Raw genomic sequence first — 141,680 nt, forward strand, 5'->3', positions numbered from 1 at the left:
AATTGGGAAGCTTGAACTTGCCTTTCAAAAGCTTGCTGAAGAGACTAAAAAGCGGTTCGATGATCTAGAGAAGTCTTTGGAGAATATTACAAGTTCTCTCAAGAAGGGTTTTTCAGGGAGCCTCCAACGATCTATCAAAGAGATCGTGGATAAAAAATCCAGCATTGAAGAGTCTTCACTGCAAAACACAGTGCAAATTTCATCACCTAAGTCAACCCTGCTCATCCAACCCGTGACCCAGTCCACTAACAACCCACAACCAGTCCAACCGTTGAAAACCCACAACCAGCCCGCAGTCAACACACCTACTCATGCCTGCGACATCGACGCGAAAACCACCCCTAAAAACCCATACAAAATCGTCCTCCTGCGAACTAAACATATTCCTATCAGAGTTTTTTCTTTCAAGAAGCTGGAGATGGACGGGAAACCACCAAGTGAAAGACCACCAAGGAAGCGGATGAGGAGCCTACAGATCCAGCTGCACAACCACCGAATAGTCAAACACCGCTCATGAAAAGCACCTGGAAGAAAAGCAAAGCTGAAACTAGTACTAGCGGTCTAGATGCGTCAAAGAAAAAGAAGGGAGAAGCAACAAAAAAAAAAAAAAAAAAAAGGTTGACGTGTTAGTAGAAGATGGTGGGATTCTCATAGATGTGTAGTTTTTATTTTTAATTGTGTAATTGTGTAATTTTTATTTTTTCAGTCATGTGTACTAGGTTAATTTCATTTTGTTGGACCTTGAGGACAAGGTCCTTTTAAGGGTGTAGGATTGATAGGGATAAATGGTTAGATAGGTTTAATAGTTGAGTTGGAATGGAATTTCAACTTATTAAGATTAGATTAGGATTAAATTATTTAATATTAGGATTAGAGCTTATTTGAATTTGAATATTTGAACTTTAAGCATTATCACCTTAGGTATTATCTACTTGTATTTCTATTTAAAAACCATTTGGTCGTTAATGAGAAAGGAGAAAAGAATTGATATAGACTTTTGTCTTGTGGTTTGATTCCAGCCTTAATTAGATTCACTTGGGGTCTGTCTCCGGCCATTAATTGGAGTTCACTATCATCTTTCCATTCCATTTCTACATTCAACCCTATTTTTCATACATCCAATCAGAAAGCGCGCATCACATGTCAAAGACGAAATCATCTTTTGTCTTATAAACAAGCAGTTAGTATAGTAGTTAGCAATACAATATAGATAAAAAAAAAAAAAAAAAAAAATCTATGAACACCCAATAGAAGCATTTAGGTATGTATGATCAAAGTACAGTTCTGGATAGTATTGGAAAGAAATCCTCAACACTCTCGGTCAGCCTTGGTTGGGATATGGTTGCCACCAGTTGCAATTTTGTATGCATAAAACCCAGTCATGAGGATGAGGGCACTGCAAGAAAGCCAAATGAAATTAGCTCCGGAAGATTCGAATATATGTTGTATTCATGAGGAAAAATCCAGATAAGCTATCAGGAACTCCAGTAAAATCCAAGTTTTAGCCATTTATAACGTTGCATAATTAGGTTTTACAGTACTTAAAACACACAACAATGTAAGAATCAGAAAATGGCTTTATGGTTGAATAAAGATACAAATTATCATCATATCAGAATAAAAGATTTGGGAAGTAGATGAAGGCAAAAGTTCCTAAAAAGAAGCACAAGTTGGGCTGCATTCACACACAATTATTGGTGCTGAAAGTTAACTCTAAGAATGAATTAGTTGTTTCAAGAGTTCTGCTATCATGCCCCTTTTCCTTGCACTCTTGGAAGGACCTCCAATGGAGGGCACCAACATATGGGGAACACATATCAGGGAGAGCCTCGATCTGTTCTAACGAAGCTGAACTACTCCATGGAGACTTCAGCAGTTATTCAAATTCAAACACAAGACAGCTCACAGTAGCTTGCTAAGGAAGTTCTTGATTCTACATAACTGTGATGTAATCATATGCCTTGAGGAGCACGTAGGGACTAATAAGGAGTATAATCTCCATATAATTGCCAGTTGTTTCTTTCCTAGTCTAATAAGGAAAATACATTCCAAATAAGGTTATAGGTTATTCGTGATTATTCTTTCTCACTAGGGTCTAAGTCAATGATGGCTAAACCTAGCCTTGTAATATGTAGTTATTATTCCTCTAGGGTTCCTGCATGTAAACAACGACTAGGGTTCCTGCATGATGTAAATGACGGCTAGACCTAATGGTTATGTCTTATGACCTAGCCGTCTCCTATTTAAGCATAATCCTAATGAATAAAATATCATGTTTGAGTATTATAACAAAACCTAAAACATCTTTTGGTGTCTTGGAGGTCACGGTTCTCTTGAAGTAGCCCATATCATTTTCCTTCGGTTTACATCAAGTGGTATCAAAGATAGGGTTCCTCTTGTTAACAAGCAATTGTTAATCATAGAGGCTCGGTCCCTCAAACGAAACCAGAAAATTGAGAAAAGCAACATAGGTTGATCCAAGAATAAAAACTTCATCTACTGAGATTTCTCTCTAGAATCTCGGCCAGCAAACTCGTTCTGTCACGAGGAACCTTCATCACGGCACTATGGAAAGACGGTTGAACACGTTGGAGTAATCAGTGCAATCCTTAACCAAAAGACAAGAGCAACTCTTGGCCAGAATGACGGAGATCTTCGAGATACTATCCCAGCAAGGAAAAAATCGATGTAAAGTGGGGGAGTCATCACATGGGAAGAATCTTGAAGTTGAGGGAGGAGAATGCCACGCCCACACAGGAGGAAGAGCTTCTCAGTCAGCCCCTTGAAATGTAAAATTGGACTTTCCCAGGTTCAAGGGTGAAGAAGACCCAACCGTTTGGGTTTGCCGCGCTGAACAAATTTTTAGGTTTCATGGGACTCAAGAGAAAGATAAGACACCAAGCTCAATTGTGGTACCAAATTTTACTACGAGAAAAGCATGATATAACTTGGGCAGAATTTATAGAGGGCTTATTTGTTCGCTTTGGGCCAGATGAATTGACAAAATAACAATCTCCAAACATGGCCAGCTTTGTCCATCAAGAAATTAACAGCTGAGGAATTATGAGAGGCAAGAAAAAGGTCTTTGTTTCAAATGCAATGATAAATACAACCCAGGCCATCATTGCAAACGCCTCTTTATGATAGAGGCGTGTTTGGGAGAAGATGATGATAGAGGTGTGGGAAAGGAGATGACCAAGAATACTTCTTACAGCATTTCCCGCCTTTGGGAGAAAGGAAGTGTTAGGGGGGAGGGATGATGTAATCATGCTTTGAGGAGCACGTAGGGACTAATAAGGAGTATGATCTCCATATAATTGCTAGTCGTTTCTTTCCTAGTCTAATAAGGAAAATATATTTTAAATAAGGTTATAGGTTATTCGCGAGTATTCTTTCTCATTAGGGTATAAGGCAATGACGGCTAAACTTAGCCTTGTAACATGTAGCTATTATTCCTCTAGGGTTCCTGCATGTAAGCGGTGGCTAGGGTTCTTGCATGTAAGCGGCGGCTAGGGTTCTTGCATGATATAAATGACGGCTAGACCTAATGGTTATGTATAATGACCTATCCGTCTCCTATTTAAGAATAATTCTAATGAATAAAATATCATACTTGAGTATTAATAAAACCTAGAACATCTTTTGGTGTCTTGGTGGTCACGGTTCCCTCAAAGTAGCCCATATCCTTTTCCCTTAGTTCTTGTGCTATTTGGTTCACATCAAACTGTTGTTACTTTATGAAAATATGTGATTGCTCTACATTATGAGATTGATAAATGTTATTTAGTAAACTAGTGTACGATTACCGTACAGCTGAGATAACGTGGCAGTAAAAATCAACCTTAACCCATAGGTTTACTTTGTATGGTATTGTTTGATATGATGCCATGAAAGATCCATATGGAAAATATTTATTTCAGTTGTAACTATGCTGATCAAAGTCATTAGATAGTACAAAAGGAAGGCAATAAACTATTAAATTATTGCAAAACATTCATGCAAGCAATAAAATCTGGGATTTTCCATGTTAATGCTTTATTAATTTCAGTACCCTTGATGTTTTAATATGCTTTGGGAAATTTCATACATTTTAAGCACACTTTTCACAATATTGAAAGAGAAATTTGGTCAGTCAGGAAATGCAAGCGACCATGGAGACAACATCTTCCACTTCTATCCCACAATCTAATCATGTTGAAACTTCTGATTTGATTCAATGATTCTTACACATGCTACCCGGCCTTGATTTTTTGAGTCCATAGTCGAGCTTGATTGCATATTTGGGCTATTTTTATGTAGTCTATCTGTTGTACTTATTCTCATTATGTAATTATGTTCCTTGACCGAATTGCAATGTAAGATAAGCATGATACAATTGCAGTTACAAAGATTCTGTAGAGCTAACATAGTTTCTAATGTAAACCCACTAGTAACAAAACATAGAAAATGATAAATCGGCTACTTTGAGAGAGTCAGGTGCCACTTTTCGGTGAGAGTCAGATGCCAGATCTGGGGGGGGAGACTCCCCATGAGGGAGACGTTGCGATGTTGGGTCTCGATCAATTGGTCCCCGATAGCCCCCAGGATATGCTATCAGATGATGATCTACAACCTCCCCCAGCGGAAGGGGGTGGCGAGGAGGTCGCAGACAACCCAGCGCATACAGATTAACCAGATTCGGTTGATGGGTAAGTACATATTTAGACATCATTAAAACTCATATTATGTTACCAAAAATTAATAGTAAGTTTGAAAGAAAAATAAATTGAATTTAAAATTTAATAATATAATTATGTTTTTTAGTGTTAAACAATTAAATGTTGTGTATTTTTGTATTATGGTACAACCTAGACGGAAGCATATATTATGAGGTGATTAGGGACCCAGAGAGAAATTGGGTGCTCCCGAGGGGGAAGAAGATTGTGTTGCAGTACAATGTTGCAACACAACCTGTAGGACGAGCTTGCAATAGTTTTAGGCGGGATGAGGGCATGCTTATCAGGAGCGGGTCCTTCATACATATGCGGGACGAATGGGCGAAGGTAGATAAGCAGATTAAACAGGCTATGTGGCACGCGCTGATGGTATCGTTATGAATCTAATTTATTTATTTATTTAAATTAAACCTAAGATTAAGTTTCTCTTGAACTTTTAAAATTAATGCTTACATTAAATGTGCAGGAGGAGTTCTATCTACCTGTATCAGTAGACGAGCGCAAGGCACAACAGGAAGCGTGGAATGATATTGGCTGCAAGCACCGCTCGTGGAAGTCGAAGTTCAAAACCAAGCTACATATTCAAGACGGTGACACACCCGAGATTATACATGCGAGAGTGCCAGACAAAGTTTTTGAGAAGTATGACGCAGAAAATGTGGAGTTCCTGCTGACCGACTGGTGCTCTGAGCAAAAAAGGGTATGTAAGTCTTTGATTGTATGACAAAAAAATGTTGTGTTTTTTTAATAACAGTTAATTTAATTTTGATTACTACTTTAATTGTGTCAATGCTTACATTTTTACCATCATGTTCAATGCGTAGGCGACCTCTGAACGGATGAAGCGTTTGCGCGAGCAGAATGACCTCCCCCATTGTACAGGATCCAAAAGTTATGCCAGATTTAATCACGATAAGGTATAAACAAATATATGTAAATACAATATTTGTTGCTAATTGTTACTATTTTCTTGCTCTCTGTTTGTTATATATTTCAACTAGATGGCGACAGGCATGTACATCTGGCACGCCCCCCACTCGCGCCGAGTCGTTCGTGAAGACTCACACAAGGAAGGACGGCACTTACCTGAACAAACGTACACGGGTCCTATGCGTATGCTACTGATCTATTTTACTAATATTTCTAAGTTATGTGTGTGATATGACACTATTCAATATATGTGTATTTTATGTTGATGATGTACAGGAGAGGATGACGCATAATTTATCTAGTGATCTGGCCACCATGCAGAGCGTCTCACAAGACACGGTGCGTTGGGCACCGAACGACGCGTACGAACAGGCGATTGGGAGGCCTGAGTACGCGGGGAGGGTTCGGCAGGTTGGGTCGAACGTTACTCCTGTTCCTAGGACGTGTTCTCGTACAGGCCTCGCTCACAAGGGGCACCATCTGCAGGCACATCTCGGGCAACCTCCGAAAATGATCGGCAGATGGCGGAAATGCGGGAGATGTGGCGTATTGAGCGAGAGAGGAATGACGCCTTGGAGGAGCGCATGCGACAGTTTGAGGCCTTCATGTCCTCTATGGGAGTATCACCTGCATGTGGAGGTGCTCAGCAGTCTTCACCTGCAAATGTAAGTAGCACGTCGTCTGTTAGTAGTGCATCTGCAGGTATGATTCATATTGTGTATACGATATAATTATTTTAAATTTGTTTTCATTACTTGTTTAAATTTGCATATAATATTATATATTATAATTGTTTTTATTATTTGCAAGTAATGCGACAACAATTGGTCTGTTGTCGCCCATTGGACGACGGCTGAGCCAGCACTCCCCTGTCGGGACACCATCGCCTGTTACACCTTCCCTTGCGCAACAATCCCATGGTGGCCAGTACACGCCTGGGACGGTACCTCGTGATCTGCAGAGACGCCCTTCAGATTCGTAGATATTTTATGTAATTATTTTTTGTTCGTAAAGATTTGTGTAGTTAACAAACACGTTATTAATTATTGATTTGTGTAATTTAATTTTGTGATATTTTGAGGTAAAATAGATTTCGCGATATTTTAGGCTGGAAATAACAAAATAACAGCAAAAAAAAAAAAAAAAAATCCAAAACAAATTTCAAAAATAATTAAACTAAATAAAAAAACAATTAGGTATTTAAAAAAGAATTAAATTAAAAATTCTAAAAGAAGAATAAAATTAAAAATTAAATTAAATAAAAATACAATTAAAAATTGAAAAAAATAATAAAAGTAAAAATTATATTAAAAATAATATAAATTAAATAAAAAATATAATTTAAAATATTTTTAAAAAGAAAACATTTTGCCACGTGTACAAAATACACGTGGCAGACAGTCTGCCGCGTGTATTCCAGTACACGTAGCACAGTGGACACGTGTATCACTGCACACGCGGCCAAATGTGCATTTAGTTACACCCGGATCTAACACGCGTCGAACACGTGGCCACCTGTTAGCCACGTGTACAGTGTCCGTACACGTGTCTAAATGAAAGTGGCAAAATGCTATTTTTTTGTAGTGACAAGACAGCTCACGGTGGCTTGCTAAGGAAAGTTCTTGATTCTACAGAACTACTATTACTTTTTGAAAATATGTTATTGCTCTACATTACGAGATTGAGAAATGTTATTTAGTAGACTGTTTTTTTCTATAGCTGAGATAACTTGACAGTAAAAATCAACATTAACCGGTAGATCTACTCTGTATGGTATTGTTTGATATGATGGCATGAAAGATCCATATGGAAAGTATTTATTTCAGTTGTAAATATGCTGATCAGACAGTACAAAAGGAAGGCAATCAACTATTAAATTATTGCAAAACATACATGCAAGCAATAAAATCTGGGATTTTCCATGTTAATGCTTCATTAATTTCAGTGCTCTTGAAGTTTTAATATGCTCCGGGAAATCTCATACATTTTAAACACACTTTCACAATATTGAAAGAGAAATTTGGTCAGTCAGGAGATGCAAGTGGCCATGGGGACAGCATCTTCCACTTCTATCCATCAATCTAATTGTGTGGAAACTTCTAATTTGATTCAATGATTCTTAGACATGCTACCCTTTATTTTTTGAGTCCATAGTCGAGCTTGATTGTATATTTGGGCTATTTTTATGTAGTCTTTTGCAATTATTCTCATTATGTAATTATGATCCTTGACCGAATTGCATTGTAAGATAAGCGTGATACAGTTGCAGTTACAAAGATCCTATAGAGTTAACATAGTTTCCTTGGCACAAGTTGGATTGGTAGACCTTGAGTTGGTTCTGGCATGGGATCCCTGCTAAAAGAATTGTCTGCGCATAGCTTCCATGTGAACTTAGTTACCAAATAATGAATTGTGACAAGGGTTTCGATTCTTGCAAACTCATATCCCGGACATATTCGAGGACCTCCTCCAAATGCAACAAACGTGTAGGGTGGAATTGATGCTTGGTTCTCAAATCTGCTTGGATCAAACTTTGATGGTTCTGGGAATATGCTACTATCTGTATGGGTCATTGGTGTAGCCCAAAATATCTGAACGTCAAAATAGAGGGGTTTCAATTTTATAATTGTTTCAAAGAGTACTGAAATATAGTGGGATAACAAAGAGGAGACAAAGCTTTTACTTACTTGCCACCCTTTAGGAATTAGGTATCCTCCATATTCAATATCTTTGAGGGCTTTCCTGAAGCCACCAAAGACAGGAGGAACCATTCTCAGTGTTTCCATTGCTACTCTCCAGGTGTACTTCATTTTAGCTAGGTCTTCCCACGTTAAAAACTCTCCCGAGGGCTTGGTCTTTGCTATGTCTTCATGTTCTGTAAAATCATGAGCGTCCCACTCAACAATCTTATTTGAGCAAAGTTTAACAAAACTGAACCATTTTTGTGACTTCTCTCAATCCATTTTCTCTCATTTGCTTTGCCTAATTCTCTGTGCTCTCAAGACGGGATTTGGCTTTCCTCCAGTAATTTAGTCACTGAAGATTTCCTATTGGTCAAATAAACGGTGAAAATTGCAAGACGAATCTTAGCCTTTACCATTGCCTCTGAGTTTTTCCCTAATTTTGTAATCTTCACCGTTTATTTGAACAACATGAGATTTCCAGTGATTAAATAACTGGATACAAGCCAAATCCCTCCTTAGGTCGAGTTTACAATAGGGTTTAGAACAATGGTTTATTGTGTATTATTTTCTAGGTAACTTGATCTTAAGCTATATATGATCATTGCATTGAGAGAGAGAGGGAGAGAGAGTTTTATGCATACCTTGAAGAACAGCTGCATACACAGTAGGTTCATTTGCTAGAAGCCTCATTATGAAAGTCATCAGAACAGATGAAGTATCGTGTCCTGCAACCATGACAAGCATGACATTGTGAACAATCTCATTCTCTGTTAGTACTTCTTTATTGTCCTCCTTGCGCATGCTAAGCAAACAAGTGATGAGGTCTTGGTGAGGACAAGCACCCTTCTGCTCCAGTTCCACTCTCTTCTCACGTATGAGGTCCTTAACCATGTTTTGAGCTGTTGCACTTGCTCTGAGGCCTCGGTTGTAGCGTGTGAAGGGCAAGTTAACTGGGACCGACCACATCCCTACCACCATCTCTTTGAAGCAAGCCACAAATTTATCTCTTCGAGCTCCTCGCTCAACCCCGAATAGAAGAGAGCAAATTATGTTGAAAGTGAGGGTCTTCATGAGGGGCAACACCTATCAGTCATAGAAAACATTTTGTGAACAAAATGTTGGCTTGCACATCCCAGCCAGAACTCGGCATTTTTTGGGGGGTTTGTACAAATTTCACCCTTGTATCTTAATGTGGATGTAAATTTCATCCTTGAATTTTTAGTTTAAACAACTAAACCCAGAATGTAAGGTTTGTGAAAACTCAGCTTTTTAAGTTAGAATTTTCTATTGAAGTCTAACAAATATAGTTTTCATTTTATTTAGCGGTTTCAAAACGTGCATTTTTGCATGCATTATCCACATTTTATGTTAATTTACCAAGTTAGTACTTTTTTGTGTAACATTAACATACCTCAACCTGTTGCTTGCCTTGCCAATGCATCTCAAGGTGCTCCTTGACTTCTCCATCCATTTTTCCCACATATTGCTTTAATGATTCAGGCTTTAAGAATGATACAAGTGCACCTCTAACGCGCTTGTGATCTTCACCACTCAGCTCGAATATATTCCGATCACCCAAAATCATTCGAAGTGACTGATTTTGCTGGTAACCAATTGTGCTGCTATCACTGGTGAATACAAACTTGTTTGCAGCCTGTCCATAAACGAACACTGTTGGTTTACCAAAAAGGCTTAGCTTTGAAATTGGACCATACTTTCTGATTCTTTCTTCTAGCCATTTTTCTGCAGTGTTGGCACGCATGGCTCGAAGAAGGCCAAGGCTTTGGCCTAAAAGGGGTATTCCAAATGACCCTGGAGGCACCCTTTTTGATGATCTTCTTCCCCTTGCAAGGAGAAGGAAGATGGGTATGAGGAAGAGAAAGATAGCCAGGAAAATATTCATTATTTTTGTGTGGCTTTGGTGTATTGAAGTGAAAGGGGGTGTGGGGGGGGTTTTATAGATTTGTTTCACAGAGAGAGAGACTTGGTGATGCAAGACTTGTGTTTGAGAGAGTGAAAGGCCTTTAAACTAAGTTCAGAGAAAGAACTGGATTTCTTTGTGCTTTGGTTTCTTGTTCTTTATGCCTGTCCTTTGGTTGTATCTTTGCCCTCCTAGGCCAAATGTTCCATTTCTCTGTCATGAAGAATTCTTTTAAAAACGACTAATTAACCTCTTCTGTGGAAAGACATGCAAACAGACAAGCATATTTTAGTGATCACTCATTTAATAAATAGATTTAAGAAGTGTAATGGCTGAAATGTTCCACACTCTCTGTTTTGGGAACATTGTTTGTATTTATTATTTATAATAATGCAGCGTCCTTGAATGATCAGATGAAAACCGTCTTCTTCATTGTAATGTCCAATACACTTGTCGTCGTCGGCTTGTTGGTCTGATGAATGCTAAATGCCAAAAGCATGAAGACCAGGGGGGAGATTGCCCCTTGGCCCCTTATCTTTTATTTTCTCTTCAACTGGTTTTATCTCATTTGAACCAATAATTTTATTGTCAAAATTTTTTCTTTAAATATTTCGCTGGTAGCAATGGACATGTTTGAAAAGGGTAACAATGAAATGAACTTTACAAAATTACAGAGGTTTTGTTCAAAGTAAATGAAATGAGTTTAGTAAAAAATTGCATTGGAAGAAGACAGGTGTGGACTCGAGGAGTCACACGTTTGGCAAAGCTCAATTTCTTAAGAATGCGTGGCAAAGATAACGTAAAATGGGGATTCATTTCAATATAACTATATGGCATTAGAAAAGTCTAGAAGATACGCGTTTTATTTGTTTTGTGTTGCGTTTAGCCAAATGTGTTTTGTGTATAATATATTGTGTTTTGTATAACAGTTAATGGGCTACTGTGTTAGTTAGAGTAGGCCTTAAACTGAAAATGTTAGCTTCAAGAGTCATGTCATCCAGATAAAGCCTTGCGAGAATGTCGGAAAACACACAATTCATCTAACTAAAATTTCTCAGTTTTAGTACAGAAACTGAGACTTTTTTTATATTTTTCATTTTCTGAATCTTTGGACAACGGTTTTCTATACTTTTTTTTTTTTCTTTCAAAAAACATTCTTTTCAATTTTGCTTATTGATTTTTAATTTGAAGGGAATAATAAAAATATAAAAATTGAGTTATGTTTAATTTACTTAACATTTGGCTTTATATATATATACTTTAACCCCTACTTAAAAAAATAAAATAAATAAATAAATAAAATTGGCCTCCTCCCATTAAAATGTTTGGCTTCGACACTTCGTCCTTGACGAAGACACGTTATGTTTTTTATTTCCTTTTTTCAGGATTATCATAAACAAAATTTAAAACAATTTAAAACGATTACTCTATGTGAATGATTCTTTTATTGGCCGATATGTGACTGATTGAGACCTCAAGAACTATGTTCGTTAATGGTTTTACAAAGGGTTTTTTTTTCTTCTTTTTTCTAATGTTTTAATTTGAAAAAAGTTTTTGATGTGATATGAAAAGTTTAGAAATGTTTTTGATTGGCTCCATATTTAAGAAAATGTTTTTAACGGGCCTACTTTAAAAAAAAAAATGTTTAGTAGACTTTTAAAAAGTGTTTTTTATTTTTAAAGAAATAAATACTAAAAATAAATAAAAAAATAAAATAAAGAAAGTTTGATCTAACTTCTTACTTAAAAAAAAAAAAATAAATAAATAAATTAATTAATTAAATTAAATTAAATTAAATATAAATTAATATAAAAAAGAGTGGGTTGACCACACAACTAACCTATCCGGTTGAGGTGGCCGCGTGACCACTCTATCCCGTTGTAAGAGTTGTGTGGTTACCTTTATTCACGACAGGGATTCTATTGGGGTAACCATGCGGCTACTCTTGACCGGTTGGGGTGGTCACATGGTCACTTATGTCCCGATTTTGAAAAGATAATATGTTTGTTAAATATTTTGAGAGAGGAGTTTTATTTCAATTTTGAAAAAATATTAGAGTTTTTGAAACCTAAGAGCACTAGCAGCAGATTCCCAACCATTTTCCCTATATTTAGGGAACAAAACTACTTTTTGCTTCCCTATAAAAAAAATATCCCACAATAGATTCCTTTACTTTTCCCTATATCAATTAAATATTATTTTTTTACTCTTATTTTATTTTTTTTTCTCTCTTTCCTACTTCTCTTTTCCTTATATCAATTAATTATATTTCTTTTATATTAAAATAATACATAGGGAATGAATAGTAGACATGTATACATTTGGAATCACTATTCATTCCCAACCCCCTCATCTAAATATAGGGCATCTGCTGTGGGAGATTTTTTGATGTTTTTCATGAAATTTTCCCTAAATATAGGGAAGGGAACCAATATAGGGTAACTACTAGTAGTGCTCTAACCAAACATAGTTGATTTCCGTTTCTTTCTTTTGTTAGTTTTGTAAAGGCTTGAGATTATATTGTAGTGGATTTATAATCACTCCGCCCGCCGAGTGGAACCATTCAGCAATAGCTTCTTGGTATGATTTAGTAAAATGGAAGAAGAAAGACTTCATTTGATACAGACATTTCCATGGAAAATGAACTATAACTTTCAGAATTATGCATTAACTAGGAAAGAAAGGGGAAGACAAAAAGAAGGCCAAAAGTTCCACGTTTTCAAGAGAATTAATCAGAATTAATTACCGTGTCTATTTTCTTGTTTGTTTGCAAACTAAACATGAGATATCAGCAATGGATATCAGTAATGGATATCAGTAAACTAAACATATATTTTAAATATGTTGTGGGAATCTAAGATTAAGTTTAATTCTGTGGAGAATTATAAGGACAATAGGGTTCTTCCAATAATTCTGTTCTTGTACCAATTTTCCATGGCAGTTTGTCCCTAATCAATAATTGAAGAAAAAAGGGATATAGGAACAATAAGAAGCTCGTTCTGAAACCAGGTTTCCTTCCATATCAAAGACGAAATCATCTTCTGTTTATAAACAAGCAGTTAGTATAGTAGTTAGCAATACAATATAGATAAAAAATCTATGAACACCCAATAGAAGCATTTAGGTATGTATGATCAAAGTACAGTTCTGGATAGTATTGGAAAGAAATCCTCAACCCTCTCACTCTCAGTCAGCCTTGGCTGGGATATGGTTGCCACCAGTTGCAATTTTGTATGCGTAAAACACAGTCATGAGCGCACTGCAAGAAAGCCAAATGAAATTAGCTCCTGAAGATTCAAAAATATATACTCTTTTATATATATATATATATATATATATATATATATATATATATATATATATATGTAAGTAAGAAACGAATCTCATTAAAAAGTATAATGTGCCCCTTAGTACACTAGAAGTATACAAAAGAAACATCTAATTAGAAAGAAAAAAACGAGCAAGAAAGTCATCAAAACTAAACAACAAATGGTGCACATAAGCCGTAGTCCAAAGATACAACGTAAAGTAAAACGAGGATAAAATCTTCTCCAATGTACTTTCCAAATCCTCAAAACTCCTATTGTTCATTTCCTTCCACAAGCAACGAAAGAGGCAAAAATCCAAGTACAATCCAGATAATCATACTATCAGGAACTTCAGTACAATCCAAGTTTTAGCCATCGATATTGTTGCATAATTAGGTTTCACAATACTTAAAACACACAACAATGTAATGATCAGAAAATTGCTTTATGGTTGAACAAAGATATACATTATCATCATATCAGATTAAAAGATTTGGGAAGTAGATGTAGGCAAAAGTTCCTAAAAAGAAGCACAAGTTAGAAGGGCTGCATTCACATACAATTAATTTATTGGTGCTGAAAGTTCTCTCTTGGCAAAAATTCGCTGTTTCAAGAGTTCTGCTACAATGCGCGTTTTCCTTGCACTCTTGCAAGGACCTCCAATGGAGAACACCAACATATATGGAACACATATCAGGGAGAGCGTCACTCTGTTCTAAGGGATCTGAACTACTCCAACAGAACAAGGAGGTGAAGATGGTCAACAGATTTCATGTTTCATCTTCTGTGGCTAAGTTTGTTATGAGAGGGATCTCTGCAATGCAGCAGGCCATGCGTGACCATAATGGGTCTAAGCAACCAACAAAAGATGATGTAATGGTGAAACTCATGGTTTCTGATAATGGTCGTAACTCTTACAAGGCTAAATTGCTGGGCTCAGAAGAAGAGGAGTTTGAGTGAGGATAATGAACCAGATGATGTATTGGTTGAAGATTGGGATTCTACCAACGGTGAAGATTAAGATATTGGTCCACAGCCTCACATTTAAACTAACTCGAGACGAAGAAGCTGGTATTAGGAAACCGTGGAAGGAATCTCTCATTGTGAAACTTTGGGGGAAAATCGTGGGATACACCAATACTCAGGCTTGGGGAAGAAGAGGATTAACAACTGACTATTGCTGCCAACGATGTTCGGATGGGAGGGAGGACACTCCATTTTCTTTGGGATTGTCCATACTAGAGAAATATCTGGTTGCAAATAACTGACAGAGATGTGACCCAAGAATTTCTAACCCCTGATCTTAGAGGTTGGGTTATTCAAAATTGTGGAGACTACCCGCCACAGCTCTCATGGTCTCCCACCCTTGTCATTGATGTTTTCAACAACATAGTGGTATACCTGTTTTTGGCATAACAAATGTGTCTTTAACAACAACTTTAGGATAAGTCAACCACTCAGCACCATCCAATATGGAGGCCCTCTATCTCTCCCACACAAGTTCTTACAGGTTGGAGCTACCCTGAGCATGGTTGGGTCAAATTTAATACTGATGGAAGTTCTAAAGACAATCCTAGAGTGGCTGGGGCTGGTTGTCTCTTGCAAAATGAGAGGGGACATTACTTTACTTCCTGGATTGATATCTGTACAGTTCTTGTGGCTGAATTGTGGGGCATTTATCAAGGGCTATAAAGATTGCTTGGGAAGGTGGATAGAACAAGGTTGTATTAGAGTAAGATCAAAAGACGCAGTTAGTAAAATGGCTAACCCCCGTCCTGATCAGATCCAAACAGAGCAATTACTCAAGCTTGCAGGGAAGTACTTGCTAACAACTAGACATGCAGAATTTCTCATATTCATCAAGAAGGAACACTGTGCTGATTGGTTGGCTAGAAATTTTTATGATGTACTGCTTGAGCTTACTACTTTTGCTTTCCCTCCTAATGGGCTGAGTTCCCATCCATTTCGGATCACCATTCATGACACTGACTTATCCATATCATTTCAAAACTCATTAATCTTCAGAAGATCATCAAAGGATATCACATGCTCCAAAAGAAAACCACAACAGTTGCCTGACACATGGGACCATAAATAAAAATGTGCATTATATCTCTTAAGCCTGAGGCCTCCATAGACTAGTAACATTTTCAACTAAAAATTTGAAACATCGCTGAAAAAAAAAAAAAAAAAAATCAACCCAATCCAATATATATATTTATATATAAGCACAGTAAAAGGTAACCCAATCCAATCATCCAAGATATTTGCAAGTTTAAAAAATGGGGGAAATATAATTCTAGATTTTTGTCAATGAGGACTTTCAGCATTTCCATTCCTATGGGTACATCAGGACCTTCACCTAACTACCAACCAGAAGAACTTGAATGCTACTGGAGTTTTACATATCTCCTCCTTAAACGCATAACTCTCACAACGACTACAAGTACCACAATCTGAACCACGTAATTCTCAAAAGTTCTATCCCAATGCCATGCAAGAAAGAGAACAATAAGAATTTATGGACATGCAAAATGGGACTAATTTATAAAGGAACAAAGTATAACTGCCACTAAATATGTACAATTCGTACTAAAAAAAAAAAAAAAAAAAAAAAAGAAAATAGCAAACCAAAGGCTAGACATAGTAAGGCATGTATTTGGATATGTCCCAGCGAGAGCATGACACTCTTAACATAGATTGCATATGAGGTTTGTAGTATTAGCAATATATTCAACATAAGGAGAACATAAGTACTTAAAAGCAGAATAATCCCCCATGTACCTGATACCAGCAACAACAGCAGCTGGCATAATCTTAGAGGTTTGCATATAGCGCTGTCCCATGACCCATGTGAGTGTAGCTGCACAAACTGTTTTGAGGCGGCACATGTATCAGGTCAAAACTTCAATTGGTTTAAAATGAAATAACAGCAAGCACATGAGAGAAGAAGAAAAAAAAAAAAAAAAAAAGACGAAGAAGAAGAAGAAGAAGACTGAAGTGTGTTTTTCTTGTAATAATATCCTTTCAAATAAAATTCCAAGGGGAAACAAAGAAAAAGAAAAGAAAGAAATATGTGGTGTGCTTTTGTCGTTTGTCTGGCAACAATTTCAGTCCTGTGAAATCTGCTTGTGTCCCTACACGCACTCCATGGCCAGCTACACCATTTTCTTAGTCAGACATCATCCAGCGATTCCATCGTAAATTTTTTCTTTGACCAGATGGAGTTGAGACGTCTACTTTTTGTTCACCAGGAGCAACGTACTCTCCGCTTATATTAGCCCAAAATTCAATAGTGTGAATGAAAACTGGAGAAAGCCTGTATCAACTGCTATATAATCTATCCTACCAGTGGCCAACTAGATAATGTCCAAGTCAGAGAGCCTTCCGTCTCAATGCACTACAAATGAATGAAAAGAGAGGAAGAAGCCCCCGACTTTAAACAAAAGATGAGCTGATAAAATCCAGCCTTTATCCATTATACATATCTTCCTCCTATGCATCAAAGTAAATAGATTATCAGAAAACGATAATCACACAAGTAAAAATGACAACCAGCACCTTCTGAGAGATCCACACACACACATATATATCAAGGTTAACCATGCCCCTACACACACACACAACAATCTAGAAAAAGAAAATATATCAATAGGGTACTAGACAATTGTTGAAATTTTAAAGTATGCTTTGAAACGAGTCATATTGAACTATATGATATATTGCTTTGTTGAAAAATTTGCAATGTATATGTTTATTTTTATTACCAAATATTATTACCTTTTTTTTTTCTTATTAAAAACAAAACACTCGTGCTTCATTTATAGTCTATGGATATCTTTTCATTTCCTTATGTAAATAATATACTAGAAATTACTTAGCATATAGTTTAGGGGCTATGACTTAATTTGCTTAAATATTGTCACATTAATAAGGGCATAATAAGAATTTAAATTATTTTTTTGCCACATTAGCCACAAAATTTCACTATTTTCTCATTTCTAAACCAAAGTCTCCTTTAAACATTTGAGATTCTCAAATTGTTAAATCCTAGTCATGCTTTACATCTAACGGTTCATAATGTGTCGACTGTCCCTATGAAATAAATGTTAAAGCATTTATTGATATCACTTTTTGTTGATAGCATTTATTTTCGTGTGGACAATTGGCACATTGTGAACCGTTAGATGTAAAGCATGGCTAGGATTTAACAATTTGAGAATCTCAAATGTTTAAGAAATTTGAGGGGATCCTAGATTCCTAATCCCTCCTAGCTATACAGAAGCAAAGAACTACAATAAAGACCAGATACTTCATACGCAAGATATTAAGGGAAATAAAATCAGAACCCAACCAAACAAAAGCACCATGACACTTTCCTTGCATATATCAGCAAAGTCAATGTTACCAACTGCAAAAATGACAGTTGTTAAAATTCAAACATTAAAGAAAAAACCCAGATCAAAGTTTTTCTCTTTTTCTATTTATCTTCCTAAACCAACTTGGTTCCAATCCCACGCCAAAAACATAGCACTTACAAGAACTACATCAAAAACCGAAGAAAATGAACAAACCATACCGGTCTCGAGAATCAAAGCCAGATACGAGTTCTTCCTCTTCTTGAAAGCTTCGAGGCTGAGATACCCCGCAAGAAGGAGCAGCAATCCGATACCCACGCCCCCAGCCAACGAAGCCGTGCTCCCCTTCTTTATATACCCAAAAACTCCTCCTCCTACCAGAACCAGCCCGTACGGGATCGTGAAGCAGAAGTCGTGCATTTTATCCAACTGGGTTTCTCGGGAAAATCTCAGATTCCCAGAAAATTTCAGAGTTCAAGAGCGAGAAAATGTATATATGATTACTGGCTATGCTGTGGACTTTTTCTCTGGCGCGTGGAGGGCAGGTGGTCTAAAGTTCATGTCACACATGTCAGCAAGGGCAAGCAATTAGAAACTTCTCCTTTCTTTGTTTCCGAAATTACCCCTTGACTTGCTCTACAATATCTACTGTTTCCTACGGCGTCGTTTTGGTTCACCTCGAACCCAAATTGTAGGGCTGAGGGTTTCGTTTCGTTTCTCTTCCAAGATCAAAACTTTTCTAAAACCAAGGTGTTGAATTTATGGTCTATTTTCATCCCCGGATCCGATTACCCACCGGGTGCAACCCGTTTTATCCCGTCCTTAACAACCCTTTACACGACCTGAAACCTAAGCTCTCTCAAACCCTAAAAATGGCGGCGACTGAGGCCAATTCCAAGAGACCCGTTTGCCCGTCATGCTCCAAGCCCGCCTGGCTCTGCCTCTGCAGTCGGATCAGGACCCCGGGTCTTGAGAATTCGGTAAGGGTGACCATCCTTCAGCATAGTTTAGAGAGAAAGCACCCACTGAATTCTGCTAGGATTGCTAGGCTAGGCCTCAAGAATCTCACTGTAGCAACGGTTTCCGATGTTCATTTTGAATCCCGGCTTGTTATTTGGTTGCGGGAATCAAATACTGATATGGGTTTGGCTCAAAATGGTTTAGATGGTTTGGATTTTGATCAAGCTGTGGAAAATGGGGAAACCCAGAAGCTGGTTTCTGAGCCTAGTGATGGGGTCGGTTTAGGTAGAGAAAATATGGGAACTTTGGAACCCGGGCTATTTGCAAAGTGCCCAAGTGAGAAAAATACTAACTTGGTTACTGCTTGTGGAGAATGTAGCTTGAGGAATGATCTTAGTGGCAAGCCAAGTACTCAGAACCATGAGGAAGGTATTAATTTTGTACCAAATTCAGGGTTATCTGTGAGTGATGTAGAGCCAGAAGATGGATTAACTGTTGAAGATTGCATTTCTGAAAAGGGTATATTTGATTTAGATAGACAACCTAATACACGAATGGTTTCAGCTGCTTCAACATTGAATGAAGCAGTTTTGGATAACGAAACTGATGATGCCAGTGAGAGTGAATTTTCTCAGCTAGATGTTGATTCAGTTGAAGCTGTCCGAGGAAGTCATGAAGCACCGGTTATTACTGCAACCATTGGAAAATATGGTGTCATTAGCTCTCTCTGTCATATTTGGATGCCAGAAAAATCCCATTTGCAGAAGCCAAAATTTGATAAGATTATATCTTCTCCTGCAGCCCGCGATGCTCTGGGAAAAGGGTTTTCTGTAAAAAAGTTGCAGAAGCGGCAGATGAGTGAGAGCATGGAGTTGGAAGAAGAGTATGAAGAGTTCGAACTTGGGGTTCCTCCCGGATCAGTTCTTCTGTTTCCATCTGATTGTGCGATTGGTGTTGATGGCCTTGATGCTCTTGGTTTTGAGGTGACAAATTTAATTGTCTTGGATGGTACGTGGGCAAAGGCAACGAGAATGTATAATGAAAACCCTTGGTTGAAGCTTTTGCCGCATTTGAAGTTGGATTTGAACAAGATGAGCTTGTTTGGTGAAGTGAGGTCCCAGCCAAAGGCTGGATGTTTGTCCACTATAGAGAGCATTATCTATGCCCTGAAGGCTATAGGGAACGAACCTGAGGGGTTAGATAATCTCTTGGATGTTTTCGAGTCTATGGTTGAAGACCAGAGGCGATGTAAAGATGAGAGGTTGAGCAAAGTCTCTTCAGTTTGAGCGCTCATCCTTTCAATAAAGCTCTGTAGCTTTATCTTCTTTTTGTACAACACGATGAATCTGGTTTATTGAGGGAAACCCCCAAAGACAATGGTGAAATTGATAGAAAATATGATCCACTTAGGGCGGGAGACAAAAAACATAAGACAATTGCTTGATGAATTTACTCGATGATCTCTCCTATACTCACTCAACTCTACTTATAGAAGGATCAACATAATTACAAAGATAACAAAGGCCGCCTAGCTAGCTGTTATTTCTATTTTTTTTCTTTTTTCAGGAAGGGGCGAGCGTAAAAGGACGACCAGAGTGACTATTTTACTTGGACGTGATTATAGTCTGCTGAAAACCAATGACAGGAAAGGCTTAGATGGTGAGAAACTGAATGTGCTCCCTCAAGTCGATTGAGTCATAGCTTGACTCAGTCTCACTGAGAACACTAACGACATACCAAGCCATAATCTCAAGCGCTTCCCATTCCATAATTCGACTATGTGATCTTCCACCTACCAAACCATTAGAAGTTAGCCCGAATGCCAATGAAAGCCACTAAACACCCACTCTCGTGGTCACTTAGCTAAGTCATTTCAATTATTTGAATTCAAACAAAACCAGGACACCCCAATGCCAATCAAAGAATTGTATAGCCCTCAATCTTGTGTTACTCTTATCATCCCTAGTACTTAGGATTGGGTCACCTAGTCCTTGGGCTTCTAACATTTGCCCCACCTGGGTATTTGGTTATGCTTGAATGATCTCACCTATCTATGTAACACATCATTTATCATCGTTTGAATACTTGTTCTTTGGACTTCCACGCTTATACGAAACATCCATGGCCTTCTGGATGGCTTCCTCCTGAATGGCTGGAAAACTCTATGTAATGGCAATTTCGCTGGACACAACTTAGCCAAATGAGTTTCTTCTACTAGTCTAACCGGAAGCATTTCCATTGAGATCGTGTTCCGTTCATGGATTCTGTATCCAATGTTTAGGTTGCTACATAACTTCAATAAAACAGTACTGTCATATATTTATTCTTGTAGCAACAATAAAACAATGTCATTTGTCTATTTTTGTGGCATCAACGTATCAATTTCTTTTTTTTTTAGAAAAAAAAATATATATATATGAAAGTAGTCTGACAGGTGGGATCGATCCCGGGACCCACATGAGGGAGAGGAGGGCCGCAAGGTGGGATGTCCCCCGTAGGTGAGTCGTAGGGGAGATCAATGCATCCACCGACTACCTTCATTTTTATTTTTTTATTATTTTTATTTAAGTGATATGCTGATATGGTAAGAATAGACATGTGACAGTGTCTTATTGATCTTACGTGGTAACCTGAATACGTGGCACATAATTTGTTAACTTTTTCTTAACAAAATATAGATGAACGTTGCAAGTACAAAGATTGTTTATATTCCTGTTGAAAGATCGGGGACAATTTTTAAAAAATGCAAAGCACATGAACAAAAGAGATATATAATAAAAAAAAATAAAAACAAAACAAAATTTATATTGTGTTAGCTCAGGAATATTTGTATATTTGTTAGGATTCAAATTTCAACCATATAATCAAGGGTGGCAATTCGGGTATATGGGTCAGGTTCGTGTCGTATTAAGCCATGGATATATAATTATATAGATCAACCTGAATATGACATATTTAATTAAACAAATCAAACACTTTAATTTTGACATAGTCCGTTTTAAATAAAAAAGATGACACAACACGACTTGCATAACCCATTTAATAAATATATCATGTTAAATTGACCTAAACATGACACATTTCAATATGTTTCGACATGTTTAATATAAATGTGTTAAATTAACCCAAATACTTAAAATATGACTTAATTTACACAATTTCATATCTTAGAAGCATAAATTATATTAATTATACACACATTCACAAGTAGATTTATAATAATCAATTTAATAATTGATATCCATTTATCCCTGACCATAATTAGTAACCCAACTTCTCAACCCAATATCCAATCAACATGATATTACAATCTAATAAAGTTCATTTACATAAACAAACAAATACATCAAAGTTAAAACATGGTCTCACCTCTTAGGGTTTTATTTTTTAATGAAAAAAATCCAATTTAAATTTAAACTTAAACGGGTAATACAAGTTAATTATAGTTATGCGAATTGATTTGAAATTAACTTATTTATTAATCATGTCTAATCTAATCAACCTGATTTAACTCAAATTTTATTATTCTGAATTTTAATTCGCTAATTTTTAATTTCGTATCACCTCAATAAACCCTAAACCCACAAATTTGGGTTGTTTATTTTGAGCTACATGGACAGAGAGTTTGGTTGGCTGCCCTTCACCTTCAGTACTTCGACCCATCCCACCATCCTCAGCTCAGTCTCTGAGAGGGGCAGAGTGCCAACAAGCAAAAACCTTCAATGCTAAGAAAGCTCCTCTCATGGCGTCCCTCGACTCACAAACCTCAAACAACTCTAACCCTAACCCTACGCCCAAACACACCATTTCCCTCTCTTTCTCGTTTCCTAAGCCAATCTCTATCGGAAGACCCTTACGACCCTCCATTTTCTCCCTCTTCCAAACCCCCAAAACCCAAGAAGAAGAAGACCCAGAAGAGCCCCAAGAAAAACCCTTCCCCGACCCGGCCTCTCAAGTCGGACATTCCCTTCGACTTCAGATACTCCTACTCTGAGACCGACCCGTCCGTCGAGCCCATTGGGTTCCGAGAACCCCCGAGGTTCTCCCCGTTCGGGCCGGGCCGGATCGACCGGGCATGGACCGGGACGTCCGCACCGGCCCATCAGGAAGTGGACCCGGAAAGGATCGCGCAGGAGAGGAACCGGGTTCTCGGGGACCCGCTTTCCGACGAGGAGATCGCAGAGCTCGTGGAACGGTACCGGCACAGTGATTGCTCTCGGCAAATCAATCTGGGTAATCTTCTCTCCCTAAACAAAAATGGGTTTGGGTTTGGGTTTGTGTTTGTGTTTTTTTTGGTTCGGTTCGCTACAAGGGTCTACTTTGGGAATGTGAGTTAGTTCTTGATCATCTACTTTGATTTTGATTGATATGAATTAAGCAAATGTGGTTTTTAAATTGAATTATTCAAATTTTATCATCTCTGCAAGTATGGACATTTTCTACCTGCAAAAGGATTTGTTAATGTTTCCTTAATTCATTTCATCTTACTAAGTTATATGCTAATATGGTAAATCCGAGTATTTTATTTAAAAATACTTGTTAGGATTTTAAGAACCCTATCCTAATCCCGCAAACGGTATAGTAGCATGGGATAACCATTGTGAAACCTCTGTTGGAGTGGAGGCCATGATTTCAGCTTTAGTTAACTCCAATCAGGTTGGCACTCATCTAGGGCATGGGCTACATTGGGTTTAGGTCTATCTTCTATCATTAAGTGCTAGGGACAACTGGACTAGTGTAATCACATTGCACATTGCTTTTTTCTTTTTCTTGATTTTCTAGCTCGTTTCTCTAATTAGGCGTTTCCTTTTGTCTACTCACAGTGTAGTAAGGGGTGCCTTCTGCTTTTAATGAGATTGGCTTATTATTTACCAGAAAAAGTAATGGATGAATGCACTAATGGTTCTATTTTGTGTTAGGGAAGGGGGGAGTTACTCACAACATGTTGGATGACATCAACAACCATTGGAGAAGGGCTGAAGCTGTGAGGATCAAGTGTTTGGGTGTGCCAACCCTTGATATGGATAACGTTTGCTTCCACCTTGAGGTTTCAACTTTATTGAGTACACATATACCGAACGAATTATTTCCCTTTTATAGTTTTCAGAAATCATTAGCTGATGTAGATAGTAGTTTCTTTGTAGGACAAGTCTGGTGGGAAGGTTATCTACCAGCACATTAACATCCTTCTTTTATATCGGGGTCGAAACTATGATCCAAAGAATCGGCCAGTTATTCCTCTAATGCTGTGGAAGCCTTACGCGCCGATATATCCGAAGCTTGTGAAGAATGTTGCTGAGGGGTTAACATTTGAACAAACAAAGGAAATGAGAAACGGAGGACTGACTTCTCCCCCACTAATGAAACTTAGTAAGTGAACTTAATGATTGAAGGCTAAAGATGAGTTATTGCTATTCTTTCTTTTCGCATTAATGATTGAAAAATGAGTGGTAAAAATGCATGGAGGCATGATTCTATTCGTCTCAATTCTTATTGGATGATATATTTGCTGCAGCCAGGAATGGTGTGTATGTAAATGTCGTGGATAGAGTGAGGGAGGCCTTCAAGATAGAAGAAGTGGTGAGACTAGACTGCACCCATGTTGGCACCAGCGATTGCAAAAGAATAGGTGTGAAATTAAGGGTATTACTTCTTATCCTTGAATCAAGTGTAGAAATTTATTAGGCTCTTTGGAGAAAGTTTTGGGTTTCTACTCCAAGCTTATATGGTTGTGGTTTTCATTCTCTCTTATAAATTCAGGATCTGGTACCTTGTGTCCCTATTTTGTTCAAGGATGAGCAGATAATACTTTGGAGGGGGCAGAGAGATCAAGAACAGGAGTCTAATGTATCAAAGGAAGTTACAAGTGCACTGATGCTTGAGTGAGGCCCAAAAATATTTGCTGGACTAATTTTCTGTCAGCTCTTGTGGACAGTTTTTTGTCTTCTCCAAACAAACAGCAGGCTGCTAGAAGAAAAATTGGTTCACACAGTATCATGCATAAATGACACTGTTGGATCGATCCCATCTCAGGTCCTCTTCAACATGTTTTAGGATTGCTGTCATCCTGACTGGACAGATTAGTAAGACTAAAGTCGTCTCTCTGCCACCATCTGAACTCATGCCGTCTCCTATCTGTAAATATTAATCCAACAGATCTGCAACTCTCTGACTTTGAGATAATCAAACGTGTAAACTGGAGCCACCCAAAAGAAATTGACAGGAATTTCTCTAAGTTTCTCTTACCTTTCAGCTGTTTTTTTGTTTTTTAGAATGCTGTAGTAAATGTACTAAAACTTGTGATGTTCTCAATATGCTTTAATATTTAACTATCAACCAACTCACATTTTTAAAGTATTTTGGGAGGAAGTTTTTAGGGAAAGTTTACATATCCTTTCAAACTACCACCTAGTTGACTATGTTTACCAAAACTTTCAATTGTGACAATGTTTCACCAAACTATAAAAAATTGTCAATTGTCTCCCAATGACGAAAATACCCTTAATAAAATAAAATAAAATAAATTATAAGAAAAGACTAAACTAGTTTTTTTTTTTTTTTTTTAAAAAAAAAAAAGAATAAGAAAAAAGAAAGAAGATGTTATGGAGTCTGAGGGTCAAATGGTCAAAAAGAAAGCTGGTGGTAATTCCTTCAATTGCTTTTGTGGCTTGGATGCTTTGTTTTTTTTTTTTTTTGTTCCAATTCCAACAAAATGCCTGTATTGGTGGTTAATAGAAATATGAATTTGGATAGGCTAGGAGTAGGACTGATAATACAAGGAGAAACGCCTTGAAAGAGAAATGAAAAAGCCTTTTTCCACTTATCCATTGAATCTCTCTTTCTTGGAATTGTATTTGAGAAGAAAATGAAAGAGTTTGTAGACTTGGGATAAGATTTCTATTCTCAGGCCAGAAGAAAGGACGAGGCCAGGGACCAGGATCCCCTATAATTGGAGATCCTTGTTATTACCTCTGTCCCCTCTTCTTTGGACAGAAATATGTAAAATTTCTCTTGCCTCTCCTCGTTGTACAAAGAATTGTAGAGAATCCAAATCGGAGGCCATGAGGGGAAAGAAAAGGCAGAAGCTACACAACATTGTTACAGAATTGCATTTTGCTTGAAGTTCAACTGTGCCAATGGTTCCCACAGTTGACCTGAAACCCAACAACCATGCTGGCATAAACCCAAGGACTGCACTCCTACCAAGCTACAATCAAAGCCTTCAGATATATTATGATCAATCGTATTAATGTATCACCTCCATACTAAGTATCTTGAAAACTTAAAGAAATATGCCCATAATAATAAAATATGCAATCTTTAGAAGGCAGACACCACCAAGCAATCATGTGAGGAAAGAACAAACATAATGGGTACAATATCAATAAACTTGAAATTTACATCTATAAAATAGACAAGACAAGGCTATAAATTGCAGTCAGTTCCCAAACAACATAATGAATTACTGGTAATACAGATAAGGCTATTGGCTACTTGAAATCGGTGAATGTATTCCCAGCCCTTTAAACAAACATGAGAAAAATCAAGCAGACGAGCGTAAGAGAGCTCAATTCCATCAGTGTCTCCACACATCAAGGGACTTCCACTGGACTTGCATAACTAATAATAGACTGTATCATCCAATATTTACAGGGAGTCCATAGCAAGAGAAACTTCACTCCTATGAACTGAAGTATGCACTACAGACATGACAAGTTCTACGGTGCCACAAGTATTCCTCTCTGTATATGTCTCTTCTCAGCAACACATCCTGAGCTCACCAGCGATGTTATCCAGACCTGATCAGACCTTACAGGCTCATCATCATCATTCCTATGCCAGCTCCAGAAGGCATGGGTTGAATTCACAATCTTGAGCTCCCCATGACCAAAACTTGCTTCACGGAAGACTGACCACTCAGGCTGTGGGTTTATATACCTGTCAATTTACAAGAATTTAATGTCGAAAATCAGGCCTCTTACCAAGGAATTATAATCTAAATAAACAAACAAATTAATATACTAACACAACCAGGCCTATGATAACTACTCTACAATATTGTATATACGACATAGATAAATACATACTTGTAAACCCAATAGGCAGAATACTGAAAATCTCAGCTTGTAAATCTGACAATCACTAACTGAAAGGTTGGCAGTGTCCACTCTTTCTTCATACAACACCCCCCCCACCCCCCCCCCCCCCCCCCAACAAAAAAAAAACACGCTAATGTGGTGGCTGATTTTTAAACAACTAGTTAGAAAATGAGACACCCTCTTAGACACAAGTTGGTAAAAACAGCCTTCACCAAACCATGCTTTATGAAACAGAATAAAGAGTGATTTCGATTTTGAGAGAAGAGAATGGAGAGAAAAAGAAGAAGCATATTCCTGACTTCATCCAAAATATGAATATGTAACATGAGTTACAGCATTGTTTCTTTACGCGAATCATAAGTCAATCATTTGTGTGAGTGTTGCGTGCAAATAAATTTTTAGTTTCAGAAAGTTTATTAAGGTGAGGAAATACCAGTGAGCTAAACCTTCTTTGTTTCCTCCATCACCAATGGTTATGTGGACAGTGCCACAAGGATCAAATCTTCCATTATTGATGCGTTTCTGTCAAAGAGACCACAACAAATTAAACTCCGAGTGCCACCAAAATGAAAGTAATAAAGAAATGCTAAAGCAATCCAGGCATACCGAGCGTTCATAAGCATGCACATGCCCAGAAAGTACTAAATCCACACTTGCAGCATAAAGCAAGGGTTCCATGGCAGCCATCATATCATCACCTTCACCTTGATGAGCCTTGTTACTGTTATACCACGGCACATGGAATAGCACCACCAGCCAAGGTGTCCTTTTCCGGTCCACCTTTGAAAGATCATCCTATGGAAGAAGAGATACAGAAAATCACATTATAACTGAACTGCCCTTTCAATTCATAAGAACTATTGACTTTGCAGAGAAAAGATTCAAATGAAAAGGGCAATAAAGAAGGAACAGACAAGACATCTAAAATTGTATGTGCATGCAGAAATAACCCAATGACCTGAAAATTAAGCTGTCAAATGTCAATCCTCATATCCTGAGGCTCGCCTAATCTGGGGGTGGGAAGTTCATAATTAACCAAAGAAATTAAGTTCCAGTCACTCACGCTAAAAGCTTATACCGTACAACTTTTATGTTTTATATTGCAACAGATCTAAGTATAGCTTGAGGACCCTAGCAGCCAGAAAACATATCTACGCAGATATCCAGGTGCTGATCATTTTATCACCTACGTTTACCAAAGGTATTAGAAAGCAGGACCTAGTTACAGCAGTTGTCTAATGCCTAGGGCTGGTTGTAGATAGACCAGGTATAGCAGCCACTAAATATCTACTTACACATTTTGGATTGTTAGCTGTATGAACCTTTCAATGATTTTTCTCATTATCAATCATTTCAATTTCACATTGGGAAACTTGAGTTATACTAATGAACTTGGAAATCCTCATGCATTTCCCTTACAAAGCCTTCTTTAAAACTCCAAAGGCTGCTGACCAATTGAACTATTGAATTCAGTCTCTTCATTAATGGATTTACGCGATATGCTTAGAATCACCATTGATGATCTGCCATGAATCTTAACAGTCACTGGGTGCTCTCTGCACTTGCCAATTATTTAGGATCTTCTGCACCAAATTAGTGTGTTTAAACAAACGTGTTATGAAAAGATAAAGGAATGAACCCACAATCATACATCATAAAACTCACAGCAAAAGGCCCTTCCCTTATTCGATGATTCAACCCAAACATTTATCTCTATTGAAATTTATTTGCCCTCATCCATCTATCAAATATTGACAAACAACTGTTTAGGAGTTAATTTTGTTATGTATTACAAAAAGATACTCCTTTTGAAAAGAGTGGACATGAATGACTAACCTTCAGCCACCTGTATTGATCGGATTGCTCATCATAATCTGTATATGAACCAAGCATGGTAACATGAACACCTGCGACTTCAAAAGAATAATAAAGATTCGAACTTGATCCACTCTCCCCAAAAGGCATTTTCCATCTAGCATTATAGGATTCAAACCCATCCTTTAAAAATGGTATATTCTCCTGTTCATGGTTCCCTTCTGTAACCATCCATGGCCTCGCACTTGCAAGGGGCTGCACCAGCTCACCAAATGTGTCCCACCGGTGTTGCATATAATCAGCATATGAGAGGTCCCCAGGAAGCAGATGCACATCATAGTTGCACTGGTCAATGTGATCCAGTGTTGTTTTGGTCCAGCCAGTTTGACCCAGATCCCCTGCCACAGCAAAAGTAACCGGAAATTGTGCTGGAGGGGTCTTCAGCTGGAACTCAGGACCTTGTCCTCCACATCTGTAAAAGTAAACCATGCTATGTTCCAGAGGCCCGATGACAGTGTGGTGTATCTTCCCTGAGCTATAGAATATATAGCTATAAGATGTGCTTTCTCCCTGAGCTACAGAACTGTATCTCCCAGGTAATGTCCCATACTCAACAATTGAAGGAGAAGATTTATCATCAGTGACCCATGTCACTCGCATGTGCTTGTCTCCAGCCAAAGAGATGTGCACCTACCATAGGCATTTGCACAGGAAAAGTACGTCAAACTAAATGTCAACATAACTAAAACTCAGTAACGCAATAATAAAAGAGAGCCACCAAAGAGCAAATATACAAAATCAAATGTCTCAGGTAACAACATCAGATCGCAAAATCATTCATCTAGAAAGAATTTTCAAAACTCATTTGTCAGTGCAAAATATAACTACATCTACTCAAATCAAAACAATTTCATAACAACATGACGATTATCACATATCCGTTTAATGATATTCATGTTCTCATGATTTTCAATCCAATTTACAAGACTACAATAAACACGCCAACTAGTAAGCCAGTCCAATACAGGTTCGTACTAAGAAGAGACGCAAGGAATTATACCACAAGATTACCACATTTCTGTAGATTTTAATATCAAAGACGGGATAGTTTTTGCAGTCGAAAAAAGCACCCAAGCTTCTCACCCATTTATTGTGATAAACAAATTTTGTTGGAGTATATACATGGAAGTGTGAAGTGTGCGTGCTTATGTCTCACATCAGCTAATCATGTGAAAGAGTTGGTTGATATAACATAACTCGGCCCAACCGCATACGCCTAACCGTTTAGGTTAAAATAATGTCCACAAGGCCTTACTTGGAGTCTCTCCACACTATCGATATTCGGAACAAGTGATATCAGAGCCAGCATGCTATATAATGACCTCGCTCACTTGGAGACTCTGAATGTTTATCCCCTCAAAAAATTCTCCATGCCAATTCTCTTATATAAGTAATCACCAAAAAAAACAAATCTCATAATTTACTCCTCATTACTCTTGTTAAATCATTTCTTATCCGAAAAAAGCTTAAACTGATATAAAAGATTAAATCTACTCATTTATAATACTTTAAAACTCTACTCACACGCGGGATCACTCTCCCTCAACAAGTAGCCAAGTGGAATATTTAGCTAAAAATTGAATCAACTGTAAACTGTAGAATAATGATTCTGAGTTCAAAACCTTTTGAGCAAATATCTTAATTACACTTCAAAATTAACGCAACGTCTATCAATCAGTAAGCGTTCATTTCAACTCAAAAACAAGATAATAGACTACTAGAACAGTCATCAACAGATCAAAATCAAACCAGGATTCCAACAACTCTGTTACCTGCTGCGGTTGAGACGAGGCCTTGGGGTGAGACGCGAGATGCAATGTTTTGCGAGGCGGAGGCCGGACGTAGTCGGCGGCGGCGACGGTCGCCGAGAGTAGCAAGAAAGCTGCCGCCGCGATCAGCTTCCGCTCCAGCTCCATCATTGAATGAGAAAACCTCTGCGGAAATGATCGACTTGTGGATTTTGTAGCATATCTTCTTCTACCATGAGAATGTCTGTGTAACAGTGAATGTGTGAGGTCAAATGACCAAATAACCCTTCTTCGATAATTGTCTTTTTGTTTGTATCTACTATCTACCCTCAACTGTTCCGTATTAGCCCAGATAAAGCCAGACTCATGTGCTTTGGAAATTATACACAGTTTTCAAATACCTCTAACCGACATAATATTAAAAAATAAATTTTAAGAAAATGATACTTATTTTTTAAAATCATTAAAAATGCATGCGAGAAACACGTGATATTGAAATATATATATATATATATTTTTCAAGTGCTAAGGACACGTGTCACTTTTATAAACTAGTTTGTATAAATTATTTGTCCAAACAGATAAATGGGTCTCTTCAAGGATTTGGCTTACCTGGTGTAAAAAAAATAAAACTAAGTTTAGTTTTTACAACCGTTCATATTTAATTCTAAATGATAAATATTAAAAAAGAAATTAAGCATAAGTTTATTAATGATTTGCGTAATAAGTGTCACATAAATTTATAATGGACTTGTAATAAAAGGGGTAATATCCTTAGGGCCACGATATGCATGCAATATCTTCTTCTTCTTTTTGTTCTTTTTTTTTTTTTTTTTTTTTTTCTGAGAAGTTATCAAACACTTTATTCGGTTTCAAAACAATGATTAGGATCCTAACAATTTTCTGTCTTGATTGTTAGCAATTCAAGCAGTAAATGTGAGAAAATTTTTTACTCAAGACCTACTTCGATAGATGAGTTTCATAAAAACTCACATTTGTTGTCCAAATTACTAACAATCTAAACAGTAAAATTATATATATATATATATATATATATATATATATATATTTCTCAAAATAATTTTTCTCTTTTTTAGTATCTTAAAAGCTACTCAAAGTAAACCATGTTTGATCATTGTCCGAGTGTCCCTATGCATAAAATCATGAAAACGCGGTAGCTTTTCCTTTTTTGTATCTTGTGTAATGGATGCTTTTTATTTTCCCCTCAATCAAATCAAGCAAAAAAAAAAAAAAAAAAAGGAAGGGAGGAGATAGTATTGTGGTTATGGTGTGAAAAGGCTTCCAAATCAAGATTCAAAAAGGTTCTTTCCTCCCTCCTAAATTCTTTGTAATCCGTATCTGTCCAAATTTTGTTGAATAGGTCCGATAAAGATTATTTTGTATAGTCTTATAATCATACTTCAACACGGTTCAAACCCGACATAATAGTAATCAATTTTCAACATAACTCGCAAACCTAATACAAAATTAGACGGTTAGGATTGAAGAATTTAACATATTCAATTAAACGGGTCAACTTAATGTTAATCTATATAGTCTTATATTCATATTTTGACACGATTAAATCGGAACGTGTAATTAAAATCTTAGGAGATTTAGGAGTGTTCATGTACAGGAGAATGAGACAGCTTTCCGACCTTTACTCGAAGTACTTTCACACGCAACCCATGTTGAATTTGTACGATGCTCATGTCTCATCTGGAATATTGCATGCGTATAAAGTAATCCAGGAACATAGGATAGGACTATGTTCCTGTTTCTGCTTTTCCTTTCTTTGTCTTTCTGCTTCTCTTTCTTCCATTTATCATCTTGTCTTGTCTGTTCATATTCACACTAGGTTCTCGAATTCCATGCACTGTAGCGGTCTCTATTATCAGATTACACAATCACACTCATAAGAAAATTTAATCAAGTAACTCTTAAAAGAAGTTTGAACTCTAAATGAAAACTATATACCCTCGTTAATCGTCAAACGGTCGTTAATGCAACCAACAAGAAAAATCATATCTTATTTGGCATCAATGCTACCATAAGGTACGTAACAGACAAAGAGCCGCTCCCATAAAAAGGGCTTACTAACCACAAAGCCTTTTCCTCTATTTCTATTCAGTTTTCTCTCGAAAAGCATACTATTGATTTAAACATCAGAGGCTCCCTACAAGTCTCCCTCCGGCCGACATCACCCTGATAGTCTTTTCTTATTTTGCAGGTGGCTCATTGCCAGTCTAGTCGTCCGAAAATTTATTGTATCAACAATTTGCATTTGCGATGTGCTCATTGAGACTAAAGCATCTTTTAATAAATTGCACAAGTCGAGACAAGGTTCAGGGAGATTTGAAGGGTTCTGCTATTTGATAACCAATAATAAAAATGGACAAAATTTTCATTTGTGGTAAGAGGAAATTTCGTAAATTCAGTCTATTAAATTAACATTTGTCCTTAAAGTACATGATTCTCAAATGCATTTTTAATAATGCATGTGAGCACGTGATTTTCACATGCCCTTTAAATAATGTATGCAAGAATCATGTGCTCTGTTGTTAATCCTATTAAGAATCACGCGTTCTAAATACATATATCAATTTAATAGACTAAATTGACAGAATTTGAGAAAAATTTTGTCCAATAAAAATTGCTACAACTCCAAAGTCTCAAATAACATTGGCATTCGAGTGAAATTTTGTTGCTACGACATACTTGAAATGCTGGCTTCATTAAGATTTCTGTATTTCTCCTTGGATGGCTGTGACCAATAATCATATCTATTTTCAATCCACAAATATATTAAGAATCTTGGGTCCAAGTGAACTCAGTTAATACTTCCTTTTTTTTTTTTCTTTTTTTTTATAAGTAATCGAGATATCATAAAGTGTAATGTCCTCTAAGTACATAGAAAGTATACAAAAATTCAGTTAATACTTTACACTACCTTTCCGGACAAAATTTGAACCCATAATCTCTCTTCATTCGACGTCGGAATTTACACTACAAGTCCCTATAATACCTTTTTCCCACTCATATACACCACATCTCTCCAAATCTAGAGGTGATAAAACCTGCAAATCTAATGATTTATTTCTAAGCATATTTGCAAAACTGACTAAAAGAGTTTGACAAGTATGTTGTTCCTCCATCTTCTGTAACTCAGAGAGTTCCAATGAACGATCCTTCCATGGCTGGTAAAATGACCTGTACAGAGAACAAGCCCTGGATTAGTTTGATATAGCGATAGAGGGTAAACATTTCATGTCCAATCTGCACAAGAAAATATCATGGAATAGCTGTAAAAGCAACCAAAAAGCAAGAGATAATGTAGCATGGATTAATCAACATTAGTCACTACAAGGCCTCAACTTTTTGCATGACTTTTTAATTTTGAGTTCTTCTCATTAACCAAATCAAACAAAATCTAAAAGATGGCAGAAATTGTACATAAGATTAACTTTATTTCAAAAACTATTATCAAATCTGATCCTACCAAGCAAAAACAATCTCCCTTTCATTGGCAAAATCTAGATGTATGAAACCCAAAACCAGATCATCAACCGAAAGGTCAAAAAGAAAATTTTAAACCAAAAAATCACCTTAGGTCATACAGGTCAATCAGGAAGTACCAGTAAAATGCCATGTTTTTTTTCTTTGGTCCTAATACCATGTTTGCCTATGCAGTAATTATCAAATTCCTTTCTGCTCCACATCTTTTTCACAGAAAAGAAAAATGAGAAGGGAAAAAGAAAAAGGCTGGAGGACACAATATATTACCATCGCCATGCAGGATTTGCTTCAGCAGGACAACGTATCTTTGAGCACAGTGATGCCACAAGAGTCTCACTACTATGGAAGATAGCTGATCTGGATTCTACAGAAATATGAAGTTAAGACTCAGTCTACTTTCCCAAAAGTGACAAACAAATAGATAAAGATATCTATGTATAAACATTTAATTTGGACAAACTCACCCGGTTCAAAATTTTTAATTTTTTTTTTTTTTGGGGAGAGAGTCAAAGCCTAACTTCGGTAGACATGAAAAATAAACCTCAGTAATTAATCTGTGACAACATAGTTCAGATAAATAAGTCTCAAAACCAAATTGTCACTCACCCACTATTAACAAGTAATAATGGGTATAATGTATATTTACTGTAAACATTTAATCGCAACTCAACTCAGCCTCATTCCAGCTACAAGGGATTGGCTGGACCTAGGAAACTTAAAAGCTCTAGCAGGGTTTTCTTTATTAAAACAACATAATTTGTTTTTCACTCACAGCTTGGATCCAGATTCTATTCAGCCTCCTTTATCCTTGAAGTGCCAAACAAAAAGACATTACTTACTGTCACTTGCCATAATGGAACCATATAAGCTCACTCTCTCCTGTCTTCAAATGATACAACCTCTAACTTGTCAAAATTATATAGCACTACTCTTTTCTTGTTTCATCGAGAATCAATATTGACATTCTCTTTCAATCAGCACATGCTATGAACACATTGTTTCTCGACTGACAAGCAAATTTGCACCGTATAGATTAGTTGGCCCTAAGGACTCCGTTACTCACTGAACTAGTGAAATCCTCCAGAAGTATTCTCCACCTCATCAATCCCAACATCCTATTCAATTTTCCCTCTCTATTGCAGTTCCCTTCACAACAACAGGATAGTCACGCAAATCTCCATGTCATCAATCTTTAAAATTTCTCAATTTATCACTTACACTAATTACGCAACATTTATATATGGCATAGAATCCCCATATGCTGAAATCTCTTGATTCCAAGTAGCTCATTTTGTTTCCCTTGCCACCAAAAACAAATTCAGTAGAGAATATATACCATGCAACTTAGACCATACTTCCCTTTCTCTAGCACATTGGCCAACAGGCTTCCAAGGGACCAGAAAGAGAACATAGACCATGCTGCATGAGTTCATTCATAAGAAATTCCAATAAGGGCGATCCTATTCAAACCAAACAGGCTTCATGCCTGAATTGATGTCCAATGAAACTATGCAGGAGGATCAGGTTAACATTCCCGACCAATCACTAAGCTTCCCTGCTATAGTAGCTAAGTAGAATACCCAAGACCTTATTCCAGGTTCAGATTGCTAGTCAAACACAGAAATTGAATCTTCTACAGTCTAAAATTTCCAAAATCCGCAACTCCAGTACTCAATACAGTATGCCAAACAACTGAAACCAACAAATAATCAAAATAACTTACCTGCAAAATCGGTGGCATAGAAAAGGAGACAAAGTGCAGAGACAACTGATGGGAGCACTCTGCAATTGATGCCAAGAAGCTGTTGGAGGTAGAAAATCGAAGAAGCTAATAAATCCTCACAGCCAAATCTGTTTTGGATGCTTTCATCACATGCATTTCCAACAAGATCTAATAAAGATTGCAGAGTTCCTAGTTTTAATCGATTTGAAAATTCAGGGCCCAAATCATTAGATTTCCAAGAAAGCTTCCCAAGAATTACAGCAGCACTTAGCCAACGTAAAAGTTTTGATATCAAAGAATCCTCATAGATCTCTTCCTCTAAAGAAACAGTGAAACGAGGATGAGATTCTTTGAACTGAAGCATTTGTGCAGAGTCTGATTTCAAAGCAGTGGAAATTGCCCACATAACAAAACTTGAAAGCCTGTCTCGATTCTGTGAAAACACACCAAAACAAAACAAGATTTCAATATGTAGTCAAACCATTAGGGAAAAGTGATTTGGCATAGTAATACATAAAACAGATCTAAAAGGTGAAGAGAACATGGATCACTTCAACAACTTAAATGCCAAATAAGTTACTCAAGTATGCCTGCAAAGCGTATGTAAGGATATACTAGACAACGCCAATAGAAGACAGCTACACTTTGCACTAGCTTAAGTGTCCAACATGTATGAGAACAGAATGGACCCCTAGGATGGCTGAACAAAAAATTTCTACTTTGGAAACCAAAGCCAGCAAAAAATGAGGAGCTTTTGGTGCCTCTTTTGATGCTTATGGAGGGAAAGAAACAATTGGAGCTTTGAAGATTTGAAAAGTACCTTGAAATAGATTCTTTCTTCGTTCTACCTTACTTTGTACTTTTGGACTACGGCTTATGTCCACCCTTTGTCTTTTACTTTTGCTGACTTTCTCGCTCGTTTTTCTCTTTCTAATTAGGTGCTTCCTTGTATACTCCCAGTATACCAAGGGGCACCTTACGCTTTTTTAATGAGATTGGTTTCTTACTTATCAAAAAAAAAAAAAAAAAGAATGAGTAGGGAATATAGGGACAGTATAGCTATTGATTCCAATTACTAAAACCTGCTAATCTATTTTCCCAGCATTTCTCCACTTATATCTACACAAGTTAGATCCTTCCTCTACATTCTATCAACCAAAACCTCACATTTACCTTCTCCCACCAGATGCTTGCCACCTTTCAGCAAGACAGCCCCTTAGTATTAAGGATACCAAGGCTGTCCTGTATCCAGGACTCATTAAGAGGTATCCAAAAGCAAATAAATTTGAAAAAAAATTGTAGATCACAACCAACTGTCTCATTGATTCAAAACCACAATTACTGCCAAATTACCCACAAGCGCGCACACACACACCAACACAGACACAGAGAGAGAGAGAGAGAGAGAGAGAGAGAGGAATACCATGTGGAAAAGAGCTGCTGGAGGTGTACCCATGAGTACAGCTTTGAGTGCATCCTCTGCACAAGGGCAAGAGCCGGCATAATTATATACATTAACAGCCTGATATATTTGATATAAACCCTCAACTGACAGAGTAAAATGTGGCTGGTATATTTTCCTTTTCTGTGATATCTTCAACGTTGCTATCATTATTTGCAGAAATGGATTAACCAATGCCACATTTTCCTTTATGAGTGTCACATCACCAAAGAAGATTTTGTATAGATGCGAAGAAAGTTCCATAAGCTGCTCCAGGGCGAATTTTTGCAACCACTCAGTAATGTTTCTAGATGAAATAACATCATTGACAACCTAAATTCAAAGCAAGAGAAGTTAATGCAAGGGGAAACATAAAACTGCTAATGACATTTTATTCTTTCACAGAGCACAGATTATACGCGAGCTTAAATAAGCAGGAATAATTGTAGTTTGGTTAAGCTATTAAGATAATGTGCTCTTTGGCATGAACATGGAAATATTGCAATTATTCTGTAAATCAGTCATGTCACCATACTAACAGAAAAGATGATGTTCGTGATTATCGATGATATGAAAATAATGACAGCAAACTTCAAAAGAGTTCAAGTTTACACCCTTGGAATTTTGCAAAGCAAGAAACCAGCTTCTACATGTAACAGCAGAGATAGGCCATTTGACATGACATGCAATACCACATACAACATCTGTCAACTACTAGCTTATTTGTCAGGATTTCTAAGTAAAACCGCAAAGGCACGATTATATCCATGAGAACATATTATTCACACTAGTGTTTGTGTGTGTGTGTGATGATAGAGTACAGAAACTGCGTTCATAAACAACCAAACTAAACTCAGTATTATCCCAGCTATAATTTAAGGTCTTTAACAGAGTTCCAGTTTAATCAATTTAGTTATATAACTCCCAAGTCTACAGAATAATGGGCCGAAATAAATTTTCTAGATACCTCAACCTGTCGTACTCATCCCATATCCTGGAAACACCATCAACTTGAACTAAACTGCCGCTTAGTGTTTCTTTTTCTTTTTTTTCCTTCCTGATTACCAAGTTACACACACCCAATGGATCTTGAACCTACAACCTCACCCTCAACACCATTCTTATAGGGAAAGGAATTGCCATTTGAGCCAAAGATCATTAGCCATAGTTTAATCAACAGTCTACACTGTTCCAAAACAAAAACTAGCTTATGGAAAACTTTTAAACTATTGCTAATATATACATTTGCAGGCATGCTACGTTAACAAATACAGATAATTGGCAAGGTTCTCAAATCAAGGACAAGCGCAAGAAAAGTTAGTCAAGAGCAACCTGGATGGTCATAATTAGTGCATATGCACTTCAAGTGGGGCAAAATGAAAGGGGAAACAAAACATTCAAGTATTACCGAAGGGACAACATGTTTATAGTAATATACTTGAATGGTTAGGAGGGAAAGGGTAGATGGCACACAAGGAATATCAATATGTAGTTAATATCGAGGGTAGATGTTACACAAGGAATATCAAAGTATCTTAGCTATGATCTTACAATACAAAATGTATACTTCCAAAAGACATGAAAATGTGTGACCTCTTAAGAGCAGTAAAAAGTTGCATTAAACTAAGATCTTTTTTCTTCACAATGAGGTACAACCAACCAATCTAGGACAGGTTATCACAAGAGAGCATCACTACATTACATATGCTAATAGTATTAAATGCACACAAAGAAAGAGAAACCAGTCTGCGAGTCTAAGATAGAGGGAACAGGCACTTATAAGACACATCTTAAATCATGAGATGGAACAAATGCAATGGTGCCTTTGTAGTACAGTGACTAAAGTTATGCTAACCCACTATTTCCAATATTAAACTTGCATATTAAAGAGGGAAATGGTTAAGAGCAGATGGAAAGCCAGAAGAGATGCAATAAATACATTAAGAGATGAGCTTATGCACATAATATTCAGTGTAAAAAGAAGCGCACATGTTTATGTCAGGCCTAATTGCAAACTATGCTCTAGGAAACAGAGTTACTGTAGGACTGACTTGGCTTTCATAAGGCCTTTTTTTTTTTTAATTAAAGAGTATTGATCATCTCCAAAGCATATGTTAGTATCCCACCAGGTCCATCATGTAGGGATTGAGAAAACCACAGCCTAGCACCTACATTGTTGACATTGTCAGGGTAATCATAACAATAGAATCAGTTTTTAGATCATGCAATCCCTCTATTTCAATAGAATATAACATTACCAAATCAAGCCATTTTGTTTCAACAAGTCTTAATGTTTCCTTAACTTCAATTTTCTTACAAGGTATCTTACTAGCACTCTTTTCACTAACACGCTAAATGCACCATTAAGCTGAAGAATGCAAATTATATTTTTATATAACTTAAGCAATCCTTGCACCCCACTTCTTTGTCAGCAAAAACAGAGGGAGGGAGGGGGGGGTTGTACTATTAAACCCTAGTGGAAAAGAGCAACTTACCTCTAATACCACAAGCAATTGCATTAAAGAAAAACTTTTTTCATCTCTGAAGAGCCTTCTACTGGAGAATGAGAGAATAGACGATAAACATGGAAAGAGGCCACAGTGTTCAGCTAGATAACGAGCCATCTTTGGCAATTTGACAGACTTCTTCACTAACTGCAGCACAAATAAGATGTAGTCTCACAATCAGTTACTAGAAGCAAACTCAAAAGCATGACTTCTATATTATGCTAAACAACTAAGGCCACGTTTTCAAAACAATAGCACAAGGTGTTGTACAGATGCACCTCAACAAAAAAAAAAAAAAAAACATTTAATGTATTTCTTTTTGATAAATACACATTATCAGTTTATAAAAGAATTCCAAGGTAACAGGCCAAGCTCACACCCAACTTTGATGTAACTGCCTCAGTTATGTATCAAGAATTTGGGCTGAGACATGGTTCTTTTACCAACTAAAAGTTCGGAAATAAACAGAGCATGAGACTCTGTCAGCTGCATGGAACCTATTTTGTAATTCCATTCAATCTGAGAACCATTTTTTTATTGAATAATACATGAAAGGTCTCTTCTGAATGCCTCTAACCATGTTCTCCTTGGTTTTCTCCAATCCTTCCAACATTTAAAACCTAAAAAAGTCACTCCAACTAACTCGTGCACACCAATTACTAGTTTTGTTGTAGATGTCCAACCATCAACCAAATTTTCTTAATCCAATTCAAACTTGCACCTTCCCAACTTCATACACACTATTGCCTACTAAAATCCAATTCAAATTTGTCTACTTACTTCATGTCTCTTTCCACTCCCAGCTGGTGTTGCCAATCACATAGAGAAGTTGCCATGACGGAGATGCTTTGTGGAGCATGGTAATGGATTTTGAATATGGCAGCTCATGGGGTGGGTGGAGTTCTAATAATGTTCATGGGTCGTATTTGGGGGGGGGGGGGTTCTATTTATACTAGATTTGAGGTGGGTAATGGCTCAGTTAGATTTTAATATGACAGTCGGAATTTCTTTTTTTGATAAATAGTTTTTTTGGAATTATTCAGTATTGCTCGCTTTAAGGATGCTTCTGTGGCTGATCATTTGGAATTTTCTATGGACTCACCAGTGGAACGTTATTTTTATTAGAGTAGTGAATGACTGGGAGCTAGATTTCTATACCTTATTCTTTAATTTGTTGTACTCTTTTAGATTGAGACAGGAAGGTAAAGATAAGCTTTGTTGAACCTCTTCCAAGAGAGGGTTGTTTGTTGTCATATCTTTCTATAATGTGATGATTCCCATTTCCCTGTAAGAGAACTTTCTCTTGGAGGAATATTTGGCGGAATAATGCTCTATTGAGAGTAGCATTCTTTGCTTGATCAGCCGCTTTAGGAAAGATTCTCACTACAGATAACCTGAGAAAGCGGCATATCATAGTGGTAAATTGATGTTGCATATGCATAATGAGCGGGGAATCCGTTGATCTCCACTTACTCCATTGTGAAATTGTTGGTGCTTAATAAAATTATATTTTCAGTCTTTTTGGGTTACATTGGGTCATACCTAGACGAATGGTAGACTTCTATTGGAGAAGGTCATCTAGTAATCCTCAATAGTGCAATAGTGTGGAAGTTAGTACCATCTTGCCTAATGTGGCATATCTGGAGAGAAAGAAATTATCGAAGTTTTGAAAACCGCAAGAGGACAGTGGTGCAATTAAAAGCTTTATTTTTCAAAACCCTTTACCAGCGGACGGCTGCCCTGGTTGCTTTCATTTTGCTAGCTTTTGTGATTTTCTTAATCCTTTTTCTTTTTCTCGTTAGGTGTTTCTCTTGTATACTCCCTATGTATTTGGGTTGCACATTTGCGCTTTTTAATGAAATTTATTCATTTATTAAAAAAAGATGATGATGATGCGGGTGATAATGCTTATTTTGATTTATTTATCAATATTCATTTTTCGATATCAGTATCATAAAGAGAGCAACTCAGTAAACTAAAAACGAGTTTCAAACCACCAATATAAAATTATTAAGAAGGGAACAGAAACAAGCATGCCCATCTAAATCTGAGATGGAGACACACATGCAGAGCCAGCTAATCTATAACCAATTCATTCAGATCTAGTCCAACAATTGGCCTAAAATAGTCAAAAGATCCTTCTCTTTTTAATGGGTAAGTTACACAGAACTAGGAAGTTTTGAGCCTACAACCTCTTCCTTCTTCGAAGGTAAGAAGGTGCCATTTGAACTAGAACTCACTAGCCACTAGGTCTTTTTTTATTTATATTTACGGGTAACAAATATATGGGAAGAAAACTGGCACAAAGGAGAAACTTTCCTCTTGGAAGAAAATAGACAACATAAAAAGACATCAAAGAAGCAAAATAAACTTAGGGGGCCGTGCGATTCGAGAAGAGTTCTTCTAAGGGCAAGACACATCTCTCAACTAAGAGAGGACCAGAAAGAACTCGAAAATGGTCACATTTCTATTCTCAAAATAAATACAAGTAACTTCATTTCGAAGAAAACCTTTCCTCAGAAATATCATTTCAAAATCTTCACATCCTGAACCAATATCACATATGAACTCCATGTGTCTCTACATGCTGATCTGAACCCAGCACGCCCATGTGGGAAAACAAAAACAGAAGAAGAAAAAAAAAAAAAAAAAACCTTAAAACTCCAAGATGCTTTATGAGCCGAATAATTTTATTGAAGGGAGCTACAAATTTAATATCAAAGAGAAAGCAGTTTCCAGAAATTTCAACAGATCATGTAAAATGAATAGCCGGGAGCTAATGCAGTATGGTGAGTCAAAGTGATACAACAGAAATGGCAGGAATCACCATAACAGGCCCAGAAATTACCTGAAGAATCAGTTCCTTTGAATCATTATCTGAAAGAGGAGAGACATAAAAACTCAGTATTGTCTCAAAGATAGAGTTTCTGATGTATATTTGGGTATCATCATCTAAGTTCAACCCTGCATACAGTAGGCGAAGTATCCACAACCTTTCTGCTTTAAAATTAACAGCACTACTCCAGAAAAAATTATGAAAAAATGGTATTCCCTGCAGATGTGATCAAAGAATAAGTATAAAAAAGCAGAAAAGAAAAAAAAAACAAATATAAATATAAATCAACAAATGACATTACTGAAATCAAGAAACATGTTTGGGTCATAAAACATATACCTTCATATTTACCCTCGAAGACTGCATCAAAAGCTTACTTATGGTTGTGTAGTGATCATGCGAAGGATCCAACAATATAAAAGATGCTTCTGCAGCAAAAAGAGAAATAACAGAGGGGATTTTCTGCCATGGCTCTTCTACACCATTTTGCACATAGTTCATTAGAAGCCGGAGTTGCATTACATCCTTCCTCTTTTGACACTTCTGTATACAATGGTATGAACTTTTATTAAAAAATAACTTTTAAAAAAAATATCATTTCAGCGAGTAAAACTATGCACTGCAAACAGGAGGATGTAATGTAATTAGCCAGTTTCATGAGCCTAGCAAATAAACAACTCAGAAAACCTGTTGCACATCTATGTAAATGACACTCTGGAACCTGACTTCCCAAGCAATTAAGAAATATCAGAACTTTTTTCTCCAACATCCAGCTGAGGTAGCATACCAGTTATAAAAACATGACCACAAGCACAAAATTGATATGCACCAAAACCAAGTTTAGCTACTCAATTTTGTATCTACTTTTTCTTTCCTAGTTTGGTAGGGATTTGGGGGGCAGGTGTGGTGGTCTTGCCATGCTTCAAATTGACAGCATTAAGCTGACCAGGTTTGCTGATGCCTGCTCTATATAAAGGATTACTTTTTGAGGTCATGCAAAAGTCCGTAAGAAAATTGCAGACAATGAAAATTTTAACAACAAAGACATGCATACACATGCACACAAACTATGTAACAAAAACAAGCAATTGAACACAGCATCACCTCCAATGCATGCTTAAATAATCCAAGAGTCTCGTAACCCAATTTTCTTATCCTGTCATCTGATGAAGACATGCTAACAAATGCAACTGCAAGCAAGCCTAAACTAGCAAACTCCACAGGTTCAATATAGCCCAATGACAGACTATGAATCGAGAAGCGCAATATGAAAACAGGATCATAACGATCTATATTTGCAACAACAGCAGAATGTGCCTGCAAAAGATTCAATGAAGCTATTAGGTGAGAATTATGACACGTGAAGTAGAAGTAAAAAATTAATACTAAAAAAAAAACCAAAGAGTAAAAACAAAGATCACCCAGAACCTGCAGCTCACCAAAATGGCATTAATGCACTAGTGAAATTAAACCATACCTCAAGCATATCCCTGGTATAATCAGATTGAACCTTGTTGAAGGACAATGGTTCACCACATGCAATTGCATCATAGGGAAAATATAGCACTGTTGATGCACATATTTTGGGGTCAATTGAAAGGTTTTCTCTAAATTGATTTTTCCGACGTTCTTCAATTGTTTCAGTATCAGTCATGATACCCGAAGATATATCCTGCTCCACAGCCCGTTCTTTTTTGACATTTAAAGCAGCACTTCCCCATAGGTAATCCATTTCAGCAATATTCACAACACCTGATCCATCCAGAGACTCAATTTTGTTCATCAGACTATATATCTCCAAGTCAACTTCACTGTGTGTTGCACCATAAGAAGACAATAGAAGTAAATGCAACTCTTTAAAATTTATGCCAAAATCTTTTCCAGAATCAAAACCAGATTGATGAGCCTTTACTGGAAAGAGTATGCAGAGTAATTTAATAACTTCCAACTGTCTCGCATACGTCTTAGTTGTTTCCACCTCACTTTTGCCACTAACTGCATTTTGTTTAGTATAAGGGATAAGTGATCTCAGAATGCTGGACATAGGCCTTGAAAATGCACCAATAGGAGGACAACCAGATGATTTGGAGACTGAATGAATTGTAGGGGCAAACTGAGAGTGGGCAACCAGCAGCTGAATATATGGGACACGTGAAAATTTCCCATCACACAGCAAAGTTAGGATACGTCGGAGTGCTTTCAGAGTTGTGGGATCCTCAAATCTATATAGAAGAACCGACCTCATCAAATCCTCAAGGAAGGGAACAGATTGCAATTGGACTAGGCCATCATGCATCTCTGCAGTTAGTTCAAAAATACTTTTCAAAATGAAGACTCCCAAGTGTTTGTAGAGGGTAGAACTGTTTATTCTCTTTTCCTTTGCAGAACTATCAGAAACTAACGGTAATTTCTTAATAATCCATTGCCAAATGCTCACCAAGATATTCATAAACCGCATCCTTGATGAGTCTGAATTTGATCCTATTTCTAAAGAAACTTCCTTCAAGTCCCCCTTTGTTTCTTTTGGCAGAGGCATAATCTGATTATTTTCCATAAATAATAAAATCCTGCAAAAAGATATCTTTGCAACAACTCTGTTTATATGGTTTAATGACTGGTTAAGTGAATAAGAATCCATCCCACCAACATCACAGTCTAACAGCTCAACATGTGCATTAGAACGTGGGAAAATTTTATCAAATAGTTTCAATCGTTTCTTCATTTTCATTGAAACTCCACTGAAGGCAAAGTGATACTGCAACATATGAATAGATTTTCCAAGAAGAGTACCATCCACAAGACTCAGAAGTTCTTGGGTAGATGATGGCAAGAACTCGCCATATTCCTCCTCAAATATATTCCCAGAGACAAAGCTCTTCCAGTGAAGGAAACCATTCAAAAGAATCCTTGAATATAAAGAAGATATGTCTTCAAAATGCCTATGAGACTGATTTCCAAATTTCATAAACATTGATTTCAGGTATGACAAAGCAGCAGGCAGAAGCATCATGAAGTCCTCATCAGAAAGGGCAAGGCCACAGCTTTCCACCATCACATTGTCCTTGTGAGGAAAATCTTTCTTCAGGATATCCAAAAATAAGTGCCCAAAGATTGACAAATGTAGGGAGCTTCTCTCAGTAAGAAGAAACAATAACTTAGCTTTTGTCTTGTTTGTCCTGTAAATGCAATGGGAAAGCAATTCCACAGGAGTGATCGATAAAACCCTCGACAGTACCAAACTTAATGGATGAATACTAGGTTGTTCATTGTATTTCTGTCTGTAACCAGTATTAACAGCTTCCAGCAAGCATATATCTGCAAAATCTGGTTCAAAACGCAAGGCAAAATTTACCACTTTAATGTAGATCTCCTCAATTATGCCAACATTGATATTTTCTTCTTCTATTTCCCATAATAGATTGTATGGTACTCTCCTTGTAACTGGCTGCTCCAAATAACTAGACAAGGTTTTGAAAGCACCAGCAGCAATACAAAATCCAACAGAGAGAGCAGATATCTTGGAATTTTTCCAAACTGTAAAGTCTTCCATGTCAATCCTATTAAACATCCATTGCACTAATTCAAGAAGCTCAAAAGGGGATATAAAACGTATCAGAGCATGTAAAGCATAAAACGTTGGGAGGAGGGGCATCAGATCTTTAGTACCAATGCTCAGATCAAACTTGTCCCTGGCTTCCAGAATAAGCTTCTGCACGGGGACTTTAAAAGCCCTCACAAGTTGCTTATTAGCATTTTTTTCAACTTTGGGTACAGAATCTTGACCATTGCATAGAGTCAACAAGTACTCAGAAGTTCCTCTCAATATATTCAAGACATGATGATCCAATTTATGAACTCTCTGCCTGGATAAACTAATCAACATATCCAAACTGTCCACCATGTTCATATTCGCCAAGTCTTCTTTACAATCCAAAGGACAGCATAATGACGCTAGCACTGCAGGATGACAGAAGATGGATTCAGCCACTTCTTTAATATCTTGTCTTGACAAAGGAACCACAGAATTTCTGGAACAATCAGAATCAGTTTTCAAAACCAATAGTTGAGCTAACAAGTTCTCTACGAGATTAAAGCAAATCTCCGCAAGTTGTTGGAGTTTGACTACTGGTTTAATTTTATAAGATGACTGTATCTGGTGGATCCAAAATAGCACAAGTCGCAGATAAGAAATACGGTGGTCATCAGCTGTTGAGTAAGATAATTTAGTCAGAAGCAGGTCTTGTATTTTCATGGGCTCCAATGAGTAAGGACCATCAATGTTCATAATTGCAGGAAATAGCACATGGAAAGGTGCCTGCTTCAAAAAGAAAGTAAATGCAGCAACACATTCATCTGCACCAAAATCTCCATTATAAATCATTACCTGAGAATCCAAAGAACGACCAGAATTTTCTCTGGCATCATCTTCTTTGTCTTCACAATGAATAATAGATAGAGCCATTTCCAAACCAGGAAAGAACATGTCAGGCCATAACTTAGAAACACTGGTAAGAAGGCCTTGTTCAAGAAAGAATACCGATGATAAGATTGGCATAGGAACTCCAAGAAGGTTGCGTGAAATGGTCATAACTGATGGAAAATTTTTCAATATCCCATCAGACGATGTACAAACAATTGAGGAAGAAAATGATTGGGTTATGCCAGCTATATTTCCACCATCATCCCCACTCCTTACAAATCTGTTAACTTCATCAATTATACTTGCAAAAGAACTATCAACAGGCATAGCCGTTTTATCTGTAGAAAAAATGCAAGAAGTTTGTTGATGTGAAATGCTCTGTGAGAATATCAATAAGTTCTTCAATGGTCTCCACTCACAGAAGAAATCCCCAGAATCATCAACAACACAGCAACGGTCACCAAGTTTCTCAGACATGACTAGTTCAACCAGAGCAGATAACAATCCTGCATCTACCTATCAGAATTCAGTCCAAGCATTAGATTGTGTAGAAACAGCAAGCAGTTACAAAGGTAAAAGACATTATGTGTACCTGGGTTTGCAAGAGAAATTTTAGGGTATTGCATACATATAATGATATGATTGACTTCTCGGGCAATGTAAAGCTTCCAGATTCAGAAGTTAGCAACCTTAGACACTTCTGCAAGACACACACGACGAGAGGGCTGAAACTAGGTGACACATCTGCCAGACCAATGAGGTAAAAAATCAAAAAGGGAAAAATAGCCACTATTGGTCATTCATTTCGCAAAAGATAGGAAGAACTTGAATTAATGGCCAAATTTATATCATCTTCTTTTTCTTCCTCTTCTTCTTCATTTTCTTTTCTTTTTTGAGCATAGAGAAAGGATAGAATAACCTAGCAATTCGATTGGCGAAGTAGCCAGGAAAAGTAAAAGGATCAACAAGTTCACAGGACAAATTTTGATAATTAACATGTTAACGGAACAATATTTCTCAAAAGCAGAACATTGCCAATTTAACTGTGATGAGTTTTTGGGCCACATTATGATTCCAGTTGATAACATACCTAAGCCTAATAGTGACTTCCTGTATGGTTTAAGTGAAAGATATATGACTATATTAATATTACATTTAACCAAGTAAGAGTCATGTTTTTGTATAGATACAAATGAAGTGGAGCACTATCCTGTTCAAGGACTATTCAAGGAAGAGGGGGGAACCCCAAAGTTTAAGAATCAAAAATTAAAATGTAGCATTCCTCAGAATGGTAATTGGCAAATTAACAAAGAATAGTATGTTAAAAACCAGAAAACCAGATCAAATAGCATTCAATTTCCACATACGATCCCAAATCAAGGCAAATGAGCAGTACTTCAGAGGCCCATGAAACATAAAACACAAACAATCTCTCACAGGCATATAAGAGTAGCAGGCTTTTGCAATCAGCAGATAAATACAATATCAAGGACAAACCTATACTAAGTAGAAATTATCTTATGCAAAGAGATTAAAAATTCTACATGATCTATGTGAGGCAACTTAAATATTAATTACAACTGAAGACGATAATTCTTTGGGCACTCTGATCATAGAATTCAATATTAAGGGTTCAAACTAATTAAATTTTAAGTAGAGAGAGAGAGAGAGAGAGGATGATCTAATACTAATTTACAGTTTCTTGCCGGCAAATATATTTTTGAAATCAGGATTTATATAAAGAGGAGTAACAACAAAATAAAACCAAAATAAAGAAAAGGCTATTGATGTGTAAAAAAATGGTTGTGTATTGGCTGTCAACCTCACATTGACTTGTTGCCACTCCGAACCTGCTACACTGATTTCTATGTTTTCCATTTGAGTAATTCTGTTTAGTAGACTCTTGTACAACTGCTATACAACTGGATGACATGACAATAAAAATTAGTACTTGGTTTTTCATTTTTTTTTTTACAAGTGATGATCATTTTTACTGCCACATCATCTAGTTGTACAGAAATCCACTAAATAGCATTACTCATTCCATTTTAGAAGTAGAAGTACCACTAAAAGTTCCATTAGAAATCATCATTTGAAATTATCATACCACAAGCATATTGAACACCTCAGAATTCATAAAGTTACGTATGCTTGCAGCGAGAGATGGGAAGAGCATTAACACATGATACCTACACTCAGCTCAAGGCATGCATATATAACTTTTTCTTTTTCATTTTTAGAACTTTTTTTTTATAAGTAATTGAAATACCATTAAAAGTACACAGGAAGTATATAAGAGAACACCTAGCTAATAGGAGTACAAAGAGCAAGAAAATCATGATAACTAATCAATCATTTTTATAACTATGAAATGTGATTAAACATATAGGAAGCGTATGATCACCAATTACCTTTAACACCTTTCAAATGGTATGTGTAATGCTTGACAATATCCCAATATTTGAATAAATTATTCCCGATAGTAGATATGGCATCACATAAAAATGAGATAACAACTTGAGACAAGCTGTGCAACAGTTCCACCCCTAGGACCTTAGCAGGCGTCTTTACTCTGTTATAGCCCGGTAAAAATAAGAACCATGCTCCAATTTCGTCTAGGTTTCTGTCAAATGCACCAGTACTAAACATTGCTGCCTGTGCCAAACTATATGACAGATCCTTAATGTCACTGGTTGGTGAAAAAATCAACAAGTTAATGAATGGCTGTAGATGCCTGTACATCAATGGAGGGGTTCTAATGGGAATCCCACTGCTTGGAGAGAATCCAACATACTCTATTAGCAAAGACAAGAGACAGCACTGCGTGCTGGTTGGTAATGCTAAAGGATTTGTGAGGAGATTTATAAAGAACTCAAATGATCCCTCCAACACATTAGGTATTGTCCGCTGCACAAGAAGAACAATCAAAAAAACCATTGTAAGAGATTGTTAGTGGGGAAAGTTTTACAGTCAACTGTAGAATTAAAGCAAAGTAAAGCAACAGTTGCAGTTGACCCTTGATGAATTCTCCCACAGACCCATTTATTTTTCTGCTGGGCTGGTCACCAATGATATAAAGAACTAATACAGGGTATTCATCTGGTGCTGCAGGGTGAGGGCTTCCACTAAAGACAAATAAAAGCTAATATGATATCAAATTAAAGAACTCAAAACAAACTTTTAAATTGAAATGGAAGCGTTTTCTGCTATAAGAACTCAAAACAAATTTTTAGATGTATAAAAAAGAAACAATAAAAATGGCCAATAAAAGCATCATATTTCCAACAAAAATAAGCTAGCAAACCACATTCTAAAGGCCAAACCATCCAAAGGTAATGACTTAGTCGGATGAAATAAGGTCTACCAGAAAGATTTCTTCCTCATTTGACCGTACAGTCTCAGTAAAGGATCTGACAATAAGATTCAGAGAAATGAAACTTACAATATAAATTTTGAGAGCATCAAGCAGCTTAGTTTGAAAGAACATCTCAGTATCCTTTAGTGTGATAAGAGGCACCGAGTGTAACTCTAAACCCCAAATTTCTGCAATGACACCCATAAGATCCTTACCATCGTCAGTCTCATCTGCTGCAAGTGAACCAACAGGTCTTTCACTATCTGCAGGCGAAGCAAAGTCTGGAGCAGAACTTATTCCACTTACAACAATATCTGTGTCCTCATTCACAAAATTAACTTTCAACTTTTTTACATTATTACTGCTACGTTCAGTAAAATTTTCCAAATCTGCTGTTCGCTTCAAACATGACTCACGAGTGGAGTGGCGTGTCAGAGAAGAAAGAAGAGTCAGTAAAACTTGGGGATCAGGGAGTGAAGTTCGGACTTCATTCTGAATTTCTTGCCTAAGAGATGCCCAGCCTTGCATCATTTGATCGCTCAAACACGAACTATGATTCAAAGCACCAACGAAGGAGTCCAGCAACTTCAGTGCCTCCAAAAGAAGCCTTAGAATTCCATGCTTCACAAGAAAATCCGAGTGAAGCAACCCCTTATTGATTACTGACCGGCTGAATGGACGGGGAAACAAGCATTTCAAGATACTCTGCACATCCTCGTTATCAAACGAACCGGGATGACACTGAGAATCAAGGAAATCAAAATGACAGCCAGTGCCTACTGAGGAAACCAAGTTTGCTGCCAGAGAAACTGTAGCAAACCTGTAAATGCTTCAGTCACCATGCAAATACACAAGTATAGGAAAAATAATAAACAGATGATAGATCAAATTGCACATGTAGTGGCATAAAGAAACTGACCAGGTTGGTGATGCAAAATCCTCCAGGTTGTAAGGGAAGTCTTCCATGTATGCTGAACCAAAAGAGGGACTCCCACTAACAATAGCCAAAAGCAAGTCTCTGTGATAGCCAATCTCAGTCGCTTTTAGCTTCTTCATGAGTCCAACAAGTCGTGTTGGATTACCCTTCAATGGACTTGGGCGCCTCTTCAAATCTGGCATCAAACCATTACAAGGATCAGTGCAAACGAGGACTAGTATACGGTAAGACAACTCTGCAGCAGGCCCACCATTCTCTCTACCGGAAATGCTGACTAATTGTTCCAAAGTAACACTCCCAAAGAGAACACTTCTAAGACCTGGAGGCACCAAGGACTCTTCCACAAGAATCCTATCACGTAATGTGGACAAAACATAAATAACAGTCTCGTCATCATCATTCCCAAGCCCACGAAGGACAGCAGAATACATTTCCTTCTGCTGCAGGACCCACCTCAACAATCCAGGCCTTCCCACCTCCAAAAATGACATAGAAAAGCCAACAAATGCCTTCCTTAATGAGCGCTTCATTCTCTTCTCATTTTGGTTCTTTTTATATTCAGCAAGCTTGGAAAACACCTTGAGTTTGAAGTCAAATTTCTTTGCAAACTCAGAAGCCAATCCCGACCCTCGCCGAACAATTGAAGCCATTAGCAAAAGAGCAGCCTTTTGGCACTTCACTTCTTTACTATTGAGTTCCTTATAAACATCGGTCATGTATTCTTCAATAAGCAATTTTGCAAACTTGTCGAGAACCCTGCTAATAGATATTCTCTCCACAATCTTCGGATTATACATCCCATAAGGATGACCCAGAATAGTAGAAACCAATGACAATACATATGACAATCCAGGTTTCCCGCGTCGAAGCTTCCAAGCATCTAGAAGCTCCGAGAACTTGGAAGAACTCCTTACATATAGATAGAGCAATTCACGTCCAGTGTTACCTTTCAGTAACTTAATGAACTCCTTCACACCATCCGAACATAACTTTATCTCCATGGAATTGATCTTATGCAATAGTTCTCTAAGTTTAGCTTCATGGGTCACTTTCACTTCAAACGTTGGAACCTCTTCTCCTTCAACCTCGCTGTTATCATCACCATCTACCATAACTGCAATTGAAAGACAAAACACAAAGCAAAAGCAAATTATTACCAATTCACGTAACTAGAATAAAAAACTTAACATAGTTTCCTTTCAGCCAATATACAATCATCCGCCGCTTCGTGTTGAAACTTGAAAAAATAACTCAAATGAATTAAGCCTTACATTGACAATATACTTAACCTTCCACTTAAATCAAGCCCAATACGTATATCACGGCTTATGCGTCAGTAGGCGAAATTTTCATTCTTTTCTCAGTTTTAAACGGGAAACAGCTAAAAAATAAACAAACAAACATGACCCAGTTTCTTTTTCTTTTCTTTTCTTTGACTAAATTTTCTCGGCATCCAAACAGGTTACAAAAAAGAATGGATGAGGCGTTTATTGAATGGGTACCTTGATCTTCAGAGGCCGAGCTTCGTTCCTCCATCCAGTAGTTTACAGAGAGGGCTTTGCTTTATGTGTGTTTGTTAGTGTGGGCAAGTGGGGTTTAAGGGCACAGAGGAGAGGAACCAAGGGTTTTGGGTGTGTAGGGGCAGACCCCTCTTTTTTCAATCTTGTTTTGGTCTGAGTTTTCACTCTGGGCCAGGGATGAACCCAGACCCAACCATAACAGTAGACCCAGTCCAAAATACTCAACCACAAGTTTTACATACCAAGTTAGGGCTGTTGTCAAAACCGCCCGCCACCAACTCTGGCCTCTTTCAACTTGGCCCAAGTCAAAGTCCAGTCCAAAGTCAAAATAAGAGAATTTGGATCCTCTCCATTTGATTCTTTCCATTTAGTTATAAAGTAGGAGTAAAAGGATTGAAATGGAGAGAATCCTGTTCCAAAATAAGAATGGTGGTCGAGCCATCTCATAATTGATTATAAAATGATTGAACCACCTTAATTTTACAGTAACTAACGGTATATATAATGTTTTGTGGTAAATGTGTGATTTTATATTGATTTTGTCGAGAAAAAAAAAAAAAAAAAAAGAAAGTCCAAAATTGTATGAAAAATGAGTTATTTATTATATATGCTTACCGTAATGAATTATTTATCCCTTTTAAAACTTCATAAAATTATTTGTCACAACCCCAAATTACATAGCCAAATTTAGTTTTTTTTTTTTTTTTTTGAAGTTTTAGCGAGGTATTCTACCATACAAATTTCTCAAAACTTTACCTATTATTTTCAAATTAAATGATCATAATCTTCTCATCTTACTACTTATCATTTCCACTAACTCAATATTTACCATCTTAATACTTGTAGGCCTCGTTTGGTTTGGGGAATATACCTCTGAAATAGAATGGTTATTCTATAGGAATAGTCATTACTTTGTTTTGTAGGAATCTATTTATTTAAATAGTTATTATAATGAGAATAATTATTTCCTTATAAAAATGAATATCTATTCCTTTAAAAAAGAAAGGAATAGACTAAATTTTTCAAAAAAAACCATTCATTATTTTATATTTTCCATCAATTTTTTAAAAAATAAAAAGAAAAAAATAAACAAACTCATGTTAAACTATGGCTGGCCAACCACCTGATGAGTGATCGGATAGCCATAGTTTGGAGCCTGGGGTGGTCTCACCACCCTCGGGGCATTTGGGGTTGTCGTGGCCACCCCCAAGCCTCGTTTGGGGTGGCTTGATGAGCATCAGGGTAGTCGACCACCCCAACTTTTTTAGGTGTTTTATATTTTTCTTTTTCTTTTTTCTCTTTGTAATTGGAGTTTTTTTTTATTATTTTTTAAAAAATGTAAAAAATAATGTAAATTTTTTTTAGTAATTTTGATTCAATTTCAATTAAAGTATATATGTTATCACCAAACTAAGGAGTGAGAATACCTATTCCATTACACTCTTTTATTCCCAATAAATACTCTTTAGTTTAGTAATCACTTATAAAATTTAATTTGAACCCAATCAAAATTATTAAAAAAACTCAATTTATTATTATTATTATTTGTTTTTTTTGAAAACTAGTGGGTAGCCGACCACCCAATGGTCTCCAGGGGTGGTTGCTGCCACCCCTGGCTCTTTAGTGGGTGGTCAGGCCGCCTCCAGTTCCATATGTAGCTAGCTGACCACCTCAATGGGTGGTCGTCTGGCCACTGTAAAGAGTTTTTTTTAAAAAAAATAAAATAAAATAAAAAATAATGAATGATTTTTTATAAAAAAAATATAATTTATTCCTCTAAAAATTGTTATTCTTCTCATTTTAAAAAAATAAGTATTTCTCTTCGTAAGGGAATAACTATTTCAATGAATAGACTCTTATCAAACAAAGTAATGGAACAGTCATTTAATAATTTTAGGAGTTTATTTCACAAACCAAACGAGACCTAACTATTTACTTTTTCAATACTCATTCGCAAACTAAACGATGCCGTAATTTTATTTAATTTTTTTTTAATTTTTAAAAATAACAAAATTAAATAAGATAAAATTCTAACTATATAATTTATAAACAATATATAAAAATTGAAAACAAGACACCGAGCTGCCCTATCACCATCCACCCAATAGCTTCAACCCACGTAGCGCTAACCTTTCCCACACGGGCCACACCCCCTATATAAAATCCTCACCCCACACCTAAAATATCTCTTTTTCCCATATATACCCATTTAGGGATTCGACTCTCTCCCGAGTCTCCCCCAATCGTACCCTAGGGTTCTTATTTGCACCGCTCTCTCAAACCCTATTTTTCGTTGGATTTGAATTTTATTCTTCATCACCATGATGCAACAGCCAGGACAGATGCCATCGGATCAGCAGGCTCAGCAGTACCAGCAGCAGCAGCAGCAGCATCAGCAGTGGATGATGATGCAGCAGCAGCAGCAGCCGGTCCCACCCCCCGCCGGCTGGGCCCCGCCAACCGTGCCTCCGCCCCAGCTGGCCCAGGCCCAGCAGTACCCGGCCCAGCCGAACCCCGGGTCCGACGAGATCCGGTCCCTCTGGATCGGGGACTTGCTACCCTGGATGGAGGAGAACTATATCCTCACGTGCTTCTCTCAAACTGGAGAGGTAAACCCTAAAATATGTGTCTGTGTTCGTGTTGGGTTCTGATTTAGGGTTTTTGTTTGTATGAGGTGGAAAAGATTTGAGATTTTCCGTTGGGGGGATTTTGGGGTGGTTCCTTTTTTGGTGATGATGTACACTAGGAAATTGGCGTTGGATACTTCCAAATTGGGGTTATTTGGGAAGATTGATGGTGTCATTTTGTTGCAATGAATCGGATTTTTGTTAGTACTGAATTGCTTCTGTAGGATTTCAGTTTTGATTTAAATTTTGGTTCGGCAAGACCAATTGTATACGACCTTTCGGCTTTAGGTAATTCTCTGTTTGGTTGTGAAATATGGTTTCTTTTCTTTTTGTTTTGACTGAGCCTCGTGGAACTGTTTGGATTACTAGGAGTGAAGCTCAAAGGGAAATAAAACTTTAAGATTCAAATTGTTCTTTGTTTTCTATTCTAAGATATTTGGTCTGTTGAAAGTCTAAACTTGAAATACACAGTTGTTGAAATTTTGGGGTTTCTTAAATCTAATGTAATTGTTCCGCTAGTCTATTTCATTATTCCCTTTTATAACCCTCTTGTATCTTCCGACTTATTGTTATTTTGGGTTCTCTCAGGTTTTATCAGCTAAGGTTATCCGCAACAAGCAGACAGGTATATCTGATGGTTACGGTTTCATTGAATTTGTAAATCGTGCTGCGGCAGACAGGGCTTTGCAAACATTCAATGGTACAGTGATGCCAAGCACTGAGCAGAATTTTCGGCTGAACTGGGCCACTCTTGGTGCTGGTGAGAGACGTCAAGATGATGGTCCTGATTATACAATTTTTGTGGGAGATTTGGCTGCTGATGTTACTGATTACTTGCTTCAAGAGACCTTTAAAACTGTATATACTTCTGTGAAGGGTGCAAAAGTTGTCACAGACAGGACCACTGGACGTTCTAAGGGCTATGGTTTTGTTAGGTTTGGGGAGGAAAGTGAACAGTTGCGTTCGATGAACGAAATGAACGGCCAGTATTGTTCTACAAGGCCCATGCGCATTGGGCCAGCTGCTACCAAAAAACCTGTAGGTGCGCAGCAGCCATATCAGAAAGGTATGTGCTGTTGCTATTGCTATTGCTATTGCTAGTGGTGCTTTGTTGGGATTGCTGCACAAAAGTTTGACCTTCTAATGTTTCTGCTTGATTTTTGCTATTGCTTGATCTTCTTGTCTGTTCTCTGTCTCTGGCCTTATTTTTGTGGGATCCCCTACCATATAATTTATATATTAGCATTGTTTGAAATGGTAAGTTAAATGTTTGTTGACTTTTTCTGAGGTGAAATGTTAAAACAGTGTTCCTCAATTTGACGTTTTTTGGTTATTCATATGAAGGTTGGCAGAACTTACCGTCATTTCGTTCCAGTATTACCTTTATAAACTTGGGCACATTTAAATTCTCTTAAAACATGTGAAATCTTATATAAAACTCATGTTGTCTTAAAGCAGGACACCGAGAGGCTCTCATTTTTGGGGGGCCTGCAATTGATTTCAGCTGAAATGATTCCACTTTAATGCGTGGCCTCATTTTAGGTCAGTTATTTTGTTTCTGTCATAAAGTTTGTACTTTTCCTTTGTGGCATTTGTTATGCTACATTCAGAATTACTTTTCCAGCTCCTTATATATTAAGAGATTCCAATTCCTTTTATTTTAAGAGTTGCCAGTCAAGTTATTCATTCCCTTTTCCAAGTTTTGTTTATTTCCTTTTCCGTTATTCTTTAGCTCGCGCGAATCACGGAGAATCTTTGGTTATTTTCTACCCGTTTGAATCAGTTCCCATGTGCTCTTTGCATAAAGTTGGATCCCATTTATTTCAAGATTTTCTGGCCCATGCATAGTTCTGCTGTTACTTTTAATATGTATATATATATATATATATATTTATTTTTTTATAAGAAACATTGCTCCTTTTTTTGGGTCTTTCAATTGGATGCTAAAACTACATGTAGCAGCTAAGAACTTGTTACCTTGTTCTTTTTCATGAACTATTTTATGAAACCTGCCTTGAATAACTTAATAATTCAAAATTTTGAACATAAAATGCTAAAACAACCTGTTGTAAATTCTTTCCGTGTCTTCTTAGCACTGCACTTCTCTGATTTTCCCATATTTAATTTTCATTTATTTAGCGTTTGTTATTTTTTTTTATTGCTTGTTTGGGTGTCTCCATTTTGGTGGCAAACTTGACTTTGTATATAAGACGTTTCCACTTCCATACTTTGTGATTGGGCCTTAGAATCTTAAATATATTTCTATATTTTACTTTCAAAAAGTTGGTTGACGTGTTTATTTGACTTATAATGCAGAATCTGTTTATATTTTAGTTGTGTGCAAGTTTCTGTGCATTTGGGGAATGTTTGTAGGGCATTTGGGTAATTTGTTATGAGATGCTTATTTGTAAATAATTGCATTCAATGTTGCTGTGTTGTGAATTTACAAGGATGCCTAGTAGTTTGTGCATGTATGGATAGGGGCACTAAAACCATCAATAATAATGCTACAATGATACTTTTCGTTGAAATGCTTACTTGGTGATATTCTTTTTCTTTTTAATTGATGTGCTGCTGTGTTTATTAACCAGCCCGTAATATCTCTTGATTGTCTTCAAATCAAACAAATCCATGAATTCAACATCCTATAACAGAAGAAAGATAAAGTTACTAGTGTCAATTTGATTGTATTTGGGAAAACTACTTATAATTGCATTTTGATTCCAGAAAGCTGTTAAGATTTTTTTAATTATTAAATTGATTCAGAATTGCACAGTTCAGAATGGATATTATTGGCACAATCTTTACCTGCCTCAGTGCTTATATTGCACATTGCGGGGAATGTCCCTGAGAACTCCTTTATTTTAGTGTTATTTTTTGTTGGTTAGTTCACATTTATTTGTTATTGGCAGCTACTTACCAGAATACTCAAGGAAACCAAGGGGAGAATGATCCAAATAATACAACAGTGGGTAGTTTGTTTTACTTTTGATATCATTTTTTTCCTGCCATATGATATTGATGCTTGACACTCTTGTCTGCAGATATTTGTTGGGGGTTTGGATGCAAATGTCACAGATGACTTGTTGAGACAAGTGTTTGGCCAGTTCGGTGAGCTGATCCACGTGAAAATACCAGTAGGCAAGCGTTGTGGTTTTGTTCAATTTGCTAGCAGGTAAAAAGTCAGTAGTCGTCTACATATAAGTTGCAACGGCCCCTTTGGTTTTCTCTCTCTCTCTCGCCCCCCCCCCCCCCCCCCCCAGCTAGCCTTATTTGTAATATCATCTGTGTTTGTGGTACTTCAGAGCCAGTGCAGAGCAAGCGCTATCGATAATGAACGGAACTCAGTTAGCAGGACAAAGTATTAGACTTTCATGGGGCCGTAGTCCTTCCAACAAACAGGTTTTTAGTTGCAACCACATTTTTGAATGACTTTTTTTTATGGTGTATGCTCTCCGCTATCTTTATAAGTAATAGAATTCTTCTGTTGGAATGTTCAGACTCAGCCAGATCAGACACAGTGGAATGGAGCTGCTGGGGCATATTATGGGTACCCACAAGGATATGATGCATATACATATGCACCTCCTACCCAAGACCCTAACATGTACTATGGAGGCTATCCCGGATATGGAAATTACCAGCAGCCTGGTGCTTACCAACAGCCACAGCAGGTAACTAATGTTGTCAGCTTCACTGTCTCTTTTCCTCTGTGTTTTTTTCTCCTTGGGGAAAAAAAAGGCAGACATCTGAAAGGCTAATTATTGCTAGTGAGGATTCGGCAGCCTGGTTATCTTTGCCTGAAATCAGGTTGCACACAAGTTGTCCTGGTTATCTTTCTTATTAGCTAGTTGGCTGCCAGTTGTTGTCATTGTGACCCTGGACATAGACGTACAAAATAGGACATCTAGGCGTCTAAGATGGCCTTGGACATTCCTTTGACATAATTTGTGGCTACATAAATGTTGGTGCATATCTGCGAGAGTTAGCTCGAATGGTCGCTCGTTTGATGTAATTCCACGAGGTTGACTGTTCGGGTCTTCTCAATTACCTAATACACAGTTTTAGATGGTGAAGTTGTATATTCGGGATTTGCTCGACAAAGGAGCTTTGCCTTGAAGGGGTTTCATGTCATAAATAAATAAATAAATGTTGGTGCATATAATGCAGGTGCTGTTGTGTTTTGAAGCTAGGAAATTCTATATTCTTTCTTATCCTCTAATTCACATTTCTGTTTTTGCTATGTGCAGTGATCTTTTAGCTGTTTCAAGCCTGAAGGCTGATGTCACTTTGTTCTCAGTGCATTTATGTTGCGATTTTGCTCATTGGCTGTAGAATGACGGTGTGGAGATCCGTATGAGTTTGTTTTAGCTTTACCTTTATCTTCTTCTTTCCCCCCCCCCCCCCCCCCCCCCCTCTTTTTCCTTTCGATTTCTTCTTCCCCTTCTCTTTTCTATGACATCGAGTATGTTTAAGGCACTACTATTCTGGTGATGTTGGTGGGCCTTTTTGATCTATTTATGATTGTCTTATATACAGTATGGATTTGCCAGAGACTTGCTTTTGTATGGACCTATTATTTGTCAAAATGGAGATGGTTCTCATTTGCTTTTCATTGCGTCATGGTGCTTTTGTGATTATATGATTTGTTTTATGAGCAAGTAATTTGGATTCCAACAATTCTTTCCATTGCAACTTTGTTTTCTCCATTGTGATTGGGAATGGGGATCGTAAAATATGGAAGCTCCAGGAACTCTTCCCATTTTTAAAATTATTATATGCTTTTCAATTCCTCTAATAATGTACTAGGGCAGGATAAAATTAAGGCTGTTTTAGTGGCGCTAACGTAACACCTAACAGAATCCATCAAATGTTTTAACGGAATTTGATTCGAGGGACTTGATTATTTTTTTGGCATACCTATGGACTTCTGAATTCACATATTTGTAAATTAGGCCAACCACGTAGACTGATTTTACAATTTTTTTTTTCTATACTTAATAACACAATGTTAATAGTAAAAGGAGAAAAAAAAAAAAAAAATCTCATGTTCAGATAAAATTTACAAAGAAAAAGCTCGGATTTGGTACTTTTTTTCTACACCTCGAAACGGACTCTGCCATGATCTAAAATTACCCTGCTCTTCAATGATCGTTATTGTCCCACATAGGAAAAATACAAGAAAATATCTATACTTATAAGTGATTGCACTTGGCTTAAGCATTGTCGAGCTCAGTAACGCGAGCCTGTAACCAAGTGGGACATTAAGGTGGCTGGAGATATGTAGCGGGGGTGGGAACAGGTGGGGGTGAAATTAATTGAGTCAATTGGTTTGGCATGAAGTCAATTGGCACGCCCCCAAACCATTTGGGTTACAAGGGTACCCCCATCCATCATGGGTGGGTAGTCCATACTAACTTTGCATTGGACTTCGGGGAGTCACACCCCCACAGATCAATTGACTCCATCCTCGGCGTGCTGCCTGGGGTCCCCCGGCTAACTAACAGCCACTTTTTTTAAAAAAAATTTGATACGCCCGAAGTCACTCTTAATTAATATAAATATATATGAAAAAAAAATTAATTATTAAGAGTGACACGTGTCTATCATTTTACTAGTGATGTGGTACCTAACGAAATTCATCAAATGTTTTAGAGATGTGTTACATGCACATTACTTGTACATCATTTTTTTAAAAAAATTAACCATTAGATATGTATGACCTATATGGAAACATATGGGTCCTACAGATCCAATGGTTTCACTTGTACATCTTTTGTACATCATTTTTTTTAAATCAACCCATCATTTCCATATGGGTCCTACAGATCCAATGGTTTCACTTGTACATCTTTTGTACATCATTTTTTTAAAATCAACCCATCCTTTCCATATGGGTCCTACAGATCCAATAATTTCACTTGTACATTTTTTATACATCATTTTATTTTAAATCAACCATTGGATGGGAATATATGGGTCCTACAGATCCAATGGTTGATTTAAAAAAATGATATACAAAAGATGTACAAGTGATGTGTAAAAATTATTTCTCAATGTTTTCACAGAATTTGACTCTATGGACTAAATTAAAAGTGACATGTGTCGTCATTTTACTGGTAATCATATAGCACCTAATGGAATTTATCAAATGTTTTAACGGAATTTAACTCAATAGACTAAATTGTTTTTTGACATATCACATAGACCTCCGAATTCACTTTAATATGACAATGAACAATTTATAATTTAAACCAACTACATGGACTGATTTTTGCATTTATCCCACTATCCTTCTCTTGAGGACTCGAAGATGTTAGATACATGTTCTCTTGAGGATTTGTTATATATATATATATATATATATATATATATATATTGCAGTAAAATTATGAGATGATTGCTTTAGATTCCCCTTTTACTTCTATAAAAAGTTAATATCATAGAGAGCCCTTTCTACACGGTCATGGCAGAAAACAAGAGTTTTGTCCACCAATAAACACTCAACACGTCAGTTTAGTACATCAAAGCACCATAGGGTGAAAACACCCAATCACACCAAATTCATACACCCAACCCGTTGAAACCCATCCCCATTCTCCATCACCGCCTACCCAACCCAACCCGCCACCCCAACCGGAGTCGCCACCAATGGGCCGGTTGGCGGAGTCGGAGTTGACCTGGGCCGACGATGAGTGACTCTCGGACATAAGGTTGGCCCGAAGGCCACCCCCAGGTTCGGGCCAACCCCAGACCCCGGGGGTGGCCGCGCAGAGCCTGGGGTGGCCAATAGGCCAGCCCTAGATGGATCTAAGGTTGGCCCGAAGGCCACCCCTAGTTGGATCTAAAGTTGGCCCGAAGGCCACCTCGAGCCCCCGGGGATGACCGCGCGGCCGCCCCATGGATCGGGGGTATATACATACATACATATATATATATATATATATATATATATATATATATATATATATATATATTGCAATAAAATTATGAGATGATTGCTTTAGATTCCCCTTTTACTTCTATAAAAAGTTAATACCATAGAGAGCCCCTTCTACATGGTCATGGCAGAAAACAAGAGTTTTTTGCCCGCCAATAAACACTCAACACGTCAGTTTAGTACATCAAAGCACCATAGGGTGAAAACACTCAATCACACCAAATTCATACACCCAACCCGTTGAAACCCATCCCCATTCTCCATCACCGCCTACCCAACCCAACCTGCCACCCCAACCGAAGTCACCACCAATGGGTCGGTCGGCGGAGTCGGAGTTGACCTGGGCCGACGGTGAGTGACAGCCCAGCCGACGATGAGTGACACCCGAACAGAAGGGTAGGCCCGAAGGCCACCCCCAGGTTCGGGCCAACCCCAGACCCCGAGGGTGGCTGCGCGGCCGCCCAATGGACTGGGGGTAGCCGCGCGGCCACCCCCCAGTGGCCGGGGGTGGCCGCGCGGAGCCTGGGGTGGCCATCGGGCTAACCTTAGATGGATATAGGGTTGGCCCGAAGGCCACCCCCAGACCCCAGGGATGGCCGCGCGGCCGCCCCATGGACCGGGGGTAGCCGCGCGGCCACCCCCGACCAACTTTGGGTCCAAGAAGAACGGACGGGACTACCCACCTCGTTCGGCTCCGTCTCGTCGTCCGTGGAGTTGCCGATCTCGTGTGTCCGGCGTGGAGTTGCAGATCTCGGGTGTCCGGCGTGGCCGTGGAGTTACCGATCTCTGGTGTCCGGTGTGGCCACGTGGGGCAGTGGCTGGGAGGAATTTTGGTTTTTGTTTAGGGTGAAAGAAATGATGGATGATCTGATGTTTTGCCAACATTTACCTTTTTTGTGTTTTTTTTGTTCCATGTTGATATGTCAACCTCTTATTGGTGGGCAAAAAGGCCTTGGTTTTTGCCACCACCGAATAAAAGTTATTCTCAATACCATAACTGATTGCTAATGCCTTGTATGCCAAAGGTCTTACTCCAACCATGAGACTTGAAGCATCGTCGAGTATAACGTCGGCAATTTATTGAGCTTTAAATGAAATAAATTCATCTGTATATCCTAAGATGAGTTTGCGCGGCCGCCCAATGGACTGGGGGTAGCCGCGCGGCCACCCCCCAGTGGCCGGGGGTGGCCGCGCGGAGCCTGGGGTGGCCATCGGGCTAACCTTAGATGGATATAGGGTTGGCCCGAAGGCCACCCCCAGACCCCAGGGATGGCCGCGCGGCCGCCCCATGGACCGGGGGTAGCCGCGCGGCCACCCCCGACCAACTTTGGGTCCAAGAAGAACGGACGGGACTACCCACCTCGTTCGGCTCCGTCTCGTCGTCCGTGGAGTTGCCGATCTCGTGTGTCCGGCGTGGAGTTGCAGATCTCGGGTGTCCGGCGTGGCCGTGGAGTTACCGATCTCTGGTGTCCGGTGTGGCCACGTGGGGCAGTGGCTGGGAGGAATTTTGGTTTTTGTTTAGGGTGAAAGAAATGATGGATGATCTGATGTTTTGCCAACATTTACCTTTTTTGTGTTTTTTTTGTTCCATGTTGATATGTCAACCTCTTATTGGTGGGCAAAAAGGCCTTGGTTTTTGCCACCACCGAATAAAAGTTATTCTCAATACCATAACTGATTGCTAATGCCTTGTATGCCAAAGGTCTTACTCCAACCATGAGACTTGAAGCATCGTCGAGTATAACGTCGGCAATTTATTGAGCTTTAAATGAAATAAATTCATCTGTATATCCTAAGATGAGTTTGCGCGGCCGCCCAATGGACTGGGGGTAGCCGCGCGGCCACCCCCCAGTGGCCGGGGGTGGCCGCGCGGAGCCTGGGGTGGCCATCGGGCTAACCTTAGATGGATATAGGGTTGGCCCGAAGGCCACCCCCAGACCCCAGGGATGGCCGCGCGGCCGCCCCATGGACCGGGGGTAGCCGCGCGGCCACCCCCGACCAACTTTGGGTCCAAGAAGAACGGACGGGACTACCCACCTCGTTCGGCTCCGTCTCGTCGTCCGTGGAGTTGCCGATCTCGTGTGTCCGGCGTGGAGTTGCAGATCTCGGGTGTCCGGCGTGGCCGTGGAGTTACCGATCTCTGGTGTCCGGTGTGGCCACGTGGGGCAGTGGCTGGGAGGAATTTTGGTTTTTGTTTAGGGTGAAAGAAATGATGGATGATCTGATGTTTTGCCAACATTTACCTTTTTTGTGTTTTTTTTGTTCCATGTTGATATGTCAACCTCTTATTGGTGGGCAAAAAGGCCTTGGTTTTTGCCACCACCGAATAAAAGTTATTCTCAATACCATAACTGATTGCTAATGCCTTGTATGCCAAAGGTCTTACTCCAACCATGAGACTTGAAGCATCGTCGAGTATAACGTCGGCAATTTATTGAGCTTTAAATGAAATAAATTCATCTGTATATCCTAAGATGAGTTTTAAGGTGGCCTGCATAAGCACTCTTATAAACCCTTCTGATCTTCAGAACTGGAAAGGAAAATCATCAAAAATGGTTTTTGCATAAGCAGTCTTGAATACCATGTTTTGTTCACAAAATTTTCTGCTACTAGGCATTTTCAAATGAAAAAGAGAAACTTCTTTTGTATACAATGCTCCAACCAGAACAAGACAGTAAGAGAAGTATATTCTATACCTCACAGACAGGCTCAACTTAAGCTGCTATATCCTATAAGTTACGAGTGCATGGAATTTAGTAATTTGAGAGCCACTGCTTCTTGCTCCTCCAGGGTCATGGAATCCTTCTTTTGTTTTCTCTCTCCATCATCACTGTCACTATCATAATATATCTTTGACTTCTTATGGGGTCGGTCTCTAGTTGCTGCTTCCTCTTCTGACCCAGAAAGTTCTTCATTGTCTTCGTCTTCCAAAGCTCCTCTTTTCAACTTCATCTTCTTCTTGATCCGTTGTTCTCTGCGACGTTGGTGATCTAGTAGCTTGTCTTCTTTGTCCGCCTGCTTCATCTCTTCCCTCATCTTGCTATAATATTCTTTCTTTTTGCCTGCAAAGGCACAAATCATTGTCAACCATGGGATATATATTTATTGTGCTCAGCTTCATACTTGATCTCCAAGGGCAATAAGCTTACATACACACTACATCAAACAGACCAAGGGCCTGATAAATTGTAGTGGATCAGTGGGCTTTTGCATAACCTAGGAGTTAAGTAGGTTGGAAATGGATCTGCTAAGCCATTTCGTTTGTTCTTTAAGATACGAGGAAAACTGGCAAATCAAAATAATTAGATTAATTATGCTTCAAAATATGAGCGCATCCACATTTTGTTGGGGAACACAACATCTAAGAGAGATGAGAGCAACACAATAATTAATTGCACAGTAGTAAAGTCTGCCTTCGCAATCATATTGCTACCATTGCAACTCAAGAATGAACCATATATACCTTGGTCAATCTGAAATGATTCATTGCCACTCTTTGTGTCGGCCACCATTGCAAGCGGGGCTACTGCATTGCCTTCCTCATCAAAGACTACCCTAGTACCTGTTGGTCTATGGACATTAATCTTCAATTTCTTTTTCTTCGAAATCCGTATTGTGGGCCTTCAAAGGAAGAAAAGATAAACCTTAAATTTGATAAATGAAAACCATATGAAACATGATGGATCGAAAAGTAAATCTTAACAGTAAGCCACAATTGGAGATCCAATTAAAAATGAACAGGGCTATACAAAATATCTATACCAAATGACGTGCTGGCACACTTAGCACACCAAGAGCGCTAGGATCGGGTAATTTAGTACATGACTACAATAAAGGACCTTTCGCAACATTAAGTACGGAGATTTTGTACTGGTTATTTGTAAACATTTTTTTGCATTCTCCTCTACACATCCAATAACTTGCAAACTAGGTTCTCCCACGAAACAAATAAAAAGCTGTATAAGATGTGACATTTATTTGGATGACTAATATGAGGAAGAACAGCTATCTAGAATCAGAACCAACAACCCAGCAGCATGTAATTCCTATCAACTAGCATTCTTGCACGGCCATCTTTAGAATTTATTATCTCCATAAAAAATTCTAGAAAAGAGAGGTACCTAACATCTTCAATTTCACAAGTTTTCCCTTCTTCCTCGTTTGGTGTATCCTTTTTCAGGAGCAAACCTTTGTTTACTTCCTCTTCATCTATATCACCAATATCTAGCTTCTCTTTTGGAATCTCCAGCACATTCTCATCATTGGAGTTTTCTGTTTTGAGAAGAGAAGATTTCTCTGACTCTGTTTTTGACTTCATTTTCTGCTTCAAGAAACGGATTTTTGGAGTCATTGGTAGACCCAATGACGCTGAAAACTCATCAATAGGCAGTTTTATCACGTCAAAAATTTCTTTATCTTTCTGAATATGAATGGATCGCAAATATGTCACAAAGGCCCTTTGAGCCAGATACTGCATATCTGGATACTTGACTAGCAATGCTGACAGCAACCCAGAAACAGGTTGCAGTCTTTTATTATTTGCCTGAAAAATAAGCAATTATAACAAGGTTAGCATACAAAAAACGGATTTGAAACCATCCATTACCTGAGCAAGTCATACATAAGAATGACAATCAGCTATATTGCCCTCCAAAAAGATAGGGGCTTGAAAAGGATATTGACCAGATATTAATGACTTTGCAAATAAAAGTAGTCTACCTTGATAAATTGAACGGGTACTTTTGCTGCTTGTAATTTTTCAAGCATTTTCATTTCTGAGGGCGTCAGAAATAAAACAGACCTCCCTCCAGAATGATAGCGAGCAGTGCGACCAACTCTGTGTATGTAAGATGCAACATCTTCTGGACAATCCACCTACGGAAATAAGACAAAAAGATGTAAGACCCCAGTAAGAATGTTTTTTTTCCTCCCTTTCTTTTTCCCCACATGAACACGCGTGTTTCTCCACCCCCCCACCCCCCCCCCCCCCAAAAAAAAAAAAAATAAAAAATTAATACCTGGACAACCCAGTCAACTGCCTTATTAAAATCAAGGCCTCTCGAGGCCACGTCAGTTGAGAAAAGAACAGAGCGCATCTCACAAAACTGTGAATATATTCCCATCCTTCTCTCCTGCTTCATTCTCCCATGAAGACATTTTAAGGGTATTCCAGGACGCAGTTTCTTAAATGCTTCAAAGACAAATTTTACCTAATAATAGTAGTAATCCATCCTTAGCAACAATTTGTTTTTGATAGGTAATCAAGCAAATATCGTTTGAAAAAAAGTAAAGCGCCCCTAAGTACATATGAAGTATACACGAGGAATACCAAAACAGAAAAAAGAAAGAACCCAAAAAAAAATAAAATTAGAAACTCCAAGACACCAACAAAAGAAACCCTAAACCCGCAAAGAAGCCCTAAACCCGCAAAATCCTTAGCAACAATTTTAAATGAAGATAGACAAGGCATCACAATAAAATACTAATCTAGGGCCATATGATTTTGGGGGGAGAAGGGGGCTTCTTTTTGCCTCTACGTGCTTTAAATATATTACATATACAGAGATTTTTGAACTAAAGTTTAAGCCACCAAAAACTACGACATCAATTTGAGACCAAATTGGAGCACGCAAGAGACCAAGGATATGACAAAGTGCACATCGTGATTTGAGCTGAATAAATGAAAGCCAGTTGATATGGCATGGCACAGCTGGAAACTATCAGATATACAACTTAAACATGTGCATATAATACTAATACCCCTAAACCACATGATTATTGATAGTTTGAGAGTAAGCATTACACAATCTCAAAGATCATTTTTTTGGAAAAATAAAAATAAAAATTCATCGACTCCTCCTAAATTGCATTGATTTATCCAAAAGATTTCATTTCAATTGGAATTTGGTTACTCACCATGTACGAGGATGCATGGCAATGGGACCCGATTGGTTACAAGAGGGATTCCCTCCCATACCTCCCTACCTTGCTATTACTTTACCGTTAGTTCCCCAACAAGCAATGGATTGAGTTTTAGAAAGTTGTTGCTTATTCTAACGCACAAATAATTCTAGTTTTCCAGCTGGGGCCTTAACAAGATAGGGGCTTAACAGGTCTGTTGTTAGCAGTTCAACTAATTGGAGGAGTCTGCTTGAGGAAGGGTTTGCGTTTGATTAGCTAGTTGGTGAGGCAATAGCTTACCAAGTCAATGATCAGTAGCTGGTCCGAGAGGATGATCAACCACAACTAAAAATGTCTTATCAATTAAATTGTCATTTATATTAAACTATGTGATGTCCAGGATTGTGAAAGTTAAGTCTCAATTTAGGTGTAGATTATGAAGACATATTTGTTTAAGTCCTATATTGGTTGTGTACTAGGTGAAGCTGAGCTGACTCTAAGGAGCTCCAATTGCAACTCCCGCGCAGATGAGGGTTTTCTTCGGCAGGGGTTTCTCAATCCGAGCCCTGCGTCGATTCCGATTGTTAAAGAAAGTGCAGCGGCTTCGAGTTCTTCTATCGCCATTAAGGGAGAGGATAGTTTGACCCAATCTCAAAAGTGGCCAGTGGGTTTTGGTCCGTCAAGGGAGGTGGTTGCTCAGAAGCAGGGCGATGAGTTATGGGATGGGGAGGATGACGATTTCCCTCTCCCTTTGGGTGTCTTTCCTCCTGATTGGGCTGTAGATTGGGAGTTGGAAAGTGATGAGGGTTTGGATCCGTCCTTGGCGATTTTGGATGCCATTGAAGAGAACTCCCATCGGGGAGTTAAGGCCGCACGCCCAAAGTCCAAGGGTAGGAGGGAAGTTTTGAATTTGGCAAGCTCCATCAACTACGGGAATTCTTGTGCTTCCTCCCGACCCAGGAAAGGCAAGGCGCACATGGTGTAGGTCTGGGTGGGTTGATCGGGTTTTCTTGTGGGTTTTGAGGGTTTTGTTGGGTTGGGGTGCTTGTGGGGCTGGTTTGGGTGTTTGTTGGGAAATTCTTTGGGTTTTAGGGTTGTTCCTTGTGGGTTTGTTTGGTTTTTCTTTTTGTGGGTTGGCTTTAGTTGTTCCTGTGTATACTCCCAGTATACTTAGGGGCACCTTACGCTTTTTATAAAATTTTCTTACTTATCAAAAAAAAAAAAAAGATCCTAGGTCATAAAAAATAGTATAGGAGCCAATCAAATAACGACATACAACGCTTGATCATTGCAGCTTAACACAGGCCCTATCAGGACATTAGAGATTTGAGTATAGGAGATTGTGATACCCCAGATGTGAAAGTTAACCTCATATTGGATATTGAATGAGTGGTTTATACACATGCGTATGAGCTAAATCCTATATTGGTTGTGTAGTAGGTGAAACTAAACTATATAAATGACTTTTGAGTGCTCCAATTGTAAATTCTTTTTATAAGTAAATCAGTCTTATTAAAAGTGTAAAGGGGCACAAGTATACAAGAGAAACACTCAATTAAGCAGAAGAAAACGAACACGAATCCATGAATTCTAGAAAATTATTAAAGTGAGAACTGGTGTGAGCAGTCACCCAAACATAAAGGGTCGTAATAGCTTCCAACTCTATCACCGTTAATCCTTTTTAGGTAATAACGCAAAAGTGACTACTACATCATAGATGAATGTAACATTCTTAATCATAAGCACATCAATTATTGTGGAAAGCCACAATTTGATTCTCTGGTGTTCACAAGAAGAACTATCGAGAATCTAAAAACACCCAATCATATAACTATTGTCAGCCCCTATCCAAGTTTAGACAGCAACTATGTATAGACTTGATTACCGTATCTGGTCAACAGTTATTAACCATAAAGGGAAAGTGGCGCTTACATTGGCCTCAAGCAAACTCTATCAACCCAAAGTTCCATGCTTTTAGGTTGCTTCATTCAACTGCACATATGATTTCTAATAAAGGAATGAATCATGCTGAGATACCTGTTTACAACTCGAAAGAAACACTAGGATCTTTGAATTAAGATGTGCCTTTATGAAACTCCACAACATGTCTAACTTCTCTTCGAGAGGAACAACCATAGCAGTTTGCTGCAAGCGATTGGGAGTGGCAGTCACAGACTCCTCATGCACACTGAGATACTCTGGGTCCTTCAAACTGAGTCTTGCAAGATCCTGAACCGACTTTGTTTGAGTAGCTGAGAACAGCAAGGTTTGTCTATTCTTAGGTAGCTGCGAGATAATAGCATTTAAAGCCTTCTTAAATCCGACATCAAGAATACGATCTGCCTCATCAAGGACCAAAACCTGTTCCCTGGCCAGGAAATACCACCCTAATCAGAAGCTAAATAAACAATAATACCCACGTGTACATGCGAGTGCAAGCATGCACGCCCACATAAGAGAGAGTCAAAACAAGGGACCCAGTCCATGATCATGCCAAAAAAGGAAAATAAGGATGAGGAAGAAAAATATTATGATGACCTGAAGCTGGGAACATTCAAAGTTTGGTGTCTCGTCCATGTGCTGAAGAAGCCGACCGGGAGTGCAAACCAATATGTTCAGCTCATTTACACGCTCCTTCTCAGTGTCAACATCCTTGCGACCACCAATTAGGAGACCGGCACTAAAATTATGGTGCTTCCCCACAGATCTCAACACGTCAAATAGTTGACCTGCCAATTCCCGTGTAGGAGATATGATGATACTGCCTACCCCATCCTCAGGACCCCATCTCTCTCTATATAACTTCTCCAGGATCTGAAATCAAAAAATGCAATTGAGCATGAAAGGAGTATTATTTGAAAATAAGAAAATACAACATAGAAAAAAATGCACAAGTACAAAAGGGCTAGCATGCTATTTTTATTTTTTTTTTACTTTTCTACTAAATTGTTGTTAGATGAAAATTATAAGGACTAAATCAAGAGGCAAAATGAAATGAAAGCTTTCTTCCCACCAGTTCTTTCCATGCTATACAGCTCAAGCCAAAGATGCCATTCTCCTCCCCCCAAGGAAAAAGAAATAAAAATTTTACAACATAAATCTGGCTAAATCTTCTGATAGTTTCTTTAGATTATGATTTTCGTCACCTATGGTCCTAGTATTTAAATCTCCATTTGAAATTTTAAGCGTTTCTTTCTTTTCACACATTTCTCAGCAACTTAACACAATCTATATTCTTCGCGAGTTAAATAAAGATAAATGTAAATGAGACGAAAAAAGTCCTCTTATTTATTATCCCTCGTCACACATGCTAACCAAAAGATTAAATTGAACTGAATTCAGCAAATAACCACAATAGGATTAGTGAGAGGACTATTTTGCTTTCTCGAGCTCTAAGATTTTATCCAAATGTTAAAAACTCAATACTCCTCCCCTTTCCAGCATTTCTCAACAACCAAACAAAATAACCAACCATAAAAATAAAAATAAACATAAAAATCCCTCCATTGCAGGTTGAATAATATAAAACAACATTTCAAGCCCTTTCCTGAGGAATTCAATTCAGCCCAATGAACCCAACACGTGCACTAACCTCAATTTCACATGTTTCTTCCCATGCCTCAGCTCTCAAACATTAAATCTTCAACAACTAGTCCTCGCAACTAAAATTCTACGTTTTTCCCTCACAATTCCTCAATCAACGCAACAAAACCCAAAATTCACACTAATCCTCACAACTAAAATTTCACGTTTTCCCCTCACACTTCCTAAGCAACCAAACAAAACCCAAAATCCCCACCTCTCCTCCCGACTAAATTACACTCTTTTCCTCACATTTCCTCACCAACCAAATAAAACCCCGAAATTCTCACTAGTACATACAACTAAAATTCCATTTTTTTTTCTCACATTTCCACACAAACCAAACGCACCCAACTCACCGGAATAACAAAAGCCAGAGTCTTTCCCGACCCAGTCTTCGCCGCGCCGAGAATATCCCTCTCGCAGAGCGCGTGCGGCAGAGAAGCCCTCTGGATATCGGTCATTTCGACGTATTTGGCATCGCGCAGGCCATCTCTGGTCCTCTGCGAGATCGGGAGCTGCTCGAACCTCGTGGCACCGGCATACCGCGAAAACGACGCGTCGTCGAGGCGGCCTATGCGCTCGTTCGAGGGCAGTGGGGGCAACGATATGGGGTTGGATCCCGAGTCGGGTTTCTGGGACTGGATCCATGAGTTCAGGAGCTCGATTTCTTGGGTCTCCGAGAGGCGGTTCTGCTTTCGGAGGTTTCTAGATTTGGGTCTTTTCATTGTTTAGGGTTTTAGGGCTTTGGGTCTGTGTGTGTTTTGGAGTGAGAAATCGGTCCGAGAACAGGGTTTAGGGTTTTGGAGTGGAAATTTTGATTACATAAAATTGGAAAAATAAAAATTGGATTACGTGTATGTCCCGTTGCCTGCCGCGGAAGTGCGGAACTAGGTATTTTAATAAGACTTGGGGTGCAAGAAAAAATGGGAGGGATAAAAATTTAATTTTAAAAGGGTTACGAGGGTACTTTAATAAAAAAAAAAAAAAAAAAAAACACTTATCACTCCACCAACTGAAAATTTGCAATGTCTCTCAAAATTATATATATAAAAAAAAAAAAAATGTAATGTACCTCAAATGACAAACATATCCTTATTACAAAATAGAAAGAAAAAAAAAAATGGGGACCACAACGACTGTCGTGGGTCTTCACAAGACCCACATTAGCGATCGTGGGTCTTCATCGTACTCTTTTTTAAAAAGTTTATAAGAGTATTTTTGCTCTATCAAAAAATTGTAAGCGTATTTTTGTCTTTTTGTGAACAACAGAGGTACGTTACAATTTTTTGTTAGTTTGGGGGACGGTACAAATTTTGTTGTAGTTCAATAGGAATATGGGTATTTTTCCTTAAAAAAACAATTGGAGGAGCCATTGATGCCGAGTAATGGTAAAATAAAGACTATAATCTTTATTAAGTTCTCATAAAATTGATGTTATTTTTAAAATTACTTTTAGATATATGATAATTGAAATTTGATCCAACTATAATTTTAAAAGCCACATCTCCCCTATTTTTTGCTATTTTGGCCTTGATTTCCCTTAGTGGTTAGGGTTTGTTTGGGTACTCTTTCTTTCCATGGATTTTATAAAATTTAATGTGGACTATAAAATTGGATATATGCATGTCACTTGAAATATAGGACGTGGTGTTTTAAGAGTGCTTTAAAAGAGGTTAGGAGGTGAGAAAATAAGAATAAAATATATAGATATTAGATTAGATACGTTTATTAAAACGAATAATATTTGTAATCTGTTGTTATTCTCAAATCGATATTAAGGAGAAGAGAAAGACCAAGAAAAAACAAGTAAAAAGATAATTAGAGTTTTTTTTTTTTTTTTTTTAAGTTAAAACGAAATTAGTTTTTTTTTTGTAGATAATTTTTTTTTTTTTAAAAAAAAAAAGATAAATTAGTAAATTAGTTGAATACTAGTCCTACTGTCAAAAAAAAAAGAAAAAAAAAAAGACTAGTCCTTATTATAGCCGCGAAATAAATAAATTAATAATAATTATTTCCATGGAAATTATATATATATATATATATATATATATATATATATATATATATATATGAGGTTCCGAAAAACAGAGACTGTGAGAGAGAGCACTTTTTACGCACGCAAAAAAATCATTTAATTTGCTTTTTTCACGACTTTTCCAATTCCCTCGTATTGTATTGAAAGCCCAGCAAAGCAGCCCACCATTGCTGCTTCAGATCTCCAAATCACAGTGTCGGGTACGGAAAGGAAATCGTAGAAGAGAGAGAAAGCTAAGGGAGAAAACAGAGCAAATTGAATCAGCAAAAAACAGAGAACACACATGGGTTGCAGAAACAGAGAGTTCTTAAACGACGAGGCCTCTTCTTCTTCTTTGAGTGAGGCTTTGATTTTCGCCACTCTGTGCATCATTGGCCTCCCAGTTGACGTGCACGTCAAGGACGGTTCGGTCTACTCTGGAATCTTCCACACCGCATCTGCAGAAGATGAATATGGTATGTCGTATATGCTTTGCTCTTATTTCCATTGGGTTTCGGAATTTTTTGTTGAATTGGTCGGAATCTTTTCTGGGTTTTGATTGTTCTGCGAAATTGTATCTGGGTTTTGTTGTATAGGATAAAATTGCATCTGGGTTTTGATGTTCTTGAGGAGTTATGGTGGGCCTGGTTCGTCTTGATTTGAGTCGGGAATTCGATCCGGGATTACTATATTACTTCATTCTTTTTTCCCCTTAAAAGTGGAAATCAAATTGAGGAATTGACTGTTTTTGTTTCCGTTTTTCCTTTTCTCAAAGGCAATACAGTGACAAAGTAAGCTTGATTGTCCCCCCTCTTTTAGAATGTAGAAAAAGAAAAGAACATTAGCAATCTGACTATGAGATATTTTATTTATCAGATTTTAGAAATATCTCATCCTTCCTCAACTGAACCTACTACAAATAAGAACTACATGGCTTAGTCTAGGTTACGCATGTATTTTCTGGATCTGAAATCTAAATCCACACAAAGCAAAGGATTGGACTTATGTTTTCTGCAGTATAATTTACAACCACAACCAAAAGGGCACCGAGTGTTCTTTTTTACTTTATATATTATGTGAGCTATATTTACCAAATTGGTTTTTGCTTTGTTTAGGTATTGTCCTGAAGAATGCAACGATGATTAAGATGGGCAAAAGTAAATCAAATGTGGGAAATGGTGTGGTCATAGATACGCTAGTAATCCTCTCAGGTGATCTAGTTCAAGTTGTTGCAAAGGTACGTTACTATTTTGATTTCTTTTATTTTGTTTCCCTCCTAATTTATTTGATATCATGTAGAAAAAATTGGGTGTGAACGAGGCCTTTTTATATAGGGAGTTCAGCTTTCAGTTGATGGTGTTGCTGGAAATATGGCTGGTGATTGTACAGAAGCAGTTGTGGGGATTGTACCTTCTAAGCACCCAGCGAGTGAGGCAAATAAATCTACAAAGTATGCCATCCATAAAAAGAAAATCAATCAGACAAGGTATTTTCAGATTAGATTCACATTGACAGAAATCTTGGTTAAGGATCACTCCGTTTTGACATTTACTTATCAATAAAAGAAGAACAAGAAAGAGTAAATGTGAAGGCAATTTGGACATAAAATTGAACCAACCAAAAAGATTTATGTTGCTGGAATTTATGATTAAGTTGAGAGCTAAAGTTAAAAACTAGTAGTCCATATCTTATAGCCAGCATGTCTAAGGCTTTTGGAGCCCGGGTCGTATGTCGTTTGCTGATTTTTTACTTTCATGTTCGTTTATCTTCTCTGATCAGGGGCTCTTTTGTATACTTCCTGTGTACTAGGGTTGTGCCCCTTTGTACTTTTTAATGAAATTATTACTTATCAAAAAAAATGTCTTAAGGCTTTTGGATAGGCATCTTTTAATTTCTTTGGTGACGACTGCATGGATGTATATTGCTTTTCTCTATTGATGGTGCTCTTAGAGCTTATAGTCCAATCTCAGAAGATTGTTTATAAGCAATCATGCAGTGAGATGGCAAAGGAATTTTGTATGAGTATTTCCTCTTCCACTTTTCCATGGAAAAGCTGTGCAAAATGTTGTTTATTTTTCACATTATATGTGAAGGTTGACTGCATAATATGTTCGAAACTCTCTTTTTTTACTGTCTTTATCCTTAATTTACTACGTTTTTGGGAAAGCCATTTTTTGTATAGTGCTCTATAAGCCAATTAGCCTAATGGTCAAAGATTCAAATCTTGGATGAGGAAGAGTTACCTGGCCCGGCTTTGTGTTTTTCGGACATGTCTATTCTGTAGGGGTTTTGCAAATATTTGGTTTCTTGGGCAAAGGCAATAGGTTAAGTTGACATTATTATAGATTCTTTGATTATACATTCGTGGTGCAGTGATGATTTAAACTTACTAGGCTATATTTGAGTGCTTGCATGTGTGAAGAAATATGCTAACAAGTTTTTAGTTCACTTACAAAGCTTGACTCTGATCATGTTTGCAATTGTGAAGAGAGGAATTTGTCCCCTCATCTAGTGATCCTTTATGATGTCTTCTTTCGCTCCTAAAATTTCTCATTTTAATAAAGAAAACTTGTCAAACTATTCTATTTCGAGACTATATCTCTTCAGTTTGTAGTAGGAGTTACTTATCAAAGTTCAACTATGTACTTATTATCACATATTAAAGCAGGAGTTCAGTCCAAGCAGAGAATGGCTTTTCTCATGGTTTTATACCCAAAATATCTGGAAGGAAGCATGAAGAGAGAAAAACATCTACAAATCAGATTGGCAATGCCTTGGAAGTTGAAAATGGGATAACAGATGGGATAAGTTTAGCAAAGGTTCTCTCTCTCTCTCGTCCATGTGGTGTGTGTGTGTTATGTAACTTTGTAAGATGTGCCTTATTTGTAAAAATGTGTTATGCATCTGTCAGTTTTGACTTTCTTCTCAATGTAGGTTGAAGAAGCTTCTGGTGCATCATATGGGAGGTATGTCTAACCAACTTCTTTTTGAGTTTATTTAATTATTGGGAATGGTATCTCGGTGACCACCCTAAAAGTTGGGTCCTAGTTGCTATCCCTTGGCACTCGCACCTAGAGTGCGCATATATTGGATAATCTTATATAAGCTGTCGGTTCTGCAATGAAAATAAACCATAGATCTATGTGGCACTTTCACAGTTTTGATGGACATGGACACATTTGTGGCCATTGTATTAGTTTGCTTGTTAAAAATATTATGGTGCTTTACAATACTTCCTTCTCTTATAATTTTGTCTTTATATTTGCTCAGATCTGTTTAAATTGCTTTTCTGACCGACAGGCTGGATATGACAGGTCACAAGGTGAACGGGATATTTTCAAAGATAAGATTGAGCTTCATAGGGAAGAAAGTGTATGTTCGGATTATGGATTTCTGGAAAGTAGAAAATTTACCATGTTTTTTGTTGTACTCACCAGTGCTTTCTTCTTTTTTTTGTGCAGGCTGATGAAGTTCATGGCTCTACTTCAAGCTGTAAATTCAATATCCATTGTACTCTTTGCCGGGATTAAAATGATCTGAGCTTCTGAGTCACTTCTAAATAGAAATCACATGCCTTGTGTAGTAGGGGATGTTTCTCAATATTAGTAGTTACATCACAGTAACCAGTTCATAGCATACTAGAGAAAATACTAGTATCGGTGATGCATATTTTTGTTTTGAGGCCTGCCATTACATTAACCTGATATTAGGGAATTGGCACCAATAAGCACATTGATTCATTTCGCTTTTCTTTCTTTCTTTCTTCTTCTTCTTCTTCTCTCTCTCTTCTTTTCTCTTCTTTTTTTTTTTTTTTTTTTTGACATATTACCTATTTCCACACAGTATCAATCGCTACTAGAAATTTGGGAAAAAAGCCTTCTTTTTATCTTGTCAATTTTTCAAATGTAACATTTTCTATAATGAGATGCATCATGATGATGGTTTCCCTTGCAAGTGGCAGTCTCTATGAATAGGCTATTGGTAGATAATAGTTGTCATCTTGCCTTTATGACTTGAAGTTATCCTGAAGATGCTTTTATTTTTCATAGTTCTCTGTTTCTGATTGTATTGTTTTATACTTTCAATGCAGTGGATACCAGCATTACCCAAGTAAAACCTGTTGAAGATAGGCATGCAAAGATGACATCGCAGCTCTTGCCAAATGAAGCATCCAGTGATCCTGCTACTCTTCCTGTTAAACCAGACAACCAAAGCTGTGAAAGGCCCTCTTCAGCAGACACTTCTTCATCTGATGCTGTTTCTCCAGGTCTTTCAACTTCTCCCAATCCAATCATGGACCTCACCTCAGAGTCAAGTCTTAGTTCATCAACAACATTCACTGAAATGGCCCCTCCACAAAATCCAGAATCTAATAGAAGCTCTAAGGTAATTCATATCTGGAACAATCATGTTTGATTTAACTTGAATTGTTATGTTTGGCTCCATTTATCTGGTCTTACGATTTCTAGTGATGCCTGTCTTGACTATCTAACTTTTGAATCATCAATTAGTTCACCAATAACCTTATCGTTTCATTATAAAAACACTGTTACAGTAACTTATCAAAATAAATAAATAAATAAATAAAAACACTGTTACAGTAGTATCTTTGAAGCATCATGGAATCACTGGCCTATTACTTGAGAACCATTGAATACCAATTATTATTACTATGGTTTTCTTTTTCTTTTTTTAAATTTTTAGGAGCAATGTCTTCATTCACCAGTTGGTTATTTCAATGACTGGAAGTAACACAAATAACTTGGTGGCATAAGAAATTCATAGGAAGTAAAAAGTACCATATCGTAATTTTTTGTAATGAAGTTGATTTTTCTTGACAACTTATCAAAAAAAATAGAAAAGTTGATTTTTCTTGACATTATTTTCTTCTAGGAATTCAAGCTCAACCCAGGAGCAAAAATCTTCTCTCCATCCCTTGCAAAGCCTATATCAGCAACTCCTTCAGTGCCAACTGTTGGAAGCATGAGTTACATTCCAAATAACTCGCATGCGGTGCCTGTTGCTGCTGCTCAACCAGAAATTGAATTCAGCCCTTTTTCATCGCGTTCATCCGTGCCTGTTAAGTTTGTCCCATATGGTAATTTTACAGCTGGAAATGGTGTCAGCAGTTCTCAATTTTCCCAACCGGTATGTATTATTAGGTATTGTTGAGTTCTTGTTCTTACATGTTATTGAGTTGTAATTTCATAGATATATATAAAGGCTCAGTTTCTAGGCTTTTAAGCCATTACCACCCATTGTTTAACTTACTACCAGCAAATGAAGTACGTGCTTTGAATGTAATCATTTCTAATATTTAGTATCTGTGGAAGATCTTTCTCCTCTTTTCTGGTTTCTTAAGCCAAGGAAACAATTTTTGGTTTTTTAATATAAATTACTTTTAATATTTATATGGACTCCGGTCTCATAAGCCAAGGGAACATTTTCTGTTTTTTATTTATTTTTAAATAATCACTTCCAATGTTTTATATATGCAAACATTTCCTTTGAATGTTTTATATTTGTTGAACTAGCCCAATCTAGATCAGCTAAAAGTTATCGGAATGACTTTTCAGTACAGAATCAAAGAATCATTCTATTTAAAATATGGGAACTTGTATGGTTACTGAAGAATGTTGTGAAGCTGTTGTATCTAAGAATTGAGTTTACAGCTAAAGCTAGTTTCAGTTGACCCCACAGTTCCATCAGATATAAGACTTTTGTTCTTTATTATGACTCTTTATTCAAGTTTACCAATTGGCAATAATTTTTTATTGAGTTTGTTTGTGGCTGTATCTACATACATCTTGCATCATGTCCAGTGTCCATGTGCTGGGCAGTGTTAGGATATATAAGAGTTATAATATATATTGCTTAGGTGTTGGTTTTCGCTGACTTTTTCTCTTCTGGCTATAGATGATTGGACCTATGGGAAGCAGGACACAGCCCCTTCGCTATGCTGGCCAGTATAATCCTATTCAGGCTGGAACTGCGTATATGCATCCAACTTCTCAAGCTGTAAGTGGTTGAAAGATTTTATTTGTCATCTTTGCAGTGATTTTACAGTATGTAACTTGGTACAGCTGGATCAGGAGACATTTTGACTCTTTTTGCTGATTATTTGTTGCTACTCTCTCTCCAGGTTATGGTTGGACGATTGGGTCAACTTGTCTACGTCCATCCAGTTACTCATGTAAGATATGGTGCCTCCAACATACCTTGATGGCATTGTTAATGATTAACATGGATGTTCTTCAATTGGACAAAAGTAGTGCTGGTGTTTGTAAGAGTTTGTCTTATTGATTTCTCTTATTTAAATTATTGTCTCCTTTTTCCTTTCTAATTGTGAGTTCGTCACCTTTTGTCTCTTTCTTTACCATTTTATTCTTGCTTATGTTTTGTATCCAGATTCTATATTTAAATTTAATACCATCTTTCAACCAATTGCTTAATCACCCTATTTTTTTTATATTGAAGGAGTTAGTTCAGGGTGCATCAGCTATCTCACCAGCATCTGCACGTCCTCTGTTGACTCCGCATCAGGTCCAATTTTCAAAGCAGCAAGGTAAACTGAAGGCTATTATTATTATGCCCATGATGAAAATCTTATTGTTGAATAAACTATTTTGGGTATCATCATTATTATTATTATAGTTAACTATTATTACTTAAATTTCCAAGCTCTATATGGTTGCATTTGTAAATGAAATGTGATGCATCTGTGATTTTGATTGCACATAAAGAGCTGACAGCTCAGCTGGTCACTGTGGAAAGAAATTACAGTCACATCATTAATGTAAAATGGTAACGGGACAAACCAACATTTATGAAATGAGAGAGGAGGGGGGAGGGACAAGCACTACCTTTGGCAAATTTTACATCTTTAAATGATTTAGATTTTTTTATATACATGACCTGGGAAGGTTCAGTGTCTGGATATAATCATTAATGTTTATGTTGAGAAGTGTAGTAGTCAGGTTAGCAGTTAAAGTTTGAATGTTATTGAAAGTGTAGTGTTTTAATGGAAGATGTAATTTCCTGTCATAATCATACCAGATAATTCAAATGAAACCTGGACTGTTAAAAAACCTACAACACATACAGCACCTAAGCCAGATACTTGCCAGGGAAAGAAAAGAATCTGTCCATGATAATAGCCCTCGCGTGTATAGAAAATGATCGTGAGAGGGAGTGAAATTACCTCGTTTAAGATTATCTATCTTTGGAAGACCATGAATCAATCCTATGCCCTCGTGATAGACAGATTTTCCTGTGTTATTAGTCCAAAGTTATATAGGTTAGGACCTGTTTTCATGTTCCAAGTCCAAACAACCATGTTCTGAAATTTACTGCATGTCATTTTTCACTGAAGCATCTTTTTTTTATTCTTTTTCTTTTTTCAAAATACAGGAAGTGCAGCAAGCCAAGCATTGCATCTCTCCGCGCCTCCACCTTTCATAGCTAGTGGACAGCAACCTTTTGCTGTGCCCAGCCACATCCCACTTTTCCAATCTCCCTTCCCGGCAAATCGGGCAATTCCAGTTCCAGGAGCTAATGGTCTCTCCAGCGCCAAGTTTTCATGAATACATTTTCGTTCTTTAATCATCTCAACAAGGTTTTTTCCATTGGTTCTTTCTTTTTATTATAAAAGTTGTGGTAAATTTTGGCCCAAAATTTTGGTTCGAGAAGAGTGGAGTCTAGCAGCATCGAGTTACAACTTTACAGATATTGATTATACATGTAAAAGAGGAGATCCTTTTATTCAATGGGTCCTCTCTGTAAGACCTTGCTACATGTGTGAAGCTTTTATTACCCATTAACTATGTATGAAAGATCGTCGTGATGTTTCAAGATTCTTTTGAGAAATTGAGTCCCAGACTGTGCTCAAACTCCAAAAAGAAAGCATGTGCTAATCAATAGTAGGCATCTATACATTCTTTTTGCCATATATTCCCGTAAAGTTTACGAAGTGTGCTTGCTCTCTCCCTAGTTTGCGCATTCTCACATGAGACGCACTCCATTGCTGGCTTAGAGTTGGCGATTCGTGTTTGCTTTGGGTCGTGTTGGAGCATATACATAAAAATATATATGTCAACTCTAGTTTGACCCATTTAATTAAACGAGGCAGACTTCTTAACTTTGACTCATTAATTTTGTGTTGAATTTGTAACGGGTTCGCGAGTTGTATAAATAATTGTTAGTTTTAAATGTCGCGGGTCATGTCGAGACATAGATATAAGACTATATAGCTTAATTATAACCTAACCCATTTACTTAAACGGATCAAATTCTTTAATCTTAATTCACTAAATTCGTATCGTATTTGCGAGTAGCTACTGCCACCCCTCCAAAACCTCACATCTTCCACTAGTAAATGCATACTTACTTGATTGATGAGTGTTCACAGATTAACAATACAGAGTCATAGAAAGGATAAGCTATTTCAGATGATGACTCTACCCCAGTTCGGATGAAAATTTAGTTCTCTCTATTAAGCTTATCTGTAAATAACTGCAAATATTTCATTTGCTTTGCTGGTCTTGGGAGTTAAACAGATTTAACGATACAATAAAGTATATGATCCTCGTTATCCTGAGATACAGATTTCTAGGTTAATTTGTTCCCAATAGTCACACATCAAAGTGTGGATAAAGGTCCGAGTTTCCACCACATTGCCTACTAAGTTTCAAAGATCATCGTCAAAGAAGTGCTTTTAGACTTTAGTTATCTTCATTATCAATTTGCTCTATATCACGAAATCATAGAATTCAATTATGATGGTTTATAAATGTCGACAAAAAGGATATTCAAGAAAAGAAAGTATTTGTTGTATAAAATTGTTGACAAAATTTTCGTTCAAATTGGGTTAAAAAAAAATTCTTCCAACACAATCTATTAAATTGACATACACGCACGTTCTTAAAGCATGTTGTTCTCGTATGTATTTTTAATGAAGTATATAAAAATCGCATGCTCTATTGAAAATGCATGTAAAAATCACGTATTCTAAAGACAACGCATGTCACTTCAATACACTGAGAAAAAATCTATCCATCCCAGTTTGGAAGAAAAACTTTTTAAGTTGTCATAGAGAGGTTAAGTTGGCGTTTGAACTGAGGGAGAGGATGTAGATGATGTCCATACAGATTTAAATAAATATGTACTCCCCATGAATGATTACAACAGGATGTTCTAAGAAATGCTCCAAATGCCTGCAACAGGAGCTTTCATTATGAACATTAAGGTATACACTTGAATAAAAGTGATGTAAGCATATAAGCAGTACAGGTATCCAACATCTTGCTGCTCCTCTAATGTGAATAAATCATAAACACTACAAGCTAAGAGGACTTTAAAACTACAAACTGAAAAGGCATAAAGTCTAAGTAACGAGGTCAGATCCTGAAGGTTGAACCAAATGCGGATCCTCCGCAGCCTCCTAGCTACTTCTCCAGAATTGACTGATTCCAATCAGTTCAGGGACTTCATGTCAATTTCAGGTAAAAAACACCAGGTCACAGCGGGTTGTATTGATCAGACACTGATGCTTAGGATTGTCTCTTTGGATGACCAGTTTCTTTATCTCCAAGATCAGTTTCTGGGCTCCTCTAACTTCAGCACAGAAGCTGTTGCTGGCTTTTCAGCCCAAGGCACCTGGTTCTCCATCGCGCTTTCCTGCAAAACCTTTTTGAAGTGCTGGACATCATGTAATGTCTTGAATATTTAGGTACAAGCAAACTGCTTAAAGTTAAAATACATCCCAATTGAAGCTTCATTTTTACCTGCAACAGCTGAGTCATTTTTCCAGTTATATTATTCTCAAAAGGTTTTGCAGCAGGGTCGGGTTGGGTACAGGGATCAGGCTGTACAGCCTGCAGGGGCTCAATTAAGAGGGGCTGATCCATATCATTAACTTCATCTACCTGCTTGTGGCCAGAACCTTTGACTGACGTTTTGCCAGCTAATGTGCTACCGTCTATTTCAGTCTTTGCTGACTCCGAAAGACCTTGAATTTTTTTGCTGACCTCTTCTGGTGGTTGAGTACAAGGAACATTATCACTTTGTGAGTCTTTTGGTGTAAACTGGTGGCTGGCTTGAGGTTGAGGAGGAGGTGTTTGGTTTACTACTACTGGCACCTGGTTGTTGACTATTGAACCATCTGATGATTGAGCACCTCCAACGACCTTGTTGCTTTTTGAGGCTACCAAATGAGGAGCTTGAATAGCATATGAAGATGGTTGGTTGGCAAGTGCTATCCCGTTAACAGGTTTGAGTACAACGGGCACTACATTGCCCTTTGGGATTACAGGGCGAGCAGTTTGGGCCGCAACTGAAGGCACCTGTTTGCCTTTTGAAGCCACAAGGTTAGCAGACTGAGGTACAACTCGGTTGACAATTGGTACTTCATTCAATGAATGAGTTCCATTCCTACGAGAATTAAATTTCTGCTCCCTCTCTCTGGATCGAGGGTTATAGCCATGGACGTGAGTATAATTTTCTGCTGGGAGGGGAACCTCATTTCGCCTGATCATTTGCATTTCAGGGGCCACATCATTCTCAGCTGAAATAGGGACGTAATGTCCAGGCTTGAAGACAACACCCCTCAAAGTGGTGTCAGAGTTGCCAACTCGAACACTCAGCAAATATCCTGCGTCAAATGCTGCCTCAATGACACCAGACACAACCTGGCCTGCCATGCCATCATTTGCATTATCAATTGAATCAACTTGACGGGGCTGATTTCCATTGACCCCTCCAAATCCAGGAGGGACACGATCATTCTCCCTACGGTTTAAATTCTGATCCTTTGGGATACGAGCCTTCTCCTCAAGATCAAGTTTGGGATACTTACGCGGACGACCTCTTTTGCGCTTCACAGGGACATCTGCCGAACCATCAGGGTTACTCCCTTGGTAAGTTTGGTTCATCTTGAGTATCTCTACTTCTCTTGCAAAATTTTATTGCCCTTTTCTTCCCTCCCTGCAGCCAATTGCTAGATGGTAATAATCTGATGCCACACATCCTTTTCTCTAACACTCATTCAGCAAGCTAAAAAATTCTTACTACTATGTGCTCCAAACTCCATTTATTACAATCTTAAAGAATTAGCTATATGCTTGAATTCAATCAATAACTAATTGTTTTAAGAATCTGCTTACTAGTATATATATAACGCCAAAAAACACAGCATGCCAGTTTATTATTAGACATTTTAGCTCATTCACTGATAAGTGCGGATGGACCTATAGAATGTTTGAAGAAAGAAAATTCTCCAACCTCAAAACGAAAACCCTTGATCACTTAATCTCATGATAAAAGGATTATAAAGTAAGCGTAACCATATATGCTGAACTCAAACTAGGACTGGATTTCATAGTCAGCATTTTATCCTCCAACCATGGTATGAAATGTTGATGAATTCAATGTAAAGTTAAAGAAGTTCACCATGAATTTTAGCATTTCCTACCCATATGTTCTCTCCAATTCCAACACATTAGTCTCACTTTAGGAGATAACTGACCCTCCTATCTCAACCAACCATGTCAGGTCCAAACATCCAATGTCAAATTTGGAAACGATGATAAATCAATGTAACAAGTTAGAGTTTTGCAAGTTGTAGTGTAACAAATGAAGATAAAGCACAGTATCTGGGTGCAGGCATGAGGGCAGATTACACTGGTCAGATGCTGGTTGTGTACCAAACCAGTTAAGTGTTTATGCAACCAGGACAAAAGATGATAATACAAGCAAGTGAGCAACGCAATGAACTATGGAAGAAGAATGGAAACTTTTATTAGCAATTATCAACAGGTTCAAGAATTTTATTGACTTTCATCCCAAAGAGGGAAAAATTGAATGGAAGCAAAGAAGATCAACTAACCAAAATTACACATTCGCTGCAACCATTGATTGATGTTGGAAAAGGAAATAGGCGTCAGAATTTTACGTTTCTATAATTCCAGAAATCTCACAAGGCACCATTAAATACTAATGCAAGAATTGAATCTAAAACAGCCAACATTATACTCCATACCAATGACATCTAGGAGCTAATTTTCAGATGGTTTTCTATATCTTGCAAAGATTATCAAATAATAAATGGAAAGAAGCCTTATTCTCATATGGTGCAAATACAACATAATCAAACCCACATACTAAGTAGAGTAACAAAACATAACTCCCAGCTGCACATACAGCAATTGGTGTGCCACTGACTGAAATAGTCTATGAAATCTGAAACACAGCACAGATCTCTTTATAACTTCTTTCCCTTCCTAACAGGTATAAATTGTTTGAAACACCCATTCAATGGGAAATAAAAACAAAGCCTCAACCAAGATGTGTCTCTTTTACCCGACAATGCTTTGAGCTCCTAAGAAGTGTGCATGTTCGCATCATGCAAGTGCGATCGTCAATTCTTCTTGCAAATATTCATGGAAAAAGGAATAAATATTCAAAATCTTCTGCCACCCATGCAGGCTAACAAAAGACAAGCTTCTTGCAGTATAAACACAGTTTGAGCATCCAAGTATCAATAATGCAACTATTTGGCCACTTGAGCTAAACTAAACTATAAAACATGAACTAGTTTGCTCACATACCCAATTCCTAATAATAGTGAAGGAGTGTTTCAAATGGAATTATTAGCACTATAACTTCACCAAATCAACAGATTAATGCCAATTATGATAGGAGAAGCCATAAGAGTTTGAAGCAAACATAATTCATAAAGAAAAGAAGAAGAAGGAAGAAGGAAGAAGGAAGACATCTATCATGTGTATGTACTTATTGTTAGATTATATTTGATTACCCAACATTTAGGGATTTGATTTGATTACATTGCCCTAGATAAAGGGATTTGATTAGATTGATTAAATTTGAATAAATTCAAATAATCTGTAAGCTCTATTTATAAGTAAAGCCTTTTGTAAACAACCAAATCATCAATTCAATACGAGCACAATGTAGCCCTCATGGCTTTAATATGTGGAATTAGATCATAAACCGAACCACATAAAATCTTCTCTCTTTCTATTTATTTTCCTTTTTCATTATTAATTCCTTCACCTATTTACTTGAATATAACCATAAAAGTCAATGCAAAACACATTATATAAAGCATTAGAACGTTATTAAAAATTAATTAATTAATTAATTAAATAAAAAAAAAAAGAAAAGAAAAAAAAAAGATAAAAGATAAAAGATAAAAGATAAAAGAAAAGAAAGGACCTTAAAGTTCATGCAAGAGTTAATTAAGTTCAGAAACCACTAATACAGACCCTATGACTCTGCTTGGTTGCTGAGAAGAAAAGAAAAGAAATTTAGTCTTATATCATTAAGAACCCAAGAACACCAAAATCCCACCCAAATAAACACACCAAGCTTTCTATTCGTTGTTTCTTCTCTTAACCAGTAACACCATCTCCGGAAAAACCCAAAAAAGTTTCGAAATTTAGGGTTTGACCACAGAGAAAAGAACATGCAAAAGACTCAAAAACAAAAAAAAAATAAAAAAGTGTGCCCTGCAGAGCAAAAGATGAGCTGAGCTAAAGAAATTCAGGGATTGTGAAAGGACGTACCTTTGGGAAGTATTTTCAGTGGCGTTTTTTTGAAGTTTCGTTGAAACAAACAGAACTGTTTTCGGGGAACACTTTGGGTGTTTGTTTTTTGTTAGGTCCCATACTTTTACATGGTCACCAAAGCTGTTTTGTTTTTTTTTTTTTTTTTTGTTGTCTCAGGCGGACAGAGCGAGGTCGGTGGTTGGAAGTGAAGAGTGACAAGGTGACTGGGCTGTTAGGAGGAGTTCATAACCGGGCAGTGAAAGTTTGCCACGTGTACAAAAGCATATTGGTGGCAGGAGCTGATTAGTGAGGTTAGTCTGAAGCTTAGGTGTGACAGAGTCAGGATGAGATTAGACGAATTTGGTTAAATATTCTTTAAAAAACTTGCAAAAATTATTTTACTATTTCATTAACAATCTTCTTTTTTCTTAGATTATCCACGTTTTCACTTTTCACATTGGTGAGAATGGTTTTTATAAAATATTTTAAAAATTTTCAATTATAACTTTAACAAAATAATTACAAAAAAAGTGGTTAGGGTTTGTTTGAGTGTGCGATTTTATATATATATATATATATTATATTCTATTATTTTGTATTATATTTAAAATTATAGATATCGAGATAACTTGTTTTTTGAAATTATGTTTGGATGGTTTAGAAAATTTGAGACAAAATTATAAAGAGTTTGATAAAATCTGAGTTGAATTTGAATTCTAAAAAATAATCCAAACATATTTTTGAAAAAAAAAAAAAAAAAACCAATTGATACCCAAACATGCTCTTAGCAATTTTATGCTATTTTTTGTTTTTTTTTCTTAAGAGAACACACCATTATGGTATTTGTGTGAAAACTTCAAACTCAAATGAGGTAGTGGAACCTATGATTGAGGAAAACATATGCCACATGTTGAGGGAAGTACTTGTACAGCACCTGTCTTTGACTATTTGGGACAACAACAGGCTGACTTTTGTTCTTCTTTTTTCCTCTCTACATGAAAAGCACTATTTTTTTAAAAAAAAAAAAAAAAAAATTGAATGAGAAGAAAAGGTTACCGGAAATGACCTTTCTCACTCTTGATTCGAATGGAAGAAAGAATGGTCTAATGGATGATCTTATGGAAATGTTTTGAATAATAATATGGAAAGCAGCCCACTTAGTTAAAGCATGTGTACGATAATTGGCACATCTAAGATCGTTATAGACTAATATCGAAAACAATATTAGCAAAATTCGAAGAATATAAGAGAAGAAGATTATTGATAGCCAACATACCAATGCTTCTTTTTATCCTTTTTTTTGCAAATTTAGAATCAAGAATATAAATTTTCTCAGTGTTTCACTGTCTTCCCTTTTCAATGCTTCATTGTGGATAGGACATAGGTTTGCTTTGGTATATATATGGTATCATTTAAATTTATGATATCCATGAAAATATCATAAATATTTATGAACTTACCTCAACAGTTAACATAAGTCTTATTAATCGGTCTCTATTCTCTAAGAGATATACCTTTAAACGGAACTGAAATCTTTCCAGTTCATTGCCCGTTCTTTAAATAAAGAGAATGGCAAAATTGTCATTTTATTTTTTTTTTTCAGACAATTTTACCTTTCTTTTTTAAGGAACTGGCTTCTCTCCCGTTCATTTTTTATTTCCCTTTACACCTGTTAGCAACATCAGAAAAAATTAATATCAAGTGTGAAAAACATCTTTGCCAATGATCCCCTGCACTCAGCTAGATAAACAATGGCTTTGAGCAACTGGGCTTTTTTCAGCACAAGGGAGGAATCCCTACTTGTCCAACTCCTAATTCTGGAGGCAATTCTATCTATCAACATGCACAATTAGTTTTCTTCAACTTGGAGGGGATGAGAAGGGAATCTGGATTCTTTACAATTTTTTTTTTAAAAAAAATATAAATTCTAAAACTATGTAAATTCAAGCTGTTTCTTACATAAAACAACTTGAAAAAAAGACCCAAAAGTTCACTGAATTTTTTATTGATAAATATAATTCTTCCAACCTTCATAATGATATATTTTGCCAATATCATTGTCATCTAAAATAATTAAAAGTTCCATCATGAAAAAATAAAAAATAAAAAGAAAAAAGAAAAGCACGAAAACAAGTACAAATTATTTTACACCTTCTGAGAAATAAAAATGTTATTTAGTAAACTATTACGACTTGGTGATGTTTTTCAAGTGAAACAAAAGCATACGTTGATTTCATAATTAAGCTTTAAGGGATTGACAACAACAACCACCTCCACCAGGGGTGGAGTTACTCTTTGGCTTGGGGGGGGGGGCTAGGCCCCCCAAGCCAAAGGGTTTTCCCCCCCCCAAAAAAAAAAAAAAAATTTACCCCTTATTTTTTTTTTCTTAGTTTTGGTCTCTCAAAGTTTTTTTTTCTCAATTTGACCCCCCCAAAATTTAAAACCTGGCTCCGCCCCTGACCTCCACCATTTTCTTTGTTCTTGTTTTTTTTATTTTTTCTTTTAATCATTCTGGGTCCATTAATGATTACTATGACCCATCTCCTATTAATCATATAATCACCTTATATACTTTTTTATTGTCACAATTTTCATGCTTTTTTTTTTTTCAATAATCTTGCAGAGGGCCATTAATATTTTATGTTATCTTTTTTTTTGGGGGTTAAATAATTGATTAAAACAATTGGAAAAGGTTACACACTTAATAAAGCCACTTTTTTTTTAATGATATTTCAAGTTGATCTATCTAATATCAACATTAAAGTAATAATCCATTATTTGACAACCTTTTAACCTTTAAAAAATTCAACTTTATGAAAATATTTACGGGAACTATACATATCCTCTCAAATTGTAACGACCTTTTAACCTTTAAAAAATTGCAATTGACCCTCAAATTACCTAATCCTTTTACTTGGCCCATTTTATTAAGATTCTAAGTTAAATCCGATGAATATTTTTAAAAATAACAATAATATCCATGCATTACATTTTTTTTAAGGAAAAAAAATACAAAGAAAAAAAAACTAAGGTCATAATTGTATTTTCACATAAATTATAAGGGCAATAATGGACATTTAATTCATTTTCTATCGGACAATTCGGACTTAACAAAAACGTCTAATGGATAGAAGCTAAGTGAAAGGACTAAATAGTTTGGAGGCGTAATTGCGACCTTTTAAAGTTTAGATGTAGACGTTATAATTTGAGTGAGTTTGATGGGAATAAGTGTAATCCTAAAATGTTTCAGGCTCCTTTTTTTTCGATGTAAAATGTCTTTTGGAAAACATTTTTTATATTTTCCGGTATTTGGTACCACCGAAAATCATGGTCAAACCAAAAGCTTTTTTCGGTTGACCAAAAAAAATTATTTAATTTTCGTAAAATTTTTTCCCTTTTTTATTTTTTATTTAAAAAAAAAAAAAAAAAACTGTAAACCATTTTTCGAGTTTGAGTTTCTCCTTCTTGTACGCACTCTCACTCGCAGTTCATTTTCTGTCGTTGTCAGAGGTCGCCTGCCGTCGCTGATTTTTCGTACGAAACAAACGCTGAAAAATGTTTTCAATTGAAATCATTTTCCTAAACAAATAATAATAATAAACAAAAAATATTTTACGTCGAAACAAATGAAACCAATATTTTAACTTTTGGATTCAACTATGTTATATTAAGCCCTCCTTATTAGTAATTTAGTATTATTAATGAAACTCCAACATAAATATAGCCATTCCTCTAGTTTTCTCCACGCAAATATGTGAATTAGGTTTCCTTATTAGCCTGCCTTAATTACCTTGTATTTTATGGCCTCATTTTTCATGCAATCTCTGGCCCCATAGAGCTTCATTCCAAGAAAGGTATCCTCGAGCTCCTTATAACATAAGATATGAGGCACTTTTAACGTTTTCTGTCTTTGTTTTCACTTGTCCTTTTACTTTTTGTGAATGGTACAACCACACAAAAATCCTTGAAGAATATTCTGAAATGCAAGCTGAAAAGCACTTCATTCTTTTATCCTTCAGAATATTCCAAATTGCAACCTTTAAATCTGCCCCATAACTATATATGAAGCTAGCTTCAAAGTCAACCATATGATCTAAGTAAAAAGGTATTGAAGAACCCATAATGTACATATAGAATGCAAGGCTAACTACCGGTGCTTATTAAGGTCGGCAATTTATGTTTGCGTGTTGGGTTTGAGTTGTGTCGAGTCATATGTATAAGACTATACTGGTCAATTCTAACCCGACTTATTGAATTAAATAGGTCAGACTCATTAACCCTAAATTGCTAATTTTGTGTTTGGTTTATGTCGGGTTCGTACGTCATGTCAAAAATTGTAGCCATTTATGTCACGTGTTAAATTCAATTCCTGTCGATGCATGAGAATAAAACTATATAAGTTAACTATAACCCAACTTATTTAATTAAACGAGTCAGACCCTTCAATTATAACCCGCTAATTTAAATTTGCGGATCGTGTCAAAAGTTGTCGGCCTTAGTGCTCATGGTCAAATAACATCAAGCAGAACAAAAGCAAGTCCAAGCAAGTGGAAGATTAACCTATGCCACTGTCCTATGTGGGCTATGGCAGTAAAAATAGAAGAATAACCATTAATCAAAACCTGTATTTTGCCCCCACCTTGAAGTTGAGCAGAAAATGGTTTTTGCTATTTGTTGAAATGATGGAATGAAATTAATACAAATGCATATACAAAGAACAAAGGGATTCTGTAATCCCTTCAATGCTGAAACTGATCATATTTAATCTTACAAGACTGAGAAAACCTAGTTAATATTAAATCTTGGTCGAGCAAGCTAGGCTTATTGCAAGAGAATGAGCACTGTAATACACTTACTCCTGCTAATTGCAAAACTAATTCAATTATGCTTGTTGTAGCAATTAACATGGGACTCCCCTCTAGCTCTAAGACTTGAATGATCAAAAAGATGAGGCACCTCAACTATGAATTGGAACTATTTCTGGGACCTTCTAACACAAGCGGCCTCTGAGACTCAGGGAGGTGTTTGACATATAAGTCATGTAACATCTTAATGTAGTCATTAATCTTGTCAGCTGTCCAATCTTTGGTACTTATAGGAGGAAGATACTTAACAGTTAGAGGCGCCGGTCGAACATGTAAGCCGCCCTTCCTCCACGCTAGATGGGTACCTGTCAGGACCATGGGAACTATTGGAAGGCGTGATTGCAATGCCAAATGAACAAATCCCTGCAAGGACAAAGTGATAAATCAGCAATATGCTTTAATACAGAGCATAAGCAAGAAAGTGCAAGAAATTTGACTCCATCAATTACATAACCAACAAGTGCACATAGTTATGAAGAAACTACATATGGAAATGGGCAACTGATCATTCAACTGTCATTTAGTTTTAATCTTCAAATTATTGGGGTTCCCACTTTATTTTTCATCTATGGTTCCATCTGCAAGATTTGATACAACATTCATCATCCATATAAAGGTCTTCCTTAATCAAAGTAAAACAAACTTCACAGGAAGAGTGGTGGCAATCCCATTAGATGTCATCATCAAATTCACTCCATGATCTATTTCCAATTATATGCACTGAAGTTGAGAACAATAATCAATTGAATTTCCCAACAAACTGGATGATCCTGGCAGGCTGACAACTTCTGTTATTACAGAAGCATTCGCTCATTCACTCAAGAAAAGGCCTTAAGTCCAATGCTTGGCACACTGGACTGATTAGGCCTAAGTGATGCCTGCCACTTTAGGTCATACACAATGTTACCATAATTTCTGCTACGTGATTTATATTATAAACACGAGGAAAAAATAATACGTTCCAGAAACGTAAGAATTATTGCCTTTTTGAATGGGAGTAGTCGTCCAGTTTTGGACCTGGTGCCCTCAGGAAAAATGATCAAAGATAAGTTGTTTTTCAATACTGCACGGGCTGCCTGGGCACGAGAAGAACCGCAAGTTAGATATACAGGAAAAGATACAATGTGCAGGAAAAAAATGGATACCTCTTTCATGGATTCAATGGCTGCAGTGGGGTTGGAGCGATCTATGCGCAAATGGTTTGCCAAAACATAAATTTGTCCAATTAGGGGGTACCATATGATCTGCATAAGATAATTATTCAGTTACTGGACTTCCTCAATCCATTCCAGAAAGTATGTAAATCTAGTATAGGCACAATGGCTATAAGCATAACCCTCTACTAGTGCATGTATCAATGCATAACAAAGACAAATGTACTATTAAGGGCTAATTTTAGGATTTTGGGGGACTTTGGTGGGGCTACGTCTCCCTGGGCCACCTCTAAGATCCATTCTTGACTGTCACTAATAGTGATTATGATAAAGAAAACCATATAATTTCCCAATTTGCGAAGCATAATCTTCAACTTGATATGCTAAACATATAATTTGATATAAAACAGAACCATTTCTTTCCAGTTTGTGTTGGAGTGGAGAGGAACCTTATTCAAGGAAAACTAGATCTTGATCAATCAAAGTTGAGGACAAGAAGAGTAACTTGAGTGGGATTGTAGATCTTCACTAAGAGGAGTCTTGTTTTCAATTTCCGCATAACAATATCAAGAGTAACCTTAATAATGGTACATAATACAATTTTATATCTTTAAAAAATTAAGAATTTTTCAAAATGCAAAAGAAGATCTGCCATGTTTATTCATTAAGCATCGAACATACCTCCTTCTTGGCAATGCCAACAGTGCCTGTGGGAGTCAACCACATTATTAGAAAAATGTCCAGAGGAGATGCATGATTACTGATATAAATGGCCCTTTTATTAGAAAATTCAGCACCCTCAATCCTCATAGGATTTCCAAGGATCCACATCTGCCATCAATTTTCCAAAGCATTAATCGTCTACTGCAAAATCCCTCAAATCCTCAAACTAAATAAATTGCAGGAAGGTAGTATAGGAGAATATTGAACAGCAAAGCCCTATTGACAAGTACTAATTCATGTACCAGAAATGCTTGTGGATTGGTATAGAATGCACTTCATGAAACCTAGGATATTATAGACGGTTTGCTTTGCTAACCAAATTCTGTACTCCATTGTGATATCTTCAAGAATGTGATACACATAAATCACTCTCCAAAGTCACTAGTTATATAGACAAAGTTTACTATTTATGCTTTGCCTGAGCATTTTCTGTTTTTCGCAAGCTGCTACAGATGATACTCACAAATCAATGCCATACTGTGGTCCAGTCCATGACCACTGAGTAAATGCCCAGACTTGTCAGCATCCAACAATTACGAGAAATAATCCTTTCTCCTAGGGCATCTAACCACTTTTCCCCTATGACATCTATGGATAACTTCTCCCAAAAAGTCTGTATGACAATGACTGAATGATTGCTTAAAGGGAATTTTGATCTTCTGTTGGTAGACTATTCAGCAGCTATGGTTGCTAATGCTTTAAATATTTGTACCTGAAATGCTCATTATTTCAGCATGTAAAAAAAATGAAACTGAAAAATAATGAGCAAGGAGACAAACACTGCATTAATACTCATTTCCCAGGAATTGAATAAAGTTCAAATGGAAAAAATAAAAAATAAAGAAAGAAAATAGAAACCACTCATATCAGCATAATTTGACTCTTTGGCCCAATTTGGGTCTAATAGAAACAAGACAAAGAAAGGCATAACATTCAATCTCTCATATTCTTTTCCTCAATTTTCTCAGCAACCAAGCAAATAATGAACAAACCTCGAATTCTCCTTCTATCCTCCTTAATTTGCTACTCAACCACTAAGAGACACACAAAAACCTCGACGCTACAGCTGTGTACTTCAAAAATTTCAGCACTGGCAAACTTAACATGAACCATAAAATCAAAAGCGATCTTACCATCAATCTACCAGTCACATGTCCATATATATTCCCCTGCCTAATCCTCTCATAAGGCCATGGTACAAGCATGAGCATAATCAACGCCCAAATGAATGTCGTTACCATCATCGTCAAGAAACATGTGACAATTCTAATCCAAGATATCAACACTGAACTCCATCCATCTTCATCCGCAAACATATCGACCCTTGGCTTCAATCCCAATTCTTCTTTCGCCAAAGTTTTCGGCTTTTCCTTCACATTAGGACTAGAACTTGCATCGAAGTAGCTCTCCAACCTTCTAGTCCTCAGAAACGAACCGGTTCCTGTATTCTCCATAAAGAAATGATCAAACTCTTTTCAGTATTTGAGTACAATGAAGGAGAGAATGCCTGTACAGGGCAAGAACAGAGCAAGATTTTAAAAACAACTAAATATTAAACATACTAGAAAACGTACTGTTTGGCTGCTGAGAAAGTAAACCAAGTTTTGAAAAATAAATTGGTGGAATGAAGCTTAAGGCTTCGTTTTAGACCTATCTACCAAAACGACGGGCCTCTATTTGTTCAGTTTTCTAGGTAACCAAACAGAGCCTAAAGTTGAATCCTAGTCAAACAAATACCGCATATTCTATAAAGAAGATTCAGGAAACAAGCCACCAAAGCCTCAAACTATATAAGTAACTTTAACTTTAAGCCCGCATTAAAACTGGGTCAACAGAAAAACTGATTACGAAAAGCACTACCTATAATATTCCGTTTGGTTGCTTAGAAACTGAACCAACAATTAGCTTCCCAGAAAGCAAAAAGACCAAGAAACTTCCAAACGAGATAAGGTTCCTACAAACACATGTGACATGGCGTAGCTGAGTTGGGTTGGGTTTAGTTTACACTTTCCACGCATCAATGTCTTTTTTTTCTTTTTATTTATTTTCTCGGAAGCCAAACAGACCCGGAACAAGATTTGACGACAACACCCACCAAACTTGCTTACCAAATATGACTTTGGCTTCCTCCTATTCCGAAACGCTCTGGTTAAAGTTTAGGAAGCAATCCGATTGGATGGGATGTGGTAAACAGTTGAGCGTTTGTGGGAATACAAGGAAAAGAACAATCCGAAATGCTCAGGGAAAAGTTTAGGAAGCAATCCGATTGGATGAATACAAGGAAAAGAACAAGCAAGCGAAGACCAAGACACAGAAAAATAGAAAATGTTGTGGCGCTAATAGGATCGAAAAAAGGCCACTCAAAATTTTGTGTCGTGGAAAAACGCTACCGACAACTTTGGCCTTTTCTTGTATGGGACCCAAAATATGGGGTCCATGTAGATAATGTTTTGGCCACGTCGAGGTTGTGTGTTTGCTGGTTTTCCATGTTGGACGGAGAGATTTTAATGTGCGACGTGATTTTCGTGCGAGTCCCAATAATATTACTCGGTATTCGCATCTATTTAGTATATTCATTTTATATGGTCAACTGTATCGTGTTTTAAGTGTTCTTTTAAGGTAATTGACATGAAAAATCATTTAATGCATTATGTTAGTTGATATTAAATAAGAGTAATGATTCACTACCACCTAAATATACAACTTTTCATCACCTTATCTATGTGGCAAAGTGGTCCTTCACCTTAATTTATTTTTAAAAAATAAAAAAACTCAAAAAGTAGTGGGGGACCACCTTACTACATAGGCAAGGTGGTGAAAAGTTGTATATTTGGGTGGCATTGAATCATTATTCATTAAATAAATATATGAATGCGTGTGAAAAAAAACATTAATATTATTATGCACAACTACATGGGTCTTTTAATTACGATCATATTTATGCTCAAATCTTGTTCTTCGATTAAGAGTTTGCAAAATTGTCATTTCTAGAGAAAATGTGCGTGGCAATTTATGTAATATTAAATAATTAAATTTATTTGTTTAGTGATTCGTCGGTGTGATAAGTGTCATGTAATCTTATAAATTAACGTAACAGTTCACTTGACACAACCACATCTCAAGAGAAATGCATAATTAAAAAGTCATCACAAAAGTCTAGGGCTGTAAATAAATTAGTCCGTTCGACAACCCGCTCGATAAAACACGATTCGAACTTAATCTCGATACTATACAAACTCGTTATTACTGTAGAAACCTGCTCAATTAGTAAGTGATACATACCCGATTCGCTCGACGAAACTCAATAAGGGCTCGCGAGCCTAGTCCACTAGATTCAAGGGACGGTTGAAATCTTAAAATGGTTTTGAATTTTTATTTAAAAAAGACAGCTGATAGTACAAACAGCTGGATGCTATTTTGTCCCTTGGATGCAAGGGACGACTCAGAATTTAAAATCTAGTTTCAAGAAATCTGAGGGGATCTGAATCCAAAGAAGAAAAGGGCATGAGGAAGAAAAAGAGATTTTTTGTTTCTTAGAGGAAAAATGCAATTCATTACCTCGGTAAGATGCAAGTTGTTGTCATGTGTTTAGTCTGTTAGATTCAAGGGACAGTTGGGATATTAAAATGGTTTTGAATTTTTATTTAAAAAGGTAGCTAATGGTACAAACAGCTAGTTGCTATTTTGTCCCTTGCATCCAAGGGACGGCTCAGAATTTAAAATCTGATTTTTAAGAAATCTAAAGGAATCCGAATCCGACGAAGAAAAAGGGCATAAGCAAGAAGAATTTTTATGTTTCTTGGAGGGAAAATGCAATTCATTGCCTCAATAAGATACAAGTTGTTGTCATGTGTTTAGTCCGTTAGATTCAAGAGACGATTGCGATCTTAAAATGGTTTTGAATTTTTCATTTTTTTTTTTTAAAAAAAAGGCAGCTGATGGTGCAAACAACTGGCTGTTATTTTGTCCCTTAGATGCAAGGGACAACTCAGATCTTAAAATATGAGTTTTTTAAGAAATCTGAGGGGATCCGGATCTGCCACTGTCCCGTTCTGCCCATGAGAGAAAATTCATTCTCCTTTATGCATCATGCTATTTGCTCGAGCTATGCACGTGTGGCGTGGGAGAGAGAGTAGCATGATACATGTGCCTCCCACGCCATACGCGCATAACTCCACACACTCGACCAAAGCCATCATGTCACCTACAATCACTCTCCACGCTTCTAAATGCATGTCACTGCACGTGGGATAGCAGTGGACGATAGCTGTCCAAACTACTGCAACTATTTTGGAAAATGGCGAGTACTCATAATGGCTTATGGCATCTCTCTCCTTTACGTTGCTCATTTTACATACTGCTTTCTCTCTCTCTCTCTCTCTCTCTCTCTCTCTCTCTCACAAAACACATAATGTCTCTCTCTCTTTCTCACACTCTCTTGGTCTCTCACAAAAAAAAAAAAACCAAAGCTCATCATCTTCTTCTAGCATGGCATCGAGCTCATCGTCTTCTTTTACCAAGACATCCCTAGTGTTTGCTTCCATATCTGTTTTACTCGTTTTTCGCACAAGTGTTGAGTTTTCAAACCAGCCACTTCCAAACACCCGCCAATTATTGATGATGTGATGGCCAATACTAATATTTATGTAAGTTTTTCTTAATGTAATTAGAGTTTTTTTGTTTATATGTAATTAGAGTTTTTTAATTTATATATTTTACTAACGGTTGAGGTTTCTTTTTTCTTTTTTCTTTCTTTCCAAAAATTGATGTACAAACTTTTGGCAAATGGCTATACGTTCAAAAAACATACTAGTGTTGGAATATGTTTGAGTTCAAGAAGAATGGAACAGTCACAGGCTTTGCTGAAGACGAGGAAAAAGTTTTCAGAGAAATCGCACATAAACTCAAAAGTTTTCATCTAGGTGGCTATTACTACGGAAGTCTATCTAAGAGTGTTCGCATTAGCCATGACTAAGCAATCATATTTCCTTGTGTGCCGATAAAAGACAATAGATTGAGTGAAGACATCGAGATTGATACACTACACTTTAGATGCTCGGTGGCCAAGACAATGGCGATCGAATTAAATATACGTAAGCTACCTATAGGTTTCGAACTCTTTTTTTCTGGAATTTTTACTGACAATATTAAATCCACAAACATGCAGATAGTTAAAGACTACTGTTTCCTTCAAATATTTCATCATGTATTCTTCGACTCCACTAACCGTACAAATTTTGAACACATGGTAATTCAATATTGGATGAAAAATGAAACCGCTTTTATAGCAGATCTAAATCTGGGGGATTCAAGTTATGGGCTATCAAAGTGGACGACAAAACTCAATCGCAAAAATTTGGCTTATAATTTTTTGTCACATGCCCACCATGTCGGCTCAAACCGGTATTACGTGGATATCCCAACCCATATTCAAAACCCGCACGCCCATTTTGCTTAAAGGAATCCGGTATTAAATTAATTTTGATTTTTTTAATTAAATAGTTCAAATATATAATAATGATCCGGATCCGAGGAAGAGAAGGAGCCTAAGGAAGAAGAAGAGTTTTTTTGTTTCTTAGAGAAAAAATGCAATTCATTGCCTCGGTAAAATACAAGTTGTTATCATGTGTTTAGCCAGATTCAAGGTAAGGTTGAGATCTTAAAATGATTTTGAATTTTTCATTTTGTTTTTTATTTTAAAAAGGCAGCTGATGGTACAAACAGATGTTGTTATTTTGTCCTTGGGATGCAAGGGACGACTCAAATCTTAAAATCTGAGAAACTTTGATTTTAAGAAATTTGAGGGGATTCAGATCTAAGGAAGAGAAGGAGCGTGAGGAAGAAGAAGAGTTTTTTTTTTGTTTCTTGGAGGGAAATGCAATTCATTGTCTCGGTAAGATAGATGTTGATATCATGTGTTTAGTCTGTTAGATTCAAGGGATGGTTGAGATCTTAAAATGGTTTTGAATTTTTATTTTAAAAAGGCAGCTGATGGTACAAACAACTGGCTGCTATTTTGTCCCTTGGATGCAAAGGACGGTCACTACAAAAAAAAGGACCAATTCTTGACGGTTTTTTTCTAGACGGTTTTAAAAACCGTATATAATTAAATTTTTAATGACACTTTTCAGAAAAGCGTCAGAAATTAAAAAAAATTACAGATGATTTTCTGAAAACCGTCAGTAAAAAAAGAAATCACAATGGTTTCTTTTAAAACTGTTGTGAAATTTGTTAACAGTTTGGGACAAACCGTCTGCAAATGTAAATTTACAGACGGTTTGGACCAAACCGTTTGCACATATTGTGAGCTACTTCTCACGTTTCAACATTGTCTGAGTCTCTTTTACTCTCTTTTCAACGTAGGATCACACTTCTCAAAGCCACAGGCACAGGCCACGTGGTTCCCACTTCTCAATGCATCTCACTTCTCAAAGCCGCAGTAGAAAAAGCAGTAGTTGGAGTTGTTACTTCAACCGGTTCTTTTACAGTCCCACCTTTATAAGGAAGAACTGCCCTGAAGGGTAAGGCAGGTCAAAAGAGTGGGCATCTTTCCTACTTATGGCTAACTCAAAAAAATTTAGAGGGGAGGTTGCTCTGCTCTGGATGCACCGGTCAGAACGGGGAAAGTTGCTCTTAGAGCTATCTCTTTCTGATCTAAGCAGATGGTTGAATCTACTACGAGTAGCACTAGGCCTAGAGCAGAATATTAGGTAGTACAAGTTCATCTCCAGCCTCCATCCACCGCCAAGCTTCGAAGACCCATCCACCGTACAGCTTCGACGACTCCAACGACCCATCCACCATTCTGCCATGACGAGCCCAGTCGAGCCACCACCACCGCCAACGAGACAAGCCGAATCACCACCACCGCAGACGACCCATACCCATCTCCAGCGGCGAGGAAGTCGGAACTATTCGACAACGATGACGAAGAAGAAGACCCAGATTGAAGAGCTACCAAAGCTCTGTTAAAAGGGTAGTGAAAGGACTTGAAGTAGGTTCTGAGGTGGGCTTTGATATTGTGAGGAAGAGAAATAGGTTTTGAAGCTTTCTATGGATCTCTTTGAGGAGTATTGGGATTCCGGGAAGAATGAACTATGAATGGGTAGAACCTAGAAACTTTGACCGCAGGACAAAAAATAATAATAATAATTTCATATTCAACTGACTCATGAATTAAAAATAATAATAATAATTAATGATTCTGGACAGTTTGGGTAAAACCGTCTAGAATTCCTAACGGTTTTGCCCAAACCGTCCAGAATTAATTTTCCCGACGCTACAGTCCAGACAGTTTCAAACAGTTAAGAATTGATTCCTGACGGTTTTTCACTCGTTTTGGATGGTTTAAAACCGTCTAAAAATATAAGAATTTTTGTAGTGGACTAAGAATTTAAAATCTGAGAAACTCCGACTTTAAGAAATCTAAGGGAATTCAGATCTGAGGGAGAGAATGAGCATGATGAAGAAGAAGAGTTTTTATGTTTCTTGAAGGGAAAATGCAATTTATTGCCTCGGTAAGATACAAGTTGTTGTCATGCGTTTAGTCCGTTAAATTCAATGGACGGTTGAGATCTTAAAATGGTTTTGAATTTTTCATTTTGTTTTTTATTTTAAAGGGGCATGAGGAAGAAGAAGAGTTTTTATGTTTCTTGAAGGGAAAATGCAATTTATTGTCTTGGTAAGATACAAATTGTTGTCATGTATTTAGTCCGTTAGATTCAAGGGACGATTGAGATCTTAAAATGGTTTTGAATTTTTCATTTTATTTTTTATTTTAAAAAGGCAATTGATGGTACAAACAGCTGGCTGTTATTTTGTCGGCTTAAATCTTAAAATCTGAGTTTTTTAAGAAATTTGAGAGGATTCAGATCCACTACTATCCCGTTCTGCCCATGAGAGAGAAGTCGCTCTCCTTTATGCATCATGCTATTTGTCCGAGTTATGCACGTGTGGTGTAGGAGAGAGATATCATGATACATGTGCCTCTTACGCCACACGTGCATAATTTCACACATTCGACCAAAGCCATATGCACATGTCACCTAAAATCACCCTCCACGCTTCTAAATGCGTGTAACTACGTGTGGGTTAGCAGTGGACTATAGCTGTCCAAACTACTGCAACTATTTTGGAAAACAACGAGTACTCATGATGGCTTATAGCATCTCTCTCTTCATTACATCTTTTATGTACTACTATCTGACACAAAACAAGTACTATCTCTCTCTAAAAAAAAAAAAATCAAAGCTCATGGTCTTCTTCTACCAAGACATATCTAGTGTTTACTTCCATATCTGTTTTACCCGTTTCTCACACAAGTGTTTAGTTTTCAGACCAGCCACTTCCATACATCCGCTGATTACCAATGATGTGATGGCCAATACTAATATTTATGTAAGTTTTTCTTAATGTAATTAGAGTTTTTTTTTTTAAAATGTAATTAGGGTTTTTTTTTCTTCCAAAAATTGATGTCCAGACTTTTGACAAATGACTATACATTCAAAAAACATACTGGTGTTGGAATCTAATTGAGTTTAAGAAGAATGGAACAATCATCGGCTTTGCTGAAGACAGGAAAAAAGTTTTCAGAGAAATCACACATAAACTCAGAAGTTTTCATCTAGGTGGCTATTACTATGGAAGTCTGTCTAAGAGTGTTCGCATTAGCCATGACTTAGCAATCATATTTTCTTGTGTGCCAATAAAAGGCAATAAATTGAGTGAAGGCATCGAGATTGATACACTACACTTTAGATGCTTGGTGGCCAAGACGATGGCAAACAAATTGAATATACGTAAGCTACCTATGGGTTTCAAGCTCATTTTTATAAAAATTTTACTGGCGGTATTAAATCCACAGACAGCCAGATCGTTAAAGATTATAGTTTCCTTCAAATGTTTCATCCTGTATTCTTTGACTCCACTGACCGTACAAATTTTGTATACCAGGAAATTCAATATCGGATGAAAAATGAAACCGCTTTTATAGCATATGTAAATATGGGGGATCCGAGTTATGGGTTATCAAAGGGATGTCTTGGTAGAAGAAGACGATGAGCTCGATGCCATGCTAGAAGAAGACGATGAACTTTGGGTTTTTTTGTGAGGGAGAGAGAGAGAGAGAGATAGTACGTGTTTTGTGTGAGAGAGTAATACGTAAAAGATGTAATGAAGAAAGAGATGCCACAAGCCATCATGAGTACTCACCGGTTTTCAAAATAGTTGCAGTAGTTTGGACAGCTATAGTACACTACTAACCCACACATAGTGACACGCATTTTGAAGCGTGGATGGTGATTGTAGGTGACATGTGCATATGACTTTGGTCGAGTGTGTGGAGTTATGCACATGTGGCGTGGGAGGTGCAAGTATCATGCTATATCTCTCTCCTACGCCACACGTGCATAATTCGGACAAATAGCATGATGCATAAAGGAGAGCGACTTCTCTCTCATGTTCAAAATGGGACAATAGCGGATCCGAATCCTCTCAGATTTATTAAAAATTCATATTTTAAGATTTGAGCCAACAAAATAACATCCAGCTGTTTGTACCATCAGCTGCCTTATTAAAATAAAAAACAAAATGAAAAATTCAAATCCATTTTAAGATCTCAACCGTCCCTTGAATCTAATAGACTAAACACATGACAGCAACTTGTATGTTACGGAGGCAATGAATTGCATTTTGCCTTAAAGAAACATAAAAACTCTTCTTCTTCCTCGTACACTTTTAAAATAAAAAAACAAAATGAAAAATGCGAATGAATTGAATATACATAAGCTACCTATGGGTTTCATACTAATTTTTCTAAAATTTTTACTCGCGGTATTAAATCCGCAGACATCCAGATAGTTAAAGATTATAGTTTCCTTCAAATGTTTCATCCTGTATTCTTCGACTCCACTGACCATACAAATTTTGTATACCTAGAAATTCAATATCGGATGAAAAATGAAACCACTTTTATAGCATATCTAAATCTGGGGGATCCAAGTTATGGGCTATCAAAGTGGACGACGAAACTCAATCGTAAAAGATCTCAATGGACGGTTGAGATCTTAATATGGTTTTTAATTTTTCGTTTTTTCTTTTTTTTAAAGAGGCATGAGGAAGAAGACGAGTTTTTATGTTTCTTGAAGGCAAAATGCAATTCCTTGCCTCCGTAACATACAAGTTGTTGTCATGTGTTTAGTCCATTAGATTCAAGGGATGGTTGAGATCTTAAAATGGTTTTTGAATTTTTCATTTTGTTTTTTATTTTAAAAAGGCAGTTGATGGTACAAATAACTCGATGTTATTTTGTTGGCTCAAATCTTAAAATCTGAGTTTTTTAAGAAATCTGAGAGGATTCGAATCCGCTCTTGTCTCGTTCTGCCCATGAGAGAGAAGTCGCTCTCCTTTATGCATCGTGCTATTTGTCCGAGTTATGCACGTGTGGCGTAGGAGAGAGATAGCATGATACATGTGCCTCCCATGCCACACATGCATAATTCCACACACTCGACCAAAGCCATATGCACATGTCACCTACAATCACCCTCCGCGCTTCTAAATGCACTATTTTGGAAAACAGCGAGTACTCATGATAGCTTGTGGCATCTCTCTCTTCATTACATCTTTTATGTACTACTCTCTCACACAAAACAAGTACTATCTCTCTCTCTCTCCAAAAAAAAAAAAAAAAACTCATCGTCTTCTTCTAGCATGGCATCGAGCTCATGGTCTTCTTCTACCAAGACATCCGTAGTGTTTACTTCCATATCTGTTTTATCTGTTCTTCACATAAGTGTTGAGTTTTCAGACCAGCCACTTCCATACATCCGCTGATTACCAATGATGTGATGGCCAATACTAATATTTATGTAAGTTTTTCTTAATGTAATTAGAGTTTTTTTTTTTTCTTCCAAAAATTGATATCCAGACTTTTGACAAATGGCTATACATTCAAAAAACATATTGGTGTTGGAATCAAATTGAGTTCAAGAATAATGGAACAGTCATCGGCTTTGCTGAAGACAAGAAAAAAGTTTTCAGAGAAATCGAACATAAACGCAGAAGTTTTCATCTAGGTGGCTATTACTATGGAAGTCTATCTAAGAGTGTTCGCATTAGTGATAACTAGATTGATACACTACACTTTAGATGCTTGGTGGCCAAGACGATGGCGAACAAATTGAATATACGTAAGCTACCTACGGGTTTCAAACTCATTTTTCTGAAATTTTTACTGACAGTATTAAATTCGCAAACATCTAGATAGTTAAAGATTATAGCTTCCTTCAAATGTTTCATCCTGTATTCTTTGACTCCACTACCGTACAAATTTTGTATACCTAGAAATTCAATATCGGATGAAAAATGAAATCGCTTTTATAGTATATCTAAATTTGGGGGATTCGAGTTATGGGCTATCAAAGTGGACGACGAAACTCAATCGCAAAAGATCTCAATGGACGGTTGAGATCTTAAAATGGTTTTAAATTTTTCATTTTGTTTTTTATTTTAAAGGGACATGAGTTTTTTAAGAAATTTGAGAGGATTCAGATCTGCTACTGTCCCGTTCTGCCCATGAGAGAGAAGTTGCTCTCCTTTATCCATCATGCTATTTGTCCGAGTTATGCACGTGTGGCGTAGGAGAGAGAGATAGCATGATACATGCGCCTCCCACGCCACACGTGCATAACTCCACATACTCGACCAAAGCCATATGCACATGTCACCTACAATCACCCTCCACGCTTCTAAATGTGTGTCACTACATGTGGGTTAGCAGTGGACTATAGCTGTCCAAACTACTGCAACTATTTTGGAATACAGCGAGTACTCATGATGGCTTGTGGCATCTCTCTCTTCATTACATCTTTTATGTACTACTCTCTCACACAAAACAAGTACTATCTCTCTCTCTCCAAAAAAAAAAAAAACTCAGAGCTCATCATCTTCTTTTAGCATGGCATCAAGCTCATGGTCTTCTTCTACCAAGACATCTGTAGTGTTTACTTTCATATCTGTTTTACCCGTTCTTCACTCAAGTGTTGAGTTTTCAGACCAGCCACTTCCATACATCCATCGATTACCAATGATGTGATGACCAATACTAATATTTATGTAAGTTTTTCTTAATGTAATTAGAGTTTTTTTTTTCTTCCAAAAATTGATGTCCAGACTTTTGACAAATGGTTATACATTCAAAAAAACATACTGGTGTTGGAATCTGTTTGAGTTCAAGAAGAATGGAACAGTCATCAGCTTTACTAAAGACAGGAAATAAGTTTTTAGAGAAATCGCACATAAACTCAAAAGTTTTCATCCAGGTGGCTATTACTGTGGAAGTCTATCTAAGAGTGTTCGCATTAGCCATGACTTAGCAATCATATTTCTTTGTGTGCCGATAAAAGACAATAGATTGAGTGAAGGCATCGAGATCGATACACTACACTTTAGATGCTTGGTAGCCAAGACGATGGCGAATAAATTGAATATACGTAAGCTACCTATGGGTTTCAAACTCTTTTTTTCTGAAATTTTTACTGATGGTATTAATTTCGCAGACATCCAGATAGTTAAAGACTACAGTTTTCTTCAAATGTTTCATCCTTTATTTTTCGACTCCACTGACCGTACAAATTTTGTACACCTGGAAATTCAATATCGGATGAAAAATGAAACCGCTTTTATAGCATATCTAAATCTAGGGGATCCGAGTTATGGGCTATCAAAGTGGACGACGAAACTCAATCGCAAAAATTTGGCTTATAATTTTTTGTCACGTGCCTAGTGTGTCGGCTCAAATCTGTATTACGCAGATATCCCAACTCATATTCGAAACCCGCACGCCCATTTTGCTGAAAGGAATTCGGTATTAAATTGTTTTTTTTTTAATTAAATAGTTCAAATATATAATAATGATCCGGATCTGAGGAAGAGAAAAGGCATGAGGAAGAAGAAGAGTTTTTTTTTTTTCCTTGGAGCCTGTTGCAGATTAATTGAGAGTGGTTTCTTTGAATGGGTTGATCCTAAACTGTGTGAACATGGTAAAAGGGTGGCAGGTCGTTTGCGTGAATGGCACGAAAGTTTGATGGTAGAAGCAAGACGATGTAAAACCATGGTTGAAGTTGAAGGTGAGAAGGTGAAGGTAGAAATGGAGAAAGAAGTTGACAAGATTAAGGCAGAAATGGAGAAACAAGTTGTGAAGATGAAGGCTGAAATGGACAATGAAATTGCCCAGTATCGTAAGGAAATCGAGATTATAGGGATCAAATTCCAAGCAATGAAGAAGAATTACCAGACAATGCTTGTGTGTTCATGAATTTTATTTGCATTCTAGTTTTTCTTTTTTGGATACACTTCCAAAAACCAGCACGACCGTAGAATTGGTCGTATGATGTTGCCCTGAGTTGTGCGTGGTGGAGGATCAGTACAACCCTTTTGTGTTGTGTTGTTGTTGCTGTTTTTTTTTTATGTGGTATGCAATCACCCATTGTATTTATTTGGTGGTTGTAATGAAGTTGGTGATTTGTAATCAAACACGTGTATCTCTTAGGTTATTTTGTTTGAAAATGATGGTTTCTAGATAGAATGTGTATTTGTATTTACTCTGTTTTGAAATCAGTAATCAAAAGCATGTACCTAAGCTTGATTGTATTGTTTTGGTTCCAATATTGTAGTTTGAGCAAAGAAAAATTGGGCTTGTGTATTTCAATTTTAATAGGATTTAAGGCAACTATTATTTTCCTCTTCTTTGCGTACCTTAGAAGCTTTGGTTTCACATTGTACTCATGGTGAGGCAAATGATCAGAAAAATGTATAGAAATCTTTGAGAAACAAAAAACAATTTGGCCCATTTCTCATTTGTTTCCTGTTCTCCTGGCACTTCAAAGAGACTAAAGGCTATCAGTTATCCAATCACAGATAGAATCACAAATGAAACATGCATCTTTTTCAATCTGACACGAGAGAAGATGACACAAATGATGGTCTCCAAATTTTCATTCCTATACATACACTTTCACTACAACCCTAATTCTTCCTCTACCAAATGCCTAACACAACTCAAATATCCATAACAATTCAAATAGATACTAGAGAGACTTCAGCATTTGCATAAGGATTCAATAATTAAAAGAACTAAAAATAACAAAGTCCATATATGTCAGAATAATATTGGAGAAGTATATCTGAAAGAGAGAAAGAGCAGAAACAAGTAATGGACTACATTGTATTCGATAACTTGTTCCTTACAATATTACATAGGTCTCTATTTATAGAGAGACAATGAGTGGTAAGCAAGAAACCCTAAACTACATATGGTAGGATATAAAGCTTATCACTTACTTGCCTATATAAATATATTCTTCCATAAATAGCTAGACTAAATAAGGTAGAATATATGCATCAATTATAAACACAATGAGGCATCAATTCTGCTAACATCCCCCCTCAAATTGATGCTGGACAATCTAGAAGCATCAATTTGTCAATTAGGAAAAACAATAATACTATAACTATAAAATATTCTAATATCCCCCCTCAAATTCAAGATGGAAAATTCTGAAATCTTGAGTTTGATTATTCTTCTTTCTCTGAAAACCTTGAACTGGAAGAGCAACGAAAACCTGCTGTCCTTAGTCTCAGCTTCAGTAACATCAAATGCAATTGGGTATATATTATCATTGCCATCTCTACCAAATGCAGATAGGAGTTTCCCCAAAAACTGCCCTTTAAGGATGCACCCATCCACCCCTATGACAAGCCTACAACCTTCTATAAATCATTTCTTCATGGCTGCCAGGGAAACATACAATCTTTGAAACTTTGAATTCACATTAGTGTTTGGTCTGTGCACTTTCATCATGACACAACTTCCGTTGTTGGTTCTTCTTAATGTCTCACAATAATCCCACAACTTCCCAAACTGATCCTCCTGCTTGCCACAGATCTTTTTATTAGCCTTTTTCCTAGCTCTATACATCATACTTGGATTTACATCTACTTTCCATTTATCTTTCACTTCATGTTGTATCACATCCAATCGCATGTTGGGTTGAATTCTAAACTTATTGATGAGTTTGTCGACTATCTAGGTAGAGTTTACAATTGAGTTCCTGTATTTCATGTCACACACATGTTTACTTTGTAAATACATTATCTGAAATGACTCTTCATTAGCCATCTATCTGGCATACACTCGATATCCACACTTTGAATCTTTACACACCACTATACACTTTATTCTTTCATTTTTTTTTTTAAAAAAAAAAATGAAATGTCCTTCCCTCTTTTCAGATTAAACTCCTTAACAGCCTCCCTGAACATCTATATGTTTGAGAATTTCACCTCAAGCTCCAAGACTGGATCCACTAGGTCCACTACATAGAACTCAGAACATGGGACATAGGATATTTGACCATCTTCATCACTAATTACTGGTGAGCAAAGTATGTCACTTCTACCCATTTATGAGTTAGTGTCATCATCATCATCATCATCTTCAAATGATCTCTTGAACCTACCACCACTTTCTGACCTACCATTATGATCCCCTTCAGCGTGGTCCTCAGCATCTTCATAATCATCACCCATTGCATGATTACCCCCATCATCATTGCCCTCTTCATGACCCTCTTCCCCACCATATTCATCACTACGAATCTCAGCTTCTACATTGGAAGGGTTTTCATTCCTTATGGAGGGTCTAGCCCCACTATTACCATGACCAACATTCACATCAGTATCAAATAAATCTTCATCATTACTAATCTTATCTACCCACCAAGGATCATTCAATTCGACCATACCTCAATCTTCATCATCTTTTTCAATATCCTCTTAATCACCTCCTCCATCCCCAAAAGACACAATGTATAAGTGCACAATAAAATGCCCAGTATAACAAAAAGAGCCCATAATGGTTAGATATTATTAAATTCAAGCCATTAACTAAACTCTTCACAAGGTCTTTAAAGTACATCAAATCTCCTGACTTGTAGCCATATTCTTTACAAATACTTTCCAATTCAAAATATGATAACTCATCAGGGTCAAAATTGTGTTTATGCACTGCAACTTGACCACCCACATGCTCACAACCAAATCCCCTATTGAACCTACCCCCGTAATGAACCTCAAACATTAATTTGGTAGATCTCATCTTACGAGGTCAATTTAGTAAAATACAGTACGTGACATATGGTGTGAAATTAAAGAAAAAGCAGGAGTGTTGATAACAACTCACAATCAACAACTATAGAAAAATAACGAATTCACTTGGGGACCACTGATGTTATTTCAACCCACATGGAACCAATTTCACACAAAGCAGAACATGTATACCGATAACAAAACACACGGACCCAATCATGCACATGTGAAAGCAACACACATGGACCCAACTTCACACAAAGCTGTAAATGTATACCAATAACAAAACACACGGACCCAATCATGGACATGTGAAAGCAACACATCAATAGAACAAACACAAATCAACATCATCCATCAACGTCACAGATGAAAGTCGAATCACATATTTTTATTGTTGTGTGGCTTAATTGAAATAAAAGGTAATACACGAAAGATAGAAGGAATTTAAGAACAAAATACAACGGATCGTAAACCCTACACAATGTAAACCATGAAACCCCAATTTTGCACAAAACCATAATTTTAAAAGAGACTTCTTTTTTATTTTAACATACCTGAAAATCACAAAATGGCAACGGACTTTCAAAAGATGGTGGAGTTCTTTTTTAACACGGCAACTTCTCCTTATCGATTCCTTTTGCTTCGGCAGATGATCCAGAAATGCTAATGCTTCAGAAAGACGGATGCTTATAGAAGCTTTGGTTTTCCAATTTTTTTCTAATAACGCACATGATCTTCTTCTTCTTTTTTTTTTTTGTAATTAATTTAAGAGGGAAAAAGCATGCGTGAGTGAGTTTAAGTTTTTGTGATTTTCGAAAATGCAATAGGTGAAAACATGAGGGCATTTTGGTGAAGTCGAGACCAAAAATCACATGTACGGCGCACGTGTGGCATTTTCCTTCAGGGAACACGAAATCATCTAACGAAATGGTTACATTGCAAATTTTGGAAACTTGGTTAGGGTGCATTGCAAATTTTTTCACTTTGGAGGCAATATTGAAAAATTGGCGAAACTTCAGGGGGCTAAATTGTAGTTTTCCCTAAGTATTAAGTATTCGCATATATATATATATATATATATATATATATATATATATATATATATATATATATATATATATATATATATATTTGTGTGTGTGTGTGTTATTTATTAATAGTTCGTTTGGGTTTGCGATTTCAAAAAGTGCAAGTTAAAAATAACAATTTTTAAATGTGAGATTTGAAAAAATTATTTTTAAAAACGAAATTAGGTGTTTGATAAAATTGCAGTTTGACCTTTATAAAATTATGCTTTTACAAGAAAACACTCTATAACTTGAGATTTAAAAAAAAAAAACAAATTTTATATATTTTCAAATCACAATTTTTTAAACATTATACAATTTTCAAACGATTCATTTTCTGCGATTTGATTTAAAATCATAATTTTTGTTTACAAAATCGCAATCACAAACGCATTATAAATCATTATACATACATTTATTCTTGTACTTATATGTTATTTATTATACTTATACACTATATATACATTATAATATATTAATATACTTAAAGTTTCGTTTGTTGTCTTGGCAAAGTAATTGTTTATCACCTATTTAATTTGTTTTTCATGTGTTGTTTCTACTCCTAGTCTCCTACAGACAATACTTGTTAGTTTGATTGAAATACAATTGTCGCTTCTGCTTCATCCAAGACTGTAGATGATTTACTTAGATGACATAAACCTTGCAAAGCCATACAATTCCAGTAAATTAGTGACTTCACCCATCTATTATTATTTTATATATTTAGTATTTCATTTTCAATGGCCACGGTCATTTTTCCAAGAAAATCCAAACGAATCACATTTTTTTGGCAGTTTTCGAGTCAAATCTCTCTCTTTCTGAGACACATTGTCAAAGTTCATAGCCCTTACTCACTCTCAAAGACGCATTGAGAGAGGATAGGTGTTCATGGCTTATAAAGTGCCCATGTCATGTATCTCTTGGCGATGTGGGACACTTTAACACGCCTCCTCACGTGTGGCAACTTTTGGTCAAACACGTGTTCAACATCAAGAGGGAAAGATCAATCATCGTCAAAGGAACCTGGCTCTAATACCATGTCAAAGTCCATTGGCCTTATTCACTCTCAAAAGATGCCTTTAGAGAGGAGTGGTGTCCATAACTTATAGAGTGCCCAGGTCATGTATCTCTTGGCGATGTGGGACACTTTAACACGCCCCCTTACGTGTGGTAACTTTTGGCCAAACACGTGTTCAACATCGGGAGGGAAAGACCCATCATCGTCCAAGAAATTGGCATGATGCTACTCCCACGAAGAACACATTAATTAGAAACACAGTATTGGTTATTGCTATGTATATATGTCGAAGTAGAAAGGATAAGTACTAAATATAACTTCCTGTTCCAATTAGTAGCCGAATTAGTGTGCCATATGTAGAAAAATATCATGATGTTCACAAGTATTAGCATCTTCCCTGTTAAAGTGTCCCACACCGCCAAGAGATACCTGATCTGAAAATTTTATAAGCCATGGACACCGATCATCTCTCAAGGCGTCTTTTAAGAGTGAGTTAGGCCTATGGACTTTTATATTGTATCTAAACAAGTTCTTTGGACGATGATGGGCCTTTCCCTCCCGATGTTGAACACGCGTTTAGTTAAAATTGCCACACGTGACGAGGCGTGTTAAAGTGTCCCACATCACCAAGAGATACATGACATGAGAACTTTATAAGTTATAAACATCTCTTCTCTTTTAAAGCGTCTTTTAAAAATAAGTAATGCCATGGACTTTTAACATTTCCAAACAATAAATAATCAATCCATTAAAGATTTCAAAAGGCACTGTTGTACAATCCGAGCCTTTCTATAGTAGCACATGGCAGTACCAAATTGGAACGGGAGGCAGCCTCCAACTCTTTTATTTTCTACACCACTCAAGTCTCATGCATGATGCCACCTAGTACCTCTATTCAAATTTGTTGTTTGGTCCTTTTTCTCTCAAGTGTCTACACTTCTCCCATATGGCCATATCTCACCTTATAAGTGACCGGTAATTGAGGGTCTTTGATCTGCATTGGGCTTTTCTAAAGTCCAGCCCATTACACCCTCAGTTAAAAAAAGTTCAGCCCTCCACTTCTAGTGCAGTAACTTATTCCAACCCATTCTATCTCCTCATATTTTTTGTCAAAAGATGTAGTCATACAAATTTAGAATTAATCCTCAATGGACCAAACATTTTTACCGTAGCATATCCAAAAATCGTGGCCTAATGAGGTCATTAACCCATCCAAAAAAATTTCACAAATCTCGAGCCCTTTAACTGTCTAAATTTGAGAGAATTCGGTCAGGTAATTGTAAGAGACCATTTATGGGATCTACCTGATCAAATAAAAATTTGACTGTCCAACTACTTACTCGGTCTGGTAGATCCCATATGTGGTCTCTCACAATTACCTGTCCGAATTTTCGCAAATTCAGACATAATTTTAGAGGATCCTGATCCTATCCAAAAATCATAGCAACCCAAAATCACTTGATACCTTATGGCTCGTTTGGGTTTGCTATTTTTTTGTATTATATTCTACTATTTTGTATTATATTTAAAATTACGAATATCGAGAGAATTTATTTTTAAAATTATGTTTTGAGGGTTTAAAGAACTTGTAACAAAATTAAAAAAAGTTGAATAAAACCTGAATATAATTTGAATTCCAAAAATAACCAAACTTGTTTCTAAAAAATAATGAAATATAATTATAAAAAAATAATAATAATAATGTTACCCAAACATGCCCTTAATATCTCCATGCAATTTCCTATGATTTTGTCGAAATTTCTGCTTTGACATTTCGAACCTCATCTTAACTCCCTCCACAAGGGTCCAAAAATCATGAAACTGTAATATATTATTCCTTTTTGGTTGTGGCCTTTATATCACATTTACGGTATTTACTATGTTTATTATTTTTTCAATAAACATATACGGCATTATGGATATTTCCATTAATTTAGATTACCGTAAATATGGAATCGGTATTATGGTTATTTCTATTAATTTAGATTACCGTAAATATGGAATCGGTTAATTGATTTTAAAATCAATTAACGATATTGTTTCCTTGATGGAAGGAAACAAATACGGTGTTTACCATTTTGAGGGTCCCTAACCTAGCCTATAAATAGAGTGCCTGTGTACACCATCAGTACAGCCATCAAGCAATAGGCATAGGTTAGAAGATCCCTCAAATAATCTTTCTTGTTCTTCAGATGGATCGTGGAGACGCTTGAGCAAACATGGCTAAAGGTAAGCCTGAATCCTGTTTATTCGTTTTCCGCTGCGCATGTTAGATTAAATAATATGTTGATTATTTCTAACATGTGGTATCAGAGCCAGCCTCTGTGCTATTTTGCTCAGCATATAATTTTACTATGCGTTATCAATATTGAATCAAGTATTTTTTATTGGTTATCAATATTGAATCAAGTATATTCTATTTGGTATTGTTCACTTCTGTTTGTCAATATTGTTTGAGCAATATTTCGTCTTTTGTGACATGATAGAAACGCATTAGCGATTATTTTGTGAATATTTGTTGTTCACGTACTGTTTGTGAAAACCCATAAATTTGATATAACTATTTTTTGTTTTATCACTATTCTGTGTATTGTGATATACTGCCTAATTTTGAGTTGTAATCTTGATATGGGTATTTTCATAAAGGGGTGGCGGCTAGGGTTCCATTTTTAGGGTTTTCAACCCATCTGGAACATTACGGGTCGGGTTGGTTGGTGACTGGGTAGGGTTTCGACCCATTAAAGTTTTTGGGTTTGATATATTTTCAGGTAGGGTTTTTTAAAACCCATGCAGTTTTGGGCCATTTAAGTGGGCTGACCTAGTTTGGGCCAGCACTATACATAGACCCAGAGGCCTGACCCGATTAAGTGGGTTGACCTAATTGCCAAATACAGTAGCCCATTTGGAGTCTTGTGACCCAAAAGCCCAACCCAATATAGTAGCCCAATACAGATACCCAACCCAAATTAAGTGGGTTAACCCAATTGGGTCAGCCCAATACAGCAACCCTTTTCAGTAACCCATCAAGTTCTTTTTAAAAGGGGAATTTAGGCCTTATGGTGTTTAGAACCTGGGTTCACCAGGTGTAAAGAGCCTTGGCCACTTACTAAACCATTAGGCCATGTGTTTTATTATGTCCTCATATTAAAGTTTTATTCCCTTTATTATTTACAGTACTGTGTATTAAAATTATTGTTTATTTAATACATGAATTGAGGAATATATATTTTAAATTTATATTGTTTAAATATAAATTGTTTGATGCCTAGACCTAAGAATAATCAACAATACCATATATACTGGTGTGTTTACAGTAATATCTAAGAATGCAATGTCGGGGAAAGTTCTGGCAAGGAAAGTCTTGGGATTTAAGTGTGTCCAGTGTGACCCCCCTCACTTTCCTGGGAGCTCATCTGCTTGCACCTTGAAAAATGCTGTTTACCCCATTTAGGTATTGGTTTGTTATATTCCTGGGGCTATTAAGAGGGCATCTATAAAGTTGTTAGATGTTAATGAAGTCGCAATTATTATTATGATTTTGGGAGAGCCAAAGCATCCCAATTTTTTAATAATAATTGCATCAAGATTACACACACGTAATTATCATAATAATTATGGGAGAGCCAAAGTATCCCATTTTTGTATGATAATTACATCAGGATTACACGCATGAACCTCATAAAGATTTATTAGATGTTCATGAACTACAGCGTGATTATTATGATTTTGGGAGAGCCAAAGCATCCTAATTTTGTAATAATTGCATAAGGATCATACACATGAACTTCATATAGAAAAATTAACATCGTCTTGTAGTTAATTCATAAATTTAATTACTTATCCCCAAAGGGAAGTTTTTATTTTTATGGCTTAATTAGAATGAGATAACAAATTTAGTATTAAAAGTAAAATTTCTTTCGGTTGCCCAAAGGTACGAAGAATTTTATTTATTAATATTTAAATTTGCTTTAGTCTTGTTAATAAAGAGTAAATTTCATGCGTGATGCAACCTTTGCCCACAGGTAGGTTGAAATTTACTATTTAAATTGGCATTGGCCAATTTGAAATAAAGTTACTTCATAGAGTTGTTGATTGTAAAATTTCTAGAGGATACGGAACCTAGTGGGAGTGCTCATTCACATAAATTGGAATTTGAGGAAGCACTAGAGTTGGCCAAATCTCCTCCTCATAGAGGATGATTGATTGTATTCAGGAAAATCAGATTGATTATCCTGAGCCACAATCACTTTTAGAACAACCAACTCATACAGAACAGGTTCAAAATCTATTCTCCCATTGCAAAATGCAGAGGAAGTAGAATTAAGAAAATCCTATAGAATAAGTAGATTAACAATTCTTAGTGATTATGTTGTATATCTCCCAGAGTCTGATGTTGACGTTGGACATAAAGATGATCCAAATTTGTTTTCACATGCTATGAATGGAGAAAACTCCTCATTGAGATTCAGTGCCATGAAGTGAGAGTTAAGTCCATGGCTGAAGGGTCGAGCTAGACTCGTAGCCAATGGTTTTACTCATAAGGAAGGCATTGATTATCGTGAAACATTCTCTCCAGTGTCTAAGGATGGTTCATCAAGATGATCATAGCATTAGTAGCTTATTTTTGATCCAGAGCTACATCAAGTGGATGCGAAAACAACTTTTCTGAATAGGGATCTTAAGGACGAGGTTTACATGAAACAATCAAAAGGTTTTATAAATAACAGTCAGAAAGCTTGCAAATTAAAGAATTCTATTTATGGGCTGTGATAGATCTCTCAATGGTAAGATACTTTTTACAAGGTTATTGTTTATAGAAAACCTTGTTGATTAGTATATATACCTTAAGGTCAGTGGGAGTACAGTAATCTTTCTAGTCCTATATTTGCAAGTGGTGATTTAGGTTTGCTACATAAAGTTCACAAAACTTTGAAATGAAGGATTTGGGTGAAACCTCTTATGTCTTTTGACATAGAGATTCACAGAGACATAAAGAATATTAACATTGTCTCGGAAGGCCTACATTGAAAAAAGTTTTGGAAAAAAAAAAAAATTTAGAATGAAGGATTTGCACCTTCAGTAGCAATTAAGAGGGACTAATTAAATACAGATTAATGTCCCAAAAGGTATTGGAATAAGGGCAGATGAAAAGTTTTAAGCGTCTGCATTATACATAACCATATGACTGACAATAAGTATATTGAGTCAATAAAGTGCTGCAAATAAAGCCTTGCGGTATATGCAAGGAACCAAGAAGAACAACTTAACCTAAGGATACACTTTCCATTTGAAGGTGGTTAGTTGTTTAGATTTGAGTTTGCTGATTGTGTAGATAGTAGAAAGTCTACTCTAAGGTATATATCTTTTTATTGAAGGATAGATCCTAGAGATGCAGTTTGCAGACTATAGTTGCTACGTCTACCAAGAAAGCTAAAAGTCTAGCGTGCTATGAATTTGGTACACAGGCATGATGGTTGAGACATTTGTTGAAAGTCTCAATCTTGTCGATTTTACAGTTAGACCATAAAGATACTCTGCGGTAATTCTACTATAATCTTCTTTTATAAGAATAAAGAGTAGAAGCAGAAGTAAATCGACATTAAGTATCTCAGTACGAGAGATAACATTAAGAGACATAAAGGGTCTATTGAGCATATAAGTACTGAATTAATGATTGCGGATCCCATGACTTAAAGTTTACCGGTAAAGAAAGAATAAAGTCATGCGGAATATATGAGACTCATTAATTCATTTTCGCTTGGTTTGTCTCTTTTTGGTCTATAGACATAAAGTTATTGTAATAAAGATTTTTTGTGCACATTTGTTATTTTATCCATGAGGATAAATAAAGTTGGACCCGAATGACTTATAGGAAGTTCATTCATAAAGCTTGATTATCCATAAGGTACTCATGTAAGGAGTGTTTTACATCGTGATACATGGAAGGGACGACCTAATTTTATAATGGTTTTACCGCCATGATTCGTGTGAAACATTTCTTAACTGAGTTGGAGGATTCCATAAAAGATTGGCCAAAACTAAAGAACCTAATACCATATGGTCATGTGTTATAAAGTCCAAGTGGGAGAATGTAATATATTATTCCTTTTTGGTTGTGGCCTTTATATCACATTTACGGTATTTACTATGTTTATTATTTTTTCAATAAACATATACGGCATTATGGATATTTCCATTAATTTAGATTACCGTAAATATGGAATCGGTATTATGGTTATTTCTATTAATTTAGATTACCGTAAATATGGAATCGGTTAATTGATTTTAAAATCAATTAACGATATTGTTTCCTTGATGGAAGGAAACAAATACGGTGTTTACCATTTTGAGGGTCCCTAACCTAGCCTATAAATAGAGTGCCTGTGTACACCATCAGTACAACCATCAAGCAATAGGCATAGGTTAGAAGATCCCTCAAATAATCTTTCTTGTTCTTCAGATGGATCGTGGAGACGCTTGAGCAAACATGGCTAGAGGTAAGCCTGAATCCTGTTTATTCATTTTCCGCTGCGCATGTTAGATTAAATAATATGTTGATTATTTCTAACAGAAACTACTTTTTAAATTATTCATTTCTCATAATTGTATAATATCTTAAAACAATTTCATTTATTGTCGCTTATTGAATTATCACTGTCCAAAACGGGGTGGCTTCTCTTCCTTTGATTTGCTATATTTTTAATTAATTAATTAACTCTTCTTATTACTTTCCAAATTAAGTCCAACTACCCTACTCCATATAAATCCTACCAAATTTGCAAGTCCTCCTTATCTTGATATTGAAATCACCTTTTCTCTAAAGGTATATTTTGGGATATTACATCATTTATCTCAAAAAATAATTAGCAGAAACTCTACCATATATCAATAACAAATGCTTTTTTATGTGTGTATGGGGATCAAAATCTCCTGTAATTGCTTATTTGGATTGTGTCAAATTTTGAGTAGGTGGGTTCCATTGAAACCCTATCTCATGCAAGGGTTAGACCATCTAGTGCTATAATTTTTCTTTTCCTTTTCTCTTTTTTTTTTTTTTTTGAATACTTTTCAACTTTTTATTTTTCAAAAATTATTCTCAAATTTTGACCAAACTATTTTTCATTTGTTAACATCACATACAACACTTTTTTCAAAACTATGATTCCCACTAAACAATTCTCAATTTTTACCTTTTTCAAAACTCAAAAAATTCAAAATACTACTCAAAATTTCATCAAACGAATCCTAAAACTTCCTACATAGACTTTAACATAGTAGCAGTTTACCAATTTGACACCTATTAAGAGCCTAGACAAGCCTACAATACGAAAATTCTCAAACGCTCTCTCAAGACAAGTCGAGCCATAACTTGATATCAGCTCTACCAAAGAGCATAATAGCAAGCAACTACTGAATGGAGAATAGGGTAATGCTATTTAATAAACTTTTATAGGAAAGACATATAACTTGATGATGTGGCAGTAAAAATCAATCATTGGATTAGCACTTGAAAAAATGGCTGATTTTCACTACCGTAACATCTAGTTGTATGAAAATTATATAATGATCAACTAAATAGCATTACTCTTAAGATTAATAGATATGAGTCTCATCCTTTTAACATTGTATCATTAAAAGACTCAAACTCGTTTCCTCCCTTCACAAAACCACTTGTAAGTTATCATCTTACCATTGTGGCTTTTAAAATCAACATTAAATTAAAATTTACTAATAATTTTAAAAGTCACGTCAGTAAGTACATGAACGGGAGGATGTGTAGCATTATTCATTGTGTGCCTTCTTTCTTCCATTTCTAATTTATTTATTTATTTATTTTTATTATTATTATTTATTTTTATAGATTTCCATTTATAATTTCTTCTCGTTTCTTTGCTGCCTTGTAATCTCCAGACCAATAAAAGCAACATTGGGAAAATAAAGGGTGTTAGAATAAATATACAAACAATAAGGGGCACCATTTAAAAAACCTTTTATCTTTTACGAGCCCCACGAGAATCAATTATTATTACAATTCGTGGATAGTTGGGAGGACTTGGAGCATTTTTTGCTTTCGCGAACAAAATGCAGGTTTTCTCTCTCTTCCACCGGTAACTTCCTCCATTGTATTGTTCTTCTTCAGTTTTTGAGGTTCCATTTTGATTTCTTCGCCCTTCTCGGCGAAAAGTTGTCTCTGAATCAGGTAGGTTACATCAACCTTCTTAACCTGGCAAAGTTTTCTTCTTTTTGTTTTTTGAAAATTTTGTGGATTAGCTTGTGATATGGAACCTTTGCGCTGTTTTTGGTTGGTGGGAAAATGGAGGAAAATAAAATTTTGAGTCTTTGGGTCTTGTTCTTTTGGTTTCCAAAATTTGAAAAGGTCAATACATGTATGCTGATTGATTAGTTTAGGCTTCATTATGAAATGTGGAGAATTTTGATTTACTGGGTCACCAAAAGTTGAAAGAAACATAGCCTTGATTGGATTAGAGAGAGTTTAAATTTCTTTGGATATTGTTCTTATAAGCTTGAGCTGTAAATCTCACTGTTATGTTTTTAATTTTTTTTATTATATTATTGATGGTGAAATTTAGGTTCGGGTAGCAATTGCGAGGATGGAGTTTTGAATTGTTTGATTGACGAAACTGGAAATTTGGACTTGATTTAGTCTCTTCCCTTTGCGTTTGAGCGTAAATTGTGGTTTAGTCTGATTCCGGGTCAGTTGAAATGAGTGTGGTGGGGTTTGATATTGGAAATGAGAACTGTGTTATAGCCGTGGTGAAGCAACGGGGTGTTGATGTTTTATTGAATGATGAATCAAAGCGTGAAACCCCGGCAGTGGTCTGTTTTGGGGAGAAGCAACGGTTTCTGGGGTCTGCTGGTGCTGCTACTGCGATGATGAACCTGAAATCCACAATATCTCAGGTGAAGAGACTGATTGGCAGGAAATTTGCAGAAGCGGTTGTGCAAAATGAGCTAAAAATGCTCCCTGTTGAGACTTCCGAGGGTCCGGATGGGGGCATTTTGATTCACTTGAAGTACCTGGGTGAGAGCCATACATTTACCCCAGTTCAGATTATGGCAATGCTCTTTGCTCATTTGAAAGAGATAGGGGAGAAAAGTTTGGAAATGCCCATTTCAGATTGTGTAATTGGGGTCCCGTCATACTTTACAGACTTGCAGAGACGTGCATATTTGAATGCTGCGACGATTGCTGGGTTGAAGCCTTTGAGATTGATGCATGACTGTACTGCAACTGCACTTAGTTATGGGATTTACAAAACAGATTTCCCTAGTTCTGGTCCAACTTATGTCGCATTTGTTGACATTGGTCATTGTGATACCCAGGTCTCTATTGCATCATTTGAGGGTGGACATATGAAGATATTATCACATACTTTTGACAGCAGCTTGGGAGGGAGAGACTTCGATGAGGTTTTGTTTAGTCATTTTGCTGCACAATTCAAGGAGCAGTACAGTATTGATGTGTACTCTAATGTCAAGGCATGTATCAGGCTGCGAGCAGCATGTGAGAAGCTGAAGAAAGTTTTGAGTGCAAATCCAGAGGCACCTCTGAATATTGAATGTTTGATGGAGGAGAAAGATGTTAAGGGCTTCATCAAGAGGGAAGAATTTGAGAAGCTGGCTTCTGGATTATTGGAGAGGATTAGCATTCCTTGTAACAAAGCCTTGGCTGATGCAGGGTTGGCTTTAGTGAAGATCTATTCTGTTGAGCTTGTTGGGTCAGGGTCTAGGATTCCAGCTATTGCTAGATTGCTAGCTTCTCTATTCAGGAGAGAACCCAGCCGGAAACTGAATGCAAGTGAGTGTGTGGCACGCGGATGTGCTCTTCAGTGTGCAATGCTTAGTCCAGTTTTTCGGGTCAAAGAATATGAGGTTAGTAGTTTGAAATGAATTATCGATTCTTGGCTACTGATATGTGTCGTGTATTGTTTTTCGACAATGCCATTATATCAAAAGTCATTATACATATATAAGAATGCAATGATGGTCTCCTTTCCTTATCTGCTAATTATATGGGTTTGTGTCAATCAAATGAAGAGATAAATTTATGTTGAAGAGAACCGAAGTATACATATGTAATTAACCATTTGAAGTGAAATATTGTCAATTTTTTTCTCTAAATCATGCAAGCTTAAATTGTACTTTTAACATTAAAAAGTTTTTTTTTTTTTTTTTTTTTGTGTGTGTGTGTGTATGTGTGTAAAGCCGGAGTTGTTTCTTTCAATAATGTGCTGGACATTTTTTTGGCGTTATGTGCAGTATATATATATGTTATACCTGATTTGTGCATATTTCCATGAATATTTTTCCCATTTATCAAATAATGTTTCTTAAGTGCATGAGTGCCTCTCATAAAGATTAGAGATCTTGACAAACTGCAAATGTATGTAGTGGCGGAGCCACATGGAGACGGGGGCCATCCCACCACCCTCCCAAAAAAAAAAAAAAAAAGAGTGATTGGCAAATCTTAAAGCTAGGCATAGTAATTCATGTTTCACTGTCTAAATATAATCATGCATTGCCCCGTTTATATCAAATAGGACAATAAAAATACCAAGGGAGCATAAACAAGATTTTGGATGGTCATGATCCATCCTTTTTGTGGCCTTGCATCTAAAATTACTTTGATGGACCAATGACGTGTCTTTGCAAATGACAAAATGAATGATATTTGGCTTCTAAATCACTACTGAACCAATTATTGATGCTAACAAAGTTGATGCTTCCTCTCTAAAACTAGATCTAGGATTACGTCCTTCAATGTAGGACTATCCAATCAATAATTTCGTTGCAAATAAATGGAGAATGAGTTTATTGCAAATACTTTAGTTGTATATATTGAAAGGAAAATTGCTGAGAACTTCAATTTTGATTTGATATTTGATGATTTTAGTTCTCTGAACAAACATAGTCTGCAATTTTAGACACTTTCTGTTATTATGTTATTTTGAATTGTGTTTATCATATATTTTGTATGTAGTAGAATCATAGTATATAAAGAGAATAAAAAAATCATCTTGTCATTACATTTTAATTCGGCCCCTCGAAAGATGAATTCCTAGCTCCGCCATTGAATGTATGCCTATTTCGAATGTCATAGCCAAGTACTTTTCGCAGAAAAACAGGCACAATAGTCCATGAAGGATGCTTGGTATAGTATTTGACTATGTTGTTTAAATATTTTAACATCTAAAAATCTTTAGCCTTGACTGTTCAATACACTAAATATTTTGAAAGATCACCCTACTAAACTCATGGAACAAAGTGCGTTACTGCACATTACATTTCTAGTTTTGGTGGCTACTAGATGCTCGAATGCTTGCCTGTTTCGGGTGAAAAAAGAAAAATAATAACAAGAACAACTTACAAGCAACCTTAGTTTGTCATTAACAAATATAGGATGACTTGCATTGAGTGGAAAATTCAGGAAAAAAAAAAAGTTGACTATTTGGCTCACAAGACTATCATGTTACTAGTATTTTTTTTATAATTAATTCAATTTCATTAAAAGTGCATAGGGGCACAACCCTAATACACGAACTATACAAGATAAACTCCTAATATAGAGAAAAAAGAGGAACAAAAATCCAAAAACTCAAAAAAATTAGAAATGGACAGGCTATTAAATGCTGCTATCCATGTGTAGAGAGATTGTAACATCCTTTTCAACTCTAACAACGCAGTCTCTCGGTCTTCAAAGCTCCTTGCATTCTGTTTTCTCCATATACACCACATTAGACACAAATAAGCTAACCTCCACACTTCCAAAGCATTACGGTTTCCCATTTGCCCTCCAACTCACTAACAATTCACTCACCTTTCTAGGCATAATCCAAATAACACCAAACAAATGAAAATGCAAAATCCATAATTCTCTTGCGATCTCACAATGAAAAAAGGAGGTGATTAATAGGTTCCCCAATTTTCTTGCACATACATCACCAATCCACCACAATAACATCCCTTTTTCTTAAGTTATCCTAAGTCAAGATTTTGGATAACATGACGGATAACACACGATAAAAAGTGGAACTTACACGAATGGATAACACATGTAGTAGGACTTCATTTCTAAAAATTTCCTTTTAGAAGGTATCCAACAAATTCTATCAACACCTCCTTGCCTTACTCTTTGATAATACACCAACTCAAAGAAAGAAGAGACCACTTCTACGTCCCAATCATGCATTGGTCTTGTAAAGAAAATGTTCCAATGAATATTTCCATTTCAAAACTGCAAATGATCCGCCACCCACGCATCTTTGCAATGTGCATACCAAATAATTCTGGATAAACAATCTTCAAGGTTTGTTCCCCACACCATAAAGCATGCCAAAATCGCAACTTGGATCCATCTCCCACCTCAAACCTAATAGATTTAGAAAAAACTTTCCATCCCCTCCTTGTAAATTTCTACACTCCCACTCGGCTTCGAAGGACCCCGCAACCTCCTTAGAACACCAACCTCCCCTCAAACTACCATACTTAGTATCCACCACCGATCTCCACAAAACGTCATTCTCCGTAGCATACCGCCACAACCACTTACTCAGCAAGGCTTAGTCAAATTGAATCAAATTTTTTTTTTATAAGTAAAATATATTGAAAAGGCGCAAAGGGGCGCAACCCAAAGTACAAATTTTATCCTCAATCCTCAATCCTCCTAATTTTATCGAAGTACAAATTTTCAACCACTTCACTAAGTGGAATTTAAACACATCACCAAGTCCACCCCATAGAAAGAATGTCCCTATGAAGCTTTTAAATTCTATTAGCCACATCTACCGGAATAGGGAAGATAGTGAAATAATATGTCGGTAAATTAGAAAGAGTGCTTTTTATCAAAGTCATCATTCCTCCCTTAGATAAAGTCTGTTCCAGCTCGCCAATCGATGTTCCCTTTTCTCAATAATGTCATTCCAAATGGTAGAAGCCTTGTAAGAAGCTCCCAAAGGAAGACCCAAATATTTTATCAACGAAGAAGCCACTCTACACCCAAGAATACTAGCCAAACCCTCTACATCACCTGCTGGAACTATCTTTGACTTGAACAAAATTAATCTTAACCTCGACACCACTTCAAAACATAAGAAAAGACACCGCATGATATGAAGTTGTTCACAATCAGCCTCACAAAAAATCAAAGTATCATCTACAAATAATAAATGCGACACTATCATCTCTTCATTATTTTTTATCCCACCGAAAATCCTGATAAAAGTCCGCTATCTACAGTAACAAACATCATCCTACTTAGCGCCTCCATAACAATAACAAACAATAAAGGAGACAACAGATCCCATTGTCTCAATCCACGCGAACGGCTAAAGAAACCAAATGAAGAACTATTAAGGAGAATGGGAAACTGCTCTGTAGCTATGCAATGTTCTATCCAACCTTGCCATCTCTCCCCAAAGCCACATCTCTTCAACAAATATAATAGAAACTCCCAATTAACATGATCATATGCCTTCTCTAAATCCTATTTACACAATAGTCTCGGTTCCCTAGATTTATTCCGACAATCCATACATTCATTAGCTACCAAGACAGAATCCAGAATTTGTTTACCTTTGTTAAACGCATTCTGTGAGCTCGAAACAATCTCCCCTAATACCGATTTCAACCTCTTCGCCAGGACCTTAGAATAATTTTATACACTCCACCCATTAAATTAATAGGACGGAAATCTTTAATCTCCATTGCCCCTGCTTTCTTAGGAATGAGGGACACAAAGGTAGCATTAAAACTCTTCTCAAACTTTCCTTGTCTATGAAACTCCTTAAAAACTTTCATTTTTTTTTGATAAGTAAGAGAAATATCATTAAAAAGCGCAAAGCGCAATCAAGTACACAGGAAGTATACAAGAAAGGCATCTAAGAGGAAGTAGAAAACAATACAAGGAAATCATTAAAACTAAACGTTAACGGTGCGAGGAACGCAGCCGACCAGGAGTACAAAGTATGAAAGAAAAATGAGATGAGATCCTCAATGGTTCTTTCTTTGTCCTCAAACTGCCTATCATTGCGTTCCCTCCATAAGCACCACATAAGGCAACAAGGGACCATCTTCCATACGACAGCACTCCGGGAGTGACCACCCGTCCACCAGCAAGCGAAAAAATCTATCACCCGAAGAGGCATAACCCAAGACAGGCTGAAGCGACTAAAGATGGCGATCCATAGAGCGCGTGCTACCTCACAATGGAAAAGAAGGTGATCCACTGACTCCCCATTCATTTTGCACATGCAGCATCTATCAATCACTATGACCCGCTACTTCCTTAGATTGTCCAAAGTAAGGATCTTCCCATGCGCTGCCGTCCAAGCAAAGAAAGCCACTTTCAAAGGAACCTTGGTCCGCCTGATACTTTTCCAAGGAAAATGAATAGCCTCTTTGCAAGCAAGAGCCTTATAAAAAGATCTAACATCAAATTTTCCTTTGTGAGAAGGAGACCACCATAGCTTATCCTCCCCATCATAATTCACTCTGGATGAGTACAACAAAGAGAAAAATGAGGCCAAAACATCCATCTCCCAGTCGTGGGCCACTTGGAAAAGCTAACATCCCACTGATAAGACCCACTCACCACAACCAAATGGTCTTCTACAAGAGCATCCTTGTCACGCGCAATGTCATACAAAACTAGGAAAGCTTCATTAAGAGGCACCTCACCACACCACACATCATCCCAAAAATGGATCCTAGATCCATTTCCCAACATGAGTCTGGTATGGTTACAAAACGAACTCCATCCCTTCCTAATATTCTTCCAAAGCCCCACTCCGTGAGACCCAGGGGGATCTAAAGAACACCAACCATCCCGAGTAGATCCATACTTTGCATCCACAACAGATTTCCACCAAGCCTCTCTCTCATGGACATAGCGCTACAGCCACTTCCCTAAAAGAGCCTTGTTGAAAAGCCTCAGATTCCTGATGCCCAAACCACCACTTGAAATAAGGGGAACAAACCTTGAACCAATTAACCAGATGAAATTTAAATTCTTCACCTATGCCACCCCACAAGAAATCTCGATACAACTTCTCTATACGACTAGCAACACTGGAAGGAATAGGGAGTAGAGATAGAAAGTACGAAGGAAGATTAGAGAGAGTGCTTTTTATCAGGGTTACTCTGCCACCCTTCGACAAATACAACCGCTTCCAGCTAGCCAGACGTCTCTCGATCTTCCCAACTACCTCATCCCAGCAAGACTTAGCCTTAAAAGGAGCCCCCAATGGAAGACCAAGATACTTTAACGGAAGAGAAGAGACTCCGCAGCCCAAAATGCCAGCAAGATCATCCATATTATCTGCAATACCCACAGGAACCAAAACTGGCTTATCCAAATTAATCTTCAAACCTGAAACAGCTTCAAAGGACAGTAATAACATACGAAGATAGAGAAGATGATCAGGACTAGCCTTGCAGAAAACTAATGTATCATCTGCGAATAAAAGGTGAGAAACATTAATCACTCCATTGCTTCTAGAGCCCACAGAGAAGCCAGAGAGAAAGCCCCTTTGAACAGAAATAGAGAACAGCTTACTAAAAGCCTCCATCACAATGACGAACAAAAGAGGCGACAGAGGATCACCTTGTCTAATACCACGAGAGCTGCTAAAAAATCCAGAAGGTGTGCCGTTCACCAAAACCGAGAAACGCACCGATGAAATACAATGCACTATCCAAGAACACCATCTCTCCCCGAAGCCACATCTTCTCAACATATACAATAAGAAAATGTCTTCTTTTAATAAATTAATACCTCCCAGCACTTGTGGAAAAAAGCCACACAAAAACCCTTCACGTCCTGGAGCCTTATCCCCATTAAATTCTCTCACCACCTCCAATACTTCACTCTCCTTGAAGTCTCTCCATCCAAATTCTCTCCTCTGCATCAATAGAAAGGAAAGGAAGGCCGTCCAGCTTTGGTCGCCAATTATACTGTTCAGAATAGAGCTGTTTGTAGAAATTTACAATATGTTCCTTTATTTCTGCAGAAGACTGTTAAGACTGTCATGTTACTAGTAATAAACATCTTAATCTTCAAGCTGGAGTAGTGGACGGAAAGATGAGACACTCAGCATGATGTACACAACTAAGAACGAGTCTTCTGATGTTTGATACGTATGTGTGTTTCTTAAACCCCTGCTTTACTAATCCCTGTTTGTTGAGGTGTCCTATATATTCACGAGACTTTCTTCTTGGAGTAATCATAAACCACTTATTTTGTTTGTGTCATTTATGGGTAATTTCTTTCTTTTTCTTCTCTTCATTCTCTAGGGCCATGATTTCTGAATTACAAAATTGTAGTATGATGTGCCACATGATTCGACTCAGTCGGGAATATATATACCTGTTTGGTCTACTCTTGCATATTTGGTATGTAATTTCCATGGTATGCTATTATGCAGGTTCAAGATGTAATTCCTTTCTCCATAGGATTCTCATCAGAAGAAGGCCCAATTTGCACAGGGTCAAATGGCATATTGTTTCCTAGAGGCCAACCCATTCCTAGTGTTAAAGTTCTGTCATTACAGCGAAGCAGTTCACTCCATTTGGAAGCATTCTATGCTAATTTAGATGAGTTGCCTGCTGGCGATTCGCCAAAAATTAGTCGTTTCATGGTATGTGTCCTTCAAGTGTTTTTCTTACATGAAGAAGTTTATAACTCCTGCTCTTTGAGTACTACTGGCCATCCCAGGCCAACCAAAAGAAAAAAGTCAAAAAGAAAAGGCATTGAAGAGTTATTGGATTCATTTTCATTATTCTATTTGAGGCTTTGTTTAGCTTGGTTTGCTTAGTAATTGCTATGGATAGGCTTTATTCCTCATAGTTGCTTTCTGATTGTGATGGATGATGAATTCATTGCCAAAGGATGATGATGGCTTTGTTTACTCAACAGTCCCATGCCGCATTGTGCTTACTGTTGTATAAAAATTCTTAAAGAGGCGTCTTGAAAATAAGCTGCTGATTGATTCAGTACTACCTTAGTAGGCCGCAAATGAAAAAAGCCATTCACAAATAGCTCAAGCTACACCTATCTTTTTTGTGGTCGTTTATCATAGAAACAAGCTAGCTCAATCCCACTTTCAAGCTCATCTTGTAAACAAGCCAAGCCTGAACATTCTTGACAGCAATTTGCTTAGGCTCATGGATAAGTTGCACTTGCCAATACGTATTGTATTTGATTCTTGACTATTTATGTGTGATAAGAGCACTTCATGTTTTAACTGAGACAATGATTTGCATTTTTAAAGAGATCATGTCTATCTTCAATGTAGCACCAAATTTTATGTTCTCTAAATAAGTACTTAACTTTGAGAGAATAGTTATAAAATAAAATAAACAAATAAATAAAAAGTTTAGACATTTTTGGCTTGATGATGATATCATTTCTGATGCATCAGAAAGATTTGTGTCTTATCAAACCTTTTTCTTTTTAACAGATTGGCCCTTTCCAGAGCTCCCATGGTGAAAAGGCAAGGGTTAAAGTTAAAGTTCAATTAAACCTCCATGGCATTGTCAGTGTTCAATCAGCTGTGGTTAGTAAGAAGTCTCAATTTCTTGTTGGCTTTTTGAGTTTGTCATTTCATAGGAATTTTACTATGTGGTATAAATCTTATTACAACTTCAGTTGATAGAAGATCATGTAGATGATTCAGTCACAAGGGGCAATACCCATTCGAATGTGGACAAAATGGATGCTGAATGTTCTTCTTCTGGTCCTTCTGATATGTTTGCAAATGGTGTTGAAGATAGTACCTGTACACAGTCAAAATCTTCACATGCTTCTGTAAGTTTGGAGTCAATTTCATCATTCTTGTACAGAACTCTACTTTTTCCTCCATGTGTCTGTGTGGGTGTGCTTGCTGCGTCCTTAAATTAGTTAGCATTTTCCTTCTTGGATGTCTCAAAAGTATTTTCCATGGTTGGAAATCCATAAGTAACTTTTACTCACTTCCCCACCACACTCTTTATCATGGTACTAACACATGCTAGAGAAAATTATAATTTTTCATTAGAGTAAAATTAAGAATAAATTAGAATACTAAATTATAAAACATAGGTGTGGATGCTTTAATGCATTTTCTAGAGAATATTGCTTTTTAATGTGGAAAATGGTTTGGGATGGGGGGAGTGCATGTAGAATGGGTATAGCAGCTGTGTTTTGTAAAAAATCGTATCTTTGCCTGGCAAATTTGAAGTTAAAAGCCATGGACGAAATGTAAAATCAACTCGTGTAATCCTTCTTCTGCAGGCTGATGGAATGAGAAAAGATAGAGTGACTACGAGGCTTGAGATACCGGTTAGTGAAAATATATATGGTGGAATGACCAGGGCTGAACTCTCTGAAGCCCAACAAAAAGAAATTCAGCTGGCCCAACAGGACAGAACTATGGAACAAACCAAAGACAAGAAGAATGCCTTAGAGTCTTATGTGTATGAGATGCGGAATAAGGTATGGCATCTGTAATTTTCCTGAGACATATATAGATGCTTTTGTTTTATGACTCAACCTGGTCAAACACTTAGTTGTCATCTATTTGGTTCGGAAACCTCTTTTGACTACACTTGATTTGCTGAGGAAGTATTAGGACTTAATGCCAACACTCTGCTATGATAAACGGCCTTTTCTACTTTGTAAGCAACAGATATAATCACATTGTTAGATGGTAACTTGCAATATATACCACATGGTGCTCATACTTTTAACTCATCAATTTTTACTTTCATTATGTTTATAAGAAATATCTTACTTGTTAGCAACTGATATAATTACATTTTAGATGAAGAATCTTCTTGGTTTCGTTCTATTACAAGATTTTAGCTTGTAATTCTCGTATTGTCATCCTGAGGCAATGTTTATTATTATCTTAAGCAACAAAACAAATTATTTGTGTCAATATTTTGTGTGGGATAATCATACCCATTCTAGATCCCAGGTAGAAAAGATTAATATGTTATCCTGGTATCTCTGTTCATGTCATTGTCCATCTTGTGGCATCACTAACTACAACACTATAGATAGGTATTTTAGTTTATACTTCCATCTTTCTCCATTGGCTGGCTTCTCAAATAATAATGTGTATGTGAATAGCTGTTCAACACATATCGGAGCTTTGCAAGTGATCAGGAAAGGGATGGCATCTCTAGGAGCCTACAGCAGACAGAGGAGTGGCTCTATGAGGATGGGGATGACGAAACTGAACATGCTTACACTTCAAAATTAGAGGATCTTGAGAAGGTTATTTTCACTTATCTAAATTCATTAGCTTATCTTTATATTTTCCTTTTCCTTGCTTGACTCTCTTTATTTCTTATAGTTGGTGGATCCAATTGAGAATCGTTATAAAGATGAAGAAGCAAGGGCACAAGCTGCAAGAGATCTGCTAAAGTCAATTGTGGATTATAGGATGTCTGTGGATTCGCTCCCACCCAAGGAGCAAGAAATGGTGTGCTATTAAATTGGCAATGATGACTATTGTATATCTGATGCTGTTTTGATAATGTTCTCAATGTTTTTGACTATCAATGTTTTCAGATCCTTAGTGAGTGCAATAAAGCAGAACAGTGGCTAAGAGAGAAATCCCAACAACAAGATGCTATGCCTAGGAACACCGACCCAGTATTGTGGTCAAGTGATATCAAGAGCAGGAAAGAGGATTTGGACATGTATTGCTCTTCTTCTTGTTTTATTTGCATGCCAAAAATCTCCACATTATATTGTTACACTTGTGTAGGTCAGAAGACGCAGAATATATGGAATCAACTCTATATCAGTTACTGAAAATTGAATTTTCAAATTGGCACTCGATCTATCAGTGTAAAGATAGGGAAATTAAAAGATGTCAATAGGAAAGGCAGTAATCATTCATTTGGCTCAATTGTTTATTGAACATATTATACCGAAAATCTTACTTATTTTATGTCTTTCGCTGTTTTAACATTCTTATCACTGTTAATCTCTAATTTCTTTCAGGAATAATGATGTTTCATTTAAATGTTTTCCAGGACATTCAAGCATATACTGAGATCAAAGGCTTCTCCTCCACATCCAGAGGACTCGAGGCCAGACCAGCACAACACTTCCAGTCACACATGAAGAGTCTGATGTGTGATGCCCCCCCCCCCCCCCCCCCCCCCCCCCCCCAAATAGGTTTGAGACTTAGATTCTCATCTGCTTTTTGACAAATGTAGATCTTTTTTTCTTTTCTTTTTTCTTTTTTCTTTTTCCTTTCTTTCTTCTTCTTCTTCTTCTTTTTTTTTTTTTTTTTTCTAATTTAATTCCTTTCTCTTTTGTGAATTGGACTGGGATTCTAATCCAAGAGAACTGTAGTTTACATAAGCCCCCAGTTTTTGCTTGTTGGTCAAGGTCTCTCCTAGTGCTTTGTAGAATGATAGTAATACAAAGAGTTTTGAGGGATTTGTGGACCCCTGGTAAATTGGGTCTGCCCTGGTAGAGAAAGGCGTCTCAGTTTTCTTAATTTACATCTTGTAATTTAGGGCATAATTATGGTTTCACAAGATGTTTTTCACTTTCTTACAGGATGTATTATTTTCATCATTCATGTCATATCACAGTTATCATAAAGATTGCAATAGAAACCTTACGAAAAGGAACTTTCTTCTAATGGTTGCAGGAATGATCTCTCTCCCTCTCTCTCTCTCTCTCTCTCTCTCTCTCTAAACATGATAGAGAGATTAAATTACTCAAAGCTTTTAAGATATTGCAAACTAAAAGAGTGCTGTCAGGCGTCCTATTGCTTTCACTACAAGTTGTTTACAAATTAACATGGTAATTTAAGTGGCAAATTACTATGTCAGCAAGTAAATAATTAAATTTACCTATTAAATTTTGTTGCTTAATTTTTACCAATGTTGAGCCATGTGGCACTCATTGATTGCCACGTGAATTTGTAAGTGATTGTGGTAAAAGTTATAATATACCAAGCATTTTTCATTAAATAAAATTATATCAAATACTACATGAAAACGAAGTAGGCCTAAAAACTTAATTACAATATTGTTCAGCATCTCATATATAGTCATGATTTTATTAAAGACTAGCCAATGAACCCCTTCAAAGTTAAGCCAAAAGAATTTTTTTTAAAAGAAAAAAAGAAGTCTGTCTAAGGCATCGTTTGGTTTGTAGAATGAGTATTTCATTGAAAAATTGAATAATTATTACCAGGAATAAAAAAGAGTGGAATGGAATGGTTATTCCTACTATTTAGTTTAATAACACATATACTTTAATTGGAATATAATCAAAATTACTAAAAAAAACTCTACATTATCTTTCTTTTTTTTTTAAGAAAAAAAAAACTCAAATTATTAAAATAAATAAATAAATTGAAAACCAACCCACCAAAGAGCCGGGGGTGGCCGCAACCACCCTCAAGGGACTCTGGGGTAGCCACTGCCACCCCCGAAGCATTTGGTGGCTGGCCGACCACCTCAATGGACAGTTGACCAACCATTGTAAGGGTTTGGTGTTATTATTATTATTATTATTATTTTGTAGAAAATGTATGAACTGTTTGGAAATTATGTTTTTAAAAAATTGCGATTTGAAAACGCAGAAAATTGCTTTTTCAAATCGCAGACAAGTGGGTATTTTTTTGAAAACATATAATTTTAAAGGATAACCTGCGATTTTGTGAAACATTTAACTGTGTTTTTTAAAAACCACTTTTTCAAATCGCACATTTTAAAATTGCTATTTTTAAATTGCACTTTTTGAAATCGCAAATTCAAACGGACCCATAGTCTATTCCTATAGGAATATTTATTCCTCTTATTTTTTAGAGAAATATATATTCTTCTTTGTAAGGAAATAGTTCGTAGAATAGACCCTTATCAAACAAATGAATGTCATTCCATTCCGAGAGTCTATTTCGCGAACTAAACTAGGCCTAAAAGGGAAAAGGGGAGCACTTAAAGCTTAGCCATGCCAAAAGTTTTGGAGTAGCAAATTAAAAATGTCGTGCAAAAATAAACTCGCTCTCACTTTCTCTCCTCCAGGCTCCAAGTGGAAAATTTAGACGACAACACCTTCGATTCAAAATGGAGCTGAATATATACTTCACGCCTGCTCGTTTCTGGGTTTAATCTTCCTAGCTCAATCAGACAAAGAATCTCTCGATCGATCTAGATCAGCTTCAGGTATGAACGACCAGGGGACTACTGTAGCGAGCTTATAGGGCACAAGAAGCTCAGTTGTACGTCCAAATCCTCCACAACCATTCCCTCATGTGACGTCAAATATAGCATCCCTCTTCAAGCAAGCTCAGAAACCAAAACTAATCCTTATGAGTTATGATCATGCTTTGTGTAATGATTGACAAACTTGGTTTCCTTTTGATGGCCCATGTCCCTCCCCTTGGTTCTAAGTTAAGGGAGGTCTTTTGTTGACATGGCGCAATGGTGCAGAACTTGAGTGTACGTTTTATTACTAATGTGAATACTATATCTGCTTGGTGTTATATATTCTTATCCTCCAAATAATCCTTGGATATCTCCTTATTATTCTCATAGAGATCAATTCTGGGATGAACATTATGAAAATTGGAGATAATGCTCTCTGAATACTTAGACCACTCACAGCGACTTATCTAAAATTTTATCTAGAATAGCTAATGAGAAAACTCACTTTTCTAATTTAGTTAACCACTTTTCAACGCCTTCCTCCATCAGCTTATCTAAATTTCTCTCTATTTTATTAAAATAAGCATTTTTCTTCTTCCTTTATTATTATTATTATTTTTGTTAAAAACCTATCTCTGCGCAGCCACGATCCGGCGCTGGAGATGCTGTGGTGGGGGTGAGTAGGTACGGTTACGACGCGTTGAAGGCTTCTTCCTTTTGTGGTTTTGTTATCTATTGTAGATTCATAGTGAGTTTTACATAACCACTGTGAATGCTCTTATGGTATGGTAGACTTAGGTTTTTCTTAGGTTTTTCTGAGAATCCTTTTACTTAGTCAAACCATAGGGAAGGAAGACATGCATCTTATAAAACAAAGATTAGAATGAGGAGTTGCCTCCACTCAATGGATCCATATATTTCATTCTTTTGATGAATTTTGGACTAGGCACCTGGAATGTCGATCAATTATTATAGGAGCTTTGGATTCTTATGTTAATGGTTCTTCTGCTTTTATCTTAGCAAAGAAACTGAAATCCACAAAACATGCTTTGAAGATTTGGAATAATATTTACTTCGAGTTTTTGTAATGAAAAATTGACGAATAGATTAAAAAAGCTAATAAGACAATCACAAAGTACCCGTCCTGATAGTTATTGAAACCGAGGTAGAGACCAAAGGAAGACTTTAACCCCTAAATGAATAAGAACAAGTTGGTTTCCATCGACGACATGCTGTACATGGAAATGCCGTTTACATTTTGAATTCGTTGCTACAAGTAAAAGGTGATAAAGGCAAGAAACTACTCATAATTGGATCCATGTATTTTATTACTACTATTTGTTCATGAATTTTCTTGGGAAGGTATTAAACAAGGAAAAAGAAAATGGAATTGAAATTGGAAACAGCATAGATTATCAATATCGATTGTAAACTCTACATATATTAACAAACTGACAAAATAGTGTGGCTGATATCTTGAGCATCGAGCTTCAGCCTTTTCTCTTCTTGGCACCATTCTTCTTTTTGGACTTCCTAACCCCTGCACCACTCTCCTGTAACCAGCAAGTGTATTCAAACGCATTAGGTGACATAAAGTGAACACCAAAGTCATCAATATAGGAGGTTTTTAGATGTACCCCCTTTGAATAGAAGGGAAAAAAAAAAAAGAAAAGTCATCGTTAATATAGGAGGTTTTTAGATGTACCTTCCGGTATTGTCTATAACCACTTCGACCTGCCAGCTCCTTCCCATCTTTAGTGACGTAAACCTGCAGAGGAATGATAAAAGGATAGATAGCATCAGCCTGCAAATTAGAACAAAAGTAGGTACCAAGCAAATACCAACTCAAATATCCAAACATCAAGCAAATGAAGCCAGCCATAACAGTTTGAAAATTGCTAGGTTTTCAAAAATTTTCCCAAAAATTCGGTTCCCAAATGGTGTGTCACCATGTGATCTATTGTTTTAGTAAATAGAGACATACGGTAACAGTTTCATATTTTGAGAACCAAATTTGGGAAACCTAGCATTTCTCTAACAGTTTCACAGAAACCTTGGATCACTTCATTTTTTGTGAGATGCCACAATAAGTGTTCACAGACAAACATGATTACTTCCACTATTTCAATTATAATGATAAAATCATTAACAACTCACATTTACGAAATCAACTCTCAAAACTTTTACATGGCTCACATGTGCAAACATCAAGTGACGGGGCAAGTAAATGAATTCAACCTGCAAATTGCTATAATCCTACTTGAAATTCACTCAAACCAAAAGAAAATATATAGTAACTGACATACCTTCCTTCCCTCTGGGTTTGTATACCAATGACCTGCAGACTGGCCATTTGCATGAACCCGTCGTTGGCCAGCATCCTTTGGAGTGCTAGCAGAGCTTTTGGGGTTCACCCAACTTTCAGGAGCATGCAAGACTTCTTCAGCATTTGATTTTTTCGATTTACTTTTTCCCTTTGATGACCTGTTTGCAACATTGATTTTCCGAGCTGCTTTCTGTTTAGAAGCTTCTCCCTTCCTAAATGAAGAAGCAGTTTTGGGGTCCATCCAGCCTCCAGAAGGAAGCAAGACTTCTTCGGCATTTGATATTTTTGATTTATTTCTTCCCCTCGTGGAGCTTTTCTCAACATTGCTTTTACAAGTTGGTCGCTGTCTAGAAGCTTCTTCATGGTTAAATTGTCTCCTGAAGTGGCAATAAGTCCATACTATGATATAACACACAATAAAGTTGATGAATAGCAAAAACAATAAAAAATAGAAGAAAGTGAGATACATGTAATCAATAACTGAAGCATTAGGCTGCTGATTTCCTCTGTTCTTCATAACACCCAGTGGGGAAAAGTTGGGTAAGCGATCACGGACTAATTTCTGAACCCTTGGATCATCATGGAAAAAATAATGATGAGCAGGAGGAACGGGATCATCTGAGTCCCATACTTGTCCATCTTTTCTGCTGCTAGTTGTATTTTCTTGACAAACCTCATTGGTATTAACACATACATTGCTCCTCGATTTCTGGGCTACACTCTTCTCCTTCAAAGATAGGAAGTATTCTTCACAAACCTCATCCAAAGCAGGTGTTTGAATGCGAAAACTCTTCATTGGACAGAAATCTTTCCATAAATCCACCTTTTTGTTCACGTCAGGTGACTCTTTTCTCTTTTGTTCACTCAAAGTTGCAGAATGGTCAGGGTTAGATTGTCGCTCCGTTAAGGATGGACCAGTTTTATGAGCTTCTCTGCTTACATTGTCGTGACTGGATGGATCATCAGAATCAGAATCAAGTAACTGGAACCTTCGGAGAGGACTGATAGTTAACTTTGGTAATGTTGACAGGTTGCCGCTTGTCTCCAAACTTGCAGAAGCTGGGGTATCAGAAAAGTGTTTCCTTTTCCTTGCCTTCCCCTGGCTGGATGATTGAGTGGTTAAAAACCCACATCCATGCAATGGGATCTTTGAACTGCTACACATAGATTGTTGATGCAATGGTGGATGTGCATCTGCCACAGATATAATAAGCATTAGTCTAGTAGAACTAAATGGGTATCCAAAGTCAATTTATCATTTTCTAATTAAAGAAAGGTCATCCAAAAATGAATATAGCAATTCTTCTATAAAGCTATTCGAACTGACATACATTAATAGACTGGGAATACTAGTGAGCTCCAAAGCATGATGGTCCTGCTTCTTTGACCATCTAGAAAGGAGTATCTAACTAGAAATAGAGAACAATTTCTTCCATAAATCCAATGTTGTAAATCAGCAGTCATTTCTTAAACACATACCTCCTGTTATACAAATCAGTGACTTGGTGAAGGAAGCCACAACTTGCTAGGAAGAAGATACATCATAGAAAACTGATCACTAAAAAATGTCTCAATCGACTGATAAGCATATTGATCATCTGATTTACAATGCTCAGAGACCCCAAAACTTCGTTAGAATCATTTTTCTTAAAAAAATAAATAAACTTGCTAAGCAAAAATTAGAGGTTTTAGGTGTGTTTGGGGCGCCAGGGGCAAGCCAACAATATACTCGAATTCCTCTTCCCTAAAATTGCATAATCGAAAATTCTGGAACCAATAACCAATTTACAGTCTCACCATCACAAATCTCAAGTAGAATTTTTTTTTTTTCCTGAGCAATCCTAGGTAGCATTTATCATTCAAGAAATTTTACATCAAAACAACCTGGGAGCACATTCTCGAAAAAAAATTGATTTTAGTTCTGAGCCGACCTAAGCTCAGACCGCTCCTTTCCAAACTCATAATGCAGCAAATTTGATATATGATTTCCTTAACAAAGCCAGGCATGACATCTCTCAATTTGTATTAGCAACACCTCTTGAGCAAAACCTAAGCCTATACTCGCAAAGCACCCGCCTTTATCTAAGTTGATCAAATTATAGTCACATTGCTCATCTACAACAACTCTTCTAATCATTGCCCACCAACAATTCAATCAAATTAGCCAAACCAACTCTTCTTAACCATCAAAATTACCATAATCACTACATTTTAACCAAATGGGGACCCAAACAATCATATCACTAAATTGTGAAAAAGTAAATCCGAAATCATATTACATAAGAAATCAGAATAACTAACTAAAACAAATTTAATTATTTTTGCATAATTTTTTAAAAAACCCAATCTAATTATTTATTACCTCTGAGAAAATCGCCGTCTTGTGACGAAAACTCTTCGATCTCATCGTCACCGGCACAGCGCGAATGTGGCGAGTCCAAGCGCTTCTGGAGCAATGGCGTTTTCGTGGCGGTGGTGGGCCCTCGCCTGAGCCGCTTGAGAATCCGGGGCGGTTCCGGCCCGGTTTCAGGATCCGAGTCTAAGACCTGGGGTCCGAATGCTTCGTCCTCGCTTGCACATCCGTGTGTTACAGAGTTCGGAGCTGGCGTTTGGATCGGGTGGTCCTCCCGAAGTACTTGGAGCTCCGAATCGAGAACCAGATCGAGTCCGAGAGAGAACGAGGGGGGTTCGTAGCCCGCCATGGAAGAGAGACACAGAGAGAGAGAGAGAGCTTTGAATTGGAGGGAAATGTATTTGCGGGAATTGTGTCTGTAAAATTAAATAGGGGAAATTGAGTCGGAAAGAATTAAAAAATAAAACTGAAAATTAAAAATAAAAAAGATAAAAGACAAATGAGTTTTAATATTATAACTTAAAATTAAATTATTTAAAATTATAATTTTGTATGTGCTACCGAAAAAATGAGATTCAATGCCGCAATGAAAAAATTTGAATTTTTGTTAACTTAATAAAAATATATTTCTAAATAAATTTATTACAAAATTATATTAAGAAATTTAAAAGATTCTAGTTCAATATGGAAATTGTTTCGTATTTTCTGAATTCTGAGTTTTGGTCTTATGGCAGAAGTTGATGAGTTTCTAAATTTAACAATTAAGAATATGAATGTTAGTTCAAGATCATTTACAATTGTTTATCAGAATTTAAGAGAATTCGGACAGGTGATTGTGAGATATTATTTATGGTAGGGGTGAAGACCCGGTTACGGGTACCGGTTATTGGCTAAAACCGGTAAAAAGTTTAGAATTGTAGGGCTGACAAATTCGGGTTGGCATGTTAGGTTCGTCTCAACCTGGTTGACCTGCCAATCCGTTAAGAGCCGACCTTGACACGACATGTTTAGTTAATGGGTCAAGCCCATCAACATTTACATAATTCATTTAAATAAGTAGGCGACGTGATATAACCAGTTTGATAAACATATGGTGTTAAGTTGGCCCAAGCATGATTCATTTGACTCATTATTTGAAAACAAACACAAATAAATAAATAACCCGTTTGACTTACTAATCCACTAGTTTTTTTTTTTTTTTTTTTTAATTATAAAAGAACAAGAAAATATAGTTTTATAATTATATGGATCACACGTAGGTTAAGCGGGCTGACCCATTTATTGATCGAGTTAACTTGTGTCGATCCGAATTGATAAGAACCTTATTATACTAAATCATATATCGTTACTTTCGTGTCGAATTTGTGGGTCGTATACAAAATTTATTCTATTGAGAAGTAGCTTCACCCGCACAAAGGGGCAATCCCTATGGGGTTGATGGGTGGCTCCACCTACACTGCAGGGGATCGCTTGTTACCTACCCCACATTGTGGGGGTGACTCCACTAAGGCAGAGGGTGGTGGTGGGGGTTGGTTGTGGAGCAGAGCCACCCCTCCACTATTATTAAAGACAAAAGGAGAAATTGTTTGCATCTATGAAATTTTAGACCCCTCAACTATATAACTGAGTCTCACATATATTACATTATTATATGTATATGTGACAATGAATGGTTAAGATTTACTCAAATACTTCACATCTACTGGGTAGGTAATGAAAAGTAAGATTTAAATAAATATTGAACACATTATGGGATTTGATTCATCTGAACATACTATGATAAGAGACATGCTATACATGTTACAGATCTAATGATAATTTTGAAAAATAGAAGAATGAAAGAATAACCAAAGGAGAAAAATGATAAACACCCATTTGCTCGGGAGATATGCTATTTGATATTTATTTGTCCTTCTTTTATTTTTCTATGTTAACGTGGCATTGTCAATCTACATTTAGATCAATCTTAATTAAAAATTAGGGTTAAACACTTTTTGGTCCCTGAGTTTTTGATAACTTTATTTTTTAGTCCATAAGTTTCAATTCGCATCACAAATGGTACCTCAATTTTGAAAAAATATCAAATTAGTACATCAGTTAAGTTTTCCATCCAAAAACTAACGGTCTGTCACGTGTCAACATCTAAGGTTGACACGTGGCACTATATAAAAAAATTAAAAATTAAAAATTTTAAAAAATATTTAAATTAAAAAATTGAAAAAAAAAAAAACAAGGGGATGGCCGAACCACCTCATGACCAAAAATAAAAAATAAAAAAAATTTAAGATCGTTTTTTGCCCTTGGGGGTGGTCGGACCATCCCCATGGTGGCCAAGGAGCCACCCCCAAGTTTTTTTTTTTTTTT

The 141,680-nt window shown here is 36.9% G+C and overlaps 13 protein-coding genes across 23 annotated transcripts; 5 read left to right on the forward strand and 8 right to left on the reverse strand.

Moving 5' to 3' along the window:
* Positions 1-7,933: 7,933 nt before the first annotated feature.
* Positions 7,934-10,243, reverse strand: LOC133876321 (cytochrome P450 716B1-like). Its single transcript, XM_062314595.1, has 4 exons — positions 9,741-10,243; positions 8,971-9,412; positions 8,333-8,520; positions 7,934-8,236 (listed from the first exon to the last, which is right to left on the reverse strand). Exons 1-4 carry the CDS (start codon positions 10,230-10,232, stop codon positions 7,934-7,936), a joined length of 1,425 nt encoding a protein of 474 aa, XP_062170579.1. The 5' UTR covers positions 10,233-10,243.
* Positions 10,244-13,244: 3,001 nt separating this feature from the next.
* On the reverse strand, positions 13,245-18,475 carry LOC133875572 (protein FATTY ACID EXPORT 5-like). Its single transcript, XM_062313745.1, has 3 exons — positions 18,138-18,475; positions 16,343-16,430; positions 13,245-13,509 (listed from the first exon to the last, which is right to left on the reverse strand). Exons 1-3 carry the CDS (start codon positions 18,334-18,336, stop codon positions 13,437-13,439), a joined length of 360 nt encoding a protein of 119 aa, XP_062169729.1. The 5' UTR covers positions 18,337-18,475; the 3' UTR covers positions 13,245-13,436.
* Positions 18,476-18,581: 106 nt separating this feature from the next.
* On the forward strand, positions 18,582-20,196 carry LOC133875571 (uncharacterized). The gene has a single exon (XM_062313743.1). It carries the CDS (start codon positions 18,678-18,680, stop codon positions 20,160-20,162), a length of 1,485 nt encoding a protein of 494 aa, XP_062169727.1. The 5' UTR covers positions 18,582-18,677; the 3' UTR covers positions 20,163-20,196.
* Positions 20,197-22,461: 2,265 nt separating this feature from the next.
* On the forward strand, positions 22,462-25,128 carry LOC133874558 (CRS2-associated factor 2, mitochondrial). Of its 2 annotated transcripts, none has more exons than XM_062312409.1 (5): positions 22,462-23,109; positions 23,796-23,923; positions 24,021-24,246; positions 24,392-24,505; positions 24,637-25,128. In XM_062312409.1, the coding sequence occupies exons 1-5, from the start codon at positions 22,599-22,601 to the stop codon at positions 24,672-24,674; spliced, it is 1,017 nt and encodes a 338-aa protein (XP_062168393.1). In that variant the 5' UTR covers positions 22,462-22,598; the 3' UTR covers positions 24,675-25,128. The 2 variants fall into 2 exon arrangements, with proteins under 2 accessions (XP_062168393.1, XP_062168392.1); XM_062312408.1 differs by having other exon boundaries at positions 22,464-23,109; positions 24,392-24,519.
* Positions 25,129-26,226: 1,098 nt separating this feature from the next.
* On the reverse strand, positions 26,227-30,836 carry LOC133875171 (purple acid phosphatase 18). The gene is made up of 5 exons (XM_062313200.1): positions 30,623-30,836; positions 28,812-29,480; positions 27,582-27,770; positions 27,409-27,497; positions 26,227-26,814 (listed from the first exon to the last, which is right to left on the reverse strand). Exons 1-5 carry the CDS (start codon positions 30,767-30,769, stop codon positions 26,595-26,597), a joined length of 1,314 nt encoding a protein of 437 aa, XP_062169184.1. The 5' UTR covers positions 30,770-30,836; the 3' UTR covers positions 26,227-26,594.
* Positions 30,837-33,496: 2,660 nt separating this feature from the next.
* On the reverse strand, positions 33,497-52,972 carry LOC133875266 (uncharacterized). Of its 2 annotated transcripts, XM_062313337.1 has the most exons (14): positions 52,836-52,972; positions 51,316-52,447; positions 50,484-51,216; positions 49,453-49,948; positions 47,634-47,785; positions 44,099-47,557; positions 43,726-43,938; positions 42,961-43,164; positions 42,634-42,837; positions 39,774-39,932; positions 37,261-37,611; positions 35,838-36,270; positions 34,382-34,478; positions 33,497-33,808 (listed from the first exon to the last, which is right to left on the reverse strand). In XM_062313337.1, the coding sequence occupies exons 1-14, from the start codon at positions 52,867-52,869 to the stop codon at positions 33,583-33,585; spliced, it is 7,893 nt and encodes a 2,630-aa protein (XP_062169321.1). In that variant the 5' UTR covers positions 52,870-52,972; the 3' UTR covers positions 33,497-33,582. The 2 variants fall into 2 exon arrangements, with proteins under 2 accessions (XP_062169321.1, XP_062169322.1); XM_062313338.1 differs by lacking the exon at positions 43,726-43,938.
* A 2,064-nt stretch (positions 52,973-55,036) lies between these two features.
* LOC133875267 (polyadenylate-binding protein RBP45C) lies at positions 55,037-60,095 on the forward strand. The gene is made up of 7 exons (XM_062313339.1): positions 55,037-55,462; positions 56,069-56,546; positions 58,393-58,448; positions 58,525-58,655; positions 58,786-58,882; positions 58,981-59,154; positions 59,731-60,095. The coding sequence occupies exons 1-7, from the start codon at positions 55,175-55,177 to the stop codon at positions 59,731-59,733; spliced, it is 1,227 nt and encodes a 408-aa protein (XP_062169323.1). The 5' UTR covers positions 55,037-55,174; the 3' UTR covers positions 59,734-60,095.
* A 4,868-nt stretch (positions 60,096-64,963) lies between these two features.
* On the reverse strand, positions 64,964-72,763 carry LOC133875736 (DEAD-box ATP-dependent RNA helicase 32). Its single transcript, XM_062313957.1, has 8 exons — positions 72,263-72,763; positions 70,860-71,135; positions 70,359-70,682; positions 67,439-67,630; positions 67,140-67,295; positions 66,542-66,963; positions 65,884-66,041; positions 64,964-65,482 (listed from the first exon to the last, which is right to left on the reverse strand). Exons 1-8 carry the CDS (start codon positions 72,629-72,631, stop codon positions 65,157-65,159), a joined length of 2,223 nt encoding a protein of 740 aa, XP_062169941.1. The 5' UTR covers positions 72,632-72,763; the 3' UTR covers positions 64,964-65,156.
* Positions 72,764-74,014: 1,251 nt separating this feature from the next.
* On the forward strand, positions 74,015-81,776 carry LOC133875932 (polyadenylate-binding protein-interacting protein 4). 3 transcript variants are annotated; one of them, XR_009901507.1, is made up of 13 exons: positions 74,015-74,396; positions 75,036-75,157; positions 75,255-75,406; positions 76,589-76,739; positions 76,855-76,886; positions 77,235-77,292; positions 77,382-77,412; positions 78,011-78,306; positions 78,814-79,068; positions 79,837-79,938; positions 80,063-80,203; positions 80,398-80,485; positions 81,331-81,383. XR_009901507.1 is itself a non-coding variant. In XM_062314207.1 (13 exons), the coding sequence occupies exons 1-13, from the start codon at positions 74,225-74,227 to the stop codon at positions 81,501-81,503; spliced, it is 1,683 nt and encodes a 560-aa protein (XP_062170191.1). In that variant the 5' UTR covers positions 74,015-74,224; the 3' UTR covers positions 81,504-81,776. The 3 variants fall into 3 exon arrangements, 2 of the variants coding, with proteins under 2 accessions (XP_062170191.1, XP_062170192.1); XM_062314207.1 differs by having other exon boundaries at positions 80,063-80,113; positions 81,331-81,776; XM_062314208.1 differs by having other exon boundaries at positions 75,264-75,406; positions 80,063-80,113; positions 81,331-81,776.
* A 1,276-nt stretch (positions 81,777-83,052) lies between these two features.
* Positions 83,053-87,638, reverse strand: LOC133875524 (protein METABOLIC NETWORK MODULATOR 1). Of its 5 annotated transcripts, none has more exons than XM_062313687.1 (4): positions 87,501-87,561; positions 86,275-86,341; positions 83,703-84,900; positions 83,053-83,616 (listed from the first exon to the last, which is right to left on the reverse strand). In XM_062313687.1, the coding sequence occupies exons 3-4, from the start codon at positions 84,846-84,848 to the stop codon at positions 83,512-83,514; spliced, it is 1,251 nt and encodes a 416-aa protein (XP_062169671.1). In that variant the 5' UTR covers positions 84,849-84,900; positions 86,275-86,341; positions 87,501-87,561; the 3' UTR covers positions 83,053-83,511. The 5 variants fall into 5 exon arrangements, with proteins under 5 accessions (XP_062169671.1, XP_062169674.1, XP_062169673.1 ...); XM_062313690.1 differs by having other exon boundaries at positions 83,053-83,595; positions 87,501-87,560; XM_062313689.1 differs by having other exon boundaries at positions 83,053-83,604; positions 87,501-87,556.
* Positions 87,639-92,169: 4,531 nt separating this feature from the next.
* LOC133875880 (1-acyl-sn-glycerol-3-phosphate acyltransferase-like) lies at positions 92,170-96,485 on the reverse strand. 3 transcript variants are annotated; one of them, XM_062314141.1, is made up of 6 exons: positions 96,333-96,470; positions 95,358-95,665; positions 94,183-94,332; positions 93,493-93,591; positions 93,331-93,423; positions 92,170-92,710 (listed from the first exon to the last, which is right to left on the reverse strand). In XM_062314141.1, exons 2-6 carry the CDS (start codon positions 95,538-95,540, stop codon positions 92,444-92,446), a joined length of 792 nt encoding a protein of 263 aa, XP_062170125.1. In that variant the 5' UTR covers positions 95,541-95,665; positions 96,333-96,470; the 3' UTR covers positions 92,170-92,443. The 3 variants fall into 3 exon arrangements, with proteins under 3 accessions (XP_062170125.1, XP_062170124.1, XP_062170126.1); XM_062314140.1 differs by having other exon boundaries at positions 92,171-92,710; positions 95,358-95,731; positions 96,333-96,485; XM_062314142.1 differs by lacking the exon at positions 94,183-94,332 and having other exon boundaries at positions 92,171-92,710; positions 95,358-95,731; positions 96,333-96,485.
* Positions 96,486-120,502: 24,017 nt separating this feature from the next.
* On the forward strand, positions 120,503-132,626 carry LOC133875464 (heat shock 70 kDa protein 16-like). Its single transcript, XM_062313609.1, has 10 exons — positions 120,503-120,658; positions 121,050-122,352; positions 128,901-129,113; positions 129,936-130,031; positions 130,124-130,282; positions 130,748-130,948; positions 131,588-131,734; positions 131,814-131,942; positions 132,032-132,162; positions 132,502-132,626. Exons 2-10 carry the CDS (start codon positions 121,183-121,185, stop codon positions 132,590-132,592), a joined length of 2,337 nt encoding a protein of 778 aa, XP_062169593.1. The 5' UTR covers positions 120,503-120,658; positions 121,050-121,182; the 3' UTR covers positions 132,593-132,626.
* A 3,312-nt stretch (positions 132,627-135,938) lies between these two features.
* On the reverse strand, positions 135,939-139,711 carry LOC133875490 (uncharacterized). Its single transcript, XM_062313639.1, has 5 exons — positions 139,326-139,711; positions 137,431-138,157; positions 136,944-137,340; positions 136,343-136,405; positions 135,939-136,190 (listed from the first exon to the last, which is right to left on the reverse strand). Exons 1-5 carry the CDS (start codon positions 139,663-139,665, stop codon positions 136,128-136,130), a joined length of 1,590 nt encoding a protein of 529 aa, XP_062169623.1. The 5' UTR covers positions 139,666-139,711; the 3' UTR covers positions 135,939-136,127.
* Between the last annotated feature and the right edge of the window lie 1,969 nt (positions 139,712-141,680).

This window comes from Alnus glutinosa, chromosome 8, assembly GCF_958979055.1.
Source record: "Alnus glutinosa chromosome 8, dhAlnGlut1.1, whole genome shotgun sequence".
In the NCBI taxonomy this organism is placed as follows: domain Eukaryota; kingdom Viridiplantae; phylum Streptophyta; class Magnoliopsida; order Fagales; family Betulaceae; genus Alnus; species Alnus glutinosa.

Coding starts and splice junctions, on each gene's coding strand:
- LOC133876321 (XM_062314595.1), bottom strand. CDS start 10,232: ATGAATATTTTCCTGGCTATCTTTCTCTTCCTCATACCCATCTTCCTT. Junction 8,521..8,970: donor GTATGCAGCTGTTCTTCAAG/GTATGCATAAAA, acceptor ATGATTTTACAG/AACATGAAGACATAGCAAAG. Junction 8,237..8,332: donor TAATTCCTAAAGGGTGGCAA/GTAAGTAAAAGC, acceptor TTTGACGTTCAG/ATATTTTGGGCTACACCAAT.
- LOC133875572 (XM_062313745.1), bottom strand. CDS start 18,336: ATGCACGACTTCTGCTTCACGATCCCGTACGGGCTGGTTCTGGTAGGA. Junction 16,431..18,137: donor GGCTTTGATTCTCGAGACCG/GTATGGTTTGTT, acceptor GCCTCAAAACAG/TTTGTGCAGCTACACTCACA. Junction 13,510..16,342: donor GCTGTTGTTGCTGGTATCAG/GTACATGGGGGA, acceptor GCTTTCTTGCAG/TGCGCTCATGACTGTGTTTT.
- LOC133875571 (XM_062313743.1), top strand. CDS start 18,678: ATGGTCTATTTTCATCCCCGGATCCGATTACCCACCGGGTGCAACCCG.
- LOC133874558 (XM_062312408.1), top strand. CDS start 22,599: ATGCTAAGAAAGCTCCTCTCATGGCGTCCCTCGACTCACAAACCTCAA. Junction 23,110..23,795: donor CTCTCGGCAAATCAATCTGG/GTAATCTTCTCT, acceptor ATTTTGTGTTAG/GGAAGGGGGGAGTTACTCAC. Junction 23,924..24,020: donor ACGTTTGCTTCCACCTTGAG/GTTTCAACTTTA, acceptor GTTTCTTTGTAG/GACAAGTCTGGTGGGAAGGT.
- LOC133875171 (XM_062313200.1), bottom strand. CDS start 30,769: ATGATGGAGCTGGAGCGGAAGCTGATCGCGGCGGCAGCTTTCTTGCTA. Junction 29,481..30,622: donor CCTCGTCTCAACCGCAGCAG/GTAACAGAGTTG, acceptor TGCCTATGGTAG/GTGCACATCTCTTTGGCTGG. Junction 27,498..27,581: donor TGCATGCTTATGAACGCTCG/GTATGCCTGGAT, acceptor TCTCTTTGACAG/AAACGCATCAATAATGGAAG.
- LOC133875266 (XM_062313337.1), bottom strand. CDS start 52,869: ATGGAGGAACGAAGCTCGGCCTCTGAAGATCAAG. Junction 47,558..47,633: donor AATTTCTCTTGCAAACCCAG/GTACACATAATG, acceptor GAATTCTGATAG/GTAGATGCAGGATTGTTATC. Junction 43,165..43,725: donor TATTTAAGCATGCATTGGAG/GTGATGCTGTGT, acceptor CATTGTATACAG/AAGTGTCAAAAGAGGAAGGA.
- LOC133875267 (XM_062313339.1), top strand. CDS start 55,175: ATGATGCAACAGCCAGGACAGATGCCATCGGATCAGCAGGCTCAGCAG. Junction 56,547..58,392: donor GCAGCAGCCATATCAGAAAG/GTATGTGCTGTT, acceptor TGTTATTGGCAG/CTACTTACCAGAATACTCAA. Junction 58,449..58,524: donor ATGATCCAAATAATACAACA/GTGGGTAGTTTG, acceptor TCTTGTCTGCAG/ATATTTGTTGGGGGTTTGGA.
- LOC133875736 (XM_062313957.1), bottom strand. CDS start 72,631: ATGAAAAGACCCAAATCTAGAAACCTCCGAAAGCAGAACCGCCTCTCG. Junction 70,683..70,859: donor TTGAATGTTCCCAGCTTCAG/GTCATCATAATA, acceptor GCCAGGGAACAG/GTTTTGGTCCTTGATGAGGC. Junction 65,483..65,883: donor ATCATTTCAGATTGACCAAG/GTATATATGGTT, acceptor GTGCCTTTGCAG/GCAAAAAGAAAGAATATTAT.
- LOC133875932 (XM_062314207.1), top strand. CDS start 74,225: ATGGGTTGCAGAAACAGAGAGTTCTTAAACGACGAGGCCTCTTCTTCT. Junction 77,413..78,010: donor TCATGGCTCTACTTCAAGCT/GTAAATTCAATA, acceptor CTTTCAATGCAG/TGGATACCAGCATTACCCAA. Junction 79,939..80,062: donor TGCATCCAACTTCTCAAGCT/GTAAGTGGTTGA, acceptor CTCTCTCTCCAG/GTTATGGTTGGACGATTGGG.
- LOC133875524 (XM_062313686.1), bottom strand. CDS start 84,848: ATGAACCAAACTTACCAAGGGAGTAACCCTGATGGTTCGGCAGATGTC. Junction 83,617..83,702: donor AAATGACTCAGCTGTTGCAG/GTAAAAATGAAG, acceptor CATGATGTCCAG/CACTTCAAAAAGGTTTTGCA.
- LOC133875880 (XM_062314140.1), bottom strand. CDS start 95,678: ATGGAGAATACAGGAACCGGTTCGTTTCTGAGGACTAGAAGGTTGGAG. Junction 93,424..93,492: donor CCATTGAATCCATGAAAGAG/GTATCCATTTTT, acceptor TCTCGTGCCCAG/GCAGCCCGTGCAGTATTGAA. Junction 92,711..93,330: donor GACTACTCCCATTCAAAAAG/GCAATAATTCTT, acceptor TTGTCCTTGCAG/GGATTTGTTCATTTGGCATT.
- LOC133875464 (XM_062313609.1), top strand. CDS start 121,183: ATGAGTGTGGTGGGGTTTGATATTGGAAATGAGAACTGTGTTATAGCC. Junction 130,032..130,123: donor TCAGTGTTCAATCAGCTGTG/GTTAGTAAGAAG, acceptor TTACAACTTCAG/TTGATAGAAGATCATGTAGA. Junction 132,163..132,501: donor AGGAAAGAGGATTTGGACAT/GTATTGCTCTTC, acceptor AATGTTTTCCAG/GACATTCAAGCATATACTGA.
- LOC133875490 (XM_062313639.1), bottom strand. CDS start 139,665: ATGGCGGGCTACGAACCCCCCTCGTTCTCTCTCGGACTCGATCTGGTT. Junction 137,341..137,430: donor GCTTCAGTTATTGATTACAT/GTATCTCACTTT, acceptor TTGCCACTTCAG/GAGACAATTTAACCATGAAG. Junction 136,406..136,943: donor CAAACCCAGAGGGAAGGAAG/GTATGTCAGTTA, acceptor ATTCCTCTGCAG/GTTTACGTCACTAAAGATGG.